The 144,179-nt window shown below is 38.9% G+C and overlaps 5 protein-coding genes and 2 non-coding genes across 8 annotated transcripts; 1 reads left to right on the plus strand and 6 right to left on the minus strand.

Annotated features, from left to right (window-relative positions):
• Positions 1–9,372: 9,372 nt before the first annotated feature.
• On the minus strand, positions 9,373–10,649 carry LOC141655241 (uncharacterized). Its single transcript, XM_074462330.1, has 3 exons — positions 10,173–10,649; positions 10,071–10,084; positions 9,373–9,967 (listed from the first exon to the last, which is right to left on the minus strand). The coding sequence occupies exons 1-3, from the start codon at positions 10,647–10,649 to the stop codon at positions 9,373–9,375; spliced, it is 1,086 nt and encodes a 361-aa protein (XP_074318431.1).
• A 9,380-nt stretch (positions 10,650–20,029) lies between these two features.
• On the plus strand, positions 20,030–25,910 carry LOC141657283 (uncharacterized). Its single transcript, XM_074464459.1, has 7 exons — positions 20,030–20,154; positions 21,089–21,542; positions 22,581–22,633; positions 22,763–22,827; positions 22,952–23,030; positions 24,436–24,744; positions 25,464–25,910. Exons 2-7 carry the CDS (start codon positions 21,118–21,120, stop codon positions 25,616–25,618), a joined length of 1,086 nt encoding a protein of 361 aa, XP_074320560.1. The 5' UTR covers positions 20,030–20,154; positions 21,089–21,117; the 3' UTR covers positions 25,619–25,910.
• A 54-nt stretch (positions 25,911–25,964) lies between these two features.
• Positions 25,965–33,380, minus strand: LOC141657284 (rhomboid-like protein 20). Its single transcript, XM_074464460.1, has 8 exons — positions 33,129–33,380; positions 32,570–32,670; positions 29,476–29,616; positions 28,939–29,005; positions 28,253–28,401; positions 27,739–27,840; positions 27,516–27,647; positions 25,965–26,456 (listed from the first exon to the last, which is right to left on the minus strand). The coding sequence occupies exons 1-8, from the start codon at positions 33,151–33,153 to the stop codon at positions 26,289–26,291; spliced, it is 885 nt and encodes a 294-aa protein (XP_074320561.1). The 5' UTR covers positions 33,154–33,380; the 3' UTR covers positions 25,965–26,288.
• Positions 33,381–44,675: 11,295 nt separating this feature from the next.
• Positions 44,676–44,782, minus strand: LOC141658375 (small nucleolar RNA R71). The gene has a single exon (XR_012549264.1). It is a non-coding gene; the product is annotated as a small nucleolar RNA R71 (small nucleolar RNA).
• A 13,867-nt stretch (positions 44,783–58,649) lies between these two features.
• Positions 58,650–58,755, minus strand: LOC141658292 (small nucleolar RNA R71). Its single transcript, XR_012549185.1, has one exon. It is a non-coding gene; the product is annotated as a small nucleolar RNA R71 (small nucleolar RNA).
• A 32,981-nt stretch (positions 58,756–91,736) lies between these two features.
• Positions 91,737–92,483, minus strand: LOC141655242 (uncharacterized). The gene has a single exon (XM_074462331.1). The coding sequence runs from the start codon at positions 92,481–92,483 to the stop codon at positions 91,737–91,739; it is 747 nt and encodes a 248-aa protein (XP_074318432.1).
• Positions 92,484–97,149: 4,666 nt separating this feature from the next.
• LOC141657285 (uncharacterized) lies at positions 97,150–103,351 on the minus strand. 2 transcript variants are annotated; one of them, XM_074464461.1, is made up of 7 exons: positions 103,186–103,279; positions 101,678–101,846; positions 99,949–100,680; positions 99,753–99,833; positions 98,780–98,871; positions 98,019–98,087; positions 97,150–97,611 (listed from the first exon to the last, which is right to left on the minus strand). In XM_074464461.1, the coding sequence occupies exons 2-7, from the start codon at positions 101,808–101,810 to the stop codon at positions 97,165–97,167; spliced, it is 1,554 nt and encodes a 517-aa protein (XP_074320562.1). In that variant the 5' UTR covers positions 101,811–101,846; positions 103,186–103,279; the 3' UTR covers positions 97,150–97,164. The 2 variants fall into 2 exon arrangements, with proteins under 2 accessions (XP_074320562.1, XP_074320563.1); XM_074464462.1 differs by having other exon boundaries at positions 97,231–97,574; positions 103,186–103,351.
• Positions 103,352–144,179: the final 40,828 nt, after the last annotated feature.

A 144,179-nucleotide genomic window follows, 5' to 3' on the forward strand; every position in this document is an offset into this window, starting at 1 on the left:
TCATTATTATTTTACATAAAGCAATAAAATAATCTTTTATCATATAAGAACAAGACAAAACTTATTTTCATTATTTAAAACACAAGGGTTTGATTCGTAATTGGCCACATGCATATTCTGGGGTGTGCATTATGGCCCGCGCCTCAATTCCCCGTTTTACCTCATGATTTCGTGTTTGTTCTCATTTTTATTTTATTAATTATTTTATTTCTTTTCCTTTTATTTATTTATTCATTTATTTATCTATTTTACGATTTCTTCTAGTATAATTATTTTATTCTTTTATTTATTTAGTTTAATTATTCAAGGGTTTTTATTCATGGTAACTTTGTGTTTTTTCAAAGTTTATGTGGTAACCCTGCTTTTCAGAGAATAGACATGGTAATCTTCAACTCTATTAATACGTATTGCCGTGACCGTTAACTTTTTTTCCGTCAATTTTTGTCCATTAAGTATATGACGTGGCCAATTGAATTATGATATTTTCTATAAGGTAACCCTTTGTTTTTTAAATCCTACAAGATAACTCTATTTTTTTTTTTACAAATGAAACACTCCTAAAAATACTCCCTTAGTTCCTCAATTTATCATTCTTAGCACGTTTTGCACTCAATTACTCCAAAAAATGTCAACTCTCAGTATCATCATCTCTTTAAGGTATCATTATCATAAATTTCCAAAAATCGGGTTCAATAATTAACAAAGAAATCCACTATTAAGTCCAATGTTTACAAATGAGTCTCGACTCCTCAACTGTACCCAACTGTATTGTGCCAATTTGTCTAATAATTGAAGTGAGTCATTTTTGTATTTACAACATTTTTTAGTTTTGGGGGTTATTTAACATAAATACTCTAAACTATAGGCGTCCTTCTCATAATACTCCAACCTATATTTTAACTCAGAATAAACCCAACTTTGTGTACCATCTTCTCAAAATAGAATCACTCATTTTTTCACTTGTTATACCAGGTTAAAGTTGATGTGGCATCCACATGGAACTAATGTGGCATTAACATGGCTTTTTACAATATTTACTCCCTAAATAACCCTTATTTTAAATAGTTAGAATAATACCCTCTCCAACTACATACTTATTGTTATTTCCAGTAATTCAATTTCATCCTCAATCAATCAAAACAACCTTAAAAATTGCGCATACTCAAAGAGGGCTTTTCTTCATCTCTACCCACTTCTATTTACCCCTTAAATTTCACCTAAATTACCCAAATTAAACCCAGAAAAAAAAAATCAATCAAAACAACCTTAAAAATGGCGCATACTGTGTTTCCAACAGCACAAATTATTGTTAGAAATCTATATCTCATAATACTCAACATATTCTTATATGTTTCATTTAATTTAGTCATAAAATTAATTAGATCTTATGCATGCAAACATAAGTAAATATAAGGAAGAAATCATCATTCTTACATTGGAAATTTCGGATTATTGGGCACAAGAGAGTTCTCCTACTCACTTGTTCTTGAGCTCTCCTAATATGGATGAACAAAGAATTCAAGTATAGAATCCCTCCCAAGGAATAATACCCAAAGTAACCCCTTAATAAGATTAATATTATTAATACTAGAACAATATCAATCTAAATAAAAAGACCCAAAACTATTTTTGTCCTCTTGGAATTTCGGTCAAGAGGGGAGAAAAATGGAGTAATTTTTATCTCTCTAAAATACTTTTGTTTTAGATGATTTTGAATGAATAATACATCTCTTCTCAAGAGTAGTCTATGTACCAAAAATAAGACAAAACCCTTGGCTTGTTGGGTTGGAAAAACCGGGTATGGGAGGGAGAAAAAGGCCAATGCATGAGCCTCTATTCTTCTCAAGAAAGGACTAGGCTTGCATGGCTAAGACACTAGGTTATAATTGTGTTTTCCACTAAAATATTTAACACAATAATAAGCCTAATACTCCCTCCTTATTTCGGTACATATGGTATAAAATGGAAAATCCATTTTACACATTATTTTGTCAATTTGTCACATGTAACATGTTTCATGACATTAGGTATATCAAATGTATTTTTAACAATTAAAAATCAACATATTAATAAAATATGTCACTTATAAAATTTAACCTAGTAATTCATAATTACTTGTACCGTAATGGGTTCCCGAGTCATAAAATACAACATTCTGTATTTATAATAATCAATTCATTCCGTTTCAATTGTTTCCGTAAACAATAATTTCATCTAAGTAATAAAACAATTCGATTACTTAGACCGTATCTAATTTAATCAAATTACAATGAGACACGTAAATATTACTTCAAAAATCGTCCGTCAATTTTAAGTAATTTAATTAACCCGTATCGTCATACGATTAATTAAATAATCAATTAAGAGTGTTACCCTTTAGGTATGACCTAAGGGGATCAACTGATCACCACCGTCGCACGACAGTAATGTCAAACTCTAGTCAGCCAATCATTACCGATATGTGTGGACCAGTTGACAGTAAAATAATTGCATCCCACATGTATTCTTAAAATGAGACTTAAACATGTGATCATCATGATCGACAATTGTGATCGCATTATTGTCGGAGGACACATATTCCAACAATTATGCCCATGTATACCCCATTCCCTATTAATACTTCTTCTTCATTGTTGTCTTAATCTTCTTTTCCGGGTAAAACTAAGAGATTGAGGAAGCTTAGGGATAATTTCAAATATACTCATAAGTTTTCGATTATGGGTTCGGGTTCGCCGTCATTGTCGGAAAGTATTGCAGGGCAGAGGGGACTTTATTATGCGAGAAGTGGTCCAGCGGAGTGATGGAGTTGGCGATTAGGGTTTTCGGACGTTGGGGATAGATTTTAAAGGTAGGTGCGTCATGCGTGCTTGCCATGGTGGGGATAATTTTTGACATCAGTCGTCGATTAGTTGCGCCGCCGTTATCTCGGGTTGGTGAGGTGAGAATGAGATGAGGTCAGAGGAGTCCGTGATGTTTAATGATATGCCGGAGACGGTGCAACGAGTATGCTGATACGCTAGTGAGGATGAGCTGTGTTGCGGTGGTTAGGAAGGTGGTGGATTGATGTGGACAAGTCACATGGATACACCAAAATCATCGTCTCTGTTTGTTAATTTTGTGTTCAAAAGGCACAAATACACACAAGGGTAGAAGACATTAATTAGGAGTTAGGATGGAGTAATAATTATGTTGTTATTATTAAAAAAAGTAAAATGACAATTACTGGCTGATCAGGTAGTCGGTCATTTGATTTTATTTTGAGAAGATGTTACAAAAAGTTGGGTTTATTCCGAGTTAAAATATAGTTTGGAGTATTATGAGAATGATGTCTATAGTTTGGAGTATTTATGTTAAATAACCCTAGTTTTGGGGTATTTGATAAGGTTTCGAAAACAAGAGTTTTTTAATTGGATTAAACTTATGAATCAAATTTGGGATTGATTATTATAATGCTCAGTATGGAGTACTTTTACTTTGGTATTTAGAAAATCTTATTGGGAATTTTTGATATCGAACAAAGTTCTTATTAGATTTCTCTTTCAAAACTCGGTTAACTGAAGGGTAATGAGGGTGGATTTGACAATTTGGGTTTAATCGAGTACAATTGTGAAAAGAAGATTAATTAAAGGATTATGTTTTTAAGCAAATGTGATTTTTGGAAAAATTAGAGTTATCTTATAGAATTTTTAAATATATAGAGTTTCCTTGTATAAAACCTCAAAATTCAATTGGTCACGTCACATACTTAACGGACAAAATTGACGAAAAAAAAGTTAAGGGCCATGGCAATACATATTAATAGAGTTGAGAATTACCATGTGTATTTTCTAAAAAGTAAGATGAAGACTCGACTCAAAATAAGTATGACTAAAAGGACAAGAAGAAGACTCACCTCCAACTCGAGGTGCAATGTTTGCCTTTGTTGCGAAAGCTTCGCTACACAATTGCTAGGAGAAGAGTTTAACAAGGGGCCATATCAGAACCTTCAAAAGCCTATTCCATAGACCCTTTTCCTCTCCCAACTCGATGTTTCAGCCATATCCATCGCTTCCCCCCTAGCATTCTATACATCGTCTTCACCGTATATAAGCCATCACGCTGAAGCCCAAATACCACAAGCTTATTCAGCCGCGCAAAACAGGGTACGGGTTGGGGTTGTTTGGGTGGGTTTTGGTGCGGGTTTGGGCTAGGTTGAGTGTTGGGTCATGGCTCATGTGTTGGGTGTGGTGTTGGTTGGGTTGGGTTGGTGTTAGGGAGGTGTTTGGTGTGGGCTCGGGAAAAACAGGAGGAGGTTGGGTTGCCGGTTTGGGGTGGAAAAAGGGAGGGAAAAGGGGGTTGGCATGGGGGTTCGTACCCGGGACCTTGGGGGGGGAAGAATTGCGCCAAAGCTACCTCAAAACTCGTGTCAAAATCCGTCCAAAAATCGAGCTTAAAATCGTCTTAAAATCGAGCTAAAACCGCTTTAAATATAATTTTCAAATTAAAATAAAGCGATAAAATTAAGCCGTCACATTTCCTCATTTCAATAAAAACTTTGAACGATAATTTATTTTTCAAATAAATTACAAAAGCTTAAATTTTAAAATAAACTTGAAAATATGAAAACCGATGAAATAAATTTCATTTATTTCAAAATAATTTAAATTTCATTTAAATTATAAAACCGTCAAATAACGCTTGTCCCAATCACTAAACGAAATCTGCTAACGAGCGATGCAAGTAAACATGTGTCCTATCATCATCGGGTGCTTTGTCGGGATTTCTGTAAATTCAATATCGACGGATACGGGTATCTACAGAGCCCACTTTGACCGAGGCTTGGACAAGGCGAAAGTCAAAGTGTACCCCAGGTCCCTCTCGACCTGAGGATTCCGCGGGTCATTTAGATTCCATTAGACTTGCGTATGTAAGCTCGCCAGCCATAAGAAGAGATCATACCTGAAACTTTGCTGGAGATTGACTCTTACTTCTGTTGCATCAAATCATCATTATTGGTCGTCGACCCATAAACTTGCATATATGGTGGATTGAGCCTTATCCTTAGGCGCCTTCATATTCGTTGTGACGGAATCAAACCCGCATCGTAGTTCGGCAAACATAGGTCTTGGCATTCTGCTGTTTCGACCCTAAAACTATTGGCATGCATTCTGCTAACTATGCTCGAATGGACGGGTTTTTCCCGAGGGGTTTGCTATCATACATTGGAGATACTTCTCCCATACTGTCACTCATTAGAGTTAGCAGTTTTCATCATTAGGGCCCAACTTTGGACAGCGTTGTTTTAATATTACTGGTTGCATTCTGCTCGGGAATATTTTCATATTTGTAACCCGACGCGGATTACTTTTACTTGGTGGAGACTTCTCCGTACATCATTGTGACGGTCTCTGGAGCTGGAAAGCGAACAGAGCCCCCAGTTGCATTGGGTCTAATGTTTCTGATTTTAGGGTGCTTAGCTGAAGCGTACCTGCTTAAACTTGGACATATATCATAACAGAAAGTCACATAATGTTATCCCGAACTTTCGAAGATCATAGCTTACACAGATGGGCTCGAGGCCCAAACTAAACTTTGAATTGGGTTTCTGACCCGATTTTTATGTGAAGATGGGCTTCGCCAGGGATTAACATTTCATTTTAAGAATGGGCTTCGCCCGGAACATATCATTTTGAATATGGGTCTCGCCCGGAGCTAAAATTTCACTTTGAAAATGGGCTTCTCCCGGGTTCATTTTATTTTGAATATGGGACTCGCCCGGAGCTAAAGTTTCACTTTGAAGATGGGCTTCGCCCGAAATCATTTCATTTTGAATATGGGCCTCGCCCGGAGCTGAAGTTTCACTTTGAAAATGAGCTTCCCCCGGAACATTTGAATTTTTGAAATTTCATAGAAAAAACAATGAGTAGACATGTTTTGAGTTTCTGACTCGGAGATTGACCCATAAATGACATGGGCAAGACATGACCCGTAAAACATAAAAGAAATCCGTACGTGCGTACGGGTTTTTTTAATTCAAGCATGGACTTGCTGGGGATAAAAAATTTAGATTGGCCATTCTAGCCCGCGAAACACAAATAAAGCCCGTGACAACGAACTTTGGTACAACAAGCGATAAAGATATGTAAAGAAACCCGGAGGCCCGCGCCCCAAGGCTTTGGCCGTGTGACTTGGGCTGCAAGCAAGGACTTTGCTAAAACCCTTGAAACTCTTTCCTTATTTTTCCTATATAAGGAGATCATAATGGGAGGTAAATCATAACTTCTTATTCTTTTCTTCACACAATTTTTGTTAAGCATGAATTCTCTTCGAAAAACCATGTCATCTTGGGCTTCTGATTTCAAAGGATTGGATTCTCAAATACTTGTTAATACGGGATTGAAACAAATAATCCCGTTGAGACAGGTCTTGCCTGAAACTGTCTTTCTTGATGAGTGCTTAAAATTCTGGGACCCTACCCATCATGTTTTTGCTTTTCCAGAAGGAGAGATTTGTCCCTTTACGGATGAAATTGTCATTCTAGGAGGTTGGAAGATTGGCTAACACCTGTTATTCCCGACTTTTAGAGGGGATGGGCTAACAAGTACTGTGATTTCCTTAGTTTATCACGTGGTGAGGCGCGTGCCTTCGTTGATGGGGAACGAGTAAACTTACTCGTTATTGCTCAAAAATTTGGTCGCGCTGACGACCCATTGATTCATGCGGCATTCCGTCGTATGGCTTTTGGATTGACTATGCTTCATCTTTATGCTTTTGAAGGGCATATCGAGGCACCAACTTGTTATGGTAAAGCGAAGTTCATTCGGATTGTTGAACAGATGGAGCAACGTAGGAGCCCAGCTTGGCTCATTCTTGTTAAAATCATTGCCGGGTTAATTGCTCAGAAGGCCAACCCGAACCTTGCTTATACTGGATCATTCCGTCTTCTACAGGTATGTCTTTTTGCTTTTTCTTTTTTTTTTCGTTTTTTTTTTCTTTTTTTCGTCTTTTTCCCCCCCACCTCCTTTCTTTTCAGTGGGTTTTGACATCATTTCATGTAGTCTAATTCGCTTTTTCGGCCCTTTTCACAGATCTGGCTATGTGAGAGACTCGAGTTAGTTGATCCACCGAAAGTTCCGGGTGCATATGAAGTGAGAAGCTTCACTTCTCGTCATAGTCAGTTTTCTACTGGGAAGAAGAAGCCTTTCTGGCGACAGCGGCTTTCTGCCAATGCTGGGTTACATGTTAGATGGGCTTTACCTTGGCTTCGCCTTACTGCAGTTACTGGTTTGTCTGAAACTGATAGAACCAGACATCTCACTCTTTTGGGCTTGGAGTGGTCCACCCATATCTATCCGGACCCTGTTCTTCGACATGTCGGTCGTCGGCAACGGATTCCCGCTACTGAGCCTATTCGCGGCCAAGTCCAAGGATTGACTCTCGCGAGGTGCAATGCATGGTTATAGTCCTGGATTCGGAGGACTATCTGGCATATTTCTGAGCCATTTGCTTCTACTTGGGTGTCACCCTCTTATTTGCAGTGGACTATTGACCCTTCTTTCAAGGCCCAAAGGAAACTTTACGAGGATGAGGCCGTTGATTACAAATACCACAAGAAAGGGGAGAAGAACCGAGAATTCTTTACTGGGACGACCCCAATTTCATCTAGGCCCGAAACAGAGACTGACTCGACTCCTAAGACTGACTCTTTGGTTTCAGATGTGTGGAAGAGGTTAGGTCCGAGAAGTGAAAGTGGGTTGACACTTGCAGAAAGACTTGGTCCTCGACCTAGTGTGAAAGACAGACTGGGCCCTCGCGAAGAATTGATGATTCCTCCGAAGAAAAGAGCCTGAGTGATGATGGGTGAGACTTCGTCTCGTCGTGATGGGGTGTGCGGCCCGGCTGAGGGTGGCAAAGAGTAGTCTTCGACATTACTATCTACTATTACTATTACTTTTTCTGTGCTTTCCTTTTTTAGTTGTGTGTGATGGGATTCGCCCGGAATAAAATATTGTAACGGGCTTCGCCCGGAATTTAGAATTATTTCATAACAATAATCCATCCTATTGGTGGTATGCAATAATTACTCTATCCTATCAATAATCTCAATTAAATCCAACCTAAGCACCATACCTTTTAATAATAAAAATATTGTAACGGGCCACTCTCTATAGTTGTCAGACATCTTCCTCAAAATGGCTGTAACCGTTTTATTAGCAGCCTCTACCGCACCTTTCGTCTGTGATCGGTATGGTGATGACTTGTGATGTTTGATTTTATACTTTTCAAGTATAACTGCGGTCTCGGCTTGAAAATGAGTTCCATGATCACTGATGAACTCATGTGGTACTCCGTACCGGCAAATGATGTCATTTTGAATAAACTGTGCTACTTGCTTCGCTTTTAGCATTTTTATGACTTAGCCTCTATCCACTTTGTGAAGTAGTCAATTGCAACTAGGGATGGCAGTGGATCGGGGACCCGATCCAGACCCTTCGGGTCGAACCCTAATGGGTCGGGTATGGGTCTGCGTTTTGGAGACCCTAACGGGTATGGGCCGGGTACAGGTCCTTTAATATTAATTCGGGCCCGGTTCCGGGTCTCAGTTACGGGACCTGGACCTGACCCTTAGACCCTTTATTAAAAAAAAAAAAAAAAAAAAAAAAAAAGAATAAAATCAAATCAAAGCTAGCTTTTATACTTATTATACACGTTTGTTTTTTATGAAAATGAACCCTCTGACTCCCTTTATTCTCATTCCTTCCTTCATAAAACCCCAATTTCACAAACCAACCATGCATCACCCTTCTACCCAGACCACAACTCCACTCAGGAAGCGGTCCGAACCCCACCCCTCCGCCATAGATCTGGCGGGCGACCACCGTCTACCAGCGACGGACGACGATCTTCCTTTGACGCTTTAAAGTATGATAACTGATTCTTGTACATATATTTGGGGAGAAAGTTAATTTAGATCTATTCTTTGTGTTTCTAATTAGTTTGTGATGTAAATTGGGCTTTATAGTATAGAAATGATAGGGATAATAGAGTTGTAATAGTATGATTTTTTTTTTGGGCATAGAAGTATGAATTTCATTAATTTTTTTCACTGTTATGTTCTAGATTTGCTTAGTGGATTTATTGAAAATAGGACCCGCAGGTAGACTCGGACCCGACCCAGACCCGTTGGGTATGGGTATGGGTCTGCTGATTTTAGACTCTTGCGGATCTGGGTCGGGTATGGATCTAAGATGGGCATCACGGGTCCGGGTCCGGGTGGACCCGACCCAGACTCGACCCATTGTCATCCATAATTGCAACAAGGATAAAACAATGCCCTCCAGTTCCTGATGGGTTTACTTTTCCAATGATGTCGATTCCCCAGGTTGAAAATGGTCAGGGTGACGTCATGTTGTGTAACATAGAAGGTGCCACATGCTGTACATTTGTGAATATTTGACAATTGTTACAGTGCCTGACATATTTGCAACAATATGTTTCCATCGTTGTCCAACAATAACCAAGCCTTATGATCTTACGGACTAACATATGGGCATTCATGTGTGGCCCACATTCACCGTCATGGACTTCTTCCATAACCCTTTTAGCTGTCGGTTTATCGATGCATCGCAACAAAACACCTTGAGCCATCTTCTTATACAATTGCCCATCATCGGTCTTGGTGAATTGGGCGGATAACATTCGTAGAGCGCATTTTCCACGCATGTCAAGATTGGGAGGATACTCTCCTGTTTCCTTGAATTTAAAAATGGTTGTGTACCACGGTTCGGTTTCACCTTCCTTGGCATCATTGATTACATTCACATAGGCAGGTGATGATCTTCGCTCGACACATATTGGCATACTGTCTATGTGGTCAGGAATGTTGATCAAAGCAGCTAACTTGGACAATGCATCTGCAAACTGAGTTTCCTCTCTCGGGAGGTGAACATATCGAATATCCTCGAAATACTTTTCCAATTCTTCGATTCTGGTTTGATATGGGGCCAAACTTTGGCTCCTAATTTTCCATTACCCACCCACTTGATTGATCACAAGGGACGCGTCTCCATGTACTAACAACTTCTTCACACCCAAGTCTAGAGCACTGCGTAAACCAAGTAAACATGCTTCATATTCAGCGTCGTTGTTTGTGACATTGAAATCCAACTTGATAGAAACGGGCACGCGTTCACCTGTTGGCAAATAAGAAGTACACCCACTCCATATCCCATATAGTTCGATGCTCCATCGAAATACAAATCCCATATGTCATTCTCGACGTGTACCTCGTTTTCGTCGGGAAATGACCAAGTGTCGATGACTTCGGTTTCTTCGGTTGGATTGTTGGCGAGGAAATCAGTGACCGCCCTTCCTTTGATCACTTTCAAAGGTCCATATTTGAGGTCCAACTCTGATAATATGAAGGTCCATCTCGATATTCTTCCATTTAGCACTGGTTTTTCAAACAAGTACTTGATCGGATCCATTTTGGAGTAGACACTCACACTGTAGCTAAGCATGTAATGTCTTAATTTCTTCGTTGCCCAGACTAGGGCCAAACACGTCTTTTCAAGAGGTGTGTACTTTATTTCATAGTCTAAGAACTTTTTACTTATATAGTAAATAACTCTTTCTTCTTTGTCAACTGTTTGGGCTAACATAGCCCCCATTGCCGTATTCGTGACAGTTAGATATAGCGATAACGGCAGCCCAGCTACTGGTGGGCTTAAAACTGGTGGAGAAGATAACACCTCCTTTATTTTATCGAATGCAGCCTGGCACTGGTCATCCTATATAACATGTTCTCCGACCTTCAGTTTCTTAAATATCGGCTCACAAATCATCGTCAACTTTGCGACGAAACGGCCTATGTATTGAACTCTTCCCAGGAAACCTCGAATTTCTTTCTCAATCTCGGGATAGGGCATTTCCATAATGGCTTTTATCTTTGATGGGTCTACTTTGATGCCACAGTGGCTAACGATATGACCCAACAGTTTGCCAGAGGTGACCCTGAAAGCACACTTCTGCGGATTCAGTCTCATGTTGTACTTTTGCAATATTTGAAAAAAATTTCGTAGTGCCCCAAGATGGCCACTTCGCTCCTTTGACTTAAATATCATGTCATCGACATAAACTTCAACTTCTTTGTGCATCATATCATGTAGCAACGTCGTTGCTGTTCTCTGGTACGTTGCCTCAACATTTATCAAACCGAAAGGCATTACTGTGTAACAATAGGTTCCCCATTGTGATGTGAATGTTGTCTTATTCATGTCTTCCTCGGCCATCTTAATCTGATTGTAACCGGCATATCCATCCATGAAAGATAGTAATGCATGATTTGTGGTTTTATCAACCAAGATATCGATGTGAGTTAATGGAAAGTCGTCCTTCGGACTAGCTTTAATTTGTTTAGATCCCGAAAGTCCACGCACACGGGAACCTTGCCGTCTTTTTTTTGGTTCTGGCACTACATTGCCGACCCAATCCGAATATTCCGACACCTTGATGAACCCGGCTTTGAGTTGTTTATCAATTTCTTCCTTAACCTTTAAAGATCACTCTAAACGCATTCTGCGTAGATTCTGGTATGAACCCTGGTTTGACTGGAATCCTGTGTTCTGCAATTTCCCTATCAATTCCCGACATGTCTTTGTAAGACCATGCGAAAACATCTTTGAACTCAAACAGTAGGTCAATAAACCCTTGTTTCTCTACGGGATCTAAGGTAGTTCTTATCTTAATCTCATGTGGTTCTAAGGTGGTTCCCACATTGATAGTTTCGGTATCTTCAATTACCGAGTTTCTTTGGTCATATTCTTCTAACCCTTTAACCAATTGTGGAGGTGGTTCTACCTCCTCCTCTTCTTCTTCAACCTATTCGCCTTCGGCCTCATTCTCAATGTCATTACTAAAACAATTATTTTCAAAAATTGAATTGCAATGTAAATAAAACAAGTCGTAAGCAAATTGGTTCATCTTATTATTATTATTAATTTGAAATTACACGAAATGCGCTAACATTTGAGCCAACTGATCAGAGGTCAGTGGCGAGACAACAGAGGTACTCGGGACAGGCCCCGGGATACCGGAATTATAAAGGGGTGCATTGAAAGAATAGACTTGGGAGGGGTGGCTTCGACACCTGACTCCTTAGACTCAAACTTAGGACTCTTATCAGACTCAAACTCGGAACCGTCACCCAGTTTGAACATTTATCCTTCTCCCGTAGTCAAGGAGTCCTCTATTATCGGTCCATTTAACAGTTTTCCGCCATCCAGAGATAGTCCTTTTAGGATCTAAATCAGTGATGAGGGTAGATGGATCGAACCTGTCACTTCGAAGGATCGTGCTAACCAACTTTTTGCTCGGTGTTTCCCTCTTTCTTTCTTCTTCGAAAAAGAGACCCAATGCTTTCCCATCTTCGATAGGGGTCGAATCGTTCTTTTATGGTATTATCGCTAGCACGTCTTCGGGAACGTAGTAACATTCTTGGAATATTTCAATTCCAGGAACCATCCTTTTATTCTTCCAGTCGTAAATGGGTTCGGGAAAGTCCAAACATGGTTCATCTTCTCCGGCCCTCAAAAAATACCCATTTAGCGTTAATAGGTACGGTTCCATCTCGATTTTGCGTGAGCTCGACCTGTTTCTCAAGTTCAAATATTTCTGATGGGGTAGTTACAAATTTTTCTCCACTCATTTTTTCTGCAATAGCATCCAGTCGAACTATCATCAACTCCACAGTTTCACTTAGCTTGTGACGGCGGCTTCCATTGCTTTCCTTCGGGTTTGAGGCGGCCTTTCTACAAGCAAACCCTGAACCAATCAATACTTGAAATAAAATCCCCGTCACAAACAAGGACTCGACTCACAGACTTTACCTTTGACTCAAACCTGACTCAAAGACAGAACTGGACCCAGGAAATGAGCTAACTGGCTCACTTGTAAAGGGGGTCACAAAGGAGAGGGGTCTAGACCTAACAAGGACTAAGACTCGACTCAAATAACTTCTTGACTTAGACTTGACATCGACTCAGTGTGACTAACTCGTGATTGAACCAAACATGATTTCTGGGATCGTGGAAAACGCCATAGGTGGCCTAGATTGGACTTTTTGGTGGTTTGACTTTTACCAAATGTTCGACATACTTGACTTGGACCCAAGAGGTGGCTTGGGCAACCCACTAGGGTTGTGTTCTTGACATGGTTCACGTGAACCCAAGACATGACCAGACTTGACTCGAAACATATTCTATGTTCGGGAAAGGTGAGAATTCATTTCGAAATTGATTTGAAAATGGATGATTTAAAAAACGAGATTTCAAATGGGTAACATACCGGCTATAAAAAGCTCATTTTGGTCAAAAACCTATATCTAGTTCGGCAGCATTCCGAGTTTGAAAACATGCTTGATTTGAAGACAGTTTTCGAAAAACGGTTTTGACAAAAACAGTTAAAATTTTCGAAAAACATGGCGGATGATCACGTAGCACATAAGCATTCGCATATTAATCGTGCATGAACCTAGACTCTTCTAAGTCTCGGTCGGTCCTCTAATAGGGTCTATGCCAATTATCCACCTCATCAAAGAAAGTCAAGCCTCCCATAAGCAGAAGTGTGTAATATGGTAAGAGCAAGTACTTAGAGATCTCGGCGGTACCATCTTGATATTTAAATCAGCATAGTGGACGTCACCTCCTAACCACTGAAATCGATCCAATGGGTGAGGTGGTCGTCCTAAAGTCTCAGATGGGTGATGCATGTATGCAAAACGAATCATAGTATTAGTCCAATTAGCCATCATTTTCCTTTTCAAGTTACAACTCCCCAGTGGAGTCGCCAAAATGTGGATATGGGGATGCTAGGGTTAGGTCATTTGGCTGGTGTATGGTTGGCTTGTGGAAGGGGAAATAGAGTTGGACGAGATATGGAAGGTGGAAGTGAATCTTTCGGTTTTGGAAAAGATAAAGAGAGGGAGATTGTTTCGGTTTTTTGGGAAGTGTTTGAGCTGGTTGAGATGGGGTAGAATATCTTCTATACTTGGGGAGCAAGCAAGGAAAGGTAGGGAAGGAGAGTGGGTTGGATAGGGCTTCGAAATGGAGTCGGGGAGTCCCTGTTTTGCCGCGCAAAACATAGTATGGGTTGGGGTTGTTTGGGTGGGTTTTGGTGCGGGTTTGGGCTAGGTTGAGTGTTGGGTCATGGGTCATGTGTTGGGTGTGGTGTTGGCTGGGTTGGGTTGGTGTTAGGGAGGTGTTTGGTGTTGGGTGTGGGCTCGGGAAAAACAGGGGAAGGGGGAGGTTGGGTTGCGGGTTTGGGGTGGAAAAGGGGAGGGAAAAGGGGGTTGGCATGGGGGTTCAAACCTGGGACCTTGGGGGGGAGGGTTGTGCCAAAGCTACCTCGAAACTCGTGTCGAAATCCGTCTAAAAATCGAGCTTAAAATCGAGCTAAAACCGTTAAAAAAAACTTGTTTAAAACCGCTTTAAATATAATTTTTCAAATTAAAATAAAGCGATAAATTGAAGCCGTCACATTTCCTCATTTCAGTAAAAACTTTGAATGATAATTTATATTTCAAATAAATTATAAAAGCTTAAATTTTAAATTAAACTTGAAAATATGAAAACCGATGACATAAATTTCGTTTATTTCAAAATAATTTAAATTTCATTTAAATTATAAAACCGTCAAATAACGCTTGTCCCGCATCACTAATCGAAATCTTCTTACGAGCGATGCAAGTAAATATGTGTCCTATCATCATCGGGTGTTTTGTCGGGATTTCTGTAAATTCCAATATCGACGGATACGGGTATCTACATTAAGAAAGGGTTGAGGAGGAGAGTAGGAGATGGTCGTGATACTTTGATATGGGAACATGCGTGGATTCTGTACACACGGTTGGGGACGATATCTCCGTGTATCCACGGTAATGGGACTATGATGGTTGTAGAGATCTTTGGGGCGAACGGAGGTGGCTGAGATATGGCAAAAATTAATCAACTAATTTTGTCCTTTGAAAGAGAGAGAATTACAAATATTCGTAAAAAAGGGACTCCCAGAGTCCATTTCGAAGCCCTATCCAACCCACTCTCCTTCCCTATCTTTCCTTGCTTGCTCCCCAAGTATAGAAGATATTCTACCCCATCTCAACCAGCTCAAACACTTCCCAAAAAACCGAAACAATCTCCCTTTCTTTATCCTTTCCAAAACCGAAAGATTCACTTCCACCTTCCGTATCTCGTCCAACTCTCTTTCCCCTTCCACAAGCCAACCATACACCAGCCAAATGACCTAACCCTAGCATCTCCACATCCACACTTAAGAACAGACCGCGCTTCTATAATTCATCTTCACGTATATAACTTGGATTATGACCGATGGCAACCCCCATGAAATCCATGTGCGGATAATACTTCGCTTTCATAACCCGAGCCCACAAACTATCCGGACTCGTAATCAACCTCCAAGCTTGGTTTTCGAGCAAAGAAAGATTAAAAAGGTAAAAATCGCGAAAACTCAAGCCTCATTCCCCCTTCGAACGACTCATTTTATGCCAGGTCACTCATGACGCCCATTTCCTACCTTCACCATGCCCCCACCAAAATCGGGTTGTCATCGATCTAAGCTCATGCAAAAAATCGTCCGAATTTTGAACTCACTCAATACATAGGTAGGGAGTGAATTGACTACTGCCTTTTTGAGAACCTCCTTACCCGCCCTAGATAATAATTTTCCGCGTCATCCTTGAAGTCTTTTCCTAAGCTTGACACGAAGAATATCCGTAATCACCTTCTTTGATCTCCCTATGAATGTGGACAACCCAAATATCTCACATGTTCCTCGACTTCCACCACCCCAAGCTTCTCGGGCACTCTCCTACCTTTGCACCCTTGTGACTCCTTTACTAAACGAAACCGTAGTCTTATCTAGGTCCACAAATTGTCCCGAAGTCGCTTCACACTCTCTCAAAATAATATTCACCACCTCCACTTCCTCCAATGTAGCTCGAACAAGGCCGACTTTTACCATGTGCGGGCCGCGCGGCTGCACAGGGTCCCCAATTTGTTTTGGGCCTAATAGAACAAGTTTTAATATATATATATATATATATTGATGCGCTAAGATTCACAAAGTTTATATTGGCGCAATGGTGAAGCATCCAGTTCACTAGTGTGACTTACGCTCAAGTACCGAAATTAACACTTTTGTTCCTAAATTATTTGCTTCTGACTTCCCAGTTCTGCAATTTTGCTTTCAGATTGTTTGCTTCCTTTCTTAATTTTATTTATTCTGATATGCAAATTTTGTCTAAAAATACTTACCAATTGAACATCTACATTACATCTTTAAGACAATATAAAAGAAATTTGATACGTTATGGAAAAATATATAATAAAAATAGTATTTCAGCGTAGAAACAAGTTAGTAACAGGAGTATTTGGGGCCCATTTCTTAATTTCGCACAGGCCCCCAAAATTTCGGAGACAGTCCTGAGTTCGAACAAAAAAATGCTATCATTCGCAAACAAAAGATGGGAAATAGCTGGAGCATTATTCGACACACGGAGTCCGTGTAGCGAATTATTTTCAGCCTCCCTCCTCAAACTATTAGACAAAGGCTTTGCACAGATAATAAATAAACATGGAGAAAGCGAATCACCTTGTCGTAGGCCTCTAGTTAGACGAAACTCCTCGGAGGGTACTCCATTTATAAGGACAGAGAACATCACAGTCGACACACAATCCACGACTCTCCGAATCCATCCCACATCAAACGCCATCGTAAAAAGAACCCGTCTTAGAAGTTCCCAATCTACTATATCATAAGCCTTAGCCATGTCAAGCTCAATCACCATATGCCCCTCCGTGCTTCTAGAGTTCTTCATATAATGGAACAATTTAAAGACGACCAAAATATTATCCGAAATTAATTTTCCAGGCATAAAGGCACTTTGACGATACAATCTCACCTAAAAAGAGTTTAAGTCTATTAGCAAGTACCTTAGATACAAGTTTGTAAGACACATTATAAAGATTGATCGAGTTAAAATCCCAGATTTTGTCTAGCACTTTCTTCTTCGGGATTAAGCCAATATTAGTCTTATTTAATTCCTTTGGTGATGATTCTCCTCTTAAAATACGAAGTATCGTGCTCACCACATCTGACCCAATAATCTTCCAAAATGACTGATAAAATAGACCATTCATTCCGTCAAAACCGACGCCTTTAAGTGATGCATTTGTGAAGAGTCTATCAATTCGAAATACTCGGGGGGAGGAGGGGTGAATTGAGTATGTGTAAATAACCCACTTTTTTTATTGTCCGTATATATCATGGAATTAATTATTCAAAGTTTACTGATTAAACTTTAACTAATTAACTAATTGATGCAAAACGTAAATAAATAAAACGATGAAAGGAAATAACGCGAGTGACACACGAGGTTCTCGATTAATAATTTTAGTACGTTTCTACGGATTACAAAATTATCAACCCACTCGTACAACTAACTCTACTTGTAAATAACTCAGTTTGAGTATCGTTAAATACTCGACTTATCTTACGCTAATAAGAAAGTGTTTGATTGTTCTTTCGATGTTCACACAGTTGAACGTATAAGAAACGAATCTAAGCACTATTATCTTATAACGATATTTCAAGAATAACTATAATATAAAAAGCACGACTTTTCGAAATTATGTTAATTGCAAAACAAAATACTGCTCGATTAAAAGCAAAGGGTTTACTCGATTTGTTTGCAAGGAAGTTTTTCAATTCAAAAGTAGTTTCAAAGAATGAATAATTATAGTATTTATAGTAGAGGGGAGACCTAAGTTTTCATTTAAGAAACCCTAGATGTCGTGTATAATCGTGTAGATTATTGGGCAAGTAAGACATCTTGATCCTTTATTTAATCCAATAATATCTTAGTAAAAGATGTATGATAAATCTAAATAATTGTAAAGAGATAAAATATCTCTAATAGTTTAGATTTACTCCAATCCCTTACTTGTATAAGGAGTTTTACACGAGTAGTAAACGGCTCATAGGCACGCCTCCTTATGTGTTAAACCCTAGCTAAGATATTAGGTTAGATTAGGGTTTAGATATGAATATGTAGAAAACCCTGGATAGCCTCCACGGAACAACTCATAAGTTGCTTCCCAAAAATCGACTAATCTCATAGGTAATCATCTATTCATAACCCAATCAAGTCCGCATCTCAATCTACTATAAATAAGTCTTTCAATGTAAAGATTATAAAAATAAGGTTTCGAAAAACTATTTTAAAACTCATTTTAAAGTCGTGCTACGTTCATACTACAACTCAAAGTTATAATTAAAACACCTACTCCCTCCTATTTACATAATTGTCCCATTGTTCAAATGGCACAAGATTTAAGAAAATGAGTTAAATAATGTAAAATATTGTGGTGGGGCGAGGTAATTGGAGAGAGGGAAGGTATTGTGGGGTATTATTGTGGGTGCAATGATTAAAATAAGTATTGTTGGGGGTGAAATGATTAAAATAAGTATTGTTGTGGGGTGAAATGATTAAAATAAGTATTGTTATGGGGTGAGGTGTGGTATTGTTGTGGGTTGAAGTGATTAAAATAAGTATAAAAGTTTACAAAAAACGGACAATGGGACAGTATTGTGATAGACGGAAATGGAAACTGGGACAGTTATGTAGAATATGAGGGAGTATAACTTTAAGTTTGGATAAGTAAAGTTATAGTTAAAACACCTATAACTTTACTTACCAAGATTACTTCTTCAAATACAATTAGAAGACGATGACCCTACACTATCTAATCTTCCTGGAGATCTTCAATGTAGGATTCATCACTTTATCTTAATCATAAGCTCTTCATCACGAGCTTATCTTTGAGCTTCATTCTTTACTTGAGCCTATACTTGATCATGAGCTCAATTGAATCACAAATCTCCAAAGTTATAGCTAAAGCACCTATAACTTTGCTCCAAGGTTGTAACCTATGCTTAATCTAGCATGACTAAACAAACGATTACAAACAACAAGTATATATATCATGAAACACACTTGTCATTATCAAAACATGAACATATAACTATATGGTCCAACAATTTGATTAAGAGTTTCAACAATCTCCTCCTCGCAATACTCGGCTCTCAAAAGTAAAGACGGCTAATTAACTAACTTACACTACCAAGTTATAATACATCAGATGTATAGTCTACTATCTGGCCAAATAGGTAATTAGCTAACTTACATTCTTATTTAAAATTGTCTTAAGTTAAGACGGCTCTCAAAATCGATTCAAATAAAGTTAAATGAAAGAAGAATTACGAGAGGTCTTAACTTAAGACGGTCTTAAGCAACCTCTACTCCACCGCTAAAAATGAAGACAAAAAAGAGTAGAATGGCCAAGTTGTACACCTCGGTCCATGGGCCTCAAACGAATATCTCATCTGAAAATTCTATTCCATCCAAAAATATTATCTTCCCATGATAGTGAAATGGATCCAATCCAATCCAATCCAATCCTTTCCATTCACACAATGCCAAACACACAAAAATCTTCCTGCACAAAAATCGACCTGATCTCATCTCTATTTCTTATTAGCTCAGAATTAGTTCGCAGTTCGTAGATTAGACCTGAGGTCCAAACTTGTTGAGTCTAAAAAGTAAAAATCCTTGTGTAAGTTGGAAAAGGGTTTAGCTAAAGATAATAAAGATAAATAATACAAAGTACTAAGTTAAAGTAAAAATAAAATAGAATAACACAAACACTCCAAACAAGATTCTGATGTGAGTCGTATGACTTATTGGGTCAATGATTGACTTGAACTTAAACAAAGACGACCTAACCGCAGATGTTAAATAGTTTAGTTGATAAAGTCATGATTTGAATGGTGATAGTAGTTACCTAGATTCAAACCATATCAGCATTAAAGTCGTCCTGGTGACTCCATTTACACCAAAAACAACCTCGATTAAATTAAATCCTAGTTAAGTTATAACCGAACCAATTCCGAGGACTAGTCGAAGTATCGAGTAATCGAACACATGACTACCACTCACGCGCCATCTCCCCCCTTCTTATTTAAAAGCTACCGCTCTCCATTTCTCTTCACTCACTACAACGTTTCTTTTTCATTTCGCCGGAAAATCCCCCCCTTAACCAGGTACTTTTTCACACTTTTCTCCCCTTTTGTTTCGTAATTATTACACCTAGTTGGGTTAATTTTACTTTCGACGATGTAATCAGTGTTGGAATCAGGATTTGTAATTACGTAGGGGCGGGGAATAGAACACCAAATGAAATAAGGTATACTAGAAAAAAAAATAGTACTCCCTTAGTCCTGTTACCTTTGGTTTTGGCACAAAGACCAAGTAACGTGGAGGGACCATTTATAGATATGGTCGATGATCAAATTAGCCAATAAACAAATGAATGAGGCATACAAATATGAAATAGGTAAACAAATGATCGGGATGGAGGGAGTAGTACGCCGTAATAGAGAAAAGTTGTGATTTTTTCATTGACTAGAGGCATGTCCCTGCTTGCCCCTAGAACGGTTATCCCCTCTATCCCAATCAATTGTTTATTTTATTCCTTGTGAGGCGTATTTTAATCGAAGATAAACAAATGATTGAGACAAGGGAGTATATTACTACAGTAATTTGTCGAATTATTTTACCTTATAGATTAATTTTCGTGGACTAATGTATTCATGTTGCAGTTCATTTTTATTCTTTTGATAGCTTTAGGATTGAGATTTGATATATTCCGCTGCGATATGACAAATCTCGAGTTATTGATCGAAATAATGAATGAAAGTTTTCGTCCTGTGTACTACGGTATCTCATTTTTATGTTACAAATGTTTTTTTATTTTTCGAGTTAAGTATTTGACTCTCAGTTTTACGGGAAAGTACTTAGTAAAAGGCTACGAAGTTTATATAATTGGACTCATGGCGGAAAATCATTTTGTAAGAGTGTACGTTTCTTTATCTATATTTTTAGAAATTTGAAGAGAGAACTGAATATCACGAAATGTGAGGTTGACGTGTGAAATAACGGAGGGAATATCTCTAATTGTAATTAATAATGTGACAGGTGATTTGTGAGACGAAATTTGGTGTAACATGCCGTGTTTAGTGCGAGAAAATCTGTTTATTGGAAACATTAGTGATGCGGCGGAAATCCTTGAGAAAGGGAGTTCTGAGATTACACATATATTGTCAGCTGTAAGTTCAGCCTCAATTTCATTCTTCACTGAATGGCGTAGTTCACTGGTAATTCCTGCCAAGGAAATTCGGCAAGTTTTTGTTGGAGATTTGGATGATGGTGGCGATGACTGTTGGTCGAAGAGTGCGCTCTCGCCAGATAAGCTTGTGTATAACTTGGAGTATGTTGGGAAAGAGTTGAAAATGGTGAGGATGGCTGTTGCGTTGAAAGACACTGATAATGAGAATTTGTTGGATTATTTGGAGGTTTGTTTGGATTTCATTGAAGAGAGTCGGAAACAAGGATGTGTTTTGGTGCATTGTTTTGCCGGTGTATCTAGGAGGTAAGGATGAATTTTCATTTGTTTGTTGGATTATTTGTTGTGCTGTTGAGTTCATTATTGTTTTCTGGCCATATTTATCATATTATATGATCAAAGTAATCACATTGAACTTAGGTAGTAACTACGCAAAAGTCTTTAAGATTAGTTACATTGGTAACTATGGACTTTTAAGTGACATGACATTGTTTCGATAATAGCTTGAAACTTATGGTTATTGAGATGATCTTTATTCTTTAGCGACTGTCGGATCACGTTTATGGTACCTTGAGTAGATTGACGCAGGGAGGTGTGAAATCAATTGAGGGTTGTCATTTTTCTATGAAGTACATTAGCAAACAAATAGGACAAGTTGTAATAGTGCTTGCAGTAAATTCGGGAGTTCTGTTGTCTATGCACAGAAACACCATGCAGTGTGGATCTTTGATCTGTGCCAGGCAGCAATCTGAGGGGCGGCTTTAAACTAAACATTTATGAAAGTAAACCTACATCACTATCCCTGCTTTCTAGAAAGTGTGTACCCAAATCATACGAGTATTATCTCTGTTGATGAATAGATTTCTTCTTTTCTTTTGTACGAAAGTTAACAAGTGCATTAAAATGTAAGCCGGGTGAAAAAGTGGGCTCACAAATAATGCAAAAAGGAAAGATTCCAAGTAGAAAGTTTATTTAGGCACCTTAAAAAGGAAATCAAGAAGTTCATTATTGAACAAAGGGTGTATTCACTTTTGTTAGGTCATCATGCTGGTATGTCTGAATTCTGAATAATAATAAAAAAAGTTGGTACCATCAACCCATCAAGGTCATTTTTACATCTTTCATTTGTTGTTTACACGATTGATTTTGTACATTAATGTCGCAACATTACGTTGACAAATGCTTGGCAGTACATTGTCTAGTTGCATCGGTTACACAAGGTGTTGTGTTTCTGCTGTTTGCAAATAGTTTCAGATAGTCTTGGACTGCTTTATAACCTTTTTCTGCTTTCTCAATTCTGTACCCATAAAGGTCCATAACTTGCTTTGTATGCCTTTGTTGCAGTGCAGCAATAGTTACAGCATATTTAATGAGATCTGAACAACTATCTCTTGAAGGTGTGTGTATGTGTGACAAGATTCTTACTTTGTTCCGAGAGCTAAATGCATTTACCAATAATGTTTTTTTGTTTCTTACTGGTCTTCTGTCATCTTTCTCACATCATTGCTCTGTTACAAATTATGCAGCTGCGCTTGAATCATTACGTCAATGTTCTGAGTCTGTTTCACCAAATGACAATTTTTTGGAACAGGTGAGAGAATCGTCTCTTTATGATTTGATGTTATGAAACATGGTATATCTTCACTGCATCAGAAATATTATTTGCTAGTCATTTCTTGATACCAGGATATGTTCTTTTTTTTTCTTTGTTGTAGTTGAAAATGTTTGAGGAGATGGGTTTTAAAGTTGATCGTGGAAGCTCTAAATACAAGCGTTTCCGTTTGAAAATACTGGGTGCGTTCTATTTCACCCTGCAATCCACCAAGTAGTTGTGTTGATATCTCCGATTTGTTTCAGCTGTCCTGAATATAAGTTTCACATGCCTTGTTTGATCTTTTTTTTAAGTAGACGGCTGGTTTTTATGCAGCTAATATCCCATGGCTATTGAAATACCGTTCTTTTATGGTTATATGTGCAATGGTGTTTAGTTGTTATCTGTTGCAATCAACCTGAGCCTGATATTGACACACATCAATTTAACAACATTAACAACTTAGTGACTTTCCTCTGAGTAGAGCCAGTGGGATTTGTTTGTGGGATTCTATGATTTCCTTTACTAGAAATATTACCTTCTGAATTATTTTTCTGAGCTTTCCATCTCTCTTTCCTGCTTTGTATTTTCATGGCGATATGGAGGCCAAATATGTTCTCACTTACCAGGGAAATACAAAATTACGATGAGAATCTTTACTTGCATGCAGGAAATTGTGTGATAGTACGTCATTTATGTGTCGACATTCTTGGAAGAAATTCTTCTTTTTACACATGAATTGGCAAGATTTGGAGGTGCATTTTAAGTGCATAATTTTCTTTTGGAGACTGAGGAGTAATTGCTTTCAAACCAATAAAGACATACTCTGTACATTTTTCATTTTTGATGCAGCAAAAACATCATCATTATTTAGCTTTGAATGTGATGGATTAAAGCAAAATGACCAACTGAATTTTCTGTGCTTATTATATTGTGAAGTTATCAATCGATAAATGAAATTTTGGCTCAATTGTTCACCACGAGTCCTCGGATATAGCCTGTTTGTACTTCTAACACAAGGGCAAGACTACACCCCACCCCGCGTAGGTATGTGCCTTTTGTGACACTGGGTGGTGGTTCTAAGAAGCTAAAACACATTGAATTGATTGTCCTACTGTAAGTGGGTCAACGCAATTCAAAGACGATTTAGAGATGGAATATATTTTGTCCCGAGCATCTTTGTTTAATAATATAATGCTTTAGTTTGTGTGCTTTCGTGTGTACTAAACCCAGTGCATTAACTAAAATTCACTATATTGTTTTCTTATGAATGTAAAGTCTTGACATTTGTCCAAGGTTCTGATCTTGACTATAGCAGGAGAATAGATATCTGTCCCTTTTTGTGTTTCACACTGTCTTCTCTTGGCACACCAACAGCTTGGTGAAATTTAATTTCACTCTTTTACGGAAGTAGATAGTGTGTCCCATGTAGAAAGGATTAGATGAGACATAAAATGGGCTCTCATATGGCATAATTGTTTTGGAGGCATAAAAAGGGATGCATCCTGTAAATGTATTACTAATGCTGCAATGTATGCATAATTATAATTCATGGCAGATGACTTTACTGAGGCCTACGAACTTAAAGAGTGCCGTTTTTAATTTCAGGTGATTCTTATAATAGAGGCGAGAGGTTGGACAGTTCTAAGTTTGGAGTGGATCCTGGCTTGCCTCAGGAAGTTGCCTCTAAGAAGCCAGAAACATCTCTCCATGGTAATTTAAACTCTAATGTAGCATACCGCTGCAAGAAATGCAGAAGAGTTGTCGCCTTGCAAGAGAATATTGTGGATCACATCCCAGGTGAAGGCATGACGGCCTTCCAATGGCACAAGAGAAATGGTGGAAATTCCTTCAACAAATCTGACGATTTTGGTTGTAGTTCAATCTTTGTCGAGCCGTTGAAGTGGATGAAAACAGGTATTTATCAAATTCTCTATCTTCCTACCCCGTATTCTCTTACGTCTACCCTGTTCATAAAGGGAAATAGGTATTTTAATTTCTGTTATAGATAAGAAAGATCAACCGGGGTGTGCGTGTGAACAACCCATTCTATTTACTGTCCCGTATTCCAGGGAATCCTTAGTCTCTTGATGAAAATATATGTAGACTGAAGAAAGCAAAACCTTGATAAAACGGTCTTGCTATTGTAAGGCAGGGATTCAAGTGAGCTTTTAGGCTTTCTAGTTTATGACACGCCCGAAGCCTTCAAATACGGTCTGGTCTGTCTTTGCTATTTCACTGAGAATGGAACATGAGGCGAACTGCAAAGACAACAGGGCTCTTGTAGCTTTGTTTACTTAAACTGTTGTTTTTGGTTTAGTTTATTGTCGTCGTCTTGTATGTTTTTTTGTTTTGTTGGATTCCCCGATACGTTCTTCAGTGTTTGTTTGCCGCTGTATCCCAGTGGACTCTTGGCCGAAAGAAACCACTTAATCTAAGAAAAGCTGCAAAGTTGGTTAAACGAGTGAAAATGTGCTTTGACTGCTTTCCCCTCTCTCTCGCTCTAGTAGTGTGTGTTAACATTTACTATCCGGAAAAAACACGCAACATCAATCTAAAATATGAACAGAAGGCCATCAATCGGATTTTTTTTGAAGCTATACTTTCAATCTTACTGTGCTATTTGGATTGTGCAGTGGAAGAAGGGGGTATTGAGGGCAAACTATCATGTGCTCACTGTGATGCTCGCTTAGGATATTTCAATTGGTCAGGCAGTCAATGCAACTGTGGGAGTTGGATCACCCCAGCATTCCAGCTCCACAAGAGTCGCATGGATCTCAGCACTGTCTAGTCCACCGCCAAACCTATAGCTAAACTGACTCAACCAGAATGATCCATCTACAGACCAAACCCACAACAAGAATGATGGTCTTACCGTCAGATCAAGATACCCTGGCATTCATTATTTCTGATCAGAGAAAAGTGCAGCAATCAAGTCTTACAAGTGTACGCTTTCAGCTTATATTTATTTTCGCATGATATATTCCAAATGTACTTGTACTACCTGAAGAAAAAAGATACAGAGAATGTACTTTCGAATTTCAACCCGTATAATGAGACTATTCAAAGTTGATCTCACTATCCATGATCTGTGTTTCCCAGCATGTTGTGTAAGATAGTCCGATACAATGATTTACGTTTCCTTGAGCATTAATTTGAAATCATGATGAGTCGTGTATAATAATATGTGAGTAACAAACGGAATTCTATAGCACTAAGAAAAACTACATTCCCGGTCTTAAGATTTACATAAAATTGTACTACTTCTCTACATCCTAACAAACTACAAAAATAAAATACAGATTTCTCATGTGGGAAGACTTGTCTATGTATATATGCATTGTCACTGTTCAAACAAAGTAGCTCCTTGTTCAACAAGAATATGGAAGAATTATGTCGAAACATTCCTTGTTACAAAAAATTGCCATCTCTAGAATTATGTCAAGTAAGCTCTAGCCGTCTCAATGAGAGTGAGCTTCAAGAAGGATATTGGTGGCGACATTTATATCGTTTCTTGCCTGTGCAAGCGCTTGCCTTGCGTTGTCCCGATCAAATCCCATGGATACCAGCATTGATATTGAGTCTTCTGATGGCTCCATCGAGCCAACTATTGGAGAAGGGTAGTTCCTCTACATAACGACAGAATGAGCCAAATTAAATACAATAAATATACACATTTCTAACATCAACTCTAATGACCTGTAAGCAGTGTTAGCTTGGGGAGTATGCAGGTTCCACAAATTAGCTTGTACAGACTTACTTGCTACACACAATTTATTAGTTTCAACTCCAAGCAAACATAAATGTAAGCTTACCATTGAAGTTCCTACGGAGTATATAATATGTCTCTTTATGGACTATTCTTGGAACAATAAATATAACAGTGCCTCAAGGGCTCCCGCAAACGGAGAGATAAATGAGAGCCGACACTACGCTATGTTACCTAAGTGTTGGCCCGACAGGTACAAAAAGAGATGTTTAACAGACCTGTGATGAAAAATTTTGTCGAGAATTGTATCGAATGACGGCTACTTCAAAGTTCAAAGTACTATAACAATGCATCTTACAAATTCAGATCTATGACAGGTTGAACCCCTAAAAAGGTGAAGAGTAATACCTCATGAAAATTTCAATGATAGATCGATCGGTATGGAGTATACGACACCACCATTTCCCAAGTGTCGCAGACTCGCAGTTGGGTATTATATAAAAAAAAAATCTCGATTTTTTTTTTTTGTGCTTAAATCGAAATATCAACACTCTATGTTTGAGTATCAAGTGCCAAACACGGAGTCATGAAATAATATGAATTGTCACACGGAGTAACATATAGGTGACACTACAAAAAAAAAAAAAAAAAAAAAAAAAAAAAAAAAAAAAAAAAATCGCTCTGCATTGGGTGCAAGATTGATAAATTACTACGCAAAATATTTGACTAGCCTTTTTAGCCATGTCTGCATCAAGAGTTTACTACTACCATTTACCAACTATCCAAATTATTTCTTAATGAAACTAAGATCCTTAAAATCTAAAGGTACACAATTGCAAAAGTCTTTTAAGTTTAACTTGATTTATTTTCAAGCCAAAAAAGCATTATAATCTGTAATCAAATCATTCAACTTCAAGCAATTAGGGGAAAGGAGAAGACGAGCAAAGTGAGGAGAACAAGATAGAGTAAGTATACTTGCCTCCACTTGTCGCCCTGCATAAGGAGCGGCACTACCGGTACTGGGTGTGTTTCGAGTTCCAGCTGAAGAAGATGGGCTCCCCGTAGACGGCCAAGAAACTCGTGAAAACAACGAAGTAAGGAAATAAGGCAACTGCGAGAATGAAAATCAAGGTGAATTATTCAGATACCAAATCATTTGCGGAGTATGTATTACGATTGAAATTAGGATATTATTATCTAACCTTTGCTTTGCGGATGGAAAAAATGTTCATACGGTACAAGAAACCAGCAATCACACCACAAATTCCCGGCAAAATGGATCTTTTCCAAGATGATAAAAGCAACTGCATGGTAGAAACTAAAGCATTATGTGGGGTGACACCACACGTGGCAAAAAGGTCATTTGGGTCACCGATCAGAATCTAGTCAGGTCAAGTTAGGTTCAGGATGTTTCAAGGTCGGGTCAATCTTGTCACTATGGTGTAGTACCAGATTAGTAGCTGAGGGTCATTTTGGACCAGGCTTTTAGATCGAATCAATACTGGTTTGAGTCTATGTGAGGTTGTTTTTCTTAGCTTCAAGTGAGGTCATTAAGACCGGATCAGCTTTCTCAGACATGGGTAAGTGGATGACGTTTTGAAGAAGAGAAGCAGAAGTTCAGTCAAGCTAAGCTATGGAGCATGAAACTCATCTTTCCGAGCAGTCAACATGAACTGAACAGTGAAGACGGGCAAAGAATCAGACTAGTGCAATTACCTGGAGGCCAGCTAGGTATATAAAAGACTTGTCAGAGAACTTTAAACCAAGCACCCGAAATCGTGTTGACACGGGAATATCAAAAAAGAAGGGTACAAATGCGGAAAAGATGAGGCTATACGGACCGGTGGTGATTGAAGAGCTGGGATCTGCAAGCATCCAAGTACACAACTGAAAAGCATGATCTAAGCAATTCCACATTATTATTCAAAAGAAAACACCACATTCCCTGCTTATATACTGTATCACCACCTAGAAACTATGTTGCTCAAACTCAACTACCAGTATCCAACATATAACAATGACAAATAACATTACCCCAATATCTCAAGCGCTTAGCAAATATCAGGGTAAGGCGGTTGGATGCACAAAGTCTTACTGCTGACTTCACAATACATTCAGGGTGTTCGAGTAACCAAAACCAAAAATAGAACCACCCCCCCTCTCCTCTCACTCCCCTTATGTCCTTGGCTCCTTCCTTCTTGACACCTATTTTTAAAGCTTCAGATTATTTGGTATACAGTACACTAAAATAATCACAAGGATAACAACAAAATGGTAAAAAGGATACTCTACAACTCTTATTCTAACTCCACTCCGCACAATTTCAAAAGAACTGTCCATAAACGAGGTAGCTTGATAAGAATAATTAACCACAGCGCATCAACGATTAACAACAGTAGTACCTTTAAGAAGAGCTAAAATACTACTCTCTAGGAAGAAAGAAACTGCGTAAGAGAACAGAATAAACACCTGCAAAAGATGAATATGGAAGTTAGAAAATCTGCCAAGAAAAACTAAAGAAACTATACTATAATTAGCTTCACAACTCACAGGACCTAATTATATAGGAACCATGATACCACAAACTCAACAGATTGCATTAATTGATTAGGCATAGATGAACTACACCACCAAAGCGTTCGGCCAAAGATGATTTGGGGCCAGGTGACAAAAAATGATATATGGATGCGTCAATTTAAGGTGGGAAAAACAATGAAGAAGTAGAGAGAAAGGAAAACATGGTAAGAAAACAAAGGATAGGAGGAAAAAAATAAGTGGAAAGGGAGGAAAATAAATTATTTAGGATCTATATATTCCATATTAGTCTGCCCACAAGGCTAAATAAGTGGAAAGGGAGGAAAATAAATTATTCAGCCTAACCAGTTCTGCACACTGCTAAATAGAGTGCATCCACATAATCCAAATTACGGTGAACTTACCGAATACTTATTTGACCCCATCTGCCTTTCAAATACCCGGAAATAATATAGCAAAAACAGTCCAAACATTAGCTCGGGAGTTGACATAAATGCATACATTGAGACGATGATCTTCCACATCTTAGGGTTCTGAAAAACATCCTGCATAATGCGATAAATTTATTAGGTTGAAGTTGTTACAATTCCAACTTCCAGAACAAACTGCTTAGAAAATCACGGCAGAGACCAATAACATCAATTCCCAAGGGTAACATGCTTCTAATCAAGAAAAGTGTAACAAAAAGAATAGAAGTTGCGTAAGATAGACAAAAGCAACTGAACAGTGATATTTGTACACATCAATATTTGACATTACGGTATCTACATATGTTACTTTAGTACATTAGAGAACATTTCTTACTTCCCCTCTAAGCGCGCCTACACCTATAAATTACAGGCTCCTCACAGGATTTAAAGAAGGCCATGGATTAAACAACAAGACATTGATTAAACCACAAACAGTCCCATCCTCCTACAACCAAATTGTTAGTTGGATGGAATAAGCCACAAATAGACCTCATAACCTCCCTAGGGGATGAAGTCAACAAGGCCCTCGAAATATCCGATTGACTAATTACATGACATTTTAATGTACTACACAAGATGATGATAAAGAAACACAAAACCAATTTTCAAATAATCATGTGTATAGTAAATAAAAAATGGTCAAATTTAGTATAATAATTCAGGCACAAAGCTATTTTAATTATTTCATGATGAGAGAAGAAAATCACACTCACTCCATCCCAATATAATCTTCTTGGTTACAAATCTCGAAAACCAATTTATATAATTGAATAATGTAAGGTAGAGAGAAGTGGGACATAATTTACATGGAAACCAATAATTTTTATATTGAAAAAGAAAAATAGGAAGATTATTTAGAGATGGCTCAAAAACTTAGGAAGCTCATTTTGAGATGGAGGGAGTACTTATTTTCTTTTAATTTATTTGATACCTAAGGGGTAATATGAGTCATATCCACCTTCTCCCTTGGTTATCAAAACCCCATACCGAAGGTATCGGTATCAAACTTAAGCATTTCTCAACCAAACAGATGGTATTAGTTTTGTTTATTCTAATCCCATGCATGACGCCTAGCAGCAGTGGCGGTTTTAGAGGGGGTGTAGGGGGTTCACCTGCATCCCCTTTGTTCTGAAATATTTACAGATTAGTTTCAGTAAGTATCATAAAATGTTTAGTGGTGCAGTGGTTGGAAACTTAGTTTGTATTGGTTAGGTCATGAGTTCAATTCCTATAGCTGTCATTTTTGCACTTTTATCTCATTTAGTTATAAATTGTGTTTTTAATGTTATTTAATACCTAGTTTTAGTCATTCATTTTCATAAATTCCTTCTATTATTTTTGTTGTTTTTTGGTAGTTTCATCAAGTTTTAGGAAATTTTTTTGTTAAGATATCAAGGGTTCAAGTGTTTTACTTTGCCTCACGAATTTTTTGTGTTTACATTTATATTAAGGAAATCAAGGGTTTAAATTCGTTCTATTATTTTTATATACTCACAAATTTATACAAGGTATTTTATTTATACCTACTCGACTTATTTGGATCCAATTTTATTTTAATTTAGTGTTTTACTTTACATCACGAAATTTTTGTGTTTAAATTTTCGTTTCCATCACCGAAATCATTGTTAAACTTTTGCATCCCCTATGATCATATCCTAGAATCGCCCCTGCCTAGCAGCTGTGAACCAAATGTACCCTTTATCAGCAAAAAAGAATTCATCAAATCAAACAATCACAAAGTGTGCAAAATTATCTTACAAACCTCACTTTATCCTAAATTCAATGGCAAAGTTACAAGGCTTGCAAAGATTGATTCTTCCAATGTTTCTATATGAAACCTGATGCTCGATATTAGTGAAAATCGCGAAGTAGGTGAGAGCCATACTCTTTGACAAGAGATCCTAACACTCTTAAACCGAATGACAACTCTTAAATTTTTTTGTCATGCCGGTGTAGTAATAGGAGCCCACAGAATTCAAAGATTCAAGTAGACTAAGGTCTCAGAACAGAGAAAAGGCAGGCCAACGTATAAAATAGAAAGAATTGCAACGCGATATTTTCTCTAAGCATGGAGCTTCTCAACCGTGAATGTAAAGCTTCCACTACACGTCTCTCCTATGTCATAAGTTAATCATCAAAAAACACGGAAAGTGCAATATGGAAAACTTCATTGCCCCCACGGCAAGCACCTATGAAGTGAAACTAAACACACGAATGAGAGAAATCAAGGTACCATTTGTTCACTGAGTCGTGAAAAAAAAATAAAAAAAAATAAACTTCATCGTCTACCAGGTTCTCTCTCTACAGTTCCCCCTCCAATGCTATATTTCCCTCGATCCCCAAGATGGAAATATCGTTTTTAAACACCTTTATCCATATTATCTTGAGTCACTCTATGTGCATTACAATGTTACCTATTCCCTAATCTTCAAGCTTTATGAGTGGTATTGGTTTTCTCACATGCCCAAATCAGCTAAAGCAATTCTTCCTAAGCTTATATTTAATAGGTACGAATGCGTGCACGACTCCTACCTTCTCCCAAATCACCTTAATTCTCAATTCTCAATTCTCAACCAATCCTCCTGTATGACCACTCATCCGATTTGCATCACACGTATATCTGTCAAACTCAGCGTTTGAACATGCAACTGTTTTACCTGCGCATATCTGCCACACTCATCTTCTGAACATGACACTATTTTACGGCACAACATGCCATATAGTAGTAGCGTAGGTAGGTCGTACTGCTGTGGTTCAACATTACAACAAAGGGACAATTTCAACGAGCAATGGCAATGGTTCTTGAGACCTCCGTGAAGTAATAAATACACACACAGTTCACCAAGTAATCAGACTAGGATTTACAATAAGTTCAACACTAAAAAGAAACATCAGAAATGGCAGTTTAACTTCACCAGAATTGGTATAATTATACACGGAACCACGACAAAACCCACACAGCAAATAGCCATCATACAAACCAAATCAAATCACATCAAATAAACAAACTGAAGAAGAAAGCATGTACCTGGTATGAAAGGCCAAGCTTGTGAGAACGGCCTTGAAATCCATAGAAGATAGTGAAGAGGGCAGAGGAAATAACTATACCCTTAGTGACAGGTGCATTATCTGTTATACAAATGAAAATCACAATTTAAATCTTAAATCAACATGCATTAAGAAAATCTCATTTGTCTTAATCATGTATTCCCTCTGTCTCAATCATTTGTTTACCTTTTCTATTATGTGTGATTGTGTAAAGGGCATTTTAATCAAAGGTGTAAACAAATGATTGGGAGTCAGGACGGAGAGGGAGTAGTAGCCATGCTCCAAAATTGATTCAAATCCCAATTGAATACACAAAGATCATAACTTTCTCATATCAACTGCATTTCAAATTTCACATATGGTTGAATCTTAGACCATGTTCAAACAATTTCACACAATTCATATTTGATAAGCACTAGAAAAATACATAAAGATGGCAACTTTCCTACCCTATTTATCAAAAAAAAAACAAAACGGGCAGCTAAATTGAATGAATCTAAGAAAATGGTATGCTTGAAAATCTCAAAAGAAATACTAACTGAATCCAGAAGGGCCACCGTTCATCTTCAATTCCCCTCCCTCTTCTCTTCTCTTGCTTTCTGGGTTAATTCCTCTTTGTTAATTAACAGTTTTATTCTGATTATTTTTGTACCCAGAAACTCTGTGGAAGATTTCTTTTTTGTGTGAGGTTTGGTGAAAGTTGGAAGCTTTGGATTTTGTTGGAATCGATCAATTTTACACTACTCTTAACTCTTGTGTTGTCTATTTTTTGGTCAACAATTCCTAATGTTACTAGCTAGTATTTCGCGCTTCACGCGGCCTGTTTTAAAATTTAATTATTATAATTAAAGAAAAATAACATACTTTATATATGACCTTTAATATTTTTACTTATAAATAAAAATAAATTTAATTTTCTCAAATTTAATTTTTATAGTTTTATTTTCAATATTTTAAAATAAAATACATACAATTTAAATTAAAATATATAAGTGATAATTAATTATGTTGATCAAAGTTTTATAAATTATTTTGTGACTGATCAAATATCATATTAATTAAAATAAAATTTATTCGAATAATGCAACAATCAACATTAAGTTTTCAAATTATATCATTTCACAATACGTTAGGTTCCAAATTAATTAATATTTGTTCAAAATGATTTGAATATAATTTTATGTAATTTTTAATTCTTTTATTCTATAATGTGTGATATTTATGTATTAAAATATAGAGTTCAAACTCAACTATTCAAATGTTTTGATTGTGTTTTGCATCTGTTATGTGTCAAACATATCTATAAAAATTTCACCTTTTGTATTTTTAAACAACTATATATAAATGATGTTTAAGAGTTAACTGTAAATAAAATAGGTTAAAATTTCTCAAATAATATTTTTTGAGAATTAACTTCTAAGTACTTAAAATATTTAACTAAAAGTATTATTTAGCTAGACATAATCAATATTTATACTTGACGTATACGTATTTTAATTAAATATATTAAAGGAAAATGTAACGTTTTTTTTCTACTTTTTCACGTCTTTTATAATACTATATTATTTAATAATCCTTACTTTTATTTTGATTATTCAAATGCATTCGCGATCACTGTGTACATACATACTCGTACACATACTCGCTATCACACTATTTAAACCTATCAAAATCACATATCTATTCAATTTCTCGCAATATAATTTTTTTCATTCCCACATAAAAATTTATCTCTAAGTAGTTTTCTTTAAGTTATGTTTTTAAGAAATACAATGACTCTTCCAAATATATTTTTCTTATGATTTAATAGTCTAAGTTTTATACCTTTCTAAAAATGTCTTTTTACGTAAACATAAAATATTATGAGACACTCACTTTAATCATCTCTACAAATCAAAAGGTTTCAATAAATATAATGAAAATTATACTCAATTTGAAGCATTTTTCGCAATAAACGTAATTATTTACATTTTAGAATTTTTATCAAAATATTTTTTTTATAAATTTAGAATCAAATCACTGTAATTATTTAATGTAATTTTATAATAAAATTTATTAAGTTATAATTAATATTTTGCTGAGATTTATACAACATTTATTATGTTTATATTTAATGTTCAGCTGTAGTTAATACTTGTATTTAAAACTGGGTTGACAAGTGGCGCATCCACAGCGCTTCAACCCAGTAATATATATATATATATATATATATATATATAGAGAGAGAGAGAGAGAGAGAGAGAGAGAGAGAGAGAGAGAGAGAGAGAGAGAGAGAGAGAGAGAGAGTCAGGTTCAGATGAGTCCACAAATTTGGTTGAGTCCATAAGTCCTATTCTTAGCCAATCATTTCCTGACTGTAACTTTACTACTTGATAAGTGTAACTTTAGTCATTTATTACTTTATGAGGATATTTTTTACATTTTAAAGTCATTGTGTATATAAAATTTTGAATTTAGAAATTTGATTTATGTAATTTTAACAAAAAGAATATGTAATTTTATTGTTTTACGAGTGTAATTTTAGTCGTCTAAGTTGTAACTTTAGTCGTATGGTTGTTTCTATGTATAAATTTTAATTTATATACTTTGACGAGTGTAACTTTACCCTTGTTAAGTGTAACTTTAGTCGTTAGAGACGTAACTTTAGTCGTATGTTGGTTTATACGTAAAAATAATTTATATACTTTTACGAGTGGAACTTTACCCCTTGCAAGTGTAACTTTAGTCGTTAAAATTGTAACTTTAGTTGTATGGTGGATTCTTTGTAAAAATTTGAATTGATATAGTTTATTATTGTATTTTTAGTCCTTTTAAGTGTAATTTTAGTCCATATCAGTGTAATTTCAGTTTTTTACGAATGTAACTTTAGTCCATATCAATGTAACTTCAGTTTTGTAAGGGTGTAACTTTAGTCCATGTTACGAGTGTAACTTTAGTTCGGTGTAATTTTAGTCTTTCAAGGGTGTAACTTTTGCCCCCAAACGTGAAACCACCAATGCCACAACCATCATTACCACCACCACCATTACCACCACCACCGACATACACCACCTCTATCACCTTTTCTCACTCCTTTCTCACATACAATAACAACCAAAACTGTTCACTCAAAAAAAAAAACGAAAAAAAAAAAAAAACAACACACCATCACTGCCCCCACCGCCTATACCCCCGACGTCAACAAGGCCCCCAACCACTGGACACCTTCAATAACCCGCCACCGCACCAAACATCTCAGATCTGGAAAAAAAAAGAGAAGGGGAGAGTGGCGGCAGACCGTGGAGGGTAGGCGGGAGAAGAGGAAGAGAGGGAGAGAGGTGGCAGTGCGGTGGAAGAAGGAAAAGAGGCGCGGTGGTGGTGCGTGGTGAGGAGAAGACGGGGCGACGGTGGTGGTGCGGATTGAGAGAGGGGGAAAGGAGGAGGCGACAGTCTTGGTCGGGGTCTGGCGGCGACGAGGTTGGGTTGGGGGTGGCAGCGGCATTTGCTGGCTGGTGGCGTCGGCGTGGTGTGGGCTGGGCAGGTGGTGGGAGGCGGCGGTGGAGGTTTACAGAGAAAATGGAAGAGTGAAGAGAGAGAGAGAGAAGAGAGAGAGAGAAGAAGTAGGGTATGTGAGGGTGATTAGGGTTTGGGTGTTTTTATATGCAGTTTTTTTTTTTGTCTTTTAATCTTAGCCCTTCATTTTCTTGATCTAATGGCTTAAATTGAGACTTATGAACTCAACCTAAAATGGTGGACTTACATGATCCCTTCTCTTTCTCTCTCTCTCTCTCTCTCTATATATATATATATATATATATATATATATATATATATATATATATATCTATATTCTATATAGAGTCAAGATCCGGTGAGAATGAACACTCGGTGAGAACGCACTAACTATATAAGAATATGATTAAAATAAGTCAAAAGGGTCCTAATTATATCAAATTCACTCAACATTCAACACATACGCGTACGGCGTATTCACTCTACGCACCACTCACCACCCTCCCATCACCCGCTGCTTCACCCTCGGCCGCTCCGACCACCATCGGCATTACCCGGAGGTCAACACCACGCCACCAACATCGGCACAGCTCGTTGGCTGTCCGATTTCTCTCATGAGGCATAAAATCAATCATCTTTCGAGATCACGGTGGTTGTTGCTGTGGGTTGTGATTGCAGCGAACAAAAAATAGTAAACGAGAACAATTGAAATCGCCGACACACAGGATTCGCCAATATCAATCGGAATCAATCTAAATCAAAATTACACATTGAAAAAATTGGCCATTTAGGGTTTGAGTAATTGAAAGGGTGTTGCTGCTCCGGTGGTAGCTGTGCTCGAGCTTGCCTAAGTTCTGGGATTAGAGCAGCGTTGTGATCCGTCACACCGTCAGGCAGATGGTGGTCTACAGGTGCGGCGAATTTGCAGTTTTGAGTGCTCGATTTCGGCACAATGTCTTGGAGCACTATAATACGGTGATTATTGGGTGCGAATAGAAGTGGTGGTTGAAACGAGAGAGTAAGAATGGTTTGGGTGAGTATGCACTGTTATGACTTATGTTTGGTTAGTGCAATTGTGTTGGTGAATTTGTCGAACCTCAATGACGAAACTCACAGTGAGTACCGAGAAGGAGAGTCTATGGGTCAAGGTCATCTTGATTTGGTGTTGACATTTTTTGATTTTTTTATTCAATTTTTCAACGGAGGTGGTTTAATTTTTGAAAATTAGTGATAATTTGGTGATTTTTATTTGCATTTTGTGGTAATTTTTGTGTATTTCAGTTTAGTTATATACGTGTATCTAGATTATATATTTGTGTATCTAGAATAACATTTTGCGTAGTTTATATTTTGTATTTATGTATGTAGGAAAAAAAATGTACTTATGTGAAAAACATCTTTTTTTTTTTGCCAAATCCGGTGGAACTGGTGAAAATGAAGTAGATACATTAAAAAATATAAGTTAGATACAATTTTTTTTTTCCAAATCCTATATACTTTATACACTTGTAGATACACTTTTTTTCGTGAATTTTAGATACATTTTATAAAAATCCAGATACATTTTTTTCCAAATTTTTTTACAACTACTAGATTTATTAAAATACATGTTAGATACGTTTTTTCCCCATAAATTCTCAGATACACTTTACACTATTATAGGTACGCTTTTACATAAAGTCTAGATACATTTTATGACGATGTAGATACAATTTTTTTCCATACTAAGTACACTTTTTACATAAATTCTAGATACGTTTTATAGCGACGTAGATGCGTTTTTTCCCATTTTAGGTACACTTTTTCTCACATATCTGATAGTATAGTTATACCCAAAATTTATTAACAGGTATGCAAAATTTATCAACACCTCACTAATAGCACACTTATAACCACCATGATTGTAACACCCCACGGTAATTGAAGAGGTCCAGTGATAGGCTTAAATGACTAGTGCTTAAAGGGATTGGAAGTACTACTCATATCAACAAAGTGCACTTTCTTTTATGGTCATCCATGCAAAAGAACTCCAAAGTTAAGCGTGCTTGGCTGGGAGTAGTCTTAGGATGGGTGACCTCCTGGGAAGGTTCCCAGGATGCACATGAGTGAGGACAAAATGCGCTATAAAGGACATGCGTTGATCTGTGGGCCATGTACACAGCCTGGTGAGCTATCATAAGTAACCGCTCCCGACCCGGTTTGGGCCGGGGTGTTACAATGATTGAGCTAAATAAGATCGGATACTACTATAATGGTAGTCGTACCATTGATGTCGGCGGCTAACATAAAATATCACACTATATTAAAAAATATCACACTTTATATTTGCATTTGATTTCTTGTTTACGAGTTAACTTGCTTATAAAACCGTCTTATAGAATCGGAACTATCGTCACTTGGCAATGCAGCATGCAAGAGTATGCTTACATTTTGTAACACACTCTCCTTAGATTTACCGTCAAATATCAGTTAGTCTTTTACATAAAACCATCTAGTATCTAAGACGATCCAGATATTCATGTTTTCCTCATTTGATTGTACCGTACTCTGTATATGTTTATTTGATTAATGTATTCTTCCTTTAACCCTGAGTTTGTCGATCACCGGTAAAACACAATTCCAATATTTTGGACTAATGAAAAGCCTATATGTGACGACTGACTCTATAATAAAGAGTTCATTGGAAGAATAAAAAAAAACCCAGATTCTTCAAATCATACTAAACTGGATTAACAGACAATTATAGACGAGCACAATTACACAACAGATAATCATAAGAGGCCTATGGGATAACAGATTTAGAGCTGAACAAGGCAAGTTGACTATGTTGTACACCAGACTTGGTATATATCAGTTCACTAAAGGAGAGTAGACGGTTTCGACTTTCAACCGAGTAATAAGTTCAAGACCGTAGGACACAAAATCGAAGTTTTTGGAACTCAACTCTAAATGTGAATTAAACTTCAATACTTTGCTTTTCAAAACAATATCACACCCATAATATAGAACTGATGTTGCCGGAACACTTCAGGCGTGAAAGTTAAATCCGGTAGGCGTTAACCGGAATGATGCAAATCACAGATTGGGCTCAACGCAAACGTCGTGCACCCCTGAGAAGTGAAGACCGTCTTCGGCAATTACTACGCCGGAACTAGTCGACGTACAGTTAGCCACCATTGTCAGCCCTTAGTTTATACAATTAGGGTCGTCATGAAGGTTGCACACGGTGATCGGATACGTGAAGATAAAAAGGGAAAGAGAAGTGAGGGAGAAATAGAGTCACATAAGGGTTAAACATACACAAGAAAGACGTCACCGGCAACGTCGCCGGAGTAATCTCGGTGCTGCAACCCTCGTCTGTGTTAAGCCAACAATTTGGGATGGTGGTTGATGTTAAGGGAGAGAAATGACGGGAATCAAGATGATGAATGATTGGGTTTGGGTTAGGTATAGTGTGGGTCGTTAGATTTCTTTTAATCCTATGGTTAGTATGCGTTCTCACCGTTCTCACCGAGTGATCGTTCTCACCGGATCTTAAATCTATCTATATATATATATATATATATATATATATAGATTCGGGATCCTATGAGAACCATCAAGATAATGAGAACCATGAGAACTACCCCCAGCAAAACCATTTTACCAAAACACATTCTCACTCCTCATTTTTCTTTCTCTCTATGATTAGTGGCATCTCTATGCTCCATTTCCAATCGCCAATCATCGTTCTCATCTGCCGACGGCGACAGAAATTGCCGGTAAGACGATCACCACCCTAATTTGTCATTTCTGTAATTATTTTCCCCAAATTTTACCTAATTTCAAAGAAATTGAGCCCAAACTTATCATTTCGGTACACTCACTACTCATTCTTCATCTTCTTCATCTCCTTTCAATAATTTCGGTACAGGAATTTTTTTTAATTAGATCATAGGACAGGCTAGATATATTGAACCTCTTATATTTGATGCAGTGGTATGCCCGAATGTAAACTTGGCCCGAATGACAGACTTCTTTTGGAAGCTCAAGGTCAAACAACGAGAGGCAAAGCCATTGATATGGAGGATATCAAGTTTCATCAGTATGTCTCATTGTTTCATTTGATATTGGTTTCTTGAATTTTTTCCGGACCTGCACCATTGAATTTCTTCGTAAAACAAAAGCCATTTTAGTAAGACAGTCTGTTCAGTCTGTCTATTCTAAGTTATAACAGCTGAATCTCACCTTCAGGTGCGTGCGTTTGGCCCGCTTTGAGAATGACAGAACAATATCTTTTATTCCTCCTGACGGGTCTTTCGATTTGATGACATACAAACTTACATCTCAGGTTTCACTTTTTACATTTGTTGCCTGTTTGTTTATTTCAATCAAGCTATTTTTACGCATCCAATTTCAGAGTTATGAAATGTTGCAAGATGTTTTCATTCAATGAAAGTATTTTCGACGATCTACCGCCATATATAGGATTTTAAGCACATTACTCGACCATCTTCAACCTTGTTTCCTTCTTCGTTCTCTGTAATTTCATATACATTTAGGTAATTTCTCTATTTCCCCTTGTTCTTTGTTTTTCCTCTTTTTTTGTAATTTTCATGCTTCAAATTAGAATAGAAAATTAAGATCTTTGATGTATATGATATTATGGTCCGAACGATATGGGACTAGTAAAAGAGTATTCTGCATATTAATTAGGTATAAAACCATCTATTAGGCCTCAACCATTTGGAGATTGACGGCTTTCAAGGGATGTAACTTTTGGTAGGTCTTGAGTTTCTTCATATTGCTGATGAAACTTTAATTAACGAGAGCATCGGTAAAATCTCTTCTTGTATTGTGTTGTATGAGATGGATTGGCTGAATATTAAACTATTTAGTGTATGACAATTGGATTCTTTTCTAGATTCTGTTCTTCGTGGTTTACCACGATTCTTGTATGAAAGTACCGATTTTTTTTCTCAGGAATACGAAGGTTGAACTCTAAAGATTTCATATGCTAAGCCAAAGAAGAAGAAAACTCACACCCTTGTGAAATCAAGACCGCCTGTTGTATACAAACTATTTGTAGCAAATTTACCATTTGAAGCAAGAGCCAAAGACCTGAAAGGATTTTTCAATCAAGTCGCAGCGATCCTGTTTTAGCTGAAGTCATATTTTAGGATACTTCAAGAAAATCATCTGGTTATGGTTTTGTTTCTTTCAAGACAAAGAAGAAGCTGATGAAGTCCTTTCGGATTTGAAGGGAAGGTAATGCTTAACAGCGTATTTTTTTCCTTGTGGTTTCACATTTTTCCCTAATTCTGTCTTTGGCTAATTTGACGTTCATTCGCTTGTGATTAGCTAATTACCGGTAGTTTGTATTGAAATTAACATTTAACAAGCAATACAATAAGTAAACTTCCAGCATCAATTCAGTTGTGATTTGAGTTTCTTCCAAGTATTTTTGGACGTGCTCTTTTATAGAGTAGTTTTTTTTAAGACATTTTATTTTCATGAAATAAGATTCTATGTGCATGAAATAAGGTTCTATGTTCATGAAATAAGGTTCTATGTGCATGAAATAAGTGTTAAATGGGCATAAATAAAATTATATGTGCATGAAATAAGGTTATATATGCATGAAATAAGGTTCTATATGCATGAAATAAGGTTCTATGTGCATGAAAAAGTTGTTCAGTTACAGCTGGTTATATTATGATACTAATTACTTTTGGTTAAGGACGTTAATTTTATGGGCATGAAATAAGATTCTATGTGCATGAAATAAGGTTTTATGTGCATGAAATAAAATTATATGCGCATGAAATAAGTGTTCTATGTGCACGAAATAAAATTATATGTGCATGAAATAAGGTTCTATGTGCATGAAAAAAGGTTCTATGTGTATTAAAAAATTCTTCAGTTGCATTAGTTGGCTATATTATGATACTAATTACTGTTAGTTAAGGACATTAATTTTATATGGGCATGAATAGATCCTATGTGCATGAAATAAGGTTCTATATACATAAAATAAGGGAAATGACGGTGGAAGAGATTTAATGTATTTACCGGTCTTTTTATGTAATTACAAGGCATTTTAGTGTATCTCTTACATATCTTACTATGTGAGAAACATTTCAGTGTCCTTAAATCAGTTATTTAGGCTGCTGATGTGACCATAATTAGCGCATATTTAGCCCCCGAATTAGCCTTGTTCCCATGCTTTTTAGTGCATACTTGGGTCATTTCTTATCTTTAGTTCTTTGTTTTGCATATTCTTTGAGATTTTGATCCCTTGGTAGGAAAGGAGTAAGAATCTTGCATTTTCATGGCAAAACGAGACTAAATTGATCGAATTCAATGACCAAGCATCAAGGAGAGACAAGATTAGAAGGCCTTTGTACATATTATAGTAGAAGAGCAATGTTGAGAAAGGATCCTTGAGTCCCCAAGGAAATCCCCAAGGAATTTATGAAAAAAAGGGAAGAAAAGAAGACGATGTGTTGCACAATCCGTCCGTCCCGCAGCTGCACAATCCGTGCGGCTTTGCTCTAATCCGCTCGGATTCCACCTCCACAATCCGACCGGATTCCCTTGAATCCGCTCGGATTCCAACGCCAGATTCCGCCCGTCCCGACCTTATTCCGCCCGGATTCCAGCACAGCACGATTTCCTCTTCTCCAAGCTACAAAGAAAGAAGCTCTTCTCTCGAAAAATACCGGGTCCTCCTTGCTCAATCTAAAAAGTGTAATTACTAGTTTAGCCCTTAGTTAACCCTAATGCATCCTCCCTAATTTCCACTATAAATACCCCATTAGTCTAATTAGAGGAGCATGTTCTTCTTATCAATAATTAGAGTAGTTAATATCAATCAAATCTCTCTTTAGTTTTGTAATCAACAATTAATCAAGTTCTAATACAAGTTTTATTTCCTTAATCTCTCTTTTGTTCATCCTTTATTTTGGGTAATTGAAGATTATTTGGGTTATTATTGGGAGATTGACAACCTCTCAATCAAGCATTCAAGTACTTCTTTTATCTTTGCTTTATTATTTGAATCATTAGTAGGTATAATTCTCTTAATCCCTTTTTAATTATTGTTAATTACTTTCATTTATTCATCATGTTTCATATTGTTGGTATGATTGAACACCTTGCTAGCATGATCAACATGATAATGAGTGAGTAGTCTCTTAGCTAGGGTTAAATGGGTGATTAGGGGAAACCAACATGGGGAATGATTCATGCTTAATTTAATATGCTTTCATGTTTTATTTGCTTGCTTGTTTTGATCTCAATTCATGCACATGTTATGTTTGATGAAATGCTAAGCCTATGAATCCTTGCATTTACCACCATCACCTATCTTTTCAATGAGACTTGTAAGACATAACCCAACTCGAGTCTCATTAGACCATGCATGTTGTTGAGTAGGGAAGATTAAGTCGACTTGTAGGTGTTGTACAATCTAATCGATTCGGCTCCGGGACCCAAACTTTCCTAGGATTGTAAGATATAACCCAACTCAATCCATCACAACAATAATTGCTTGCTTATAATTTGAGAACATGTTTGTATGATCATGTCCCATGATTCCCCTATGATCTCATGACACCCTAGTGCTTTTAATCAATTGTTTACACCCCTTTAATTCATCTTGTGTGTTTATTTTCATTGCTATTTTAGTTTAGTGACCTTCTACATCAACCCAATTTGTGACACCCCTAAGACACCACTAGTTTCAATAGAAATCTCATTTCAATACCCGTCCCTTGGGATCCGACCTTTACTTGCCTCTTTACTAATTGTAGAGTTGTTTGTGAAGTTATAAATTGTGTTTTGATTCGACCGTGACCCAACGACCACATCTTAATTTGTGAACACAAAACGGACTCGCATAAAAAATGGCGCCGTTGCCGGAGACGGTGTTTGTTTGATTTGGATTTCTTTTTTATTGTTATTAGTTGTGTCTTTCTTCGCCTTGGGGAAGTAAAACTCCTCAAGGTTTGTTCTAATTGTTTTCGAGTTGTTTGATATTTTGCATGTCTAGAAGGTTACAAGGTGACTTGTTACCTTTTGACCGTGAAATCGAAAGAACCTTGACGAACAATAGGAGACTTGTTAGGAGGAATTTAAGAGGTATTGGTGAAGTTGTTCAACCCACTAGTGAGTTCGTCAATCCTTTCGCAATAGAAGGAGAAGAGAACCCATTACACAATACCCCACAAAATCCACCTACAATGCCTAAATTCTCGTCACACTCCGTACCCACCGAGGAGAATCTACCAAATGGTACTCCTACACCGCAACATCTAACCGGAAATTTTATTGCCAAGTCCGCCTTCATCCAATTAGTTGAGAGGAGCCAATTTGGGGGGATGCCTAGTGAAGACCCTCATTCTCATATGGAAACCTTTTGCGACTATTGTGATGCAATCTCTCAAACGGGCGTGACTCAAGACCAAATTAGATGGGTTTTATTTTCTTTTTCTCTAATCGGCACCGCGAAGCAATGGTTGAAGGGCCTTGATAAGGCCACCCTCGGAATAGATTCTTGGAAGAAGTTGGCTCTAGCTTTCTACAAAAAATTCTACCCACCGGAAAAGACTAACATGCTAAGAGCTCAAATTACGGGTTTTAAGCAAAGGGATGAAGAATCTTTGTATGAAGCTTGGGAGCGGTTCAAGGGAATTTGTCGCTCATGTCCTCACCATGGACTTAGCGAATGGTTTTTGGTACAACAATTTTGGAATGGTTTATATGAAGATTCTAGGAACATTCTCAATATGGGATCAAATGGAATGTTCACCGAAGTTGATGACAATCAAACATGGAACAAGATTGAGGAAATGGCGGTCCATAACTCACAATATAGTAGACCTCGCAAGGCTACTAGAGGAGGAAAGCATGAAGTGGACTCCGTTACTCAATTGGGTGCTCAACTTAGTGCTCACATTGACACAATCAACTTGAAGTTTGAACAAGCTATGGCTAGACTTGAGGAAAACTCAAAATCATTAAAGCATCATGTTAATGCCATGACGGCATCCTCATCAATCCCAAGTGGGATATGTGAGAATTGTGGAACTTTGGGACATGACCAAGGTGAATGTAGGGGAACAAATGAACAAGTGAATGCTTTCCAAGCTTACAAGAGTGGTACCCCTTATTCCAACTTTTACAATGAAAACACCAAATTCCATCCAAATCTTTCATACAAAAGCCAAAATGTTCAAAACCCTCAAACAACATACACTCCACCACCCATGAGAAACCAAAATCAAAGACCCTTTTACAATCAAAACCAAGGTTACCAAAATCAAAATCCATACAATCACCAAAATGACCAAGGTTTTGATGTCCAAAAAGCGGTCCTCCAAATGCAAAAGAATCAACAAGAATTTTTCACTCAAATGCAAAAAGATAGCCAAGCAAAGGAAACCACCATCAACAACATTCTAGCTCATACCAAGATGTTGGAAACACAATTGACTCAACTAGCATCTTCAAGCTCACAAAGACAAAAGGGGCAATTACCACCTCAAAGTAATCCCCCTAGACATGAAACGGTTAGTGCCATTCACTTGAGAAGTGGTACAAGGTATGAAGCACCGAAGAAGCAAGTTGAGGATGAAGTTGTGGAAGCTAGTGAAAAGGAAGAAATTGTGCAAAGCTCCAAAGATGGAGAATCATCAAAAGAAGAAAGTTCAAAGAAAATTGAAGACAAGGTCAAGGAGAAGGAGCCCATTGTGATTAGACTTCCTTTTCCAAGTCGTCAAGCCAAGCCCAAATTTGATGATCAACTTGGAAAGTTCATGGAAATTGTGAAGAATTTGGAAGTCTCAATTCCTTTCACGGAATTAATCAATCACGTGCCGGCCTATGCGAAATACATGAAAGATATCCTCACAAAGAAGAAGTCGATCCGGAAGCTTGAGACTATCGCCTTCACTAAGGTGAGTAGTGCAATACTTCAAGGGAGTTCACCTCCAAAGTTGAAGGATCCGGGAAGCTTCTCAATACCGTGTACCATTGGCGACACGACGATCAACAAAGCCTTATGTGATCTAGGGGCTAGTGTGAGTGTCATGCCGTACTCGGTGAGTAAAAGGTTGGGGATGGGAGAACTTAAATGCACCAACATCACACTCCAAATGGCCGATAGATCGACGAAGACACCATTAGGGATATGGGAAGATGTCCCCGTGCGAATTGGGAAGTTTTTCATCCCGGTGGACTTTGTCATTGTTGATATGGAGGAAGATTCCAACATTCCAATCATTCTAGGAAGACCTTTCCTACACACCGCGGGTGCGGTGATTGATGTGAAACATGGTGAGCTCACTCTAGAAGTGGGAGATGAAAGCATAACTTTTAATCTTGACAAGACTATGAGAGCTCCTCGTTTGCATGAACCATGTTTCATGATTGATCATTATAGCCGAAAGGATGAAAGGAAGAAATCGGAACTCCAATGGAAGAAGAAAATTGAAGATGCTCCATTCAAAGAGCAAGTGAATTGTGACAAGGAGAGCTTGCAAAGCTCATCAAAATCAATCAAGGAAGAAGAGGATGGCCTCATTGGCCAAGAGAAGAAATTGGGAGAGTTGTCTCCATCTAAGCAAGAGATTTTCAATGATCAACTTAATAAAGTTTGTGGTCTTTGGGACAACGAATTTGAAGGGATTTTTAATCCCTACATTGGTAATGCCATCGATCAAGATCGACAACAAGGGCCAAGGTCTATTGAAGACCTCTACCATGATAATGAACAAGCTTTCGATTACTTTTTCAAGGTGTTGAGCAACATCAACAACACCTTGAACATGCCCCCTTGACATCTCATCATGAATGAGAGTTTGGTGGAGTCCTCCCTAAACCACCACTTGTAAATATTTCTAACTCCCTAACTTACATTTCAAATTCTTGCATTGCATTTTTTGTCATCTTTGGATTTTTATTTACTTTGATCAAGATAATTGTCATGTTTGAGAGAAGTGAGGGAGGGACTAACAATTTCAATTGATGTGTAGTGCTTTTAGCTTAGTGTGGGGATGACAATTGCCTAGGCTATCCATGCCTAGTAGTGCCCCCACAATGACGAACACAAGACTTGAAGAAAGAATAGAAGAATGCTAAGGGAAATGCATTGTGCACGGATGGAACTGAATCCGAGTACACATGGGAAGAATCCGAGCGGATTCCACAGAATCCGCCCGTCTTCAGTAATCCGAGCGTACTGCAGAAAAGACGCCCGTCCTGAACTGAGCTGAATTTTGAAAATTTCTTGACTGTGACTGAATCCGGGCGTCCTGAGCAGCAATCCGCCCGTCTTGAAGAATCCGCCCGTCTTGAAGAATCCGCCCGTCTTGAAAGAAAGACGTCCGTCTTTGCAGCTGAGGAAAACAAGAAAAATCTCCTGGACTGAAATCTGTCCGTCTTCAACCAAATCCGCCCGTCCCGTGTCAAGCAAATCCGAGCGTCTTCCACCGAATCCGCCCGTCTTTAGGCGAGTTTTCTAAAACCCAAAAAGAGCAGAATCCGCATGGATTGCCCCTGCAGATTCGAAAATTTCGGTCTTTTTAAAACCCCTCCCACCTTCCTTCATTCATTCATTCATTCATTCATAAACACTACCCACAACATCAAACCCTCATCCTCTCCATCAAAAAAACAAAAACCCTCAACAACATTCACCAAAAACAAATCAAATCATCCTTCCAACAACAAATCAATCACTCCTTCTTCAATAAAAATCAAAACCAAGCACAAAACCTTCAACCTTTGAGTCGATTTTTGATTTCATAAAGGCAAAGCCTTTCACCTTTAAATCGATTTGGGTATACTACAAATTGAAGATTTTTCATTCTTTTCTTGGTTAAATCATCAATGGCAAGGACTAAGGGAGCAACAAAGGCGACAAAGGCACCAAAGGCTAAGGCACTCTCACAAAGGCAAAAGGCTCTTCAAACAAAGAAAGCATTGGCTATGGTGGTAGCAACACCAAACTTGGAAGTGCAACAACAACAACAACCTTCTATGGGAGCAACAACACCTTCTACTCCGGAAATTGATCAACTTTTGCATTATCCGGAGGTAACTTTTATTTCCGAAACCCATAGAAATACCTTTGCCAAGTTTGCTATGAAGTCATTACAATCCACCAAATTTATATGTGAAGATACCTTAGAAAAATTGGGTGTTCTTGAGCAAACTAGAGCCTTTTTCAATGCCATGGGGTTGAAAAAATTGTTTGAAACAAAGGAATTGACATACCCCTCCCTTACCTTGGAATTTTTGAGTTCTTTGAAAGTCACCAAAGTTGAGAATAGGGAGAATCTCGAGTTTCGCCTAGCTAATGTTAGTAGATGCATTACCTTTAGGGAATTGAGTGAAATTTTGGGTCTTAGTGATGAACCGCGTTATTTTAAGAATTATGGAAAGTATGACCCCGAACCTCTTTGGGAGGCAATTACCGGGAGGAAATTTGAGGACTTTCATGCGAGTCGTGCCCTTTTGGTCCACCATCCGGGCATAAGAGTATGGCACAAGGTCGTGGGAAACACCATAATTGCAAGGAAAGATACCAACCATTTCACCAAACTTGATTTTATTCTCCTTGAATCGGCTTTGAACATTGGAAGAGTACACACCAAGCCTTACAATTCTTTGAGGCTCTTGGTAGATAGATGGCTCAACATTGATTGTGGGAAGAAGGGCACTACCGTTATTGTCAATGGCGGCCTAGTCACTATCCTAGCTAAGCACTTTGATCCTAACTTCAATAAGGATAACAAGTACAAAGCAAAGGAGGGTGGTCATCTTGTTGATTTGCATACTATGATACACAAGTTCAAGTGGGTTGCCCATAACCCCCTTGACACTAAGTATGGATGGCTCACTAGTGAAGCTAGATCGTTCACCTTGCCTTCAAAGATTTGTCGTCTAAGCATCCACCGGACCAATTATCTACTTCCCCTTTCTAAAGAGGCCGAGTATATTATTCAACAACAAAAGGGTGATCTTGAAATGCCCTCCTCTTCCATTGTCATACCACCTTACCCCTTTGAGTATGAAGAGTTCAAGCCGGAAGGAGTTGAAGCTAGAAAAGATTATGTGACTCTTCTCATGCAAGCAATGCACAAGCAAGCCTTTGAAGATCGGAAAAATGCTTACTTGGCTCAATATCCACCCCTCCTACACTTAGCTAGGCAAGGACTACTTGATCCATCTTGTCCTTTACCTAGTTGGGCGGATAGAGAAGTCCTATTTCCGGGTGCATCTAGGGTTGTTTTGGGTGACAATGAGGTTGTTGGTAATGATGAAGAAGTTGATGATAACATTGATGAAGAAGCAAGTGAAGAAGAAAAGGATGGTGAAGATGATGATGAGCAAGATGAGGAAGAAAGTGAAGAAGCAAATGACAAGGGAAGTGGCAATGTGGCCACTTTTAATGAGGAAAGTGATGGTGATAGCATGATGGAAGATTAGCAAGCCTTGGAGACTCCTACCCTCTCATGGTTTGTCTATTTCTCTCTTTGTTTTAATTATAATTTTGATCATTGATTGGAGTAGTCCTAGCACCATAGAGGACTCACACCTCGGTACCATTGAGGTGTTCTCATTTTATTGTTCCCATTTTCAAAATCCAAAATGACAAATTAGTTTCATGCATTGCATAGTGTGTGCATGAACTACACCCATCCTTGGACATTAGCAATAGTGTCTCACTCGGTTTGTGAAGTTAATGCATACCCAATGGGAGGTAATCTAAATTATCCTCTCCGTCATAACAAAAACCATGCATCATGTAGTGTAGCTTAGTGTAGATTGCATTTAGTGTAGAAATCATGCATCATCTTTGCATAATTTCCATCATTTTGGCCATTGAGGACAATGCCCATATTAGTGTGGGGATGGGAATTCTAACATTTAACTCTTATTCAAAAATCCAAAAAAAATTGAAAAATCTCAAAAATCATAAAAATTTGAAAATTGAAAACCCAAAAACATGTTTATTTCCTTTTATAGTCTTGTATATATTGTGTTTGTTCTATCCTTGTTCACATTGATTGACTACGCCACATCCGAGACATGAGGATCATGAAGACCGCATGGTATGATCTTTCCAATCTCCTTTTTCCTCTTTATGTTAATGACTATGTGGCTTTATTTTGATTGATGCGGTATAACAATGTGAACTTAGGACTTGCATTTAGTTTATATGTCATATTAGTTAATAGAATCACTTGCATTAGGATATTTATATTAGTTGCATCATGGCATGTAGTTGCATGTTAGAAATGTTTTGAAAAATGCCTATTTAGGAACTTTGACAAGAGCAACTAAGCCATTACAAATACTTGTTCAACTTAAGACTTTGCCTACTAGAATGGTTGTAAACCACCCTAGATAGTATCATACTAGTGTCTTTTGACCCATGACCCAAAACCTAGTCAAGGGTTTGCATGTGAATCACCTATCCAACCCCGTGATGCGATGTGGACTTGGTTAACTTGTCTAGGTGACCTTGTTTGACCTTGTGGTAAGGCAACCCAAAAATATTTTCTATCAATAAGCTTGAAGTGCTCATTTCAAAGAAATTTTGTCATGTGGAAGTAATGTAATGCCAAGGAAACCTCAAATGTTATGAATTGTTGAAAGTTGAGAAATTTAAGTTGTTTTGATGGAGGCGTACCACTTCGATGTGCTTTGGTGCGGGATCCATTGAATTGGGCCCCCATACGGTTGTGAATTCGGCCTCCCAGAGACAGAGTGACTATCACCCCGAAAAGCTATTGTCTAGAGGTTAACCGGTTGCCTAATAAGCGATTGGCGAAAGCAAAGGACACTAGCCCGGAAGGGACAAACCCCATCTTAAATTTTTGAAATGTGAAAGTGAAATGAGGACAATTTTGAATACTAGTCATATCCACCCGTTGTGAATAAATATTTGAGCATTTCATTCCCAAAAAGCCTTTTTGTCAAGCCACTTGGTCGAGCTTGGGACGATCCATGACCTTTACTTTTGTAGAGAATTCGAGACTTGTCATGTCATATGCTACTAGCATCATAGGGATCATCATTCCACCACCATCCGATCGCTCTTGACGAAAGCATTTGGAAATTGAGGACGAAAGTAGTCTAGTTTAACACCATTTGGAGGTGATTTAGTGCCATCCTCTTAGCCTTAGTAATTTGTTGAACTAGTATTTGTGAAGGATTACATGCTCTTAAATTTGTTCCTCTTTAGTGCCTCCGCCACTTGATGAGGAAGTGGCTATTCTTTTTGTAGATGCATCCATTATGTGATTTTGTGTGCTTAATGTTTGGATGTGTCGCCATTTTGGCAAGACCCACCTTGCCTTGCAAGAAGGCATCCTACCTCATGGTTGTCTTGTTGTGAGTTGAAGGGGTGGAGTGAGACCCGCTAATTGTCTCATATCGGCTATATTATTAGGATAGGTTAGTATTGGTCCTAGTCTTTGTCACCTCTTTACTCGGGACGAGCAAAGGTTCGGTTTGGGGATATTTGATGTGACCATAATTAGCGCATATTTAGCCCCCGAATTAGCCTTGTTCCCATGCTTTTTAGTGCACACTTGGGTCATTTCTTATCTTTAGTTCTTTGTTTTGCATATTCTTTGAGATTTTGATCCCTTGGTAGGAAAGGAGTAAGAATCTTGCATTTTCATGGCAAAACGAGACTAAATTGATCGAATTCAATGACCAAGAATCAAGGAGAGACAAGATTAGAAGGCCTTTGTACATATTATAGTAGAAGAGCAATGTTGAGAAAGGATCCTTGAGTCCCCAAGGAAATCCCCAAGGAATTTATGAAGAAAAGGGAAGAAAAGAAGAAGATGTGTTGCTGAGTGACAATCCGAGCGGATTGTCACCAATCCGTCCGTCCCGCAGCTGCACAATCCGTGCGGCTTTGCTCTAATCCGCTCGGATTCCACCTCCACAATCCGACCGGATTCCAACGCCAGATTCCGCCCGTCCCGACCTTATTCCGCCCGGATTCCAGCACAGCACGATTTCCTCTTCTCCAAGCTACAAAGAAAGAAGCCCTTCTCTCGAAAAATACCGGATCCTCCTTGCTCAATCTAAAAAGTGTAATTACTAGTTTAGCCCTTAGTTAACCCTAATGCATCCTCCCTAATTTCCACTATAAATACCCCATTAGTCTAATTAGAGGAGCATGTTCTTCTTATCAATAATTAGAGTAGTTAATATCAATCAAATCTCTCTTTAGTTTTGTAATCAACAATTAATCAAGTTCTAATACAAGTTTTATTTCCTTAATCTCTCTTTTGTTCATCCTTTATTTTGGGTAATTGAAGATTATTTGGGTTATTATTGGGAGATTGACAACCTCTCAATCAAGCATTCAAGTACTTCTTTTATCTTTGCTTTATTATTGGAATCATTAGTAGGTATAATTCTCTTAATCCCTTTTTAATTATTGTTAATTACTTTCATTTATTCATCATGTTTCATATTGTTGGTATGATTGACAACCTTGCTAGCATGATCAACATGATAATGAGTGAGTAGTCTCTTAGCTAGGGTTAAATGGGTGATTAGGGGAAACCAACATGGGGAATGATTCATGCTTAATTTAATATGCTTTCATGTTTTATTTGCTTGCTTGTTTTGATCTCAACTCATGCACATGTTATGTTTGATGAAATGCTAAGCCTATGAATCCTTGCATTTACCACCATCACCTATCTTTTCAATGAGACTTGTAAGACATAACCCAACTCGAGTCTCATTAGACCATGCATGTTGTTGAGTAGGGAAGATTAAGTCGACTTGTAGGTGTTGTACAATCTAATCGATTCGGCTCCGGGACCCAAACTTTCCTAGGATTGTAAGATATAACCCAACTCAATCCATCACAACAATAATTGCTTGCTTATAATTTGAGAACATGTTTGTATGATCATGTCCCATGATTCCCCTATGATCCCATGACACCCTAGTGCTTTTAATCAATTGTTTACACCCCTTTAATTCATCTTGCGTGTTTATTTTCATTGCTATTTTAGTTTAGTGACCTTCTACATCAACCCAATTTGTGACACCCCTAAGACACCACTAGTTTCAATAGAAATCTCATTTCAATACCCGTCCCTTGGGATCCGACCTTTACTTACCTCTTTACTAATTGTAGAGTTGTTTGTGAAGTTATAAATTGTGTTTTGATTCGACCGTGACCCAACGACCACATCTTAATTTGTGAACACAAAACGGACTCGCATCAGCTGCCATAATATGAAACGCCCGTTATTTCATAATCGTATTTGTATGGCGTAATTTTAAAGGCTATTAGCTCAATGGTAGAGCAATGGGCAAATTGTGCACAAAGGTATGGGTTCGAGTCCCATATAGCCTATTAAATCGCAAATCCAACGATAGGAACATTTCATGATGCAAGCAATACAATACAATTATTTAGTAGGATAAAATCATATTCGGGCAATGGCGCTGGCGAGCAGCAACAATGGCATTGAGCTCGTGAAATAGCTTTGCAATTATCAAAAGTTTAATACAAGCATTTCAAAGACTATTATATATACCAAAATTATTACCATATATGCCATACTTGAATTAAATGGGATTACCAATTACACTATTTTTCATTCTTAAGAGTAAAAGAAAGATTTGATATTTCATGGCCAATATGGGAGTCGAACCCACATCTTGTGAATTGCACAATGCTCTTCCATTTGAGCTAATTGGCTTTCAAAATAAGTAAAACGTAGAAGAATTAAGAGCTCGGGTGTTTTACTCGAAAAGCAACGACATCAAGAAAGTGACAGCAAAATATTTTTGGATTCTTTTTTTACATATGAAGCAGACAGGAGAGCCAAGTTAGAATTGCAAAGAACGATGGAATAAGAATGAGAATTTGAAGCTGTTATTTAACCTCGACATGGGAAATAATCACTTAGATGGTAGCATTCCTGCTTGGATAAGCAAGTTAAAGTCTTTACGCTTTCTTGATTTATCCGCCAACAATTCGTCGAAGTATACCCGTAGTTACTGGGAATTGTGGCAACTTATTGAGCTTGAACTTGAGTCACGACGACTTATCCGGGCAGACATCCGGCGAGCTCAATAACTTGAATCAACTTCCAGTCCTATTGATCTCATTAGCAACTCTCTTTCGGGCCCAATACCGATCTTGATAAGCCGAGATCCTTATCGGACCTGAATCTCACCCACAACCATCTCTCAAGGTCGGTCTCGTAGTCACCGTCGAACATTATTAGCATACAATCCCCGGAAAAACCAAGAAAAGAACAATGCCGAATGAGTTTGATATGCCATTTGCCCTTGTGAATGAATTCCGAAATCCACCGAAGCTCGAAGGTGATCTTGCAACAAGTAACACCCGATCACTAAACACACCGCCCCCAACCACGTTATCTCAAGGAGTGTCGGCAATCCAATCGGGAGCCACCACTATTATCGTAATTATCGCACCCGGCAATTCTAGCCAATCTGCAAAGACAAAGGTAATAAGTCTCAGGCATACTCAAAGTGATATGGTCCATCTAGTTCAAAACTCGCAATCTCACTTAGCCTAGCCTAAGATGACTAGAAATGTGGACGGGAAGATGCATACCAGGGAATTGACGTGGGAAGAAAAGGCGCAGATAAACCGCTATGAAAGTAACCCACATTCCGAATCGTCCCTTGCATTTCAATGCAACCAAGACGGGATTACGAAATTATTCGAGTAGAATGTAGCTAGCTTCTGATTACTAGGAAAGTAGGAATTCTAAGGTGAACCAAAACCCGTGCACGAAGAAGGAAAACAACACCAATGGAAGACTAAAGAAGAGGTAAGGCACCAACAATTACGTCGAATATTCGTCTTCCAATTTGTGCGATCCAATATCGACAAATAATCGCAACATGCATGAGACATGGATAATGCTCAATAATTGAACACTTAATTAATCTACAAAGAAGAGAAATGACTAGCTAATAATATTGGCGAGTGCGAACTTGTTCTCTTGTACTCCATCTTAAGTTAACAAAGTTTAGTAACAATTTGATCACGGAAATTATCAAATTCCGAGAGGACAACCAGACAGAGGGGCGATCCGCTTTTAATACTAACAAGCTAGCTCGCCTTAGCAAAATCAATCGATAATTTTCGAGATCATATACTAGTTGGATGATGAAATCATGAGAAGGCACAGAGCCAAAAACAAAAGATTAACTCATTCGCAACCCAATTTCTTAATCTACAACACCAATTTCAATTCGAAACCCCAATTATATGTGTACAAACTCGAATCAACAATTCGTCAACCCTAATTTGTTGACGAATTAACAAATTCGAAAAACATAAACTCGAAATTCAAGGAAATTAATTGAGAAATCAAACAAACCTCATCGAATTTTGATGAACGGTGAAGGATAGTACGATTTGCGTCTCCATTGATGAAGAAAGCAACTGAATATTGAAGCATATTCTTTAATTAGAGGAAGCAGTAAGGTGTTTAGGGAGAGAAAAATAAATTGAAGATAAAAAGTGTACTGGTACGAAGGGTTAGGAGGTAGGACAAAGATCGACACTTTATTTGTCTAAGATCTCATGGTTATGAGTGGTTCTCACGGTTCTCATTATATTAGTGGTTCTCACCGGATCCCGAGCCTATATATATATATATATATATATATATATATATATATATATATATATATATATATATATATATATATATATATATATATATATATATATATATATATATATATATATATATATATATATATATATATATATAGTGTGTGTGTGTGGATTTCTTTTCTTTTCTTTTTTTACCTATTTAGGTACATTTTCAATTTTCCCAAATTTTGAGCAAGTCTAAGATAAAAGTTCGGGTGGATAATAATTCGAGATTGTTCACGAGTAAATTGAGCTTGGCTCGATAATTTAACAAGTTAAGCCGAGCAAATATTGGCTCAGCTCAAAATACTCGCAAATAGCTCGGACTTGTGTGATAAAATAATACTTTGCTCTGATTTTACAAAAATGATTATCATGATTATATCTTTCTATAACTATGTCAAATGATTTCACTGATCTCCTCAAAAAAAATTATATGTAATCTCCGAATCCTGTTGTTTAAACTATCGAAAGAAAAAAACAAGAACTTAACAATTATATTTAGGCTTGAGTTGAGCTCGAGCCCGGGGTAAAGAGCGCGTGCATGGTAATGAGCTCAATTTTTTAAAGGTCGGGTAAGCTCGAGATCGGCTCACCCTCGAGTCTTGTTTCACGAGGACAAGGCCAAGCTTGGGCTTGGTTCGACTCATTATCTCCCCTAGGTAAAATGATTTTAACAATAAAATATAGTAAAATTATGGAGTATTACAAAGACTATGATGTCTGATACGTGCATTTTGTATAGTCTTTTTAGCCTATTTTTGCACGTATTTCCGTGTACTTTTGTACTGTTTATATTGCATTATGCCCCGAAATGACTATTTTGGTTCGTCTTGTCTATTTTGCAGGAATGAACGTGAAAGTAGTAGAATCGTACCATTTTCGTCCTGTTTTGCATGCATTTTGAGGAGACTGGATTTTCAGAGCGAGATACTGCATTGGGATGCGTGAAGGAATGGTCTACGAAGCAGTCGGCAACGAGTTTGGAGCTGTTTTGGAGGAAGAAAACTCGATCGAAGACTTTTCTTAGTCGATCGAGTGGTTTCACAAGCTGGAGTTCGATCGAGTAGTCTACTGTGCTCGATCGGAAATGCTGGAATTCGAGGTTACTCGATCGAGTGATATTTATGCTCGATCGAGTGGTTTGCTTGCTTAAGTCCTCGATCGAGCTATTTCAAACTACTCGATCGAGTGGATTAGGGTTTCACGTGCCTTAATTAGTCCGTGTTACTTATTTTAGTTTATGGACTTAGTTATTTTCTATTTAAGCGTGAGTTAATTAGGTCATTTACATCTTCTTATCTATCTTTCACTGCGTAACACTCTTAATTACGCTGCTTTCTCTTTCCCTAAACTCTTTCACTGTAACTTTTGCTTTCGGGTTATTTTGCTTGGATCTTGTGTTCTTTACGCCGGAATTCTTGCTATTGTAATCTCTTACTCTCCCTTAATCTTAATCTTTCATTTGTTTGCATTAATTCTCTTAATTTCTGCCCTAATCTCTTTTATGCAATTTTATTACAATTTCAATATGTTTGTTATTAGTACGTTCATTATAATTAATCTTGACAATATTGATAGTATGAGTAGCTAATTTAATTCATGTTGGGATTAGGGGATCTATGGTAGAATTGTGACGATGTAGCGAATATGCTAGATTACTTATTTGTGAGATCCTGTACCCATGGCAATTTAACTGTATTTACCGACTTAGTTGAGTGCACGCTTCTAAGTTACCCTTTAATTTGGTTAAATTTAATCCTGGACCGGAAGATTGGACTAAATAGACCTGCTATGAACAGTAGACTACCCTGACGAGGACGGAAGTTAAGTTAGTGGAAATCTAGGATAAAAAGTGGACCGGAAGGACCTTTCGACATCCGTCTCACAATGAGTTATCTAGATTATTTGCAGTTGAGTCATTAGGCTACCGTAGTGAACCGAAATCCCGACATGTTCTCTCTTTATTGATATCCTTATTCTTATTTTCTGCCCTTTTTATTGCTCTCATTTATTTCTCTTTCCCTTAAGCCTTTTTAGTTTAGAAACCAATTTACAAACCCCCATCTTGTGACCAAATAGACGGACCTTTTACAGATATCTTGCCTCCCTGTGGAGATCGACCCGACTTCCCTAGCTATATAGTTAGTTTAGTTGGTTATTTTTGATAGGTATACGACTGCCCTGTCAAATTTTGGCGCCGTTACCGGGGAGGCAATAGCTCTATCTGTTTTTTTTTCGTTTATTTTTATCCGTCTCAGGGAATTTTTATTCCTTGAGACAGTTCTCATTTATCTTTTTCAGTGTTATGTATGCCCAGGTCGAATAGATCGGAGTTAGTTTCAGCTGATTCTGAGCCAGAGCGACTGTTTAGGCATAGACTCCGTCTGCAAAGAGAATCACGAAAGGAAGACTTGAGTACTTTCGAACCCGAGCTTTATCATTTCCTATTTACAGAAGACCAGTCTTTAGGAGAAGATAATCTCAGTTCTGTAAACTAACCAGTAAAGATGCCGAATATTGCAAGTCATTCGGAGCTTAAAGCATCTTCTATTCCCAAGGGTTTCAACCTCCAGACTGAGGATGGTAATACTTTTGACATCCGTCCGTCTTATATCAATCTGGTGGAGAGAAATCTCTTTAGAGGTGTGGCAGGTGAAGACCAGAAGAAGCATATGGAGGTCTTTACGGATTATTTCTCTACTATATATCCCCGCCACAAAAGGGGTAACTCAAGACAAGATTAAAGAGGTGTTGTTTCCTTTTTCTTTGACTGACTCAGCCAGGGAGTGGCTGACTGACTTGGACCGTACGACCGCGGGTATCACGAATTGGGAGACTCTCGTGCTTGCTTTCTATAAAAGGTATTTCCCTCTGCAGCGCACTAATCAGATGAGGGCAAAGATTACTAGCTTCAAGCAGGCACCTGATGAGACTTTCTACGAAGCTTGGTGTCGGTTCAAGAGGTTGGTGAGGTCTTTTCCTCACCATGGTTTTGATCCGTGGTTTCTGTCCAATCAATTCTACAATGGGTTGTACGATGACCACAGAGCTATACTTGACGCCTCATCCAACCGAAGATTTCAAAAGAATACTGATGATGATAAGGGATGGCCCATTATTGAGGAGATGGCGACCCATTGTGCTGAATATGGGAACCCACAAGACGGTATTCGAACAGTTCACGCGGTTGACAAGGCAGTTGTGGCTCAGTTGGAAACCATGAATGCCCGATTTGATAGATTAGAACTGAAACCCGCTGCAGATCAACAGACGGTTCATCTGTTGACTAGACAGGACATCGTCACATGTGAGAGGTGTGGGAGCAATGACGGTCATACTGCTATTGATTGTCTTACAGAGAAGGAACAGGTCCTTGCCTTCCAACAATATAGGCAAGGAGGAGATTCTTATTATAACAACCAAGGGGCTATCCATCCCAATTTGAGGTGGACAAGTCCAAATGTGCTCAATCCTACTCCTCCACCGCAGCAGCAGCCATATGTCCCTCCTCATAAGGTTCAACAAGGTTTCCAAAAGCCTCCTTCCTTTCCTCCTCCCAATCAAGGTGCATCATCTTCAGGTAGGGTAAGTGAGCTATCTGAGTTGAAGACGATGTTGCAGTCTTTGACAAAGCAGTGGCAATTAAGTGACCAACAAAAAGACGCATCTATTAAGTCACTTGAAACCTAAGTTTCCCAGTTAGCTGCGAATCAGTCCACGAGAAATCAGGGTCATTTGCCGTCACAAGACGATAAGAATCAACATGAGACGGTGAATTTAATAAATCTGAGAAGCGGTCGTTCATATGAGGGACCCGAGCTGTTGAATTCAGACCCAAGGAAGAGTATTACTGTTGATGAACGGGTTACTGTTGATGAAAATGAGCTGACAACAAAGAAAATACTCGATCGACTAGTTTATGGGGATCGATCGAGGAAAACATATGAAGAAAGGACTCGATCAAGTGAAAATCTTACTCGATCGAGTGAACAGGAAATTGAACAGCTCGATCGAGGAGTCCAAACCACTCCATCGAGTGAAACTGTTGACGAAACTGTTCGATCGAGTGGTATTTTTGCTCGATTGGACACTGTTGATAATGAAGACCTCGATCAAGAGCCTGCTAGTGCTCGATCGAGTGAAATCTCTCTTGAAAGACCCTGATCGAGAGGTAAGAAGTCTCGATCGAAGGATAAAGAGATTAATCCAGCCGACGCGTTGGAAGAAAGGAACAAAGGGCTCGAGATACCTATTACTGTGCCCTTCCCGGGGCGACTACAGAACACGAAGGCCAATCAACAGTTCGGTAAATTTGCCGAGCTCCTGAAAAGCTTGCAAGTCACTGTTCCGTTCGCTGAGTTGCTGACACAGGTACCCTCTTACCTTAAATTTATGAAAGAAATTTTATCACGTAAGAGGCATATTAATGATCATGAGACGGTAGCTTTGACCAAGGTAGGGACTGCCGTAGTTCAAAATAAGTTACCTCCCAAACAGTCAGACCCGGGTAGTTTCTCGATTCCGTGTCATATAGGTACCCACTTGATTGATAACGCGTTATGCGATCTTGGCGCTAGCGTGAGTGTCTTACCCCTGTCTCTTGCCAACAGACTTTGTTTGACTAAGTTTAATTGCACGAACATGACTGTACAGATGGCCGACCGTAGTATATCACGGCCGTTAGGTGTCATTGAGGATATACCTGTTAAGATCAGGAGGTTCTTTGTTCCCGTTGATTTCGTTGTGCTTGACATCCCCGAGGATACTCACACCACAATTATTTTAGGGAGACCATTTTTATTCACTGCTCGTGCAGTGATTGACGTCGGGGGCAAGACATTGACTTTTCAGGTTAGGGAGGAGGAATTGATATTCCATCAGTCTAAGTCCCGAAGGGCTCCCATGCAAGCTCAGTCTTGCAATGTCCTTTCCTCCACTGACCCTCATATTGATACTCCAGATGAAAATTTGGAATTTTGTGTTGCTATTGTGACCCCTCCGCCTCAGATTAAGAGCAAAAAGGAGGAGAATTCGTCTGTTTTCCGTGCTGCAGGTGCAGATGAAAATAAGGCAGGAGTTGTCAACGGTCATTGTGCAATTAAAATCAGTCAAAGTGGGGATGATAATGTCAAAGCTGGTGAGAAAGGAATAAGGACGAGAAAAGTTCGTGCGTATGTGGACGTCAACTATTCTCCTCCTACTGATTCTACAAGCTCCCGGAGAATGAAGAGGATGGTTAATGTTGCTGAAGTGACGTCCTCCAATCAGAAGCCCTTCGTGGGGCTACTAAATTGTTTTGAGAAGTGAGTGGGGAATGCCCCGTGTAACAATTTGTAAAAACTAATTTTAATTTCCGTTGGAATTGTTTTATTGCGTTTATTAGGAAAATTAGAATTTAGACATTTTTAGTTAGTTAGGAAGACTATAGACTGTTACTTTTTATATTTGGTATTTTGGGATATGTTTGCGAGTGTTTTTATGCAGGTTTGGGGAGATTATACGCAATTTGGATGACGTACACGAGGAAAAGCACTCGATCGAGTACTTTTTGTACTCGATCGAGAGGATATTGCAGAAAAAGGGTTCGATCGAAAGCTTTGAAGTTGCTTGATCGAATTGGCTAAATAAGGGAGTACTCGATCGAGTAGTTTTTACCCGATCGAGTGAATTGAAGCTGAAAGTCCTCGATCGAGTGATTTGAAATCACTTGATCGAGTGAAAATGTTTATTATATGCAGGAAGTGACTTCTTAACTCCCTCCTTTTTCATTATCTCTTTCATTTTTCGTCATAAACCCCTAATTGCGATAAAAAAAAAGCTCTCAAATCCTCCATTAATCTTGCCCTTTACCAAATCCATCACCTACAAATTTCTCCTTGCGATCAAACCGACATTTGCCCTCTAATTTGCTCCTTGATTTTGCTTGTTTAATCGGTCAATTAAGGGTTTTAAGGTTAGCGGTTTTTGCTCGAAAATCGCCCAATTTGCTTTGTTTTCTGTCGATTAATTGCTAATTTGTGGGTCTCTTTCATCAAGTAAGTAATTCCTCTACTTCATTGTATTTTAATTGCATTAATTTTGCCTTTTATGAAATAATTTTGGGAATAGGGTTAGGGTAGACGATTTCTTGTCTACATTGCTTTACTTGATAATTATTTCCGTTACCTCATCGCGGTTTACATGTTTGTTTCGAATTTTCGAGATAATTTGTGATTAGGGTTCATGATAGTCGAAAAATTTCAACTGTAATTGGGATTTTCTATTGTTATTGCTTCAATTGATGATTATTCCCTTTTACCCTGTCACTGATTATCTGCCTAATTCGAATTTTTGAGGTAAAAATTGGGAATTAGGCTTGTTCAGTCGACCATTTCGACTGTTTGGGGACATTTCTCGCTGTTTAATTGATTAATTAACTATCGTTTCCCTTCCCCTGCTTGATTAGGATGGACAGTAGTACATTGCCTTCTTCCGTTAAATGTCATTAGTCCGTCTGGTGCGAGTAGGTGGTCCCCTATTTGTCACCACCGTCTCCACTTCTGTTAGTACCGCACCTCCTGTGTTCCTTGTTACTGCTGCTGGTATCGTTTTTGCTGCCACTAGCACTGCTGCTAGCTCTGTTTCAGCCTCTACCTCCGTCACAGCCACTGCCGCTAGCACTGCTGCTAGCCCTTCTTCCTCTATGGCGGTCTCTGTTGCTTCTTCTGTTGCAGCCTCAGCTAGTACTTCAGGTACAGTGACCACCCCTGCTGCGTGGTCACCCGCAGTCACAGCTGCTTACCGGGCGGCTCTAGTTCCTCGCCCCGTCAGAGGACGGGCTTCTACTTCAGGTTCTAGAGGTCGGGGTCGTGCACGAGCTACACCTGCTGCTGGCCGTGTTACCATCCGAAGGGACGACTCCCTCGATTCGCACCCCGACTCCCCCCAGGTAATTTTTTTTAACGGTATTCATCGCACTAGATTTTTTGCTTTAGCAGACTGTGACTTTCTCCCGACTCGTTTTTTGTGTCGGTCATCACTTGAGAGGCTTAGTATCTACGAGCCGGTGTGTGAGATTCTGAGGGGTACGGGGATGGCTGGACTTGTGACCATGAGTGCCTACACTTTCAGGGAGCTAACCCTTGAGTTTTTCAACTCTCTTACCTTCTCCTCCGGGGAATACGACGCTGACCCTACCTGTGCTTCTGTGTCCTTCTGGTTGTACAACCGGACCTTTTATTTGACTTTGGAGGAGTTTAGTACTTGACTAGGCCTTTCCTTTAGGGGCGCCACTGCCGCTCCTAGGAAGGTCCTCCGTCAGCTTTGGCGGACTTTGGCACAGACCCCCTTCGAGGAGCGACGTCTCGCTCAGGTCCACCTTCCCCCTGCCCGTTACTTCTTGCGACTGATGGGAAGCACTATTTTTGGCCGAATGGAGCCAAACAACATCACTAACACCGAGCTTTCTATTCTGGGTGGATACTTGAACATTGACAACGAGGGCCCCTTTACCCTCAACATTGCTTACTTGACCGCCCAGTACTTTCAGCCTCAGGGGGAGAAGACCACGGGCACCATTGTATGTGGTGGCATAGCCACCTTCCTTGCTCGTTCTCTCCTCCCTGCCTTACCTCGTGACTTACTGTACATACCGGGAGATAGATTCCTGGACCAGGTATCTATGTTGTTCATGACTTGGCTGACTTCTGACCACCGGACTTGGAAGATTAGTGATTCCTTGTCCGTAGACCTTCCTTGCACTACCCTTCCTCGTCTCGTCCCCTTGCCCACTGTCTCACGGGGCATTTTACCACCACCGTTACCCATGTACCACCTACAGCTCCGTCCACCTACTACCTTGCCCGCTTCTAGGAAGCGGCGTCGACTTAAGACCGGAGAGGGATCCACACCTCCTCCGGGTGGCCAGACTTCCACGGCCACACGTACCCCGATCCCTACTCCTACTCCTACTCCTACTCCTGCGCCCGACCAGGCACAGCCGGTTTTTCCGGCTAATTTTGTTTCTCCTCCACCCTTTGAGGTGTCTGCGGTCATGGACCAAGGGCGCCGTGACAGTTTGTTGCTTGAGATGGCAGAGAGACAGGCTCGTATGGAGAGGGACATAACTCTCACTTTGTTCCCTCTGTACGAGTATCACATGAGGTGACACCGTCCGATCCCAGAGGGTTGTCCACACCCTTCCTTCTACCGGTACCCAGCTGAGGGGTACCCGGAGTCTGCTAGTGAGGAGGAGGAGGACGAGGACCCAGTGGCGGCCGCAGCGAGAGCTCAGGAGGAGCAGAGGAGGAGGAGAGAGCAGGAGGCGGACCCGGACTACACTGTGACGGTGGAGGACGTGACAGAGGAGGCTGACGAGTAGCTACTGGTCTACTCACTTCCCTAGTTTTCTGGCTGGTTTAGGGAAGTTCGTGTTTTGTATGTTTATTCTCGCTCTTTTATTTCTTTTGTCTCCTTTTTATTTTATTATTTTTCATTTATTGGTTGTATATTCCTGTTCCCATGTATATATCTGCTGGTGTATGCTGGAGGACAACGAGGGCGTTGTCCGTTTTGGTTTGGGGAGGGTAATGCATCCTTTGAGTTTGCATTTGCATTTATTTTGCATTCACGTTTCTATTTTTCAGCTTGCATTGTATTTATTTATTTCATAAAATCATAAAATCCAAAAAAAATAGAAATTTTCAAAAATTAGAAAATTTCAAAACATCAATAAAATATTCACGTTTATTTTTGCATATAGGTTGAGTCGGAACGGTTGATTTCCGTGATAATATTGCACTTTAATTTGTCATTTTACTTGAGCCTTGCACTTTAATTTGTCATTTTATTAGCTGAGTCTTACGCATAATCTACGAGTTTTTGTTCAAATATAGCTGACTGTTTAGGCTTAACCTGATAAATTGGCAACCTACTTACAATTTCTGAGTTTTTAGAGCCTTATAACTGGTAACATTCATGACTGATTTATATAGGAATTGAGAATAGTACTCCTTGCATAGCATGTTCATCATTTTTGCACTTTTATGACATTCGATTTCTTGTCAAATGCATACATTCGGGTTTGTGGTCTACAGGGAGGTGCTTGCAAATTTCCCTTTTCTTACATTTTTCACCCATTTAGCTCCACTTAAGCCAAATTTAGCCTTTTTGACCCATTAGCTACATCCAAAATTGAGCCTGCCTAGTCAAGCTAGTTTAGTATGTCTTTTGTGGTATGTTTTTCCGTCTGTAAGTTTGGCCTGTATGTATATTATTGGAGTTGGTGGAGGATGAAGGAAAGGAGTATGAGAGTGAAAAAAAAAAGAATTGAAAAAAAAGGAGAAAAACGTGAAGAAAAAAAAAAGTGAAAAAAGAAAGAGTGAATCACGTAAGTCAGGAAGAAAAGAAAAAAAAAAAAGATTGAAAAATTTGTTTGATTTGTGTTGTTTAACTAATTAAGACGGTATTAAAAAAGGGAAGTTTGTGACCGTCTCACTCCTCCGTTCTTATTCATATATTTTGAGGAGATAGTGTATTGGATGGTGAGTTGTGTGCCAAATGAAGGGCACTTGTATCTATTTCTTAGTCAGTTTAGATTCGGACGGTCTTATATGGTCCTGTTTAGGAACTAGCTTGGCGCTTTTACCTCCACATTTCCATAATTTGTTTTGCCTTTTCTCACCTGAACCTCACTATTCCTATACTATTTGTAAGCCCTCGGCTGTGACGGACATTGTTGGTTGGATTGTGTGCATTAGTACTTGAATCGTCTTTCATTTTTGTTGCATGCATGCTATGTAGGTCGCAGTTTAGGTGAGTGACTGTTTCTCTTTCTCTCTTTTACATATAATTCACCCTTTGCTTCATGAGAGAAGAGTGACCACGTGAGAGTCTAATTTTGTTGGTCTTGCAAGGTCGATAGGTCGGCTTTATTTCCGAACAACTCATAACTCGTTTGCGTATTGACTGTTATAGCTGTAACCGTTGGTTTTTGTTGCATTAAATTGGTTCAAGTAGACAAGTTATAGCTAGCTCTGAGTTATCATTTCCGTTCCATTAGTTTGGATTTAGTTTACTCGAGGACGAGTAAAGGTTCGATTTGGGGAGATTTGATACGTGCATTTTGTATAGTCTTTTTAGCCTATTTTTGCACGTATTTCCATGTACTTTTGTACTGTTTATATTGCATTATGCCCCGAAATGGCTATTTTGGTTCGTCTTGTCTATTTTGCAGGAATGAACGTGAAAGTAGTAGAATCGTACCATTTTCGTCCTGTTTTGCATGCATTTTGAGGAGACGGGATTTTTAGAGCGAGATACTGCATTGGGATGCGTGAAGGAATGGTCTACGAAGCAGTCGGCAATGAGTTTGGAGCTGGTTTGGAGGAAGAACACTCGATCGAAGACTTTTCTTAGTCGATCGAGTGGTTTCACAAGCTGAGGAGTTCGATCGAGTAGTCTACTGTGCTCGATCGAAAATGCTGGAATTCGAGGTTACTCGATCGAGTGATATTTAAGCTCGATCAAGTGGTTTGCTTGCTTAAGTCCTCGATCGAGCTGTTTCAAACTACTCGATCGAGTGGATTAGGGTTTCACGGGCCTTAATTAGTCCGTGTTACTTATTTTAGTTTATGAACTTAGTTATTTTCTATTTAAGCGTGAGTTAATTAGGTCATTTACATCTTCTTATCTATCTTTCACTGCGTAACACTCTTAATTACGCTGCTTTCTCTTTCCCCAAACTCTTTCACTGTAACTTTTGTTTTCGGGTTATTTTGCTTGGATCTTGTGTTCTTTACGCCGGAATTCTTGCTATTGTAATCTCTTACTCTCCCTTAATCTTAATCTTTCATTTGTTTGCATTAATTCTCTTGTTTAATTCTCTTAATTTCTACCCTAATCTCTTTTATGCAATTTTATTACAATTTCAATATGTTTGTTATTAGTACATTCGTTATTATTAATCTTGACAATATTGATAGTATGAGTAGCTAATTTAATTCATGTTGGGATTAGGGGATCTATGGTAGAATTGTGAAGATGTAACGAATAGGCTAGATTACTTATTTGTGAGATCCTGTACCCATGGCAAATTAACTATATTTACCGACTTAGTTGAGTGCACGCTTCTAAGTTACCCTTTAATCTGGTTAAATTTAATCCTGGATCGGAAGATTGGACTAAATAGACCTGCTATGAACAGTAGACTACCCTGACGAGGACGGAAGTTAAGTTAGTGGAAATCTAGGATATAAAGTGGACCGGAAGGACCTTTCGACATCCGTCTCACAATGAGTTATCTAGACTATTTGCAGTTGAGTCATTAGGCTACCGTAGTGAACCGAAATCCCGACATGTTCTCTCTTTATTGATATCCTTATTCTTATTTTCTGCCCTTTTTATTGCTCTCATTTATTTCTCTTTCCCTTAAGCCTTTTTAGTTTAGAAACCAATTTACAAACCCCCATCTTGTGACCAGATAGACGGACCTTTTACAGATATCTTGCCTCCCTATGGAGATCGACCCGACTTCCCTAGCTATATAGTTAGTTTAGTTGGTTATTTTTGATAGGTATACGACTGCCCAGTCAATGTCCTACGACTCCTTATCAATAAAATTGGTGGTTGGTGAAAGCTACGGTTTTTTAACGTTTGTCCTAAGGACATACATCTACACCTTAATAAAAGTGTGGAAGCCCTTGAACAGTAGAGTTGTAGGCGATTTGGGCTGCCTGTGCTTGGACCTACTGCTTGCCGAGTTAGATATTTTTGGGGCCTATTTTCTATCCAGTTGTGGGTCTTTGTTTCCTCAATGTTTCTTTGGCCCTTTGTTTTCTCCTTTTCACGGATTAATGCTTGTTACTCTTTGTTTGGCTGCTAGCGCCTTTGATGATCGCATACTTCATTTCCCTTTTATTCTCCCATTACTTCCTCGGTCCACTTCTTTCATCCATCATCAGCCATTCATTTCTCCTCCTTCCTACTCTCTCCTACCTTTCATTCTCTCACTTATTTCCTCTCATGATTTGCCTTTTCCCGGTTAATTTTTTTTTTTTTAAATTTACTCGCTCAGTTATTTCCTCTAAATCATTTTACTTATTTATTTTAACGATCATTCGCCTTTTCCGATTGAATCTTTCATGTGAGATTTTTTAATTGTAATACCCATCTTATTTATGAATTAGATTAGTATAATTATTAGAGAGGTGTAATTAGGTGAATACAATACTAATATTATATATGAATTACTTATTAAAGTCACACACTCACACTATTACTAATTTATTATTACTTATTACTAATTACTAGTAATAAAAAAAAGGGACATGATAAATCCTACACACCTTTTAATAAATCCTACACAAAATTTTCAACTTTTTCCAACTTTATCCTTTTCATTTCGCACACCCTTGAGAAGGAGAGAGAGAGAGAGCGGGAGAGAGAGAGAGAGAGAGAGAGAGAGAGAGAGAGGAGGCCACCAACAACCGCCCCCTTCCAGCCGCCCCCTTCAGCCACCCACGTCACCTACCAGCAACCATCATTCCCTTCCTGTAGCCACCACACCCCGCTCAATTACTTCAGACCAATCAATTAATTAAGGGATTTGATCAATCACGCATTCATACATGTATCCTATGTTCTCTAACATCAAAATTTCCCATTTGAAACACTAGAACAAGAAACTTAAATCCTCATAATCGAAATCACGCATTTGTGTGATTTACTAATTAGGGTTTAACTCCAAAAAAAAAACATGATGTTTAACCTAGAGATAGAAAGAGAAACAGCCGTCATCTCTAGGGCATAATCTTATCGAATTTCTGGTTTACAATGACTAGGAAATCAATTCAATCAGCAACTAATAAACATCATAGCACGGCCAATAAGTTTGATGTGTTGAACCCTTTAAGATCTGAGAAATTGAAGGCTATTGGCAAACCAGATGTTGAGGAGGGGCAAAAACATAAGAGCATTCATGAAATCCAAGGTATCCCGGCCTATGATCTGGAGGAGATACTCGTTGAGGATGTGACTGAGGAAGAAGCACTTGACAATGAAGTGTTAGAAGATGAAATATGGTATCAAAGACATGGTAAGAAAATTATGCAGATTATTGAAGAAGAACAAGATGACTTACTTCAATTGTCAGATGATGATGTCCAAGGAGAATTGGAGTATTGGCAACAAGCAGTATATGGTTTCATTGTAGGGGCTAATCCACCATGGCAAGTGTTGGAAGGTTTCCTGAAACGAATCTGGAGTAAGTATACTGTTGACAAAATATCCTTTCTTCCAAATGGTATATTTCTAGCTAGGTTTAATACAGAGGAAATGAAACAAGCTGTTCTCTCAAGTGGATATTTTCTATTTGATAATAAACCCCTTATTATTAAACCATGGCTGGCTGATGTGGAATTGACCAAGGACGAGGTAAAAAAAGTCCCAGCCTGGGTAGGATTGCAGAACTTACCCTTAAAATTTTGGGGCAATAGTTTGCCAAAAATTGCTAACCTGATTGGGAAGTACCTCAAAAGTGATACTGCTACCACTGAAAAAACAAGATTGGGATTTGCAAGGGTTATGGTTGAGTTAACATTAGGTCAAAAATTTCCAAGTAAAGTCAAATTTCTTGATGAAAAACAACAGTTATGTGAAATTGTTGTAGAATATGAATGGAAACCTACTGTGTGCTCTAAATGTAGTCAGATTGGACATGAACAACAAAATTGCAGGAAGAATAAAAATAGGAAAGTTCAGACTACAGCAAAGGTATGGCGACCTCTTCAGAAAGCTGGTACTTTGTCAAAGCCTGTCATTCAGCAGCCTGCACAAGTTAAAAAAGATGTTACTTTAACTAAGGGAGACTCTACTGGAACAGTGACTTGCCCTGAGAATGTGGAGCTTACTGAGAATGTGACTTGCCCTGAGAATGTGATTCTTACTGAGAATGTAACTAGCCCTGAAACTCCTCGAGACCAGACAGGTGATGCCAGTGACAGGAGCAACATCACCTGTCAGAAAACTAAGAGTTACTAAGCAAGGTAAGGACAATAATTGCAGGAATACTCAGACATCCCCTATGCATATGGAGAATCTCTCTGGCTCTCCAAAACAAGGGATTGGTATAGATGGTAATGCTCCTCCTCACCTTGATCCATGATGAATCTTGGATTTTGGAATGTGAGGGGGATGAATAGGGAAAAGAAGCAGTTGGATGTACATAATTTTTTACAGTCTAATAATGCTGGTCTATTTGGTCTCATTGAGACTAAAATTAAACCAGGGAGATTGAATAATGTTATGAATAATGTTTTTAAGGAATGGAGTATCTCTACTAACTCAGCCTATCATAGTGGAGGTAGGATATGGATTGTGTGGAAACCAAATAATTTTGATGTGCAATTCTTGGAATACAATGCACAATACATTCATATGCATATCACTGAGAAGGGATCACAGTTGCAATTTTATCACACTATAGTCTATGCTTTTAATGGGATTTCTGAAAGGGAATCACTGTGGTCAGACTTGAAAAGAATAGCAAGATATAGTCATGGGCCTTGGGCAGTTGGAGGTGATTTCAATTGTGTGTTGTCTGCTAATGAAAGACTAGGGGGTAAAGTTTCTACTTCTGAGTCAGAACCATTCCAAGACTGCCTGGATAGCTGTAGCCTTATGGATAACCAGGCTCTAGGGGCTTACTATACCTGGAATAATAAGCAACCTCCTAAAACCAGGGTATACAGTAGGCTTGACAGGTTTGTGGTCAATCAAGATTGGATGCAGGCCTTTCCTAATATGGTTGCCAATTTTTTACCTGAAGGACACTTTGATCACACTCCCTGTTTGGTAAGCATGAATAATAAGAGCACTACCAAGTCCAGACCTTTCAAATATTTTAACATGTGGAGCTTGGCTCCAGGATTTAAGGAATGTGTACTTAATGGTTGGAATCAGAGAATTGAAGGAACCAAAATGTTCAGGATAGTCAAAAAGTTGAAAGCTTTAAAATTGAATCTTAAAACTCTCAACAATACTCAATTCTCTGATATTGAGAACAAGGCTGATTTGTCCCAGACTCAACTCCTTAACCTGCAGCAAAAGCTAGTGGCTGATCCAGGTAACAAAGACTTGATGAAACAGGAGTATGAATTGCTACAAAGTTCCAAGATTCTTAATCAGGCTAAGTGGGATTTTCTCGGTAAATCTAAAGCACATTGGCTTCAGGAAGGGGATTGTAATACGGCTTACTTTCATGGGGTGATTAAAGCAAGAAGGAATAAGAATTATATTTTTCAAATTAAAGATCATAAGGATATCCTATGCAATGATGAACCTGGAATTCAAGAGGCCTTTCTCAAGTACTACAAAATGCTCTTGGGTTCTACTGGACATACTACTAGAATTAGTTCTGAAATTGTACAGCAGGGGAGAACTTGTACTGATCAGCACTGCTTGACTCTCATGGAACCAGTCACCAAGGAGGAAATAAAAGAAGTGATGTTTTCTATCCCTAATGATAAAGCTCCTGGGCCTGATGGATACTCAAGTAAGTTTTTTAAAGACTCTTGGGAAATCATAGGAGATGACATATGTGATGCAATTTTTGATTTCTTCAATTCAGGTTCTTTATTGAAACAACTGAATGCTACTACTATCACACTTCTTCCTAAAGTGGATAGGCCTACTTCAGTCCTACAATTTAGACCCATTGCCTGTTGTAATGTAATTTACAAATGCATCTCTAAACTGATTTGTAAAAGGTTAGCTAGGGTCTTGCCTGAGGTAATTGCTCCTAATCAAGGGGGTTTTATACAAGGGAGAAGCATAATGGAAAACATTCTTATCTGTCAAGATATAATCAGGCTCTATAGTAGAGGGGCAGTATCACCAAGATGCTTGTTCAAGATTGATCTACAAAAGGCATATGACACTATAGAATGGAGCTTTTTAGAACAGATGCTTATAGCTATCAATATGCCCACTCAATTTAGAGAATGGATTATGCAATGTGTCACTACTGCAAGTTACTCTCTAAATCTCAATGGGAACATGTTTGGTTTCTTTAAAGGTCAAAGGGGTCTGAGGCAGGGAGATCCACTTTCTCCACTTCTCTTTACTATTTGCATGGACTATCTCTCAAGACTTCTTGCTCACACCACAGACAGATATGATTTCAGATATCATCCTCTTTGCAAACCATTAAAACTTACTCATCTTATGTTTGCGGATGACCTTCTCTTATTTTGCAAAGGAGATGCCCCTTCCATAATGACTATTCTCAGAACTTTTGCTACTTTCTCTAATTCATCAGGCCTCAAGATGAGTCAGGGCAAGTCAAATGCTTATTTTAATGGAGTGAAGGATCAACTAAAGAATGAGATTCTACAGGTTTTAGGGTTCAGAGAAGGAACTTTGCCTTTCAAATATTTGGGGGTTCCCATCAAGACTACTAGACTAAATGCTCATGATTGCAGACCCTTGATTGATAAAATTGTGAACAAAATTAGAGGGCTGGGTACTAAAAAGCTATCTTATGCAGGCAGGCTAGTTCTGGTCAAGGCAGTCCTAAAAACTTTCCACAATTACTGGGCAGCCATGTTTATTCTTCCCACAGGTGTCATCCAAAGGATTGAGGCTATATGTAGAACTTTCCTTTGGGATGGGAGAGTGGACTACATCAGATCTCCTTTGGTCTCATGGGAAAAATGTTGCAAACCCAAACAAGAAGGAGGACTGGGACTTAAAAATGATCTACTATGGAACAAGGCTGCAGTTGGTAAGCTGGTATGGTGGATCCATGCTAAACCTGACCACCTATGGGTCAAATGGATCAACCATATTTACCTGAAAGGCAAAACCTGGCAGAATTATTCTCCCTCCAATGACTCTAGTTGGTATTGGAGAAAAATCTGCCAAGTTAAGGTTTTACTAGCAGATGCCTATAATCACGGTGAATGGGTGGATCAGAAAGGTCGAGAATACACTATCAAGAAAGGCTATGAATTCCTCAGAACTAAAGGAGACAAAATAGAGTGGATGAATTTGGTCTGGACTAATGTCGATACCTAAACACAAAGATGCTTTCCTGGCTTTACCATCATAATAGCTTAAATACGAAAGAGAAGCTGCATAAATTAGGGATCTGTGAGGATGATACCTGTATCATTTGTGAAAATGGAGTCGAAAATAATGAACATCTCTTCTTCCAATGTGAATATAGCACCGCTATACTGGATATCATCAGCGCCTGGGTTCGGGTTCATCTCCCCTCTCGGGATCTATTGACTTGGAGATTGAACATGCGGGGATCCTCTCTGCAACAGGATGTGATCAACGCTATTATCAATGCTACCATGTATCATATTTGGCGACAAAGGAATTTAAGTAAGTTTGAACTTAAATTACTTACCCCGAAAGTCAGAGCTCGTGATATAGTTGAGGAAATCAAATCTAGAATGCGAGGAATGAAGCTCACCAAGGCTGGGGACGGGGATCGTCGCTGGCTGGAGTTGTTGACAGGTAGGAAGTGAAATCGAATTGGGGAAGTCTGAGGTTGAAGATGAAGACATGAGGATTTGTTTTGTTGGTCTGAGATTTCTCTATTTCCTTTTGTTGTCCATTGGGTAATTGTAAGGCTTTGGGCCGTGATCAGTTGGAGGCTAGTCCACTCAGTTTGAGTGGGCTAATCTCTTGTATTTGGAACCGGTTTTTTTCGTGATTTATATATACTTACATTTCACCAAAAAAAAAATACTAATTAGGGTTTTGATCAATTAATCGTAAAATTGGAATATTAATGGCGTCGTTTTCTCGGAGTAGAAGCGGCGATCGATTTTAAAATCCTCCAGGGCCCCGAAAACAATATCAAATTCAAGAAATGGAAGAAATTAGGGCACAAATAGCAAAATCATCAGATTAATCGGCGACGGTTGCAGTGGCGGTTTCGAACAAATCGATGGCAAATGGAGCGGAGTTAGATGACATGGTTAGGTTTTTGGGAGGGAGAGAAAAGCGAGTATTCTTTTTTTATTTTTATTTTAAGAAGGGTAGTGAAGGAAAAAAGTGACAAAAAGTGTAGGTTAAAGTAAAATTGCGTGTAAAATTTAGCAATTACGTAAAAAAAATTAAATGTGAAAAGATGCATAAGATATATTTATGAGAAATTCAAGTATAAATTCTTTTTTGTTATAGAATAAGAATTAGAGAAAAAAGGGTGGAGAGAAAACAAGCAAAAGATTGAGAGAGGGAAGAGAGTTATCCCTTATTTATTACTGATGGGATATATATAGTACATAGGAGAAGGGTGAAATGGAACCCTAATTACATATATAATGGGTATAAGCCCAATGGACATCCACTAACTAATATTTCATAACACTCCCCCTTGGATGTACATTACTGAAAAATATACCGCGTTAAAACCTTACTAGAAAAACTTGTGGGAAAAACACTAGTAAGGAAAAAGAGTACAATATTCCTCTAACACGCAAGCAAATAAGCTGCCTCGTTAGTCCTTTCTACGGAAAACCCAGTGGAACAAAACCATATATAAGGAAAAAGAGTAAAGCGCGTGCACACTCCCCCTGATGGTTGCATCACTTGTAAAACGTTAATGCAACTCACAATGTGACGAAGTTCTCGATCTTTGAAATAGTTGCCATCGTACTTGATCAACTTAATAGATGCCTTCAATTTAACAAGAATAGTTATTCTAGAATTGTTGATCGCTTCAAATTTTATAATATGACGATAGTCATTCATAACGATTTTGCAGCTTCACTCCAAATGATCTTGTCACTTTTGTAGTTTGAAAACACCTGAACTTTTCTCTGCAATACATATTATAACAATGTGCATTCATATGATATGTACTAATTTCTAAATTATATGACATGAAAGAATGTAATGATGTGATATAATACTAATTCAAAGATAATATACTTAGTCTCTATATGCACATGATGATGATGACTCGATAATGCAAACTGTACAGTATTGTTTTCAATATCCATGATTTGGATGGATTTCAGGTTTATGAGCTCGTTAATAACCATAAATATGCCGATGGTTAAACGGACTTATAAAGTCCTAATCCAATTGGCAATTGAATATTGCGCGCAAATGTGTATCCGTTTCATATGGATATACTTTTATGATCATATTAGAAATGTAAAGAATCGTCATTCTTCATATATTACACTCTAAGTGTAATTTAATATGATAAAACTTTTATATCGTTTTACCAACTTTTCACTTACTTTCTCCCCCTAAGGTGGTAGAAACTATATTCAATATAGATTGCAATCATTCACTTGACCACCTTATAATGCGATTTTTTCATGTTAAATGAGATTTCATGAGTGGACACTATTGATTATGGGGAGTAATGTATAATGCAATTGATTATCAATTTGCTGAATAAAATGCCCAATTAAGAAGATCAACTTGTTCACATAATATTCAGTTGTGAATTTTAATAGTACTAAGTTATGTGGCTTTCAAACCACTGAAGATAATATAAATTCGTACAATTGAATTTATAAGGTCTTTTCAACCTTGATTACTGTTGTGCAACTTCATTGTTTAGATCTTCTAATATCAATCATACACAATTTTTAGTATAAGTACTGTTTGTGTAGAATTAAGGCTTATATGACAACGGGTATAGTAAGAACCCCGTTGGCCTTAGTTTTACATCAGAATTCTTTTACTCGGAGTTTTAAGCACTTGTTGAACATATAAGTTCAGTCATATACGAAGTTGGCTATGTCTCAATATATGTGCAATTGTGCACTTAAATGCCAAATTATATGGATGCTAAAATAATGATTAGCTATTTAATATCGTATGTGCTCAAAATAATTTATTTCCACTTACGTAAAGAAACGATGTTGTATAGGACACCTCTAGTGTCTCTTGTAAATTGGCAAAAATGATTACTATCCCTTTGGGAATATGACGACGAAGTAATTTATTTTGAGTAACCATTAGTTTGTCGTCTTAATAGTGCTAACAATTTCTCCATATGATGAATAATTTATCTGTGGAGAATTTGACTTTTCATTGGGGTGATGAAAACAAATAATATGGGTAAGATTACTTCATAATAAATTAGTCTCTCATTTAAATACTGAAAACTATCTCACATTAAAGTGATCAGAGACTGTCTCACCCTGATTTGATAGGAGTCCGTCTGACATTAAATTTATGGGAGACCGATTAAACTGATAAAGGACTATTCTCACATTAAAGTAATAGGAGGTTGTCTCACATAATATTGATAGAGATCGTCTCACATAATAACGACATAAATAGAAGATGTCTTAAATTGTAGGAGACTATCTCGCATGAAATAGATAGAAGACCGTCTCATGTTAAATAGATATGAGATCGTCTCGAAATAGATAGATGAGAAGTTGTCTCGCATTAAATTGATGGAAGATCGTCTTAAATTATAATGACGATCGTGTCTCATGTTAAATAGATATGAGATCGTCTCATTTAAATAGATATGAGATCGTCTCGAATTATAACGACTTGAGAATGTTTAGCATTAAATTAATAGGAAATCGTCCCACATTAAATAGATAGGAGACCGTTTCTCAATAAATTATTGCTCCGCAACTGAGGCAACGTGCTAACATGAACAAAAATGCATTTTGATCTAACCTTAATATTAGATAGCAAAGGTAGAAAAAAATATAGTTTTGTAATTTGAATCCATCATAAATATATTCAAAAGAGTTAGGGCAATGAAACCAAAGAAAATAAAGATGGCCATTATGCTTTTTACATATTACTAGTGTAGAGCCCGTGCGAATGCACGGTATTTTAGATTGACATGTGTAGAGAACTTAACAATTAGAGCTAATATATAATAATATATAAATGAACTTTGAATTTTATTTTTAGTTATCTACAATTGTTAATGTGCAAAAATACTAAGAATAAAAATAGAGCGAATCTTACATTTTTACTCGGAATAAGTTTATGATTAAAAAAATAAGATTGTTAGTTTAATTACAAAAACTTATGCTTATTTTTACGCATTTGAAATATATAACTATTTTTTTAAAAAATTTTTGTTACAATATACGAAGTAACAATTTAAACAAAGTAAAAATATAAAGAATAAGAAATAAAGAAAGTGAAAAGCACACATTGATTTTAATAATATGAGTAAAATATGCATACGTTTTAAATATAATATTTACGACATTTAAGATACATATATTGGACTAATGAGATAATAATGAATAAAATTGTAGATACCCAGTATCTGCAACTTCCAAAAACCACCCGATGATGATCGGACTATAACGTGTTTTTGATATGCGTATGTGGATTGGCTATACATGAGACGGTTTAATGAACTACTCGAATATGAAAAATGATTTCAAAAGTTTTTTAACTTCATTTGCATTAAAATAACTCTATTTAGAGTTAAAACCGTCTTCGGACCCAAAACCGACTCAGAAACCCGCAACTCGAGTCAACCTGAGTCAAACCGAGTCAAACCAAATCTCGAATGTCGAAAATAATGCCATGAATGTTTTCATCATATCATTTCCATTAAAATGACCCTAATTAGAGTCAAAACCGACACCGAGCCAAAAACCGACTCAAAATTCAAAGCCCGACTCACACGGGTCAAACCCGAGTCAAGCACACAAAACACCTACCTCAAGTAACACCCAAAATCATCTTATTAGATGCCCATATTGTTACACGACATCTTATATGAATACCACATATCAAACCAACCAAACAATGGATGGAGAATAGGCCACGTCCAAATTGAAAGGGACAGTACACCCCATTGAGTCACGGGGTGGCTCGCGCCTCAATGGGGTGTCTCCTTAGCCTCCAAGCAAAATCGACCGACCTACCATCCCACATTTCTCTATAAATACCCATCATCACACACCATAACCTTCACGCGAGCGTCCGCCCCCTCACATCTCCCTTAAACTTCTATACTAGACTTCCTAAGTCACAAATCGACACGTGTTTACGACCTACCGATCGTAAACACAAGCCTTACACATATTGTTTGGTACCGTCACCGTGCATTCGACCGACCATTCGACCAACTCAACATTAATCAACATGTTTTAATTAACATACTTTCAAACATATTTTCAAAACAAAATCCTTTTTTAAGGCACTCTTTTTAAACTTCTTGATCGTGAGTAGTCGCAACGAGAAAACTTGTCTCTAAAGTCGTCTATGTCGCAAACATCATACACGTAAGTTTGAGGGTGTAAACAACTCATTTATTTCATGTATCTACTGTTTTTACGAGTTTATGAGCATGAACAATGCATAACACGATTCAAATATAGGTTAGACGAGCCAAAACCGAGTTTTGGCCTGAGACAGAAGCTCCTTGCTTTGCAAGGGAGCTCGCGCCTCTTGTGGGTCTCGGGTCAGACTCATCCGTGTTTGAGTTCGTCTTTCCTTCAACACTTTCTTTTATTCTTACTTCTTTCCTTTTACGGTTTTTACCATTTCAAATGTTTTAATTCATTTTTATGATAAACATATTTTGGCCATTACAAAAATCATCCTTGGTTCTTTATACCATGACGGTTTATTCCGTGACTTGATGATATTATTGGTTAATTACACTTTAATGGGTATTTTAACACCCTTTTCTTTTATTTAGCATTTTTCTCATTTGTTTACATTTGTAAACATATTAGTCATAATTCATAATCATCCTTGGTTCTTTATACCATGTCGGTTTAATCCGAGTACGATGACAAACTTGAATAATTACAAATAATTGAACTTAACATAATTAGTTCAAATCAAACATTTTCCTTTTACACATTTTATTATGCTTTTCAAACATGCAAATCCGACAACGAATATTACTAACATAATAGTAATTATTCCGAGTCATGGAAATCATATTTGCAAATCTTTCATCATAAATACGGTTTTAAACAACCTTTTCAAAAACTAGGAGACGCCCCCTTGGGTCGGCTCATGGCTCGCACCCCAAGGGACCGCCTGTTTTCACATTTCAAAACCAGGGCAGAGCCCCTTCCATCGCCAATAGGCTCGCGCCCCAATGGGGCCGCCCGTGCGCCGATTTCGCCTCGTTTTTAGCACTTGTCTAGGACGATCCCGATTACGGTTAATCTGAATACATGACGGATCAGATTGACAAGCTTACGTTTTTACACTTTGTCATTTGACATCCTTTTTCAAATAAATGGATCGTGTTAGGCATTATAACCCGAATTTGGTAAATGGATGTTTAATTTCCGTTCTCACATGCAAATCAACCATAAATCCAATTTCACATCTTATGCTTGATATTTGGATTAACAAACCGACTTAGAAAGCTCACATGTTAGGTTAAAACGTTTGGATGTGCATTCATGCATTTTAACCGTTCTATCAACTTTTGCACTTAAACAACCACGATCGATCAGTAGAGGCCGCTAACGCGGGCGGGATTGGGTGTCCGATTAAAGGGCTTCCCAATACGTACCATCACCCCTTACTCAGAACCTTTGGATAGTGGATGGCCTTATCCAGGGCGCACGAGAGTCATTTTAGGCATAGAATGCTAAAAGGGGGACGATTCCTTATCTTTAGTACCTATGTCAAACACTGCTTTGTGCTTCGTTTGACCGAGGTATAAAGTGGATTCGAACGGGTTCCAGACATCCCACAAATGCTTGGTGGCGACTCCGAACATCTCTACACCGTTTCGCGGCCCTTGCCGAGACGAAACCGACCGATCTAAAGCGATCCGGTCGAAAGCATTTTTACGCCGCCGAGCGTGGCTTTCAAGAGACCTTTGCATGTCCACAGATTGACCTGGCGTGCAGGTGGCCCGTGACCGCGGATCGGCTTGCGGCCCAAATCCGCAGACCGAGACGTGGCCCATGTCCACAGTTTGGCGACTCCGCTGGGGATACTAGGACACTTGTGTCTTTGTGATCCTTAGAGGTGAAACTCGAACGAGGTCGTGGTTAAAGTGCATTAATTGATATTACGGTCATAAGTCGGGTTCCTTGTGCGGGTCCACAACCTAACCTTTATCGACCAGTTGGCTCGTCTCGTCGGTGTGAGTTTTCTCATCCCCGCGATTCGAATCCCGATTGAGTCAAGCATACCATTGACGTTACACATTTCTGTTTCGTCAAAGAGCTTTTATCACTTTCGAGCACGAGGCTAGGGCACCCTCCTTACACATTTTGTTTGGATTGGTATCCCTCTCGCAAATCGGGGTTTGATCGCTTGGTGTGTAACCCACCCTCTTAAGCCAAAACCCGGGTCAGCATTATGCATAATATAATGAACTGTGAGTGCTTATGTGCTACGTGATCATAAGTCCTTCCGTGTCATTTTCAAACTTTCAAAAACACCTTTTTGCGCCGTTATAATGGCCGTTTCAAACCTCGGTCTTTCGCCGACCGTTGCACACCTTTTTAGGCCGTCGTAATGACGATTTTTAAAAACGGTTTTTCACAACCGTTTCAAACCTCGGTCTTTCGCCCACCGATGCACGCCTTTCTACGCCGTCGTAATGACGATTTTCAAACCCGGTTTTGTATAACCATTTCAACACGCCTTTCTAGGCCGTCGTGATGACGATTTTGAAATACGGTTTTTTATAACCATTTCAATACGCCTTTCTAGGCCGTCGTAATGACGATTTTCAAATCCGGTTTTTACAACCGTTTCTAAAACATCTTTTTATGTCGTTATAATGGCCATTTCAAAACCCGGTTTTTTTTATAACCAATTTCAAATGCACCTTTTCATACCGTTGTAATGACGGTTTCAAACCTTGGTTTTCACAAACCATTTCAAAATCCCCTTTTGCGTCGTCATAATGGCCGTTTCAAAACTCGGTCTGCCGCCAACCGTTGCATTCTCAAAGCGCCTTTTTATGGCTTCGTAATGACGAATTCTACCCTCGAATTTTCAAAATTCAAAATTAATTTTTAAACAGAAACGTTTTCAAACCGTCGTAATGACGATTTTAACCCGTGCAACTTTCCAAAATTTCAAATCTCGCCTTCAAAATCAAATTTGGCTTTTCTAACCCGTCGTAATGACGAATTCAATCCTCACGATTTCCAATTTCAAATCTTGAAAACGAATTTAACCGTTTTCAAATTCCATTCAAAATCAAATCATTTGAAAACAAATTTAACCGTTTTCAAATTCCAATTCAAATCAAATCATTTGAAGGTCAATTTAACCGCTTTCAAACTCCAACAAAAAATCAAATCATTTGAAAGCCAATTTAGTCGTTTTCAAATTTCATTCAAAATCAAATCATTTGAAAACGAATTTAACCGTTTTCAAATTCCAATTCAAATCAAATCATTTGGAGGCCAATTTAACCACTTTCAAATTTCATTCAAAAATCAAATCATTTGAAGACAAATTTAACCGTTTTCAAATTCCAATAAAAAATCAAATCATTTGAAGACGAATTTAACCGTTTTCAAATTCCAATCAAAAATCAAATCATTTGGAAACGAATTTAACCGTTTTCAAATTCCAATTCAAATCAAATCATTTGAAAACGAATTTAACCATTTTCAAATTCAAATTCAAAATCAAATCTTTGAAAACTAATTTAACTGTTTTCAAATTTCAAATCCTATTTCAAATTCTTTGAAAACAAATTTAACTGTTTTCAAATTTCAACTCAAACTCAAATCTTTGAACACAAATCTGACCGTTTTCAAATTTCAAATCCAACTTCAAATCATTTGAAAACAAATTTAATCGTTTTCACATTTCAATTCAAAGTCAAATCTTTGAAAACGAATTTAACCGTTTTCAGATTTCAAATCAAAACTTCAAATCATTTGAAAACAGTTTAACCGTTTTCAAATTTCAATCCGATTCCAAATTGTTTGAAAACAAATCTAACCGTTTTCAAATTTTCAACCCAATTTTAAATCCTTTGAAAACAAAATTAACCGTTTTCATGGCCATTGTGATGACGATTCCAAATTATTCGATTCTCGATTTTCTAATCCGTGATTCGGAATTTCAAAAACCGTCTTTGGAAACAACACTTTGTTTTCAGAGCCGCCGCAATTTCAACTCAAACCGTCTTTTGAAAACAAACTTAAGACAACTCCTTCAACTGATCGACTTTCGGAGATCCCTACTCTTCGGAAATTGTCCATAAAACGACAAATGAACCTTTTCGAAAATTTCTATTTTCGAAAATTTCAGTCCACCTTTCCAATTCAGTCCAGTCGATTAGAGTCCAGTCGATTTCAAGCTGTCCTCCGAAGTTAGTACCTACCTTCTGGTCTAGGTTGTGTCGCCCGATTGTCGAGACATCTCCAATGGCGTTAGCAGAGTCAAAACCTGTCGGGTTCTAAACCCGTCTTCCCCCTACATTACGGGTCAAAGGTCAAGTTTGTGTACATGTCTTGTCCAATGGCGTCACGCCATCAACACACATCCAAACTGAGTCAGAAGTTGTCTGTCTAGGCATCACTATGCCAAAGTCGACACTCGAGTCTAAGTTCAACGTCATGCATCAAGAGTTCAATCACAAGAGATCATTCACGATCTTTAATGAACTCATAACCTAGTCACACTGTTGCGTCTTCACAACATAACTACCTTTTCTACATATGTGTCGTACTTTGTTTGTGCGATTCCTTGCCAAGACAAGTTATAACGCCTATCGTTATGTCAAATAGGAATCCCTTGGGTACCATCGATCGCCATCCAGAAACTCAAGAAGCTGATCAATCTGCATCCGCCATGACTTCCGCTGAAATCAACAACATGGTCCTTCGACTCCTAGCTACCGTGGAAAACTTGAGCACTCGTCTCTCCCGGGTTGAGGACAAAATGATAACCGAGAATCCTCCCTCTTCTGATATTGAGCAAAGGGTTAAGCTTCTTAAAAGCCGGCTACTGCCCAACGACCAAACCAAAACCAGACGACCTAATAGGTCCTTCCCTGATTTGGGTATGCCTTATGCCACAGCCTTGGAAAGGCTAATCTCCCAAGGAAAACTCAAACCGATTGGTCCAACTCCGGACCCTCTACCGAACAAGCGAGGTCGAAGATGGGATGGAAACCTCTTTTGCCAATATCACCAAGGCCGTGGACACGATACTGAAATGTGCCTCCCTCTAAAAGGTGTCATCCTTGATATGATCGAAAAGGGTGAATTACCACAACCTCCCTCAACAAACAACAAAAATAACCATCCTGAAAACCCTATTGGACACAGTCAGGAATATTCCCTAGACTGCTCTCACCTCATCTCTCCTGATGATGAGGAAATCCATGCAATTGATGAGGATGGCATACAAAGCGCCATAATGATGCTCTCCGTCTCCATCAACAACATATTCTCAAAGCTGCAAGTTGCTATCGATGATTTGAACGCTCGGGTAGCTAATTTGGAGAAAAGGGTCGATCCTACCGAAAATGAACCTGACCATCAAGGAAACCAACCCTTGGTTCACCAACCAACAGCTGTTGAAAACGAGGAGTCATCTGATGGTTCCCACATCCATGAACCCACAAACAAAGAACAAGAAATCGCCTCACCAAAATACCCTTCAAAATACCAAGCAACATCCCCAAAACTTCCCACTGACAACAACCCAATCCTGCTTCCGCCCAGGATTGACAAAAACAAAAACAAAACTCAGAAAAACATCCCAAAAAACACCAATGTTAGAATCAGGGGAAAACATCAAAGGATATTCACAGATCTGGGAATAACATATGGCACCGCTCTGAGGATACTTTCTTCAGAAGGATTACTACAACCTATTGGTCTCACTCCGGATCCAGAACCAGAAAACATGACCCAATTTTGGAATGGCTATGCATATTGTCGATATCACAGAGGCAAGGGGCATAAAACTGAAATGTGCTACGAGCTCAAGCACGCCATACAAGATGGAATTGAGGATGGCAGGTTTTCCACCTTACTCTTAACCAGTCCAGACAAAGAAACTGGGCGGCCTTATAGGAACTTCGTCGATTTGGGTGATCGAGAAGATGAGTATTCTGCCGATCATTTGGTAAAAAGGAGAAAGGTAGATTCAACGCCATCCTATCAGCAAGGAGATGAGGCTTTAGTTAAACATGTCATTGACTTCCTTCACCCAAATTATGCATCCCGTTTGAAGGGTTGTAACATCAAAAGCGTCGAGGACCTATCAACAGAAATTTCTCGCATCGATGAGATCATTAAAGGAGGCTCAACATCTGAGACCCCTCTTAAAAAGCAAGTCTTCCGCATTACGGAAGTAAAATATGTGGAGCCTTCTCTAGAAAGAGCCACACACCCGCAAAGACAATTTTCAGACTTGGGCATGCCTTATGCCATTGCTTTTAGAGTGCTTGTCTCTGAAGGACTAATCCAACCAATTGGCCCCACTCCAGATCTTACACCTAAGAAAAGAGGCCGGTTTTGGGACGGTTCCCAATATTGCCTATTCCATAGGGGTAATGGGCACAACATAGAGATGTGCTGGAAGCTCAAACACATCATCCAAAACCTGCTCGATCGTGGCAGGTTGTCTTTATCAACCCTAAATCATTTAATGGAAAAGAGTGGTCCCCATGGATGCCTTACTCCTCAAAAACGGGACAACCTTCTAGGATCTTATCCTTCCGGCGTCCCAAACAACGAGAGTGAAGTGCTCAAGTGGGTCAATGCTCAAGACCAGACATTCAAGCCGCTGGATGCTGCAAAGGAGACCTTCGAAGAGGAAACATGATGATTAGGAGTTCGTATCTACGATTAAGTCTGAGTCCGAGTCCGAGTCTTAGGCTTTCTCATATCTATCCTAGTGTCTGTACTTTTATTCCTAAGTGACAAATTGGGGGCTGTCCCCATGAGTCACATGTATTCATCGAATCTGTGCTAACATCTTATTTATCTAAATAAAAGCACAATTTCCAGCTATCATATATTCTCCTCTTTACCATTTCCCGTTTACAACGAGAATTGATTTGAGAATTGATTTAAAACAAACAATATGTTCCAATTCAATGTGAGTACACTCGAGTGACGTTTCGTACCGAGTAAGCAGAGGACTCGAAACTCCGTGTCCATTTTCTTTACCTATTCCATGTCTGGCAATAAAAACCTTTCATTAGCACCCAATTTAGAACGAGCTTCTATCAACGGGATCCTATGACGAACCCAGATAACAAACCAAAACATCTCCCTGTTCATGATCAATGACGGAAGGCAAGCCCATTCCCCACAAAAACATCCCATCACCAAATTTCAACCTCTCACCTACGGGTACATCCCCATCCGCACCTTTACCTGCCTCGAACGAAGGACGGCAAAGAACCAATGCATCCAAGCCAAAGCTAAATCAAAAACCAAAACCAAAAGGTCGAAAGCCATTCGGCCAATCTCCAAACCAAAGCCAAAGCGAAAGGCCAAAATCAAAGGCTCAAGCCAATAGCCATTCCCTCAAAGCCAAAGCGAAAGGCCAAAATCAAAGGCCCAAGCTAATAGCCATTCACCCAAAGCCAAAGTGAAAGGCCAAAATCAAGGCCCAAACCAATAACCATTCACCCAAAGCCAAAGCAAAAGGCCAAAATCAAAGGCCCAAGCCAATATCCATTCACCCAAAGTCAAAGCGAAAGGCCAAAATCAAAGGCCCAAGACAATATCCATTCGCCCAAAGCCAAAAGTTCAAGGCCAAAGCAAGAACCGAAGCCGAAATCAATTCGCTCAAAGCAAAAAAACCAAAGCCAAAGGCTACTCACCCAACGTCAAGGCTAAGACTCAAGCCAAAATCAAAACAAAACAGGATTGAAACCCTTTTCCCAAAAAGGCCAAAATCCAAAGAAAGCATCCAGCACATAAAATCCTGAACAAGTGAGTCCAAAATACCAAGACCAGGATCAACAAGCCCAAAGCCTGGACCAACGAGTCCAACACATCAAATCCCGGACCCACAAGTCCAAAACACCAAACACTAAAACCTCAACCAAAACTCCTTCACCCCTAAGTCCTTCTACAGACTATTACAGGGAAACCTATTTAGGATCCTGGGGACTCCCCTCAAGATCATAACCCAAACTGCTTCATCCCTAAGTCCTTCTAGAGACTGTTGCAGGGAGACCTATCTAGGCTTCTGAGGATTCCCCCTCAAGCTCGTAATATCACACCTTAACCTTTAAGGTCCAGACATGGAAATCTGATCCCATGTTATTTACCAACCATTTCGTGCTCGGGCCATATCAAGCCGGAGACCCCATTCCGCACCACACTACCAGCCGTTACCCTTCAGCCTAAACACCACAAAATTCTTGCTCCAGATTTTTATCTGTTAAGCGAACCCATTATTACCAAGCTCCACATTCCCTAATGTTGAAGCCATTTCTCACCACAATCCCCACGGAGTCCTCGAATGCTTTGCTATCGAGAACGGGACATACCTAATCTACCCTTAGAGTCCACTTTTTAGTGTGCTCAAATGATAAGGATTTTTTTCACAAATTACACCTCTTCGATTCATGATCAAGAGGTATTTATCTCCAATCAACCTTCGAGTCACCGAACGGAATTTTCCGTCGTGACGCTCAACTCCAGATTTTTATCTGTCAAATAAACCATTATTACCAAGCTCCACATTCCATAATGTTGAAGCCATTTTCACCCTGACCCAGATACGGAGTCCTCGAATGCTTTGCTACCGAGAAACGGGACATACCCAATCTACCCTTAGGGTCCACTTTTTAGTGTGCTCAGATGATAAGGAACATTTTCAAAATTACACCTCTTCGATTCATGATCAAGGAGGAATTATCTCAAATCAATTTTTCGAGTCACCAAACGGCTTTTACCGTCGTGACCTCCACACTTTAAGGTCCTAACAACTCGCTTAGGCACACACATGCAGAACTACGATCTGGTTTGATTTCGCAAACACGAGAATACGTAGGCAGTCCTATTACAAGGGCACAACCACACCCCCACACACATTCAATTTTCAAACCTTCAATTTGCAACCCATTGCACACACACAGTTCAGAACTACGATCTGGTTTGATTTCGCACACACGTGAATACGTAGGCAGTCCCCCAACAAGGACACAACCGCACACCCATTTCAATCTCAACCATCACCATCAATCTTCAAAAGCCGCCCACCCAGCCGCAAAAATTAATCTTATACCTCTTTCTTTACCGGGGCTTCTTCCTTAAGACGTCGCCCATTCCTTGTTCTCAAGTTCCCACCTTCTCACTCTGGGGGCTTCTCTTTCAAGACGCCACCCATCCTTTATCCTCAAACATCTTTTGAGTCTCAACTACAATCCAAAATAAAACCGCCCATAGCCTAGTTCTCGGTTCGGACGATGACAAGGTCTTGGTTCCGCTCTCCGAATCATCATACCTCGAGAAGGGATCTCAAACAAGCAAACGGAGGCAAAGGTGTCCGGCGAAGATAATCAATTCTTATTCCCCAGCTGAGCGGATCTTCTACTGCGATGATCTGATACGCGCTGTCACCATATCTTGGCTAGGAGTTGCACTTACATGAGCAAAGTCTGTCAGGGTCATCCCCGTGTCGTGTCAATAACGGTCACGTGTCTCCAATCTATCAAATCACAGATCTACGAGTAACAAGACTCGCCTTTAAGCTTCACAACATTCAAAATTTCTATCTCCCCTCGCGTGAGATATTACGTGCTAGTTGCTTATATGCTAATTGCTCACATGCTTATGTGCTTACGTGCTTATATGCTTACATGCTAGTTTCTTTTATGCTAATTGCTCACATACTTATGTGCGTATGTGCTTATATGCTTGCATTCAACGTACTTGTCTATGCGACTACGGATTTGTGTGGTCATTAACCATGCAGATAATCTTGAGAAGACAAACTCACTCCAGTTGAGTACTGGGTTCTTCCCAACAAACGGCGACCCATCAAGTCCAAGGGCTTTAACCCCGTCGATTACATGGCATACGCTACCTCCCAGCGAGCAGCAACTCATATCCCCGACGAGTCCTGAGAAGTTTCTAACTCCCCGGCGAGTGCCGATTTTCAAATGGATGTCACACATGATATTTCCCACAGTCGATCTTTCGACCACCATGGCTGACGAGCCTTTGTCCGCAAACAAGATACAACTCAAGGACGTATCCCGAAGATGCCTCGGGTACGACTCCTTTTCACAAGCTGGCGAGCCTTTGTCCGCAAACAAGATACAACTTAAGAACGTATCCCGAAGATGCCTCAGGTACGACTCCTTTTCACAAGCTGGCGATCCTTTATCCGCAAACAAGGTACAACTCAAGGACGTATCCCGAAGATGCCTCGGGTACGACTACTTATCACAGCTGGCGAGCCTTTGCACGCACACGAGATACGACTCAAGGACATATCCCGAAGGTGCCTCAGATATGCCTCCTTTCTATGGCTGGCGAGCCTCAAAACGCACCACCTTCATCACCGGCTGGCGAGCCTTTGCGCGCAAATGATTGAAGAACGTATCCCGAAGATGCCTCAGGTATGATTTCTTCTTATGGCTGGCGAGCCTTTATACGTAGTCTAATGGACTTTAAACGACCCGAATTGGAAGTCGACAGACTCTAAAATGTTCCCGACGGCAGGTCCTTGGCTCAAACCTTTTTGAGTCGCCTCGACGTCGCAATGGTCTTCAGGTTGTAATCTTCGATTGGCCTGGAGATCATACTTTGACTTTCGCCCTATCCAAGCCTCAGTCAAAGTGGGGGCTCAGAGATACCCGATTCGCAACTTCCAAAAACCACCCGATGATGATCGGACTATAACGTGTTTTTGATATGCGTATGTGGATTGGCTATACATGAGACGGTTTAATGCACTACTCGAATATGAAAAATGATTTCAAAAGTTTTTTAACTTCATTTGCATTAAAATAACAATATTTAGAGTTAAAACCGTCTTCGGACCCAAAACCGACTCAGAAACCCGCAACTCGAGTCAACCTGAGTCAACCGAGTCAAACCGAATCTCGAATGTCAAAAATAATGCCATGAATGTCTTTATCATGTCATTTCCATTAAAATAACTCTATTTAGAGTTAAAACCGTCTTCGGACCCAAAACCGACTCAGAAACCCGCAACTCGAGTCAACCTGAGTCAAACCGAGTCAAACCAAATCTCGAATGTCGAAAATAATGCCATGAATGTTTTCATCATATCATTCCATTAAAATGACCCTAATTAGAGTCAAAACCAACACCGAGACAAAAACCGACTCAAAATTCAAATCCCGACTCACACGGGTCAAACCCGAGTCAAGCACACAAAACACCTACCTCAAGTAACACCCAAAACCATCTTATTAGATGCCCATATTGTTACACGACATCTTATATGAATACCACATATCAAACCAACCAAACAATGGATGGAGAATAGGCCACGTCCAAATTGAAAGGGACAGTACACCCCATTGAGTCACGGGGTGGCTCGCGCCTCAATGGGGTGTCTCCTTAGCCTCCAAGCAAAATCAACCGACCTACCATCCCACATTTCTCTATAAATACCCATCATCACACACCATAACCTTCACGCGAGCGTCCGCCCCCTCACATCTCCCTTAAACTTCTATACTCGACTTCCTAAGTCACAAATCGACACGTGTTTACGACCTACCGATCGTAAACACAAGCCTTACACATATTGTTTGGTACCGTCGCCGTGCATTCGACCGACCCATTCGACCAACTCAACATTAATCAACATGTTTTAATTAACATACTTTCAAACATATTTTCAAAACAAAATCCTTTTTTAAGGCACTCTTTTTAAACTTCTTGATCGTGAGTAGTCGCAACGAGAAAACTTATCTCTAAAGTCGTCTATGTCGCAAACATCATACACGTAAGTTTGAGGGTGTAAACAACTCATTTATTTCATGTATCTACTGTTTTTACGAGTTTATGAGCATGAACAATGCATAACACGATTCAAATATAGGTTAGACGAGCCAAAACCGAGTTTTGGCCTGAGACAGAAGCTCCTTCCTATGCAAGGGAGCTCGCGCCTCTTGTGGGTCTCGGGTCAGACTCATCCGTGTTTGAGTTCGTCTTTTCTTCAACACTTTCTTTTATTCTTACTTCTTTCCTTTTACGGTTTTTACCATTTCAAATGTTTTAATTCATTTTTATGATAAACATATTTTGGCCATTACAAATATCATCCTTGGTTCTTTATACCATGATGGTTTATTCCGTGACTCGATGATATTATTGGTTAATTACACTTTAATGGGTATTTTAACACCCTTTTCTTTTATTTAGCATTTTTCTCATTTGTTTACATTTGTAAACATATTAGTCATAATTCATAATCATCCTTGGTTCTTTATACCATGTCGGTTTAATCCGAGTACGATGACAAACTTGAATAATTACAAATAATTGAACTTAACATAATTAGTTCAAATCAAACATTTTCCTTTTACACATTTTATTATGCTTTTCAAACATGCAAATCCGACAACGAATATTACTAACATAATAGTAATTATTCCGAGTCATGGAAATCATATTTGCAAATCTTTCATCATAAATACGGTTTTAAACAACCTTTTCAAAAACTAGGAGACGCCCCCTTGGGTCGGCTCATGGCTCGCGCCCCAAGGGACCGCCTGTTTTCACATTTCAAAACCAGGGCAGAGCCCCTTCCATCGCCAATAGGCTCGCGCCCAATGGGCCGCCTGGCGTGTGATTCGCCTCGTTTTTAGCACTTGTCTAGGACGATCCCGATTACGGTTTATCCGAATACATGACGGATCAGATTGACAAGCTTAAGGTTTTTACACTTTGTCATTTGACATCCTTTTTCAAATAAATGGATCGTGTTAGGCATTATAACCCGAATTTGGTAAATGGATGTTTAATTTCCGTTCTTACATGCAAATCGACCATAAATCCAATTTCACATCTTATGCTTGATATTTGGATTAACAAACCGACTTAGAAAGCTCACATGTTAGGTTAAAACGTTTGGATGTGCATTCATGCATTTTAACCGTTCTATCAACTTTTGCACTTAAACAACCATGATCGATCAGTAGAGGCCGCTAATGCGGGCGGGATTGGGTGTCCGATTAAAGGGCTTCCCAATACGTACCCTCACCCCTTACTCAGAACCTTTGGATAGTGGATGGCCTTATCCAGGGCGCACGAGAGTCATTTTAGGCATAGAATGCTAAAAGGGGGACGATTCCTTATCTTTAGTACCTATGTCAAACACTGCTTTGTGCTTCGTTTGACCGAGGTATAAAGTGGATTCGAACGGGTTCCAGACATCCCACAAATGCTTGGTGGCGACTCCGAACATCTCTACACCGTTTCGGGGCCCTTGCCGAGACGAAACCGACCGATCTAAAGCGATCCGGTCGAAAGCATTTTTACGCCGCCGAGCGTGGCTTTCAAGAGACCTCTGCATGTCCACAGATTGGCCTGGCGTGCAGGTGGCCCGTGACCGCGGATCGGCTTGTGGCCCAAATCCGCAGACCGAGACGTGGCCCATGTCCACAAAAATACATTTGGCCCAACTATAAAAGTTGCGGTGTTTGATAAGATATTGTGACACATAGAGACCATATATTTAGTCTAATACATATCTAGATAAAATTAGGCCCAATTTCTAGCTAAAAACATTTCGGCAGGAAAATTTTCAGTTTTCTTATTCTTTTAGTATAAGGGAGATTACAATGATGGAATAGACTATAGACATGTAGATTGTGGCATAATTATCAAGGTAAAAACATCGGCTAATGACATCAAAATAATTCATTGATTGACTTTTATAAAAAGAAAAAGAAAAAACCATGTGCTATGGTTAAAGACGGCGGTTCATGTTGGAATCAAACATGATTTGTGGAGTATTGGACTAAATTATGAACTAAAATAATTGATGGCAATGTTTTAATTCACAACTTCCATATACAATACTCTTTTTTTTTTTACAGCTGTAAATAAAGATTTCACAGTTTAATAGCCTGCTTAGCTAAGCTATGCGCGAGGCCATTTAAATGTCTTGGAAGAAAACTAAAGCATAAACAATGAAAAAAGCTAAAAGCGCTCCGAATGTCCTCTAAGATCCCTTCAATCATATGGCTACCTCTGTCAACCTCTGCAATTTGATTGATAAGTTGCAAGCAATCCAATGAGATGTCCAGATGGTAAATCCGCTCCTCTCGTGCCCATACCACGATATCACGGACGCCCAACGCTTCAGCTTGCAGCGGTGATTCTGCCCTGGTACGCACTTTACTTCGACCCAGTTCCTGCCCCGTATCATCATACGCAACCCACCCGAAGGCCGCATCAAAGGTCCTGACCCAACTAGCATCCACTTTTACCCGTATCACAGCACATCCCGCAGGCTTACCTAGGATGTGCACAGGATTGCCATTGCGAATAGCCATAAGATCCCTTTGGGACGATCCGTCTTCCTCAATTCGCCTGTCACTCCGAGTCTGTTTTGAAGCCAGATCATTGCACAAGATTTGCGCTCTCTCCCCAACGACGTTATAGAACATATTCGTGATCAAATGCGAGTGCACAACCTGATCCTGGAATTTTATTCTATTTCTCAGAGTCCACAGACCCCACAAGACAGCCACAAAATGTATCACCTGGCACATCCCCTCCTCTCGTTTGCTCAGATAATGTATCCAGTCATAGATCCACTCAGATATGGGAGTGCCTCTAGCACCCTCTACCCTCATACCTAGGAACGAGCCTGCCCAGATTCTACTTGAAAAACCACAGTCCCTAAAGAGATGCTCAGAGGTTTCCATGACTCGTTGGTCTCCCTTGCACATACCACAGAAGGAGTCCACTTCAATATTTCGCTTGGAAAACTCTTGCCAGTCGGTATCACATTGGTAATAATTTTCCATATAAGAATTTTCCACATCTGTGGCACTGGTAATTTCCATAACCTTTTTCGACAAAAAAGTCGGCCTCGATCATTTAGCCTACCGTTATCCTTTACAGTCCCAGCATTTATCATATGTTCTTCGAAGATAAGACCATACCCACTCTTTACCGTGTAAATGCCCGACGTTGTGCGCGGCCAGTAAGCTCTATGACCCATTCGCATTTCACACCTCGGAATAGCAAGAATCCGTGCAGCCCATTCCTCCGTGAACATGCCTTCTATGAAGTCTTTATTCCAGCTACCATCAGGCCGGAGAAGATTCCTAACCTGTAGGTTAGCAAGGTGGCCATTACCATGGTTTAGCCATTCAATCCTAGGCTCCGGTCGCTCTCCCCCCACCCATCTTGCTGTCCAGACATTCAGCCTCGAATCAAGACCAGGCTTCCAACCAATATTTTCCATAACAATTGAGAGCCCATGCAAAATACTACGTATGCCCCACGGACATCCAGTACCCCTGATTGGTGACATACCCTGTAGTACTACTTGAGACCCAAAAAGCTTTTGTTTGAAAATCCTGCAAAAAAGAGATGACTCTCCAGAAACAATTCTCCATCCAAGTTTGGCTAGAAGAGCTTGGTTAAGACATTTGACATTACGAATGCCTAACCCACCCGCACTCTTCGGCAAGCTTAGGAAGTTTTTGCTGCACCAGTGGATATTATTCCCCATCTTACATCCCGTCCACCAAAATTGTGCCAAAATAGAATTAATCTTTTTTGCCACACTTACCGGAACTTTAAAGACCGATAGAAAGTAATTTGAGAGATTGGATAGAACCGATGAAATCAGAGTAAGACGTCATGCTGGTGAGAGAAAGATCCCATTCCACGAAGAGATGCGTCTGGTGACATTATCAATAAGTGCATTGAAGATGCCCTGTTTTGATTCTTTAAATTCCGCTGGGATACCCAGATATTTCCCAATACCATTGTTCTTCCTGATATTGAAGGCTTTCATAATTCTTTGTGCTTTAACCAGGGTAGTACTCGGGCTGAAGAGTATCCCTGATTTATCCACATTTAACCTTTGACCAGACGCTTCACAATAATCCTTTATGAGTTGCACCAATCGGGTCACCGTATCCCCTTTATCCTTGAAGAAGAAAACTGAATCATCCGCAAAGAAAAGATGTGTAATTGGCCGAACCCCCCCTAACTAGTTGAATTCCATGAATCAACCGAAGGTTATGAGCGTGATCAATGTTGCTGGATAGCACCTCCATACACAGTATGAAAAGGTAAGGGGATAGGGGGTCACCTTGCCGTAGACCACATTTAGGTTTGAATTGTGGTAAGGGGATGCCATTTACCAGAATTTCATAGCTTACCGTCGTCACGCAGCTCATCATGAGCGTGATCAAATGCTGTGGGAATCCGTACCTTACCAACACTGCTTCCAAGAAATCCCATCTGACTCTGTCATACGCCTTGCTCATATCTGCCTTAAAAGCACCCAGAGCCTGTCTCCCATATCCATGAGACGAGATTTTATTGATGGCCTCATGAGCCACGAGGATATTGTCACTGATGCTCCTTCCCGGGAGAAAAGCATTCTGTGTCTCACTTACTAACGAGCCCATCACCTTTGCCAGTCTATTTGCTATACATTTTGTCACAATCCTCATCACCACGTTACAAAGACTAATAGGACGGTAGTCCGTAACTCCCTCCGGTTTTTCTTTCTTTGGGATAAGCGCAATAAAAGTCCTATTTACCTCTCGTAACACCCTCCCAGAATTCAGGATAGAGAGGATAGCCTTTGTAAATTCACTTTTGACCATTGACAATACTCAGTTGTTCATATTAGCGTTAATCGATGAAAATTTGCAATCATACCTTTATCCGCGAGATATATTCAGATTACATAGAGGATTAACCCGTATCATGGTGTACCTTCCTTTTGATTCTCTCCCTTTTCGCTCAATTTTGTAGAGTCGTGCTGATAACGTGTTATAGAATAAGAATTAGAGAAAAAAAGGGTGGAGAGAAAACAAGCAAAAGATTGAGAGAGGAAGAGAGTTATCCCTTATTCATTACTGATGGGATATATATAGTACAAAGGAGAAGGGTGAAATAGAACCATAATTACATATATAATGGGTATAAGCCCAATGGACATCCACACTAACTAATATTTCATAACATTTTTTTACCATAATTACAAAAAAAAAGTGTTTTATTTTGTGAATCTTTCCGCATTATTAGATACACGTTAGAAAAACCGGTCTATATATTGGAAGGTGCGTAAGACCTTTGCAAAACCAAGTTATGATTGTTGCTACGGCCGAGCCTGCTCGACATGCACTCGTGATCAGCTCGGTCAAAACTCAACTCGAGATCAGTCAAACTGAGCTCAGGATCGAGACAAGCTCAACCCAAACCGAATCGAGCTGGAGCACACTAAAGCTCAGCTCAGAAGCTCATTGTTTTTTAAATTACTTAATTATCAATATATTTACTTAAATTATATCAAATTAAAATATTAGTTTATAAAATAAAGGGTTTTTTCTTAGAAGGTACTTAATATTTAGGTCACTTTGCACGCAAGTACCTAACATTATTTTTTTTTGTCAAAAAGTACCTAAAGTTTACATGTCATTTGTTAACAAGTACCAATTAACGTTTTCCGTCAAAAAAAAAGGTTGACCTTGGGGTTTGTCTTGACGGAAAAATATGATTTATTTTACTCTCTTTATTCTCTTTCTTTAAAATTGATTAATCACATAATTTAACTTTTTTTTCCTCATATCCACCCATAATACCTTATATATCAACTCTTATTATTAAATTTAAATTATGTGATTAATCAATCTTAAAGAAAAGGATTAAGGATTAGGGATGTCAATTTCACCCGCATCCATCAAAACTCGATCCACCCGATCTTAAAAGATGGATGAAAACCCGATTTAAATGGATGATGGATGGATGACGGATGAAACGGATGTGGATGACGGATGGGTTGGATGAAGAAATTCCACCCGCCATCCACCCGCCATCCATCCATCACCCGATTTTATTATTTTTTATTTAATTTTTTTTAAATATAACACATTATTAAGATATAAAATATTTAAATTTTCATATTTTTCTACTCTCAATATAAATATTTTGTAAGCCTACCCACTAGAAAGTTAAACTAAATTAATTATCTAACTTTATTTTTGTAGAGGAAAAAAAAACATCATTTTTTTAAACTTGAAATTATAAATGCACAACACCCGTTTATCACCCGATCCACCCGTTTCATCCATGGATGATGGATGGATGGATGACGGATGACGGATGATATGTTTCACGGATGACGGACGGGTTGGATGAGATTTTGAAAAGACGGATGGATGACGGATGAGGCTTCACCCGACCCGAACCCGATCCATTGACATCCCTATTAAGGATAGAGTAAAATAAATCACAATTTTCCATAAATCGAACCTCAAAATTAACTTTTTTTGACTGAAAACGTTAATTGGTACATGTTAACAAATTACATCTAGATTTTAGGTACTTTTGTGCAAAAAAAAAATGTTAGGTACCTGCGTGCAAAGCGGCCTAAATGTTAGGTACCTTTTGACAAAAAACCTTAAAATAAAATAACATAATAAGCGTTATTAAAGCTAACAAAAAAATATACTCCCTCTTATTCGCTATAATGTTCCCTCTTTCCCGAAACGGATTATTCAAGTAATGTTCCCCTTTCCTTTTTGGTAACTTTTACTCTTATTTTATTCATCCCTCTCTCCTATCACCAAACCCCACACGACTCTTTTACTCCTATTTTATTACTTTTCTTAATATTTTGGCCCCATAACTCCTTATTTAACTCCTAATAATTCATCTCTCTCTCCTAACACTAACCCCACTAATGTCCTTTATTCATTTTTAATAATATTCCTTAAGTATCGTGCCAAAGACAAGGGGGAACATTATAACGAATTGGAGGGAGTACTAGTTTAAATTTGAATTTTTAACTCAAAAATTACATTATAATAATGCTCAAAAAAGTGGTAGGCAAACAAATCTCGAGCTCGAGTTCGGGCTCGTAAAATATTATATGAACCGATTCCGAACCTTAATTTAAAAAGCTCGGGTTCGGGATCGAACTCGATTCTTACAATATGAGTCAAGCTCGATCATAGATGACCTCGAGCTCTGCTTGGCTTAGTTACACTCCTATTCGTTACTATCATTGTGGACAGCACACACCCTAAGCTTCCCCGTCTACTGGTGTAAGTGGAGTTTCGGCTCACCATGCCCCTTATTTAAAGAAGAAATAACAGATGAAATAATTTACGGCTTTAATGTCTAATATTGCCTCAATAATCGTCACCACGCCCAAGAAAACTTGGCATCCCAACTATGTTCAATCATTTTCAACACCATACTCATTAAGCCATCCCGGGTAAGATATAACCTCTAAATATTGTTCTGAAGCTCTCTCGCTGAACTCCTAGAATCCTAGAACCATCATCGTAGTATTAGGGCCGTGAATTTGCTGATAAGTTGGTAATTATCATCGTCCGTATTGCACTTATATATGGGCGGGATTATCATACCATTCATACGTATGTTGTAGAGTGCTTCTTTAAACGATAAAATTGAACAAGAATTTCTAGGGACATACAGTGATTGTTTCCGAGTTTCAACACGTACGAAACTACAGTGAACAAAATCCCAGTACAAATGGACATATATCAAACAGATGGATAAAGTCCCAGGTGAAGTTTCTAGATAAACCTTTAGAGCCCTAAACCCACAGTACGGCCGTCTCGCCGTCGTAGGCCAGCAGTGTATTGCTTCTCCAAATCGACTTGCAGTTTCTCTGCATCCTGGCTGCTTGCTGGTTTTGAGGCAGTCTTCACTTCGCCCTTCACACCCTACAATTGGCCATATGTACCAAGGCAACCTCAGAGTCTGGAAAATGTGTTAGTAAACTGGAGTAACTGATGATAAACTTGTTGGATAAAATACAACAGAGTGTTTTTACAACAACATTATCCCAAAAGTTCAATCACTATCGCAGTGTATTGCTTCTCCAAGAGTTCAATGACTATCGCAAATGTGAGGTAAGAGAGAGGGGGGGTTCGGATTACGCATTTACGCAGCCTACCCTTGTGTTAGCAACACAAAGAGGCTGTTTCTGAATGACTCAAGATGGAAACTGTATCAGTAAGACCAATACTTCACAAAAGAAATAAGCGCAACCACTTTAGTGAGCCGTTTTGATTTATTCCATCAGAATCAAGGACCAAAAAGTACCTATGCTTTTCAAAAATAAACTGTTGATAAAGCCAATGTAACAAGGCATAAAAGATAATTACCATGAGTTTGTTGAACTTCTCTTGTCGTTCACGATCAGAAAACATGGCTGAATCCCAGCGGTTGCTAGGCTGTATATGCATATCAGAGACACAGTAATAAAAAAACTTAAGTGTCGAACGAAAAGAAAATTTAAATTAATCCCAAACTAGAGCAGCGTCATTTTTTATTCCATGTTTTCTTATTTTCAAAACAGTTCTAGGTTTTGATTATTTACTCTATTTTTGGATCCCTGTCTGATGGTGTAATAATTCTGTTCCTAATATCATCATTATGATTAATAGTTAATTTTGTGCTCTTTTCCCTTCAATCAGCGTCTAAGTTCTAACTGCTAACCTCCTCTCCCTGTCAAAACTACCACGGCTATTTAATCATCTCACACTCATTACAACACCCACTCCCACCATCACTACAACCATCAATCACTACCCACCCTTTATGGCTTTACCCATTACAACACCCACCTCCATTACCACATCGGATTAATCCCTATGCTTCACCGGCGAGTATAAAAAAAAGTAAAGGGTTTTTCTACCTAGTACCCTCGTGTTTTTTGAATTTTACGCGGTGCCACTAGTTTTTTACAAACATCACTAGTACCCCTAAACTTAATAGAACTTCTTAAATGCCTAGTGCGGGCATCTAGGGATTGATGCTTTTAACTCTCAAGTTCAATACCCTCAATGGTGGAAGCCACTGAATTTTAAAAAAGTAAAGAGAGGGGAAACATCAAGTATAACAGAGGGAAGTAATCAAGATGTACCTCTTCTGTAGGGGTGCTTTTTTTGCTTCCCCATAACAGCTTCTTCTTCTGATCAGCAGTCATTATCCCAGTACTAGTGAGGTTCTTATTAACTGCGTGCAACACCCCAAACATAATATGCAACCCAAGTTAACCCTCCAGACAGAGTGGAAATATGCGGGGCACAGAACAAGGATTGGAAGTAAATATGCAATTATAAATCATCTCTGTCTCTGAATCTCATATCCATTTGAAAATCTTAATTGTAGAACTTAGAAGAACCAACATGTAAAATCAAATTCTCAAAGCTTTCAATCTCTATCCTAAGTACACATAACCCCACCAAAAAGAGGATTTTAAGAGAGGGGATAAAATGATCATTATGCAAGATTGATTATGTCACTAAATCTAGGATTTACCATACTCGTGTCTTCAGGATTACAAATCCGGACCAAGCAGAAAGGCTATACAATGAAATTCAGATAGACGCTTTGACCTGTTACAACCTCACCACAATGCCTTGAGGGCTCCCAAAAATTGAGGGGAAGGGAGTTGGATGTAGGTAGCATTACCCCTATGTAAGCAACACATAGAGGCTGTTTCAATGACTCAAAATGAAATTTACGTCACAAAATTGCACCGAATGACTGCTACTTCACAATAAAAAGAAGCACAATCAAGTTAGTGCGCTACTTTGCTTTATTCCATCATAATCCAGAACCGAAGATTAACAAGTCGTCGGCTTCATAGGAAATAGAACAAAACTTTGGCTTACTATTTAAAATAAAAACCTCTTCTCTCATATCAACTTCACTCAACAATTCACCCATTGCCCATAATATTATGGCAGACAGAGGCATAAATGTGTAGTAAGAGAACTCCACATAAGAGACACAAGAAACACGGTTTGGACTTTATCTACACAAACCTAATAATGCATCTGACAATTGGAAACAGTTGAAGTCAAACAAACTTCTTGAAAAAACGTAGTTACCTAATTCGGCAGCTTTCATAGCAGCAACTTTGGCAGCATCCACACCAGCGACAGATTCAGATCCATTAGCAGGAGCATGATCTGGGATACGTTTTAGAGTCACATGTGTCATCCACCGTGAATTCAGTTTTGACAAAGATGTGTAGAAAGAAGAGCATGAAAATCAAAAAGTAAAAAATAAAACCAGACATCCCACCTTTTCTCGTTTCAGTATCTTCGGAGCTGAATAGCTTTGGTCTTTTTGCAGTAGTGTCGTCACTCACAAGACTATGTTCACCTTTCGTTCCTGGTATATTCAGTTCATCTCCATGACAATCCACTGGATCATTTTTGTCCTGTTCACATTTTGATGCACCCACATCCTTCACATCATCAGTTTCCCATTTTGATTTATAATCACTTCGTTGCCTCACAGAATCATCGAAGGAAGCTGTACGGTCACTTCTATGATCTCTAGAGCTTTTATACTCCCTCTTGTCATCTCGATGATCTTTATCCCTAACATATCTATCGCGGTCATCATACCTACTACTGCTACGTCTCCCATCATACCCAGTTCTATCAGAAGACGGCTCTTTCTCTTTGTATTTCTTGACTGCAACATCAGATTGATCTCGTGAATGCCTATCCACGTCCCTGTAGCGGTCTCTTGACCTATTATAGTCACGCTCACGGTCTCTCGAGTCAGAATGAGCGACAGCTCTTGAATCTCGACCTGTTCGATGACTTCTGTCATCTTCATCAGCGTGCTTTCCATATTTAGACTGCTCATCATGCCTATTGCCTCTTGAAGAGTGTCTGTAAGAGTCACTGCGCTGACCATGTTCGCTCCGACTGGATAGCCTGTCATCCACCCTATCCTCTTTCCTCCTCTCAGAGTCAATCACGTTATAATTTCTTCTAGATCTACGATCATGCTTTGGGCTCCCTGAAGTGAACAGTCAGTGGAGGTTCAGTTTTGAAGCATGCGTACTTCAAAATGAAAACAAAACAGTAAATTTTGATGACTCAGTAGTCAGTATGGACCAGAATCACCAGACAATAATAGTACTCATGATAATTTGAGAGCTTAATCCTTTGACCTCTTGTTCTCCATCTATATGTGGGCAACACTTTGTGGTATCTTTTCCATACATGGGTGTCACTCCATTAGTGTCCTTTAAATCAATATGCTCAATTACTTGTCAAAAAGAAGTATGGACCATAAAAAAAGCCACCATTTTAAAACAATTTGAAGCTCAAGAAAGTGTAGGATATTCTTTGGAGTAATATCCCCTCATCAATTCATGCAATCGCTAAGATTTCACATATGTATGGGGTGATCAATATGCAATCTTGATCCCAAAAGCAAGTTGGTTAATTTGTATATACTAAAAAATAGAGTGACACTAGCTAATCACGATCTCTTTTTCAACTGCTAGCATTATATACTCCCCAGCTCAACCACCTCTAACACAAAGCTCTAACTGATAACATGCATATTCACAAGTTCAAGGCCTTAAAAGAGTACAAGGATCCCCTAATTCCAAAAGCAGTGATGTACATTATACCTTTCATAATGATAATACATCACATTTTCAAGAAAAAAGACGTAAATTAATGGTAAAATAGAAAGAAACTAACAGCAGTACGTTTGTTGTAGTTGTACTAAAAGTAGTGTTAGATGGACACTAGCAGAGAAAACATTATAGCAAATGTTTAAAATGGCATGGGATGGGAAGCTTGAGCCAGAGTAAAGAAACAAGACAAGTACATAGTAGGAAGTCGGACAGCAGCAAGTCGTATCAGATTACCAGCACTTATTAGAACTGAGAAATCAATGTGAAGAGTTAAAATTAAAACATCTAATAAAAGCCTCCGTTCTACAACCTTTTGAACAGATATAAAACAATAACCACACATAATTGCAGCAAAGAAAGACTGACCATCTTCATCAGACAATTTATCCATAGGGGAATGACGTCTATATTTTCGATGAGCTGTCTCATTTGTGGGCTTGCGAAACTGGGCCTTCTGTTCATTGCTTTCCTCGTTGGGAGAGGGTACATCAGAATCCATAGTGCAATGTTAGGCAAATTTAATCTACCAATTGACCTGCCGAATTAAAAGACGTTGAATGACACACACTTTCTGTAATGTACAGTGGAAAGAAGTGCAAATGATAATGCAGATAGACGAACAAACACAAATTGCATCGCCTTAAATAATCCTACGATATAACGATTATAATACCATTACCCCAATCACTCAATGGCGAGGTAATTGGAGGTTAAACGTATCAATGCAACTTTTCATTGTTACTAGGTGACCCATAAAAATTGTGTCGAGAATTGCATCAACAAACTACTACTTCACAATATTAAAAGCGCGCACAATTTAGTGTCTCATTTTTCTTTTAATCTTTTATATTCAAAAGCCATATATCGCCATGATTGACTCTTCTAAATGTAAAAATTGCGCCCAACATATCCTAAACAACTAAAACTAGTCGTTATAGACTCGCACACGACTATACACTGCAAAAAAATCATCATCACTGTGAATGATATCACAATTACTTGCACCCAAATGGCCAAATGTTCATTGATTTGTACAGAACAATTTCAACATGTACCAGCATAAGCAACAACAGCCTATTCTCTAACTCCTTTTAATTTAACACACACAAAAATCAGACAACTCCTTGCCTATCTACAATTGATCCAAACAGACGATGTTGTATTAGCTGCGGGGCAGGGACCCAGGGTACATGATCAAACAGTTGCAACCACTAACCTACAGAGCAAAGGAGCGCAACACAGCCTCTGAACATAAACCGTCATACTGAAAGTAATTGATATGAAACCTGAGTACTTTCAGAATCAATAACAAACGCCTCCAATAAACTACCACAAAAAGCTTTTCTCAAGACTCAGAATTCCGTTCCCTAAACAAAAATTCCTCTTTTACCGTCCCATCCTCCAGCAACTACGACAAAAGAACCACCACCATCACCGCCTAGCTTACTAATCCCACAAAGCGATATATTTGAAGGCCTAGATGTACGCAACCTTACCACTAGCTAGTAAAAACGCGGTTGAGAATATCGCAGCATAGCATATGGATTAATCTCCAAAACTAATTGAATTATTCCAAATAAATTGAAAATAAAACTCTGAAATAGCAGCACCTAAATCGAGCAGTAACAAAATTAATGAATTAAAATTAGCAAATAATCAACCCTAAGATAATTAATCGTCTGAGTTAGAAATGCAGTAAGGCGAGTAACTAATTAAACCCTAGCCAAATTTTATCGAAAAAATGAGTAATAATTCAAAAAAAAAAAAAAAAAAAAAAAAACCAAATCAAATTCATTGCTCGAAATCAATGATGTTATCGAAAAGAAGATTGAATCGCAATTGAAATGAAAATGGGGAAGAGCGTGAAAATTTACCTAGAATTAGGGAGTTCGTCGAAACTCGTCGTTTTCTCTCCCCACCGCGATGGTGTTGGTTTTAGAATAGTGTCTACTGTGTAGTCGGGCTCGTGTGACACCTCAGATTATACTAAAAGAATAAGAGAATGAATTTTGTTATAATTGAGCTTTTATTATATCAAATCTGTAATTAGGCTTTTATTATATCATATATGTAATTGCACTTTTATTATATTATATCTACAACTGGACTATAATGAACTTTTTCATTTCCACCGACTAATACAAAAACATTAATAATATTATATTTTACAATTAAATTTCAAATTGAGTTAAATATCAGTTGTATAATTGTTATTTTCTTTAATATTTCTATCTAAAAACCGTGCATTGGCGCGGGATCTATACTAGTGTTTGATTAATAAAATTGCAGTCCGTCTCATTATAGACGGACACTATAGACGAATAGTGTCTCTCTCACAAATTAAAGTGGATAGTGCAAGTGGATGTATCCATTTCCCAACCATTTGCACTACCCACTTTAATTTGTGAGATGGACACTATCCGTCTATACTGTCCGTCTATAATGAAAATTGGTGATAAAATAAAGGGGGCCTTTCTTTTGTGTATGGGTATGTCATATCTCCGAGTGATGTGCGTTTGGAATTCGATTCCCAATTTTTTGGTTAACTAGTTGTTGCTCCGTGCCCGGTGCGAAACCCCAATTTTGTTAATTATTTAGACGACCTAATTAGTAAGTGTCATAGCTGGAGTGGACATTGCGATTTACGTCTCATAAGTTCTAGATAGAAGACGATAAGCACTATACCACGTACAGTATCCAAACAAAGGAATTAATAGTAGGCTAATTTGATAACTTTTTTTTTTTTGGGAAAAGGTAAGATATATATATTAATGACAAATCACCCATTACACTTTACATCAATTCACCCACACACCTTAGCTGCGTGCTAGCAGACTATCAATCCACTACTTTGCTATACTAGACACTCCTAGCTCACTTTTACTTCGAATCCTATTACACACATTCATTCTAGTCATTTGAAACACCACTTCAGGCCTAGGAACTACCTGATCTAGCCTGCAACAGTTTCTGTAATACCAAATTTGATACATCAAATTAGCAATTCCAACAGCAATGACCTGTTTTTGACCATCAACGATGGCAATCTAAGATGAATCCACCAGTCAATCACACCATGCTCAGGAATAGACATCTGCAACCACTGTATCAAAAGCTGCAAGCACCTTTTACTGAACAAACACTTGAAGAATAAATGATCAATGGTCTCCTCATCATCCCCACATAAGAAACAGCAGTTTGACTGAATAATATGCATCCTATTCATCCTGTCCTGAGTAATCCATTTGATAACTTATACCTCGAATAATCCATTTTTTCAAATCTTATACCTAAGATAATTTTCTTTAATATCTTATACCCAAAATCTTAATTTCTTCAATACTTAATACCAAATCTCAAATAAAAACCTAAATTGACTATCTTACCCTTACTAATTACCCATCACCACCATTTGGCCACCACATTAACCCATCCCCACCATATTAACCCACTAACCCCCCACATCCACCACATCACCTCATCACCACCACCTCCAGTCACCTCCTCTCGTCGCCGGTACCACCACGAGCCACCAACGACAACCACCGCTTCTCTCTCCTTTCTCGCCTCTTTCTCTCTCCTTTCACCCAGATCTAGCCTTTTTGTGTTTTTTTTTGTTTGGTGTTTGTATGGTGAGGAGGTGTCGGGTTTGGTGGGCTGGAGAGGGAGGAGGAGGAGGTGTGTCAGGTAAGGTGGTCGACAATGGAGGAGAGGCTGTGGTGGTAGGGTGCATGAGTTGTGGTGGCAGATCTAGTAGTGGTGGAGGCAGAACGGTGACTAGGGCATGGTGGCAACGAGAAAGAGAGATGAGGGGTGGTGGTGGTGAGTGGTGGTGGTGGCCAGGAGTGTAAGAAAAGAGGAGAGAGTATGAGGTGGTGGGTCGTTTTCCAGTATGAGGTGAGTGGTGTTGGTGTTGTCGAGTGGAGGGAGGTGACCGTGGGGAGTAATGGTGGGTGGGGTAGGTGGTGGCAGATCTGGTGGTGTATGGTGTGTGGGGTACGCGGTGTTGTGGGTGGTGTCGAGTGGTGCGTGTTGGTGAGGTGATGTGGGGGGGTTAATGGGTTAATATGGTGGGGATGGGTTAATGTGGTGGCCAAAGGATGGTGATTAGTGAATTAGAAAGGGTAAGATAATCAATTTATGTTTTTATTTGAGATTTGGTATTAAGTATTGAAGAAATTAGGATTTTAGGTATAAGATATTAAAGAAAGTTATCTTAGGTATAAGATTTGAAAAAATGGATTATTCAAGGTATAAGTTATCAAATTAGCCTTAATAGTATTGTAAACGAACAGTCCATCAGTTGGACATATACGTACACGGAAAACAATTAACACTATACAACTTAGCTTGCACGTATTCGAAATAAGATAAATTCAGTAATGCAAGGTATTCATAGTAGTCTGTTACGAAAAACTTTGCAACCAATGCCTTGAGTAGTTTCTTAGTTACTGAGACGCAAACGACCGCCCCAATAGCTTTCAAATAACATGTAGGACTGTAGGTCATTGTATACTCTGCCAATTATTTAGGGCTGATTTACGGGATCTAACTTGAAAAACGTCTCTTACGATGTCCTGTGCAATTTAAAAACATTTATAGTCAAATAGGTTTATCTTACTCTAAAATAGCATGAGACAAGCTTTGACGACACTTCCTACCATAGTAAAACTCATCAAAAAAAAAGTACAACATAGCAAGGGAAACTTACAATGGCCACCTTTCCCGGGAAGTCCGACATCCTTAGGACCACTGTAGACATACCCTTTCTTCCCACGGACTCCTTGGCTAGAAGGGCACAAGGTGTAGCTTCCATCAAATTGTTGGTTGTCAACTTGTCAGCCTTTGTTGTATGCCTATCACAACATCAAACCCGTCATCCTACGCAAGAATAAATAACAATCAATGTAGTTGTAACGCCGAGTAACATCATATTTTGCATCGAACTCGTCATCCCTCCCTCTTCCTCTCTCTCCCCCTTTCCCTGTGCTTATTTCCCTATAAATCTGCACAAATAAATTTGAACAACACCAGAGTCTCTCTCCCTCCTTCCCTCTCCCCATTTCCCCTCTCAAATAGTGCAAAATCAAGCACAATCGCTCTTCCACTCTTTAGGCATAATCGTCAAATGAAATTGACAACAAACAACATTTATATATAACATGGGAAGATATGTAGTTCATAACTTAATGAACATATTACATGGAGGAATGATTCATTGGTAACTTTGCAAAGAGAAAATTGACAAAATTTATATGAAAGGCTTTTTTATCTAACCTAAACTGCAGTCATTGGGTCATGGTTCCACGATAACATAAAGTGCCTTACTACTCAGCTTAAGCTACCTTGAAACATGTGAGTGGCCACAAGCTAATGAGTAATCAGACCATGCAATGTATTTTTTTCAATAGATGATTATAATGCAGCCTTTGGCTAATGATACCCAAGCCCTAATTCCTGATTTCTGACTATATACATAACCGTTTGAAACTGCTATAAGCACATCCCAAGCCAAACAATTGAATAATTTTCATCATTGAGACCCGAAAACAAAAAACAGTGAGATCGAATCCTCACAGTTGAGATTTACGACAAAATACACTTGTAATTCCACGAATACTTAAGTCAAATTTACATAAACATCACGTTAAGACCGCATTAATACCACGATTAAGGTAATTATTAACAAATTCATTTGTATGAGTATTTGGCTAAGTAACGTGCGATTTTAGAATAGATTAGTGCAAAACTAGCCATCTCTCTCTCCCTCTCAGCCACTCTCGAATAGCCCCGTCATTAAACATAATTCAAACAACACTTGACAAAACCAGTGATTCAGTGAATATTATGAAAAAGTATAAGCTGCATGGCTTCCTGAGACACTGCTAGTCTAAATTTACTTCGAAAATGTCCTTTAATTCCCACAACAAAAACGGATAATGTATAATTATATGGAAAGATAAAGCAAAATTACTACATATCTAGTTAAAAGAGCAACTCATGGTAAACCAGCCATATCTCTCTCCCTCTCAGCCACTCTTGAATAGCCCCGTCAGTAAACATAATTCAAACAACACTTGACAAAACCAGTGATTCAGTGAATATTATGAAAAAGTATAAGCTGTCTGGCTTCCTGAGACGCTGCTAGTTTAATTTTACTTGGAAAATGCCTTTAATTCCCACAACAAAAACGGATAATGTATAATTATATGGAGAGATAACGCAAAATTAATACAGATCTAGTTAAAAGAGCAACTCATGGTAAACTATTAATCGAAACATAAAGCGTAGAAACTTTAAACATGAGAAAGTCGTTAATAGATCTCAAAGCAACTTAAATCAGCCACCAAATAAAGAATGTAGCCTCTCACCAGGGTTAGGCGGATGATTAGAATGCAAGTTGTTTGTTCCCACACACGACAAGCCCGAACTGAGTAGAACAATAGCCTCAAATTAAGCATCAATTCTCCCTAAGTAAATGTATTTTCTTCCCCTAGGAAATCAAAAACCATATTTCTTAATGTCAACAAATATGTGAGGAAATTGTAAATCATAAGCACTGGTTCATAAAAATTCACTTTTAATAATCTTTTACTCAAACATGATTTGATATTCCTGGTTAAGGAAATGACATGTGATGAGAGTGTCGTCGGGTCTCCCAATCAAACACATTTATATTCTAAACAAACAACTAGTTAGTGGTTAAGTCGAGGTCGATCCATGGGACGATGTGCTTTGGGTTCTAAGTCTATCTATCTCATTTTATGCTAGTGTCACAATTTGTTTGGGTTTGTAGTTGTGTTCTAAACTAATGAAAGTAATAAAGTAAAATAAACAATAAATTAAGAGATGTAAACAAATGACTAAAAGTGCTAGGATATCATGGGTTCATAGGGGATTCATGGGAGTTGATCTTATAAACATGTTCTCTACTAGATGCAAGCACTTATTGTTGTGATGAGATCGAGTTAGTGTATATCTTACAATCCCTAAGAAGGTTTGGGTCCCGGAGCCGAATCGATTAGATTGTACAATACCTACAAGTCGACTTAGTCCTTCCTATTCAACTATATGTATGGTCTAATGAGACTCGAGTTGGTTTATGTCTTACAAGTCTCATTGAAAAGATAAGTGATGGGTAGGAAATGCAAGGATTCATAGGCTTAGCATTTCACCAAACATAACATGTGCATAAGTTGAAATCACAACAAACAAGCAAATTAATTATGAAAACATATTAGATTAAGCATGAATCATTCCCCATGTTGGTTTCTCTTAATTCCCCATTAATCCTAGCTAAAGAACTACTCACTCATTATCATGGGAAACATGTCATTTATGGTGTCAATCATTACAACAAGTATAAGCATGATTAGAAGATTGACGAAATAAACAATAAAGAGTAAAAGGTAAAAGAATTATACCAAACTTGAGATGATCCAAATAATAAAGCAAAGAATAAAAGAAGAGAACTTGATTGATTGATTGATGAAGAGTTGTTAATTCTCCAATAATAACCCAATAATCTTCAATTACCCAATAATAAACTTGAACAATAATTAAGGAAAGATTAATGTGTGATTTGTGGAAAGATTAAAGAGTAAACTATTCTAATCTACTCCTAATGAAAGCTTAATCTAATCTAAGGAAGGATTTTATCTAATCTAAGAAAACTTGGTCCTTTTGATTATTACAATTGGAGTATATATAGTAGTACATCATTAGGTTAAGTAAGGGTAGATTAGTAAATAACATTGCTAAGTGTTGAGTAGGGAAATGCTCCTCTCGAAGGAGATGCGCATATCATGTTGCTAGTCCCGCCATAATATGCTCGGATCGTCTTGAAGTACGGTTGGTTCTGCCAAGGAATCTGTGCGTCTCTGGGAGAAGACGCTCGAATTGTTAGGGGAGGAGACGAGCGGATCGAGCACGGGACGCTCGGATCTGAGGCAGTGTTCTTCTTCATTCTTGTCTGTCAAACAATCCGAGCGTCTTGGAGGGGAGACGAGCGTCTTGAGTCTGGGGACGAGCGTCTTGAGTCTCGGGACGAGCGGATTGGTGGACAGCTTGTCTATTTGAGCTCGGATTGTAAAACGGACGTCATTTCCTCATCCGAACTCCTATTGGAGTGATTAAAAAGCCTAGACCACTTAGTTTTTCGATGCTGTTTCATCTAGAATAGTTTTAGAGCCAAAGGAGCAACTCTTGGTTTGGGTTCCGCGCAATTTCTTCTTGCAATGGCTTCCTTCTCGTCATCCTTACTTTTAAGCCTGTGATCCTTCTATATACTCTTTATTCCTACGTCCTTGGTCATCATTCTTACCTCCTCTTCATACTAGTCCATTCAATATCATCAAAAAGCTTCCAAATATGCACGGGAGACGGGAATTTCCGCCTAATTGTCTTCTTTCCTACAAAACATACGAAATGCACTAGGAAAGCAAAATAGGAAGCATTTGACGGATAAAACGGCTATGGAATGCTATATTAGCATGCAAAATAGGTTCAATTAGGGGACTAAATTTGCACAATTATGAGTCACATCAAATATCCCCAAACCGAACCTTTACTCATCCCGAGTAAAAAGGTGACTAGAACTAGACCTTTATTTAAACTATCCTAATAATATAACCGATGTGAGACAATTAGCGGGTCTTACTCTGTCCCTTCAACTCACAACAAGACAACCATGAGGTAGAATGCCTTCTTGCAAGGCAAGGTGGGGCTTGCCAAAATGGCGATACATCCAAGCATTAAAGCACACAAAACAAGTAATGGATGCATCTACAAAAGAATAGCCACTTTCCTCATCTGAGTGGCGGAAATTATCTATAAGGGAAACAATATAAGGGTACACACTCCATTATAGATACGGTTTCTTCAAACTACTAAGTCTAGAAGGATACCAATAAATCACCTCCAAGTTGTGTCAAGCTAGGGTACCTTTGTCCTCAATCGTTAAATGCTTTCCTCAAGAGTATGCTCCCTATGGTGTTAGAAACACTGGAGGATCGCGGAATTTCCCTTCTTGCCTAGACAAGAAGAAGGGTCGTCCCCTCTCTACCATGCACAAAAGCGGATTCAATGGATAAAGGGATCGATAGTATTTGAGTTTCATCTGGGAGTTTGCTTTTTGTTGTTGTTTTCCCCCCAATTTGTGGCATTTGACATTTTGAGAACATTTCTTTTTGCCATTTCTTTTGATGCTTGACATTTCAATACTTGACAACTTTTCAACTTTTTGCATTTTTGAACATTTTCAAAGCTACCCCATTTGTAGGGAGGGTGCTTATATTTGAATCATAGGAGTTTTGTTACTCCTCTTTTCTTTTGATGCAGTTGCAACTTTCTTGACTTTTCATTTCGATACTTGAACTCAAATTTTGAACAATTTTTGTGCCCATTTTTTTTGATGACAAAATTTGGGAGAACATGGATGACGGTTGCATGGTTTCAAGGGTCACCTTGGAATAAACGGTAGCCAAGGAGTTATCACACCACAAGGTACTCTTGACTAGGCCTTAATCCATGGGTCAAAGGATACTAGCATGACACATCCTAGAGTGTTTTACAAGCATTCTAACAAGCAAAGTCTCAAGAAGAAAAAGTATCTACAAGGGCCTTATATACACTTGTCAAGTTTCCCAACTAGATGCTTTCACAAATTTTTTCCTAAATGCAACTATATACCATGATGCAACTAACATTTATACAACCTAATGCATATGCTTCTACCAATTAGTATGCCAAATAATCTAAATGCAATCCCTATAATCACATTGTTTCATACCGCATCAATCAAAATAAAGCCATATAGTCATTAACATAAAGAGGAAAAAGGAGATTGAAAAGATCATACCATGTGGTCTTCAATATCCTCATATCTCGGATGTGGCGTAGTCGATCAATGTAACAAAGGATAGACAAACAAGCAAACAAGTATATACAATTCTACACTAAAAAGGAATGAACATGTTTTTGGGTTTTTCAATTTTTGAAATTTTTATGGCTTTTGATTTTATGAAATAAAAAGACATATTTTTGTATTTTCAAAATTTTTCAATTTTTATGTATTTTGGAATATAAATTCCCATCCCCCCACTTTATTTTGGATATTGTCCTCAATGTACATGTAGGAGTAGGAATGAAAAAGAAAGTACATGTTTTTTGGATTTTTGAATAAATGCAATGATATGAATGAATGCATGCTCTAACTAAATGCAATTCTATATGACATATATAACAAATGAATACAACCTAAACTACACTAGATGATGCATGTTTTCTATTAAACTATGGTCACCTATGATCAAACCTCCCCAACCGATTTAAGTACTATTTCTAGTGTAGAAAAGAATAGGATTGGTCATTAGTGACTATGCATGAATTCTAGTCTATATGCAACTATCTACATGAATCATGTGAGATATATTACAATGCAACTATACTATATGAACTAACTAATGTAACTGCAATGTGAAATATAATACAAATGCAAGCTAAATGTATATGTATAAACTAAATGCAAGTGTAAATGCAATGCAAAGCAAAGTCAAAGGATAGGATATCTTACAAATGGTGGTTTGAGGGAGGACTCCACCAAACTCATTCCTTGTTGCCATGGTTATTGATGTTGTCCATGTTGCTCAATGCTCTCAACAACCGGTCAAATGCTTGGGCACAATCCTCAAATAAGCATGAATATGGTTTGTTCCAATTCAAAATAAAGCTTGGCCAAGGGAGCTTGTCATCCATTCTCTTCTTCACCTTACCCTTAGCACTTGAGTCTTTGAAATGCTTCAAACCAACAAGCCGATGATTCTTGTCAACATAAGGTATGAAGTGTGGATCATATTCGTCCGGAGACTTCCATTCACCACCTTCTCCTTCAATTTTGGTGATGGTGATAGCATTTGGATTTATCAATCCTTCAAGAGTAGAAGGAGAATTCTCATGGCATTGATGACGGGGTACCTTTGGAATTGATGTTGTGGGTGCCAAATTTCCACAAGCATGGTCATTTGCAAGTTTGTTCTTGAGCTTTTCCACCAAGTACCCTTTATATGATGTTTTGACCTTTTGGAGAAGGTCTAACATATCATCTCCAACAATCATAGGTTCCATGGTGGGTGCAAAAAGGTCTTCATGGTCAATAGGAAAGAGGCATTCATCTTCTTCATGGAAGCATACCTCAAACTTCTCAAGGATAGGCTCCTCAAGTGAGGCAATCTCACCACTCCATTCCTCTTCTTCATTCCATAAGTCCTTGCAAGACACATATTCCGCATAAGCTTCTTCCATAGGCTTGTCATCATCGCTAGCTTCATATGAATCATAAATGGGAGCTTCACTCCTCCTCATCAACTCTCTCTCCAACACCTCAATGTTCACATCAAAGGACACACCCTCATACTCACAAAGGCTAAGAGTATTTGGCTTACTCAACCTCATGTATTCTTCATCAAATACCACACTTTCATACTCACAAGAGCTCAAGGGGATTGGCTCTTCCCACTTCTCATCAAAGGTGAATTCTTCAAACTCGCATTCATGATTAATGTCTAAAGAATGGTGAGTATTAGTTATTTAGGCTTCTTTTCTTTGATCAATTTGAATCTCCAACTCCTCACCTTGGGTAACAATGCCTTGAAGAACGTTGTCCCTTTTTTGGCTCTCTTCTAGCATTTGTTTGAAGAAGTTCTGTTGATCTCCCATCATTTGGAGAATCATATTTTGAATGAGTTCATCTTCTTGTTGTGGGTGGGTGTGAAAGTGCACATATTGTGGCATTTGGAATTGGTTGTATTGTGAGTTTTGGGTGGATGGTTGTTGTTGATATTGGATGTGGTGATTTTGACGGGAAAAATTGGGGTAGTAGTTAGGATTTTCATTGTATGAGTTGTAAGGTAGGTTTGTGTTGACTTGCTCCTCAAACTCCCCATACCCATAATCATACTCAAAAAGATCCACCATATACTCCATATGTCAAGTCTTCAGCCATCATAGCTAAGACAAGGAAACAACTATAACCAAGGAAACTACACAAAAATGGTAAGAACAAACCTTGAGGAACAAGTTCCTCAAGGCTAAAGCACAATTAAAATAGACAAACAAACAAGAACTTAATCACATACCACTGTCTCGGGCAACGACGCCATTTTGATGGAAGAGTTTGTCGTCGGGTCTCCCAATCAAACACATTTATATTCTCAACAAACAACTAGTTAGTGGTTAAGTCGAGGTCGATCCATGTGACGGTGTGCTTTGGGTTCTAAGTCTATCTATCTCAATTTATGCTAGTGTCACAATTTGTTTGGGTTTGTAGTTGTGTTCTAAACTAATGAAAGTAATAAAGTAAAACAAACAATAAATTAAGAGATGTAAACAAATGACTAAAAGTGCTAGGATATCATGGGTTCATAGGGAATTCATGGGAGTTGATCATACAAACATGTTCTCTACTAGATGCAAGCACTTATTGTTGTGATGGGATCGAATTAGTGTATATCTTACAATCCCTATGAAGGTTTGGGTCCCGGAGCCGAATAAATTAGATTGTACAACACCTATAAGTCGACTTAGTCCTTCTTATTCAACTATATGCATGGTCTAATGAGACTCGAGTTGGTTTATATCTTACAAGTCTCATTGAAAAGATAAGTGATGGGTAAGAAATGCAAGGATTCATAGGCTTAGCATTTCACTAAACATAACATGTGCATAAGTTGAAATCACAACAAACAAGAAAATTAATTATGAAAACATATTAGATTAAGCATGAATCATTCCCCATGTTGGTTTCGCTTAATTCCCCATTAATCCTAGCTAAAGAACTACTCACTCATTATCATGGGAAACATGTCATTTATGGTGTCAATCATTACAACAAGTATAAGCATGATAAGAAGATAAAGGGTAAAAGAATTATACCAAACTTGAGATGATCCAAATAATAAAGCAAAGAATAAAAGAAGAGAACTTGATTGATTGATTGATGAAGAGTTGTCAATTCTCCAATAATAACCCAATAATCTTCAATTACCCAATAATAAACTTGAACAATAATTAAGAAAAGATTAATGTGTGATTTGTGGAAAGATTAAAGAGTAATCTATTATAATCTACTCCTAATGAAAGCTTAATCTAATCTAAGGAAGAATTTTATCTAATCTAAGGAAACTTGGTCCTTTTGATTATTACAATTGGAGTATATATAGTAGTACATCATTAGGTTAAGCAAGGGTAGATTAGTAAATAGCATTGCTAAGTGTTAAGTAGGGAAATGCTCCTCTCGAAGGAGATGCGCATATCATGTTGCTAGTCCCGCCATAATATGCCGGGATCGTCTTGCAGTACGGTTGGTTCTGCCAAGGAATCCGTGCGTCTCTGGGAGAAGACGCTTGGATTGTTAGGGGAGGAGACGAGCGGATCGAGCATGGGACGCTTGGATCTGAGGCAGTGTTCTTCTTCATTCTTGTCTGCCAAACAATCCGAGCGTCTTGGAGGGGAGATGAGCGTCTTGAGTCTGGGGACGAGCGTCTTGAGTCTCGAGACGAGCGGATTGGTGGACATCTTATCTATTTGAGCTCGGATTGTCAAACGGACGTCATTCCTCATCCGGACTCCTATTGGAGTGATTCAAAAGCCTAGACCACTTGATTTTTTGACGCTGTTTCATCTAGCATACTTTCAGAGCCAAAGGAGCAACTCTTGGTTTGGGTTCCGTGCAATTTCTTCTTGCAATGGCTTCCTTCTCGTCATCCTTACTTTTAAGCCTATGATCCTTCTATATACTCTTTATTCCTATATCCTTGGTCATCATTATTGCCTCCTCTTCATACTAGTCCATCCAATATCATCAAAAAGCTTCCAAATATGCACGGGAGATGAGAATTTCCGCCTAATTGTCTTCTTTCCTACAAAACATACGAAATGCACTAGGAAAGCAAAATAGGAAGCATTTGACGGATAAAACGGCTATGGAATGCTATATTAGTATGCAAAATAGGTTCAATTAGGGAACTAAATGTGTGCAATTATGAGTCACATCAACATGATTATAATGCAAGTAGTAGCATGAGGAGTATTAACAACCATAATGGGACTGTGACCCCCCCTGTAAGTAACCAAATCAGAGCTCTTCTAATAAGCCTGACATTGTTACACTCGCTGAAAACAATATATCCATAAACACACATTTTCCAGACCAAGTATCTCTCCATCCCAAAAAGTTCCATAAACAAACATTTTCCAAACCAAGTATCTCTCCAACCCTAAAAACCAAGTTCAAATCTTAACAACTATTATTTATAACACAAGTACTTACATGTAATAAGACTAACAAGAACAAACCTTGGTTGGCCTCGTGTCAAAAGGATAAGTCGCCCGCATACATCTCTGGTTAAGGAAATGACACGCTTAAGAAGACGACCAGCGATACCCACGTATGACAAAGCGATAGGATCAAGAGCAGTCGTGATTAGTCAACATGGAAAACGCAACCAAATGGCAAACTATAACCCTTAATACCTAAAACGTCAACAAAACAACATAAACGTCTTGCATACTCATGCTAACACTTAGGCGACAAATGGCAGATAAAAAAGCTGCTAAAACAAAAACTTAGTCAAAACTCAAACACCCCATAACAATCTCAGCAACAATTGCATAACACAACGCTACAATAATCTCATTTCAGTGACATTCAACCCGCCAGTTGACTCTTCCCCATCAAACCAAACCAAAATAAACTAATTCCTGATCCCACAACTCTATTTTTCAAAGTTATAGGGTTTCCAACCATTAATTACGAAAATTAGGTCCAAACTGGATGCGAGAAGAACACCTGAGCAAAACTAACCTCCTTCGAAACGCGAAAACTCAACTTCTGAAAGCTAGGGTTAAAGTTCGATCAATCAAGGGTCGGAAGATCTGTGTGTATAAAAGAATTTGAGTATTATGAGTGAGCTTTAAGTTGTATGGTGGTGGAGAGCAAAAGGTATGTGGAATTGTACTAAGTGAATATTTTATTAGGCAAGTGAGAGAAAGTGGTGCTATTGTTAACAACTGACGCCTCCTAGTCAAGACTGTACTTCCAACAATCAAAACGGAACACCTTCATCCACTTTTATCTACTCAAATATCGCCAAGTTTCAGTATACTCAAACTTCCCACCTCCATCAAGAACAAAAGAAGCCTCGTCTCTTTGATCACTAATTCTTACATGCGACGGTCTCATCATAATCGAACGGTATTACGATAAACAACACCTAATCATCAGAATTACGATAAACAATCAAAAACAAAAAAGTCAAATATGGATAATCTCAAACTTAAAATATCCCAAACATCATAAACTATGGACAATATAACTAATCAAACTACCAAATCAACCAATAATCATTTTAAATTTTAAAAAAGAGAAAGGAAAAATAAAGATACCTACCAGAAAAGATCCCACCAATACCCTTGCAAAACCGATGCCTTTGGTATTGAGGGTAGATATGTACCTAGAATGATGAAGATCAACTCTAACTTAAAAAAAAAGTATTAAATTAATTAAAGGCAGTTAAGATGAGAGAATTACCCGAGGAATTTTGAGGCGGAGCTAGTGAAAGGATCATCTACTGAAGGAAAAATGTACAGGATCGTAGGCTGAACATTCAAAATAGGCCATATTAATAAGTTGAACATACAAGATTCTCAAAGGTAAAGATCCTTTCTCCCCTCCAAAACAAAAAAAGATATCTAAGCAAATGAAACTAACTAAATTTACAAGTATTCAAAACCATACAACTTCAATTATACGTTGAACACACAATTTCATCATATGAACATAACGTTAACAAATATAGGCCCTAGAGCGCCCAACTGGACCGGCGTATATGGACATGAATCCGGTAGAAAAGAAAAACAATTGCAACGTAAATCACAAACCCAATAACCCACCTCGTCCAAATCGGTCGAAATCAAACCGGTGAAGGCAACATTCCAGCCCCAGGGCCTTCATCAATGGGTTGATCACCGGCAATTCCCAACTCTGATTGGCGGGATTATGGACACTGGGCTTCATAATCCCTACAATTTGTAGAAGCGGAGCACCCACAATTTATTCAATAAAGTGCAGTCATGTTTCCTACATCCGGTTTTGGAAGTCAACTTACCAAGTGAAGGCATATAATCAGGTTTCTAGCATAGTATGCTTTTTGAAATTCGCTTTGAACTTGCACAAAAAATGCAATGTCTTATTCTTCGAAACCGTTACCTATACATGTAAGACGAGGATCGATACTATGTATAGCAAAATGAGAGTCTTAAAAGTAAAGGAACCAGTATGTTCCTGAGGGTCCATGACACCAGTAGCAAATTGAGTCGTTGAATGTGCGGCAGAGCATCAATAGTTTTATAACCATCGTCTGTAGTCAGTCAGTGATAAATAAAATGTCAAGAACTAAGCTGATAATGGTTGAGTCATTAAGATTCATTCATACAAGCACAGACAAAATCACAAGCAGTAACACAAAAGCCAAAATAAAAATACAAGGTCAAAGAGCGAAGCAACCAAAGAACAACGGTTTCATTTACACAAGGTAGAAAGACACTACAAATGTGTCAAGGACAAGCCAAGCACCTAGCATAGAAGCACGGTTCAAAGAAATCTTCCGATAGCGGGTGCACTTGCCCTTTCAAGGTACCCGAATTATAAGAACCCAACACTATGTGCGTAAACATTTTACATAGAGGAAATTTTTATAACGATCACCATATGCAGTAAACTATCATATATCACATAAACTTTAACAAAACAAATAGACATCCTACTACCTCATCCCAGCCATAAGTGTCACGACTGTCAATTGATTACATGATAAGCATAAGGAACTCTAAGACATAAAGTAGTATCTGGAACTGCTCATGACAAAATTCTCAATCGAAAACTAAACCCTGCATTAGCTAAAACGTTGAGAAATTAGAAAGAACAACATGTCTCAAATAGGAACTTCTTACCTTTTCGGTCAAAAGTAGCCAAAGAAGACCTTCTGACAATGATTCTCCTCTTTGGCTTCGTAGCAGGTAAGGCTTTTTGACACTCAGGGATAGACAAACCCCTAAAACGAACACCCTGGGTAACACCAAAATAAAAGTATCAGCACTTAAGAATCTGCTTGTACCACAAAACATTCTCAATTAGTTGGAAAAAATGTGGGTTTTCATGTACGAGAAAGTATTTGACCTCTTCAGGGTCAAGTAAAGAAGTTTCCCAAAGCAAGCCTGTCATTCCTCTCATTCCACCAAGGACCTATTAATATAAACGACAACCGAGGGTAGTTCATAGGATTGCATATTACTCTTAATAAGGCTCAACATGCAACCTCAACGAAAAGGATAATTCAAATACAACAATGTAATTATAATATTGACATGAAGATGGAAGGATATACAAACTTTGACTCTAAGATAACCATATACTTATCGAGATGACGCATTTAAGACAGGTCAAGGCAACAGAAGCCGCTCCGGAGCTCCCCTCAGACATTGACTAAATTAGTTCACTCTTTCCCCAGACAAACCATCATAGGTAATACACAATATCTATTTATGATTCTCTTCTTAAATTCTCATATAACATCAATGGCAACAACACTACAACATCTGAACCCCGACATAATAACAATTATAATAATTATAATAATACCGGACAACCATCAACTGCAACAACACTACGAAACCCGAACCCCAATCAAGACCTAATTACAATATCCTCAACTCTAAACTAAAAAGATTCACTTGGCAAAACAAGGATTTAAACAAACTACACAAACGCAGCATACAGACCACCATTAACAACATCGTACCCCCATAACCATAATAATAACGAAATAAAATAGAAATAATAAACAACAAAAAATGGGTTTAAAATTAAAAATACCTCTAGGTTTTTGCTGAGGGTGTTGATCGAGGAGTGATAAGCAAAAGACGGACGAGAATAAGTGAAGTAGAGTGGCAGAAAGAATGACAAAAGGTGTGGCTGCAGGTGAAAGTAAATGAATGGCCGAGAATGTAACACCCCCATACACCAAGGTGCCTTACCAAGACCACCTAATGCATGGGAGTGCTACCATCTCGGTTACCCGAGGCAATGTGTATATCAAGTTGACTATAAAAGAACATACTTTAGATAAATAAGTTTAAGCGATTACATAACAAAATCCCAAAACTGTAAAGTGATACAGCTGTTCCAAATTAACAAAACCAACTAAAAGAAATATAAGTTCAACGACACAAATGGAACACTCGTGACACGTGGTGACTCGATCCCAAATATCCTCGCGCAAACCATCTCATACCTGCTCAATAACTGCTCACCATCCCCGAATGGATCACCACAGTTTTTAAAACAATTAAACGGGGTCAGTTACTGATTACACAATATAAGATAAAGCAATATCAATAATACATACAATCACCCAACTCCGTCACATCTCCAATCACCTGACTAGCCTGAAGGTCTAGTCCTGCCAAATTAAGGCCGCAACCAGTAATCCTCACCGCCAGTGGGGGACCGCAGCCGTTTCCATCTAAGCCCCGCTCATCAATACCGAGCGAAAACCCAAGTTCCTTAATGTGCACATCCCCTTTGTGAAGGGTTTCACAAAGGGCGAATCAAGGGCGTGAAGTCACTCCCACAAGTGACTCCACTCAGCCGAGGACGCACCTCGCAAACCACAGACAAACACAACCAACCAACTATACAACAACAATCACCAGTTACCAATTCCAACATAACATAGATCAACAACATTAACAACCATCAACAATCAACCAAACATCTAATACGATGTAACCAATAACTGAGTAGGGAAACCATACCTGGAAAAGCAAACACCAAGATCGTCACAATCAGCTAATCAGAAACGTTCCTCTACGAAATCACCTCCTATTAATCACACAATAATACAATTACCATCTAACCATCACAATACTCCCAAAATCCCCAAAATACCCAATTAGGGTTTCAACCAAAAACAATGAAATGACATAAAAATCATACTAGAATCTTACCCAAAATGCGACGGTCTCAACGGCGTAAAGAACTCTACGATCCGACGACTCTAGCCCTTAGGATTTGATAGCAATCAGAGAAGGGAATGCTACGTAACTTTTCTCTTGTGTAAAATATTTAGAATGAGTGAAAAAGTAAAAAGAACTGGTAAAAATAACTTTATATAACATTCTCACGTTGCTATCAAAACCCGGGGAATAACCCGTATAAACCGACTTACTCGATCGAATAAGTCACTTAACATCATGTATACAATAACTGAGTAGGGAAACCCTACCTAGAATGCAATCACCAAAATCAACACAAGCAGCGGATCAAAAGCGTTCCTCTACGAAATCACCTCCTATGAACATATAATCATACAATTACAAACCATCATCAACAATACTCCCAAACACCCCCAAATTACCCAATTAGGGTTTAACCAAAACTAACGAATTAACATAAAAACTGTACTAGGATCTTACCCACAATATGACGATCTCAACGGTATAAAGAACTCTGAAATCCGACGACTCTAGCCCTTGGATTTGATAGCAATGCGAGAGAGGATTCAACGTTGTTTGTTTTCTCTTGTAAAGGTTTTATAATACGTAAAAAGTAAAAGAAACTGACGAAAAATACTTTATATATCATTTCACGCATTGCTATCAAACCTGGCAAAAACTCGTATAAACCAACTTACTCGATCGAGTAACTGAGGTACTCGATCGAGTACCGCCTACTCGATCGAGTTGCCCTTACTCGATCGAGTATCCACCAGGCAGAACACTCTCTAGAACGCAAAACTCTATTCGACAGAGTAAGCCTTACTAGATAGAGTACCCAACAGCTCATAAATCTGAGGTATTATAGTCTTCCCTCCTTAAAAATGAACTTCATCCCCTAAGTTCAAAACCATACTCGAAAACAAACTTACTAATTCAACTATGATACAACACCACAATGAAAACTCAAAAACAAAACCCAAACATCACTCATACCGACTCAAAACAAGCACAAACTATACCAAAACCGACATAAAACCATTCCAAAACCTTATGCGATCATCTCCTACCCCCCTAAAAGAAACATGGTTACGTCCCCATAACCACATATACCTAATCAAAAAGAGACGGATACCGCTTCTTCATAACCACTTCCGCCTCCCAAGTTACTTCCTTAACATTGTGATTGGACCATAAAACCTTAAGCAACACTATTTCCCCAGATCTTGTTTTGCGAACCTTGCGATCAAGAATTTCTTTTGGCACCTCTAGATAAGACAAGTATTCATCCAACTCGATGTTCTCCACCTCTAACACATGGGAAGGGTTACTCGCATACTTCCGTAACTGAGACAAATGAAACACATTATGTACACGATCCAAAGCTTGTGGCAGATCTAACCGATAAGCAACCTCTCCCACACAGTCCAAAATCTCATAAGGGCCAATGAACTTTTGGCTTAACTTCCCTTTCTTATCGAACTGCATTACACCACGCATAGGTGACACTTTCAAAAGAACCTTATCCTCAACCTGAAACTCGATGTCCCGGCGATGTAAGTCTGCATAGCTCTTTTGTCGATCCTGGACTGCTTTCATCTTTTGCCAAATCACTTTCACTTGTTCTATCATCTCCTGTACCATCTGTGGTCCTAAAACCACTGCCTCAGCACTATCATCCCAGCAAATCGGACTCCTACACCTCCTCCTATACAAAGCGTCAAACGGAGCCATCCCAGTACTCGCATGGTAGATGTTGTTGTAAGAAAACTCAATCAAATCCAAACTATCTTCCCAACTACCACCAAACTCTATCACACAAGCCCTTTACATATCTTCCAAAGTCTTGATTGTTCTCTATGTTTGTCCATCCGTCGCAAGATGAAACGCAGTACTCATCTTAAAGGTAGTTCTAATCAACTCCAGTAACTCTTGCCAAAATCTAGAAATGAACCTCATATCCCGATCTGACACAATGTCCTTTCGCACCCCATGTAACCTCACTACATTCTTCCTGTAGCCATTTGCCAACTGCACCTTACTCCACGTATCTTTCATTGGAATAAAATGAGCTGACTTAGTCAAACCTTCAACGATCACCCATATCATGTTATCACCTTGCTGGCTCCTCGGTAAACCCACTATGAAATCCATGGAGATAGATTCCCACTTCCACTCAGGCACCTCAAGAGACCGAATCTTACCTTGTGGTCTTCGCTGCTCTCCTTTGACTCTCTGACATGTCAAACACCTAGCCACACACTCAGCTGTCTCCCTTTTCATCCCAATCCACCAAAAAGTCTTCTTCAGATCCCTATAAAGCTTGTGACCACCCGGATACACTGAATATGGAGTGCAATGCGTCTCTGTCATGATTGTCTTTCTCAACTCTTTATCCTTAGGCACACAAATCTCCCATCAAACCGAACACTCCCATCAGAATGAATAGAGAACCGAGACACTGTCCCTTTCTCTACTCCAGCTCTCCACTCATAAATCTTAGAATCAAGAGCCTGCTTCCTGCGAATATCATCATAAAGATCTGGTTCCACTGTCAAGTCTCCTCTAGTATCCCCTTTTTGAATCACATGTATCCCCATCTTACCTACCTCATCTCTAAACCTCATCAAAAACATAGCCGTGCATAGAGAATGCACACTCTTCCTACTCAATGCATCAGCAACCCCGTTTGCTTTCCCTTCATGGTATATGAAGAGTCTATGTAAAGATATACTCAAGAGGGGGGGGGGGGGGGTGAATTGAGTATGTAGAACTCTTGCCCACTTTTTCGATTTATTGATATTTTATTAATTACGCGAAGTTTATTAACTAAACTTGATTAATTAATTTATCGTATGTGCGAGAATGAAATAATAAATGCGTAAATAAAGGAGATACACGAAGTTTTGAAGTGGTTCAGTTTCACAAGTCGAAACCTACGTCCACTATTCTCGATTAATAACTTTAGTACCTTTCTACGGATTACAAAATCATCAATCTAACTCGTACAACTAACTATAGTTGTAACTCAATTTGAGTATCTTTAAATACTCAATTTCTATCTCACGTTAATAAGAAAGTACTACTAGATTCTACTAGTGTTCACGTTAATGAACGAGTATGAATACAATGAGTACTATTATCCTATTAATGATATGAACGAGAATGATTGACTTAAAGAGAGGCACACGATTTTTTTAGCTTTAGACACAATTAGGGTTTCGAAAATAATTTGCAAATATGAAGAGATTGAATTCGAAATATGCTTAATATTTTTGCAAAGGTTTTTCTCAAAATAATTGTCTTACTTTTCTAATGAAATGTTTTGGTATTTATAGGTGTAGATAAACCTAAAACTAGGTCAAGAAGAACGAAACCCTAGCCGGCCTCTTTGGCGTGAAATCTCTTCAAGTGGGCTAGGTTAGATCTTTGATTTTATCTACAAAATACTTCTTATTTAAAAACTCTAATTACTACTAGGATATTTTCGACTAGAAGGTGATATGGCCATAATCCATTTCACTCTAATTGAAAACCTAACAATAATTAGTTTTAATTTATAAAACTAAGATAATATGATTAGAAACCCTAGATTACATACCAACCCATAAGTTGTATGATAAGTTAGTAGGATTAATATAATCTATATTATCAATTTCATCTAGAAAAGATAAAGTATAAATATCACTTTAATTTTCGAAATAATTAGTGAATCTAAAGCTTAAATTGTGCTCTCTTATACGTCGTTCATGGTTATAGGTCAAATGACTATAACCAAGAACTTTGATAGGTAAGGTTAGAGATGAAATAGCTATAACCATACTTTCTCAAAGATCATTTTGTTCATACCATTTATAGAATGAAATCCTATATCCCTAATCTTTATGAGATCTTCAAACATAGGTTTTTTTTCTTCATCTTGATCTAGAAACTCTTTATCTTGAGCTTCCATCAAATAATATATTGTTTTGCTTGATTTAGTCTTCTTTGGTTATAGACAAAACAACTATAACCAAACTCGATTACCATGCTCCAATATCGTCATGAAAATTCCATCATACGCTATAACCACAATTAGTCTTCATGGTAATTGTCAGCTAAGATATGCACCATTTAACAAACAATTACAAGCACAAGTGTATAGCATATTACAAATCATAATACTTGTCATTATCAAAACTTATACGAATAAGGTCCAACAGTATATGATATCCATGTCATAATCCCCGATAAGCTCCATCCACCTCCTCTGTCTCATGTTCAGCTCCTTTTGAGTAAAGATGTAGTTTATACTCTTGTGATCGGAAAATACCTTAAAGGTCACCCCATAAAGATAGTGCCTCCAAATCTTGAGGGCAAACACAACTACACCCAACTCTAGATCATGCGTCGGATAGTTCTCCTCACAAGGCTTCAGTTGCCTAGAAGTATAGGCAATGACTTTCCCGTTCTGCCTCAACACACAACCCAACCCGTTCTTTGAAGCATCTGTATACACCTTAAAATTCTCACTCCCCTCAGATAAAGCTAAAACTAGAGCTGTGGTCAAACGCTCCTTTAATGTTTGGAACGCCGTCTCACAACTTTTGTCCCAATGAAACCTGTTCTCTTTCTTCATCAACGCGGTTATAGGCCTGACAATCTTCAAAAAGTCTTTCACGAACCATCGATAGTACCCTGCCAAACCCAAGAAACTCCTAATCTCGGCCATATTCTTTGGTGCTTCCGACTTAGATACCGCCTCTATCTTAATAGGATCAACAGATACACCCTCTTTAGAAATCACATGACCCAGAAAAGCCACTTTCTCTAACCAGAACTCACACTTAGACAACTTTGCATACAACTGGTTGTCGTGTAGAGTTTGCAACACCAACCTCAAATGCTCCTCGTGCTCCTCCTTAGTCTTGGAATAGACTAAGATGTAATCTATAAACACCACCACGAACTGATCTAAGAACTGACTGAAAATCCGGTTAATCAAATCCATAAACATTGCCGGTGCATTAGATAACCCAAACGGCATCACCACATACTCATAATGACCATACCTCGATCGAAAAGCCGTCTTTGTTATGTCTTCATCCTGAATCCTCACCCGATGGTACCTCGATCTCGGATCAATCTTTGAAAAGACTCCGTCCCCACTCAACTGGTAAAAAAGATCATCTATCCTTGGTAAAGGATACTTGTTCTTTACTGTAACACTATTCAGCTCCCTATAGTCGATACACAACCTCAAGCTCCCATCTTTCTTCTTCACAAACAAAACTGGTGCACCCCACGGCGATACACTAGGTCTAATGTACCCCTTGTCCACCAAATCATTCAACTGTTTCTTCAGCTCCTCAATCTCCTGAGGACCTATCCGGTGCGGGGTCTTAGAGATCGGTCCCGTCCCTGGTTTCAACTCTACACTGAAATCTATCTCTCTCTTTGGTGGTAAACCCAGTATCTCCTCTAGAATAACATCTGGAAACTCTCCCACCACTAGTATCTCATCTGTTGCCGGCTCTACCATACTATGATCTTTCACATGGCATAGAATCAAAGGACACCCCTTTCTCAAGTAAGACTTCAATGTCACCGCTGCAATCACTTTGACTTTGAGTTTGACAACAAACCCACAATAAGACACACTAACTCCCTTAGGACCTCTCAAAGAAACTTTCTTTTGGTGACAGTATATTCTAGCCTTGTACTTACCCAACCAATCCATCTCAACTATCATCGCAAAACCATCCATAAGAAATTCTAACAAATCCACTGGAAGATCAACCTGCCCAACTATCATGGATACCCCCTTATATAACCTCCCACAAGACACTGACTCACCCGACGGTATAAAAACTTCCATCTTTTACGGACTCAAACTCTCTTAAACCCATAGACTTAGCGTGACCTGACGATACAAAAGAGTGCGACGCCCCCGAACCAAACAAAAGAAAGGTAGAAACATCGTTAACAAGAAAGGTACCGATGATCATGTGTGCATCATCCTCAGTATCTTTCTTGTCAATCATAAACAGTTTGCCATTGGTCTTTTGCCCGCCCCTTATACTGTATTAGCTGATGTAGAAGGCTTGGCAGCTGACCCTTGATTGTTGTTAGCCGCCGGTTTCTGATAAGAATTACCGCCATTACGGTTGAACCCGCCGTTATTGTTACTCTGCCCTCCTTGATTATTCCATGACCCAGCTGGTCGGTTGCTAGCATAACGCTGTGTCGGACCCTGCGAAAATGTCCCATGTGATGGCCTCTGAAAACCTCTTCCCCCTACACTAGTATACTCATGCCTCTTGTGGCCCATACCACCACAGTTGAAACACGAGATACTCTAACTGTTGTTACTATCTCGACCACGCCCATAAGAGGATCCACCACTGAAACCCGATCCCTAAGAATAAGCCCTTGCCTGGTTGTGATTACCCCTCTTGTAACTAGACTGACCACCACCCTCACTCTCAGCCTTTCTCTTTTCTGGACCCCTTTCTTTGTTTTCCTTGGCCATTTTGACCAACCTCTCAGCTCAGCCTGCTCTCTCATAAACTTCCTTAACATCGGTAAGGACCTCAACCGGTAGCTTCTCCATGATCTGATAAATTAACCCCTTCTCAAACCGAAGTGCTAAGTTCTCCTGACTCAACCCCATATCTCCAACATATCTCGATTTCTCGTTGAACTTATGATAATACTCCACCACTATCATATATGAGGTCATCTTGAAAGAATCGAACTCCTCCTGCATCTTACTGCGAACATGCTCTGGAACGAACTCCTTTCTCATAGCTCTTTTGAACTCGGTCAATGGAATAGCAGACTTATCCTGCTTCAGATAAAGATTTAGGGCACTCTCTCTCACTTTGTCCCACCACTCCCCCGCTGCATCTCTCAGGTAGAACGCAACTTGTTCTACTTTAAACTCTTCGGGACAATAAACCACCCCAAGGATATTCTCCATCTCACGGTGCCAGTTGTCGAGCAAAATCGGTGCACCCATACCCATATAGTTCGCTGGGTTGAAGCGGGATATCGTAGTGCTCATCTTGGCAAAGTATATCCCGGCATCCTTATCTTTCCCAAACCTCTTGAGAGCTTCAGTAAGCACATCCTAATGCTCAAGCATCTTAGAAATCTCATCAACACTCATCTCCTGAGCCCTAGCATACATAGCTGACCTCTTTGGCGGCATATCTTTGAGCTATAAGAGGGAGATAAACGTAAGCACATAGCCTACAACTCAAAGCAAATATGACCCATAGAGAACCTACTCGATAGAGTAACCACACATACTCGATCGAGTAGAGGTCACTCGATCAAGTTACCCACCTACTCGATCGAGTACCCCAACTCCAGAACATGACCAGAACTGACATATATCACACTCGATCGAGTCACATACGTACTCGATTGAGTAGCCGACACTCGATCGAGTACTCCCCTTACTCGATCGAGTTGCACAAAACAGCAGCTACTGCCCAACGTATGCATATACCCACTCGATCGAGTCCAACCTACTTGATCGAGTTACCCCCACTCGATCGAGTCATGCTGACGATACTACACTACCCGCATGCCTTTAACTTTATAACATTTCGTAAAAATAAAACATACGTATACAACATTTTCTATTCACATGTTACTTATATTACCACATTATAAATCACTTCCACCATACAACATGCTTAATCACAAATCATATTATCATATACAATTACTTTTATCTTTTCCACCACATCCTCCATTCAACCACATATCCATCAATCCAACATATTCATATGAACATTAGTAAACACATAGCGATCCCCATGACACCCCATAGTGACCGGTTCAAAGTTGTAGGGTGAGTTCGCGACTTTAGGACGTCTTCCAAGTCTTTGCATTAGCTCCTAACAACTCCTACCCGGGTTCATTTTAGTTTGACTCTCTAAGTTCATTAGATTCATTAGTTACAGGTTCCAAAATCGTCGCTCTGGTACCACTTTGTAAAACCCCAATACACCAAGGTGCCTTACCAAGGCCACCTAATGTATGAGAATGCTATCATCTCGGTTGCCCGAGGTAAGGTATATCAAATAAACCATCAAAGAACGTACTTTAAGTAAATAAGTTCAAAGTGTTACATCCAAAACCAAACTGAGAAATACGGTACAAGTGTTTCAAACCAAAAATCCAACTAAAGTAAATAAAAATGTCTCGACACAACAGCGGAAGACTACTAGCTGACTCGTGGTGACTCATCCCCAGCTAACCCTTGCGCATCCAAGTCATACCTGCTCAACAACTGCTCACCATCCCCGAATGGATCACCATAGTTTTCAAAACAATTAAACGGGGCCAGTTACTGTACAAAAACATAAGATAATACAACAAGAAGTATACAGTCACGATCCACCAAACCCGTCACATCACCAATCATCTAACTAACCTGAAGGTCTAGCCCTTCCAGATTACCAGTCACAACCAGTAATCTATACCGCTAGTGAGGGACCACAACCTTTACCACCTAAGCCCCGCTCATCTCTATCAAGCGAACAACCCATGTTCCTTAATGTGCACATCCCCTTTATGACGGGAACCAAAAGGGGTGAATCAAGGGCGTGAAGCCACTCCCGAAAGTGACTCCATTCAGCCGAGGGCGCACCTCGCGAACCGTAGACAATCAACAACAACCAATTACAATATCAATAATACCAAAATCAATTACAATATAATCACATGCAACCAACCAACAACCATCTTAACATCATGTATACAATAACTGAGTAGGGAAACCCTACCTGGAATGCAATCACCAAAATGAACACAAGCAGCGGATCAAAAGCGTTCCTCTACAAAATCACCTCCTATCAACATATAATCATACAATTACAAACCATCATCAACAATACACCCAAACACCCCCAAATTACCCAATTAGGGTTTAACCAAAACTAACGAATTAACGTAAAAACTGTACTAGGATCTTACCCACAATACGACGGTCTCAACGGCATAAAGAACTCTGAAATTCGACGACTCCAGCCCTTGGATTTGATAGTAATACGAGAGAGGATTCAACGTTGTTTGTTTTCTCTTGTAAAGGTTTTAGAATAACGTAAAAAGTAAAACAAACTGACGAAAAATACTTTATATATCATTTCACGCGTTGCTATCAAACTCGGCAAAAACCCATATAAACCAACTTACTCGACCAAGTAACTGAGGTACTCGATCGAGTACCGCCTACTCGATCGAGTTGCCCTTACTCGATCGAGTATCCACCAGGCAGAACACTCTCCAGAACGCAAAACTAACTTACTCGACAGAGTAAGCCTTACTCGATAGAGTACCCAACAACTCATAAATCTGAGGTACTACAAAGGGAGTGAGAAAAAGAAGGCTGAGAACGAGGGTGGCAACCAGTGAAGCTACAAGCATGGTAACCATAACCAGGCTAAAGCTTATTCTGGTGGGTCTAGCTTTAGTGGGGGATCTCGTGTGTGGGGAAGAGGTGGTCGAAGTACGAGTGAAAACTATACCTTACATTGATTCAACTGTGGTGGGATAGGCCCCAAACGGTTTAAGTGTAGGAGTACTAAAGGAGGCTTTCCGCCATCTTATCAGGGGAACTATTTGCAAGCTCTGAGTCAGAGTATGGCGAGCAAAATGCCAGCTAGGTCATGGAAAAGTCAGGGAAGTTTACAACAATGGCGGCTATAACCGCAATAATGGGGAATCCTATCAGCGCTCGAACAATAGTGTGAATCAAAATTCGACGACTAAGCCTACTACATCGGTGACTACTGTGCAACGCGGAGGTTAGATGATTAGCGGTAAACTCTTTATGATGGGTAAATAGGAGGCGAATGATGATGGACAAGTCGTCACTGGTACTTTTCTTGTTAATCATAAACCAACTTTTATTTTGTTTGATTTAGGGGAAACCCATTCGTTTGTGTCTAGAGGTCATGCTTTAACCATGCGTTTGGAGGAGTATGAGTTGGTAAAAGATAGTGTGTTTATACCATCGGAAGAGTCAATGGCATGTCATAAGTTGTATAAAGGGGTGTCTATGGTGGTTGGGTAAGTAGACTTACCGGTTAACTTACTTGTGTTTCCTATGGATGGGTTTGAGGTCATAGTCATAATGGATTGGTTGGGTAAGTATGAGGCAAAGATAGACTGTCATCAAAACAAGGTGTCCTTAAAAGGTCCTCAGGGAATGAGAGTGTCATATCGGGACTTTGTGGTAAAACCCAAGGTAAAGATGATTGCAGCTATGACTTTAAAGTCCTTTTTAAGGAAGGGGTGTCCTATGATCCTTTTCCATATAAGGGATACTCGTATGGAAGAGCCATCAGTAGCAGAGATACCAGTGGTGAGTGAGTTCGACGATGTCTTTCCGGAGAAGATACCAGGGTTACCCCCTAAGGGGGACATTGGCTTCAGTCTTGAGCTAAAACTAGGGACGGGACCTATATCTAAGGCTCTGTATCGTATGGAACCAAAAGAGTTGGAAGAGTTGAAGAAATAGCTGAACGAGTTGTTAGATAAGGGATACATTCGACCTAGTGTATCGCCTTGGAGTGCGCCAGTTTTATTCGTGAAAAAGACGGACGATAGTATGAGGTTGGACATCGACTACAGAGAGTTAAACCATGTTACTGTGAAGAACAGGTATCCTTTACCGAGGATTGATGATTTTTTTCTACCAGATGAGTGGAGCCGGGGTATTTTTAAAGATTGATCTAAGATCGGGTTATCACCAATTTAGGATTGCGGATGAAGATATTCCTAAGACAGCTTTTCGGTCACGGCATGGTCACTATGAGTATGTGGTGAGGCCTTTTGGGTTGACTAATGCACCGGTAGTGTTTATGGACCTTATGAATCGGATCTTCAGTCCGTTTCTGGATAGATTCGTGGTGATTTTCATCGATGTTATCCTACTATATTCCAAGACTAAGGAAGAGCACGAGGAGCACTTGAGGTTGGTATTACAATCTTTGCGAGACAACCAGCTATATGCTAAGTTGTCCAAATGTGAGTTCTGGTTAAAGAAGGTGGCCTTTCTAGACCATGTGATTTTAAAGGATGGTGTAGCTGTGGATCCTAATAAGATCGAGGCGGTGTCGAACTGGGAAGAACCGAAGAATGCTGTTAAAATTCGGAGTTTTTTGGGTTTAGCTGGTTCTTACAGGAAGTTCGTGAAAGATTTTTCCAAGATTGTTAGACCCATGACAACTTTGATGAAGAAAGAGACCAGATTTCGTTGGAATGAGAGTTGTGAGATGGCGTTCAAACAATAATGGAGCGTTTGATTACAGCTTCCGTCCTAGCTTTGCTGGAGGGAAGTGATAACTTCGAAGTTTATACGGATGCTTCGAAGAATGGATTGGGATGTATTTTGATGCAAAATAGAAAAGTCATTGCCTATGCTTCGAGATAGTTGAAGCTGTATGAAGAAAACTATCCTACTCATGATTTGGAATTGGGTCCGGTTGTATTTGCTCTGAATATTTGGAGACATTACCTATACAGGGAAACCTTTAAAGTGTTTTCAGATCATAAGAGTTTGAAGTACATCTACACTCAAAAGGAGCTGAATATTCGTCATGGAAGGTGGATGAAGCTGATTGGGGACTATGATATGGAGATCATCTATCATGAGGGGAAGGCTAATGTGGTTGCAGATGGTTTGAGTAGAAAGAATGTTCATTCTTTATGCACCGCTATGTCATTGATTAAATTAAAAGATAAAATGATAAAGACGGGAGATGCCATTTGGGATTTGACTATCGAGACCGAACTTTATGATGACATCAAGAGGAAACAGGTACTTGATCCTAAGATTCAGGAGTGGAAGACAAGGGTGGAGAAGGGTACGGTTTCGAGATTTTCTATCCATGCAGATGGGAGTGTCTGATTCGACGGGAGGTGGTGTGTACTTAATAATGCTGAGTTGAAGAAGCTAATTATGATGGAGGCTCATTGCACTCCTTATTCGGTACATCCGTGAGGTGACAAGCTCTATAAGGACTTGAATAAGACGTTTTGGTGGCCCAGTATGAATAAAGAGATAGCGAAGTTTGTGGCTAGGTGTTTGACTTGCCAAAGAGTCAAAGGGAAGTAGCGGAGACTGCAGGGTAAGATTCAGTCACTTGAGGTGCCTGAATGGAAATGGGAATCGATTTTTATGGACTTCATTGTGGGGTTACCGAGAACTCAGCAAGGTAATAACATGATTTGGGTAATTGTCGATCGTTTGACAAAGTCAGCTCATTTTATTCCAGTGAAAGATACTTGGAGTAATATTCAGCTGATTATTGGATACATGAAGCATGTGGTATGACTACACGGGGGTACCAAAGGATATTGTGTAGGATAGAGATGCGAGATTTATATCGCGATTTCGGCAAGAGTTGCAGGATTTGATGGGGACTACCCTAAAGATGAGCACAACGTTCCATCTTGCGACATATGGTCAAACTAAAAGGACCATCAAAACCTTAGAAGACATGTTATGAGCTTGTGTGATTGAGTTTGGTGGGAGTTGGGAAGATAAACTTGATTTGATTGAGTTTTCATATAACAACAGTTATCACACGAGTATTGGGATGGCACCATTCGAGGCATTGTACGGGAGAAAGTGTTGGAGCCCAGTTTGTTGGGATGATAGCGCTGAGGTTGTGGTTTTAGGACCACAAATGGTACAAGATATGGTTGAGCAGGTATATTTACTTCGACAAAAGATGAAAGCAGCTCAGGATCGGTAAAAGAGTTATGCAGATTTGCATCAGCATCACAGGGATATCGAGTTTGAGGTGGGTGACAAGGTTCTTTTGAAAGTGTCACCTATGCACGGCGTTATGAAGGTTGGCAAGAGAGGGAAGTTGAGTCAGAAATTCATAGGTCCATATGAGATATTGGATCAGATAAGGGAAGTAGCTTATCGGCTAGCTTTGCCACCATCTCTTGATCGGGTGCATAATGTATTTCATGTGTCACAACTTCGATAATATGTGAGTGATCCGTCTCATGTGCTTGAGGTGGAGAATATTGAGCTCAATAAAGCTCTTACTTATGCAGAGGTGCCAAAGGAGATATTGGATCGTAAGGTGCGTAAGACAAGGAACGGTGAAACCATCTTGCTTAAGGTGTTATGGTATAACCACAATGTTGAAGAGGTTACATGGGAATCGGAAGAGGCAATGAGGGAGCGTTATTCACATCTTTTTTATCAGGTATGTTTGTTTACGGGGTCGTAAACTTTGTCTTTTAAGGGGGGTAGGAGATAATCGCATGTGTTTTGGGGTAGTTTTGAGGTCAGTTTGGTTGTGTTTCGAGTTGTGTGGTCATAGTTTGGTTATGGTTGGGGAGTATGGTTTGTGTCTCGAGTTGAGTGTTCTTTTCAAGTTAGGTGTTCTTTTCGAGTTGTGTGGTTAGTAGGTTGGGTTATGCATGGTTGGAACAGATATGGTGTGAATTTCGGGGACGAAGTTCGCTTTTAAAGAGGGAAGATAGTAATACCACAGAATTCTGGACACAGTGAACTCGGTCGAGTAGGTTGTACTCGGCCGAGTGGGTCTTCGAGTGTTTTTAGATATGCTACTATCTTGGGGGCACTCGGCCGAGTACATGAAGAACTCGATCGAGTAGGGCGTACTCGGTCGAGTATGCCAAGTACTCGACCGAGTACTTGGTCTGACGGGTTATTTTTCGCGGTTTTGATTAGAATGATTAAGGAGTATATATTAAACATTTCCGTCGTCATTAACATTTGATAATCACTTTTATAACCTAATTCAATCCTTAATCATCCTAATCAACTATCAAGCAAGGATCTATCATTTTGGCGCTCGGATTTCGAAGTTCGCGCGTCTATCAGTTTGTAAGTCCTAGATTTCTACCTTTTTGCTTTAAGACAATTTTGTTGCAAACCCTAACTTGGGTTGGTCCTTGGTGAATGGTTAATTAGTGATGAATTATAATTAGTAATTACTTGACTATGATTGTTAGGTGGAGACTTCGTAGAGGAACAGTTCTAGCCTCATCGTTGTGTTGAATTGCGGAGTTTACGAATAAGGTAGAGTTTCCCTACTCAGTCCTCATACGATTGTTGTTCAGTGATGTGGTGATTGTAGGATTTCCTATTGTGATAGTGTTGTTGTAATTTGGTATCATTGGTATTGATTGTGGAGCCACAGTCGGGAGATGTTCTTCACCCCCATGTTCGTCCCTTGTGGCTCCCGTCACAAAGGGGATGTGCACATTAATGATCTGGGTGCGCTCGTTGCGATGAGCGGGGCTTAGGTGGCAAGGCTGCGGTCTCCCACTGGCGGTGTGGGTACCTGTTGCGATGGGTTACTTGGCAGATCTGGGCTACGGTTCAGATAATGTACTTAGAGGTTAGAGATTGTATTGTTACAGGATTGAATTGCATGGTTTATTATTATTGTTTTAGTTATGTTTTATTGTGCAGTTGACTGACCCCTTTCTGTTGTTGGAAAACCTACGGTGATCCATTGGGGGATGGTGAGCAGATATCTAGCAGGTTTTTGGTGATTGAGCTTATCGTAGAATGGATGGGATAATCACCGAGTCTAGCTAGCTTTCGTTGTTGTGTCGACATTAGATGATCATTTCTTTTATTGGATTTGTATTTTCAGTTTTGGTTTTGGAATTGTGGTTTGTATCCGACTAAAATTTATTTACTTCAATTAAACGTTCTTTTATGGTCTATTTGATATACATTGCCTCGGGCAACAGAGATGGTAGCACTCTCATTTGTTAAGGTAGACCTTGGTAAGACACTTTGGTAGATGGGGGTGTTACATCAGCCCTGCTAGTTTTCAAATCCTTCTTCAAGTTTTGAATCTCCCAGCCAGAATGCTAATTTTGGCGTTGGCAGATTTCACCTCACAGGCACTCAGACGCCCAGCAGTGATGTTCTAGACAAAAATACGGACACGTTAGGACTCGGAGAACTAAAACCAAAAGACCAATAGTTCCAGGAAACTAAAAGGGTATTTACCTCTTGCATCAAGTTAACCAGGCAATAAAGACATCCCTAGTATGAATCAAAGATGCTACAACTTGGGCAGATGTTTCCTCCGAATTAAAACTAATCAATTGATCATCAACCTGGAACTAATATGCCTGGATCAATTCCTTAGCAGCCTCAACATCTTCACCTCAACATCTCCCAGAATCTTCATCTTGCTTTCTTTTTTTGTTAGATGGAGACGCTTCACCCGAAGTAGGCGGAACCAAGGTAGGCTGGGTCAGGGCAAGTTGAGTTGGAGATATACGGACAATGGCTGGTGTACTGTTCTCACTACAAGTAACATCTTCACTATGAGACCTTTCCTATGCAATCTTCTCGATGTCGGCTTTCAAATCAGCAAAGCTAAATTCGGCTATCCTGGAAGACGATTTTGTAACTCTAGGACGAGGCTCTGCATCAGTAATATAAATAAATGCCACAAAACCAATAAAAATGAAAGAAGTTTTACTCCCGGAGGACGAGCCCCTGCAGCCTTAGCATGTTTGGGGACTTTGAAAGCACTCAATTTAGCCTTCATAAAACGAGGAAATGACTCTTGTCCTAGGCAATCAGGCCAAGTTATTTCTTCATCAGAGAGAGCCATAAAAGCAGCAACCCTAGCAGTAGACTCCTGATCCTTCAGATCACAATCCCAGTCAGCCACTATAACAAAAGAAAATAAGTAAGTAATTTTTCTATATCTTCATGCATATCGAACTCTGCAGGAAAGAATCAAGTCAGTCTTACCAGCCTCTAAGGCATCGTAATTAAGGGAAGTCAGACCAGGATCTATGGAAGCTGTCCTAATAAACACAAAAGTTCCAGTCCCCGATTTATCATCACTAGAATCCAAATTGTTGATTAAGAGAGCCATTTTTACCCTAACCCTAAAGTTAAACCGCCCAATTGTGTGACTCTTAAGATGATAGCAGTTTTGAATATCACCAAGGGTGAAGACCAGGTTGTGCTTGGCACACAAGTTCTCTTTGGAATGTGCCAATTTCCAAACCATATGCATTATTTAATAAGTAGGAGCCTGGATAGACTTCATCACCTCCACCATCAATGGAGTAATAGGAAGCCTGCACCCAGCTTTAAAAGCCTTCTCAAAAATACAGAAGCACCCAGGACAAGCCCAGTTTGCCGTGATAGGTCTATTCTCAGGGATCCACACTTCAGTTCCTCTTGGGATCATCCCCTCTCCTTCAGGAAGTTTTCAAAATAAGGTTTAAGATGATTCGCAGTAGAAAAATACTCAGAAAGAGACTTGATGGGAGCAAAGTGAATGTTTTTGTGAGCAATTGACTCAATCTCAACCGAAGCAGGAACCTCTACTACCTCATCTTCAGGAATGATTGCCGGAAGATCAAGCTCCTCAACAGGCTAACATACCTAGGCAAGCTTCAAAGTAGCTGATCTCTTTTTTTTTGGGGCCATCTGGAGACTGGAATTATCCTGGTGATTTTTTTGAAGATTTTAGGGTTAAAATTGCAAAAGAAAGCTAAGGTTTGGGGTGAAAATGAAGACGGTGAAAATTGAGTTTATAGGCTGATGAAACTTAGGGTTTTATACTATGCAAGTGGATGTGTTCAATCATGACTCTTCTCCTAGATTCCACGCATGGTAGTGCATTGAATGAGTTACCCGTTTGGAATTTAAATTCGATGGGACTCTCAAATAACCATGCAATCAATTATGACATGAACAAATTATCTCCTCATTACTAGCCGACCAGAAATAATAATAAGATACAGGGCAATTGTTGGGCCTGATAATTTCTACTCTGATCAGAATCTATATAGCCTTGCAACAGTTATGATAAGGTTATTTTCAGTCGCTGGCCTATCAAAATAAATCCTAAATTACTACTAACTGGTAGCTAGTGGCAAGAAAGGGTCAAATCCACAGGGAGACAAATTAATTAATCTAGTTTGTTTATATTTAAATTTGTCATAGAGGTAACCAATTTCTTGAAGGCTTTGTTTGTTTGATTACTAACAACTAATTGCAATAAAAGTAATAAAGACGAGTTTAATAATATTAAAAGGTCTAGGGATTAGGTTCACTAGGTAGTTATTCGGGGTGTGATCAAATTCATTGATAGAACAATTTATGTTGTTTAAGGTTATATGATCGGTCGATTAAATATTCCCTTTAGATCTAATTTAACATGCAGTCGCTATCATTATCAGTCTATTCAATTATCGCAGCCTATATTGATTCTAACCCGGTCGGTGAAAGTCTCAATTTGCTAAACTAGTCAATTAACCCTGGCCAGTAATTAACTAACTAGAATCAAGACAATAACTGAACAACAACAAAGAACCTATTTTAACTATCAATTCATTAAGATAATCCCCCTTCTAACAACCTAGATCCCCTTTCACCCTAGATGAATAAATTAGCTACTCATGGTATTAAGATTAACAACAACATTGATAATTGAAGACATAATTAAAGACATGCAAATAAGAACAATAACAATTGAATAACTAATTTGAATAATTAGTGAAGAAATATTAAATACCGTAGCAAAAAGGTAGAACAAGTTGTAGATCCGAAAGTAATAGCAATAAACTAAACTAAGAGTTTTTCTAAGCTTTTAGAAGTAAATAAAGCGTAAAATAAAGCGTACATAACATAGGGTACGAATCGGATATTTATAATAAAGTGTAACCGATTTAAGGAAATTGCGCGAAATCTCTCAGCTCGATGTGTACTCGATCGAGCCTAGGTGCACTCGATCGAGTACATTCCCAGTCGATCGAGTATGCTTAGGTTAGATCGAGTATTCTTCCCGTTTCGGCTCTTTTCTTCGTGTTGTCTTCTTCACTTCTTTTCCTTTATTCTTCTAGATTCCCGTGACATGCTCCGTGTATTCCTCCGTGCCCACTCCGTGGTGCTCATTTCATTCCTTTGCTCCATAAATGCATCATTTCTGCATTAAACACCAAACAGCGGAAGTATCGACATTCTAGCATAAAAGGCATATAATCATTATAAACTAGCACGAAAACCGTATCAAAAGTAACTAAGGGGAGGCATAAATATGTTTATAATTATGACTCATCAAACTCTCCCAAACCATCTCTTTGCTTGTCCTCAAGCAAAGCATCACACAATACAAAGGCAACCATACAAATGGCGAACAAATAACTCAGAGCTAATGTTGATGCATATACAAATCCCAAGCTATCCATATCAGTAAGAAAGTAATGACCAAGGTGTACCAATAAAACAAATTCAAAGATACGGGAAATAGAAAACGTAGCTCAAGTCTCATGTCACCGTACTATAGACATGTAACAGCCTCATCTACCAAGGAGCCTTAACCAGACCTTCCCCAGCAGATAAGGGCGTTACCATCTCGGTTGCCCGAGGAATAGTAAATATCAAACGTCAATAAAAGAATAATTACGTTCTTACAAGTTTAACTCAACAAAAGAAAGATCCAACTGGTGACAACTACCAACTACGTGATACTATCCATGCCATGACTCGTGATAGACTCGTCCCTCCACATCACCCAGTTAGGCTCCACATATCAACACCTGCTAAGACCGACTGCTCACCATAATGGATCACGACAGACACAACACAAGAAGAAAACACAGACAACACCACAAAAGGTCAGTAACTGAAGGATAATACAAAATACTAGTTATAGCATACACACATTCAATGACAACTTCCAATCACCCATCACTCCTCTGACTGCCCAAAGGCTAAATCCTGCCAGATTACGGCCGCAACCAGTAATCCACACTGCCAGTAGGGGACCGTAACCGTTCCCACCTAAGCGCCGCTCATCTATACCACGCGAAAACCCATGTTCCTTAATGTGCACATCCCCTTTTGTGGCGGGTTCCACAAGGGGCGAATCAAGGGCGTGAAGCCACTCCCGCAAGTGACTCCACTCAGCCGAGGGCGCACCTTGCGAACCATAGACAAACAAACAACAACCAACTACAACCAATTCACACCACCAATAACAATACCAAATCCAATTAAACAACACAATCGACATACTAAACAACCAACAACACTGAGTAGGAAAACCTACCTTTAGCAATCCGCCACAATACGGCATACGACCATATGACGACAAGCAACCTCCATTACCACCTATTACAAAAGTATGACAAACCCTATTACTACTAACATAACCATAACTAGAACTAAGGGAGACAATGATGATGATGATGACTTACCTATACTCAGTATTCCGGCGACAAGACCGCTTCCCGACTCATGCTTCCCATTCCCATGGTGTCTCAACTCAGAAGGTCTCCAAAGGATGAAGATTGGTGAAGGAGAGAGATGTGTCGGCAATTAGGTTTATGAGAAATGAAATAAAACTCATTTTGGTTTCACGGCTTCACAATATATATTTCGCCGCTGAACTCCACTTACTCGATCGAGTACGGGACTTACTCGATCGAGTGGCCTCTACTCGATCGAGTCACAGAGCTACTCGATCGAGTAGCCCCCGCTAGATCGACCTTCCTAAACTTAAGGGTTACAATGACGTACGATCGAACTACTAAAGCTTACAAAGGTCTAGACATGTGTCTAAGGTCAGTCAACGACGGTCAACGGGTCCCTAACAGGGCGGGTATTACAGTCTTCCTCCCTTAAAAAGAACTTCATCCCCAAGTTCAAGTCATCATCCCTCACAACTCAAGGTGTAACATGAACTAAGGTAACTGACGACAATTCATCCCGATAAGAACAATCATAACCATTTCCCATATACCGCCCATCCGTTTACGCCGACTACTCATCATCATCCTCATCTACCTCTGCAAACATGACCATCAAATACGACTCCCTACTGGGTCATCAACCACGTATCACACACGAAAGGACATACTATCGCAACTGCTACTTCAATTCTACCAACCAAGTTAACACCGCACAACTCCACACACCACACATAACATACACATCTGGCAAAAGCACTCTACTTACTCATCCCACAATTAATCATTAACATCCAATGTATAGTAAATTACCCGTCAATTATATAAAAATAGATTCAACATTCATTTAAATTACTTACACAACACTTATAGTGAACAACAATTAAATTACCTAATAAATTTTACTTAACAATTACGTACATTACCTTCACACAACCAAATTTTAAATTTTATCTGACAAAATAGAGTACACTATAGTAGACTTTTACCAACAATCTACTCACAACATGGTATTTTTGTCATATTTTGTCATTTTTCTCATGCGACATTTAGAGTTGCATAAAGGGTCACGGGCCGGTGGGCGGCACGGTCAGGCATTGTAATACCCCGTAATTATAAAGGTTGATAAGTGAATAATTTATGTAATTCAAATAATTAGTTAATTAGTAATAATCGTATTTATAATAATAATTGCAATAAGACGGAATAATATAATAAAATAATGAATGAGTCGGGAATAGTTAATTGGGCCGTGTAAATGCTTTGGATTGTGTGCTCGGGTAACAATAATAATAATGATATAGTAGTATGTGTAATTGTATAATAATAATAATAATAAGACTAGTTGTATAATATTAATAATATAGTAAGTTACATATTTCCTAATTTAATTCTTATAGCCTTAACCTACCTATATAAATAGATGGGAACATACAACTTTAGACCTGATTCAGTCATAAAATTTATAATCTCACAATAAAGAGAGAGAGGGAGATTTAAAAGGGAGAAAAGGGAGAACTCAGCTTCAAGTTATCGTCTCAAGGTAATTCTTTAAGACCGTCTCAGGTATATACTTTGTTATGTTATAACTCGTAAACTAGACCACCGTATGACTAACAAAGACCATGACCATGACCGTGGGATACCAGAGGTTGACCGGACCCATCGTTGACCACCGTTGACCGGTGGGAAAGGGTTGTTCGAAGAGTTTTTCGAAGGGTGGTTGGGTTGTTACCGTATAACTGAAAACGCAAAATTTAACCCGTAACTTTGACCATCGTGACCTGGGTTGGGGTTGGTTGGTCATGGGTAGAGTATTCGAGCACTGTGGTGGTGTCTAGGTTGCCGGAGATGGTGGTTTTTGGCGGTGGAGGCGGTAAAAATGCGAAAACAGGGGAAAAACAGGGGAGTGTGTCGGGTTGGTTGTTGTTAGTCGTTGTTGTTGTGTCGAGTGCAGGTGTTTATGGGCCGTGATGGAGGTGTTATTGGTGGGTCAAGGTGGTGGCCGTAGTGGTGGTGGTGGTCATAAATAGTGTTTATTCGTGAGTTATATAGATTGCGTCGGGTTTGGGTTTGTATATAATGATATTGTGAGTTAGGGCGTGGATTGGTGGTTCAATGGGCTGGCTGGGAGTGGATTCTGGACCAAGGCTGGACTGCCGGCAGTGGAGGCTCTTGGTGGTGGCAGTGGCAGGCCTTGGTGGGTGTCGGGTTAAGTTGCATACACGGTTGAATGGGTTGTTTTAGGTGTCGGGTTTTCGGTTTCGTGTGTAGCTTGTAATGGTGAGGCCGTGGTTAAGGAGGTTAGTGTGGCCGTGTATGGTGGCTGAGAGAGGGTGGTTACTGGTGGCGCGTGTGGTGGTTGTCAATTGGGCTTGGAACACGGGTTGGTTTGTGGTGAGTATGCGTATGGTGTGTTGTAAGGAGAGAGTGTGTTTTGGTCAAGAGCATGTGAGTTTTAGTATTATTATGGTGTTAATTATTGATTCGGGTTTCGGAGACGGGTTTTTTGGATATTGAAATACGGGTTTGGTGTTGGCTTGGTTAAACAAAGACGAGTTTTAAATATTAATTACGTAATTGTTTTATATAATTACTTTAGTTATTTATATAATTAGTTTAATTAGTAATTGTAATTATTATTATTCATTTAGGTGACGGAATTATTGAGAAGCTTTGTTTATTGAATTTCTATTTATTCGGATTGCGTTATTGGAATTTGCTGATCTGGTAGGGATAAATCCTACTCAACTCTTACTCGATAATATTTGGTTTGTTGGATGGCTTATACTAAAGTGAATTGATCATATGAGAATTGTGTCGGTTGATAACATTGAAATTGTTGGAAGGGAGAGTTATATTGTATATGTTGGTTATATTGTGGTGGAGTATTGTTGTAGTATTAACAGATTTATTCTGGCAGACATTACTTATAGTAATGTGGAGTGGTTGAACAGATTTATTCTGGCAGACGATATTTATCGTGTTTACTCGAGGCGGGCCCAGTTGGTGCGGGCCATCGATGGATATTAATCAACTATATGTTGAGGCAGACATTACCTTTTGGTAATGTAGTGTGTGTTTACTCACCTTCGGGGTGAGGCTGCCCCGTCCAGGGATTGGCGGGATGATTAGTGTAACGAGTAGAGCTCGGTTGAAGTGTGCTAAGTAAAAGGAAGGAGCACGTTGTCAGGGGGTTGTGCAATGAAAAAGGAAATTGGATTGTTTATCGTATGTTTTTGTTGTTAGTATTTATTCCTACTCAACCTCGCGGTTGACTGTATATTCGTGAACACCTGCGGTGAAACGTTTTATGGGGAGCAGATTTGACAGATACTAAAGATTAGCTGACTCGGGAGCATTGGGATGAGAGCTCGACTTGGACCATAGTTGAAGTCTAGATCACATAGAACAATTATATCACTTTATTTATTTCCGCTGCGAGTTGTAATTATTTTATATTAAGTTTTAAGTTGGATTAAGTTGTAATAAACATGTAATCATTAAAGTTTTAATTTAAAGTACTTTGGTGAGTTGGACTTTGTTATTCACTACCTCGGGAAACCGAGATGGTAACAGTCCAATTTATTTGGGAATGTCTAGCTAAAGGCTCCTGAATAAATGGGGGTGTTACAGGCATGGCCCGACCCGGCGAGAAAATTGAGTAAGCACGGGCATGACACATCTGGGCTTGAGACTGGCTCCGACGCGATTTTCTTCAGAAATTCGTGCCTAGGCACGGTGGAGCCCGGCACGCACCAGGCACGACGGGCTTGGCACGGCCTGGCCCGAAGAATGGCCCGTTGATCATTATTTATTAAACAAAAAGTACATTAATATTTAATAAAATATATATTTAAACCATTAATCATCATTTATTAAACAAAAAGTACATTAATATTCAATAAAATATATATTTAAACCATTAATCATCATTTATTAAACAAAAAGTACTAAAAATATATCAATTATATAGCGTTTTTTTTAAATAAAAAAAATATTAAAGCACATGGGCCGGCCCACAGACAAGGCACGAAAAGCCCATATGCCAGGCATGGCCCGAGCACGAAAATGGTTGTGCCTTGAGCGGGTCGTAGCGTAGGTTTGGATCAGTGGGCCTGGCACGGCACGCCCGAGGAGCCCAATATTCATGCCTGGGCCGGGCCAATTTTGGGGGAGGCACGATGGGCCGGCACGCGATCCGGCCCAGCACGACCCATTGCCTACTCTAGCGACATTATTCTTTCCCTCTTAAAAGGAACTTCGTCCCCGAAGTTCACCTTCAAGACGAGATATAAACACTACACGAAATTATAACTTCACATAATCTTGACATTACGAAACAATTCAATCATATGATGAGACCAACAATTACCATATTACCTCATTGACATGTATGGCATGTATGCATATGTGTATACCAAGTGTAAACAATCCAACAATGAGTTCATGAAACGTAGCGCTATCAAACCAATGTATGTGAAAATTAAGTACTTGTTTTAGGTGACATTACAAAACATGACTACTCAACATATCACTAGCTTTTAAATGACCATCATCGATGATATGACTTACCCACTGTTAATAC

The sequence above is a fragment of the Silene latifolia genome, chromosome 5 (genome assembly GCF_048544455.1).
Source record: "Silene latifolia isolate original U9 population chromosome 5, ASM4854445v1, whole genome shotgun sequence".
Classification (NCBI taxonomy): Eukaryota; Viridiplantae; Streptophyta; class Magnoliopsida; order Caryophyllales; family Caryophyllaceae; genus Silene; species Silene latifolia.

Excerpts from the sequence above, each read along its gene's own strand:
- LOC141655241 (XM_074462330.1), bottom strand. The coding sequence starts at position 10,649 with ATGGGGGCTATGTTAGCCCAAACAGTTGACAAAGAAGAAAGAGTTATT.
- LOC141657283 (XM_074464459.1), top strand. The coding sequence starts at position 21,118 with ATGCCGTGTTTAGTGCGAGAAAATCTGTTTATTGGAAACATTAGTGAT. Across the intron at positions 21,543-22,580 it reads TTTGCCGGTGTATCTAGGAG|TGCAGCAATAGTTACAGCAT; the intron begins GTAAGGATGAAT and ends CCTTTGTTGCAG. Across the intron at positions 22,634-22,762 it reads TGAACAACTATCTCTTGAAG|CTGCGCTTGAATCATTACGT; the intron begins GTGTGTGTATGT and ends CAAATTATGCAG.
- LOC141657284 (XM_074464460.1), bottom strand. The coding sequence starts at position 33,153 with ATGAACGGTGGCCCTTCTGGATTCA. Across the intron at positions 29,617-32,569 it reads AGCTTGGCCTTTCATACCAG|GATGTTTTTCAGAACCCTAA; the intron begins GTACATGCTTTC and ends CGCATTATGCAG. Across the intron at positions 26,457-27,515 it reads ATGCAGGGCGACAAGTGGAG|AGGAACTACCCTTCTCCAAT; the intron begins GCAAGTATACTT and ends GTCGTTATGTAG.
- LOC141655242 (XM_074462331.1), bottom strand. The coding sequence starts at position 92,483 with ATGAGGGTAGAGGGTGCTAGAGGCACTCCCATATCTGAGTGGATCTAT.
- LOC141657285 (XM_074464461.1), bottom strand. The coding sequence starts at position 101,810 with ATGGATTCTGATGTACCCTCTCCCAACGAGGAAAGCAATGAACAGAAG. Across the intron at positions 99,834-99,948 it reads AGATACTGAAACGAGAAAAG|ATCATGCTCCTGCTAATGGA; the intron begins GTGGGATGTCTG and ends AACGTATCCCAG. Across the intron at positions 98,088-98,779 it reads AAAGCACCCCTACAGAAGAG|CCTAGCAACCGCTGGGATTC; the intron begins GTACATCTTGAT and ends ATGCATATACAG.